General features: G+C 31.7%; 4 protein-coding genes across 4 annotated transcripts; 3 read left to right on the plus strand and 1 right to left on the minus strand.

Annotated features, from left to right (window-relative positions):
- Positions 1-952: 952 nt before the first annotated feature.
- LOC134693769 (neprilysin-1-like) lies at positions 953-49530 on the plus strand. Its single transcript, XM_063554675.1, has 22 exons — positions 953-1108; positions 6692-7230; positions 16587-16634; positions 18532-18693; positions 20576-20659; positions 29966-30174; positions 30919-31098; positions 32448-32534; positions 33069-33193; positions 33586-33688; positions 35141-35260; positions 36878-36976; positions 37452-37529; positions 38499-38602; positions 39086-39144; positions 40350-40401; positions 41155-41222; positions 44519-44649; positions 45677-45742; positions 46380-46475; positions 47613-47689; positions 49043-49530. Exons 2-22 carry the CDS (start codon positions 6876-6878, stop codon positions 49140-49142), a joined length of 2403 nt encoding a protein of 800 aa, XP_063410745.1. The 5' UTR covers positions 953-1108; positions 6692-6875; the 3' UTR covers positions 49143-49530.
- A 3896-nt stretch (positions 49531-53426) lies between these two features.
- On the minus strand, positions 53427-56530 carry LOC134692038 (uncharacterized). Its single transcript, XM_063552391.1, has 2 exons — positions 56042-56530; positions 53427-53826 (listed from the first exon to the last, which is right to left on the minus strand). The coding sequence occupies exons 1-2, from the start codon at positions 56481-56483 to the stop codon at positions 53543-53545; spliced, it is 726 nt and encodes a 241-aa protein (XP_063408461.1). The 5' UTR covers positions 56484-56530; the 3' UTR covers positions 53427-53542.
- Positions 56531-68290: 11760 nt separating this feature from the next.
- LOC134693122 (uncharacterized) lies at positions 68291-81687 on the plus strand. Its single transcript, XM_063553829.1, has 11 exons — positions 68291-68575; positions 70854-71013; positions 72730-72947; positions 73765-74034; positions 75235-75285; positions 77098-77142; positions 78393-78434; positions 78939-78983; positions 79236-79277; positions 79779-79823; positions 80995-81687. The coding sequence occupies exons 1-11, from the start codon at positions 68503-68505 to the stop codon at positions 81321-81323; spliced, it is 1320 nt and encodes a 439-aa protein (XP_063409899.1). The 5' UTR covers positions 68291-68502; the 3' UTR covers positions 81324-81687.
- Positions 81688-86160: 4473 nt separating this feature from the next.
- LOC134692347 (uncharacterized) lies at positions 86161-101749 on the plus strand. Its single transcript, XM_063552802.1, has 8 exons — positions 86161-86391; positions 88316-88475; positions 90497-90708; positions 92816-93079; positions 93741-93791; positions 95893-95943; positions 96412-96459; positions 101335-101749. The coding sequence occupies exons 1-8, from the start codon at positions 86316-86318 to the stop codon at positions 101697-101699; spliced, it is 1227 nt and encodes a 408-aa protein (XP_063408872.1). The 5' UTR covers positions 86161-86315; the 3' UTR covers positions 101700-101749.
- The last annotated feature ends 14803 nt before the right edge of the window (positions 101750-116552 follow it).

Consider the following 116552-nt stretch of genomic DNA (forward strand, 5'->3'; position numbering starts at 1 on the left):
CTCAACTTTTAAAGTATTACTTAATTGTCTGTTATCAAGTTTTAGCTGCAATACCATGGTACTTATGATAAAGTTTTTAATTAAATGATATTGCTAGGTCCCGGATAGAGGTGGGACCAATTTCACTTGAAATGTCCTCATACAAGGTATATATGTTAAAACCTTTAAATTGACATGACAGATTCATTTGTGTACTTTGTGTACACCACCATAGCGTATTTCAGAACTATACATGTTTACATGTTGAAGAAGACCCGAGATGGCAATTTTGATAATTAAAATGTGCCTACTTACTAAGAAGATTAACTAACGTATCATGTTGATTTTCTGAACAAATCTATGTAATGATCAAAAAGTCAATAATGTGGAGATCTTATTAACCAAATGCATTTTTCAATATTTATAAAACAAATTAAGAAACAACCATAAATAAAGCTTCATTTAATTTGAAAATTAGATACCTACTTGCAATATGATTTACAGCTTAAAATAATTACAAAATACTGATGGAGTGCATGTGATGATAAGATTCTTTTACGTATGAAATAACTGATGCAAACTAAATGCAAGTTATATAAAATAAACACTCCATTCAGTCGTAATCATAAAGTATAAATTTGAACTACATCACTGCTTGCACATAGCAGAAAGCTGTACTATATTTCATAAAATCACAATTCGAAATTGTTGTCGTAAATAAAATCAGTCGACCTAACGACATACAATATCGAAATTAAAATCCAATTTACGTTAACAGTGAAATGGAGATTAAATTGCTACACTTTTTCACACAAATAGGGTTTTTAACATCTGTCACTCGAGTTATTATTCAATAACACATTAACCTTTGCTGAATTTGTTTATCAAAATAAACTGTATGCTTATATTTTAATATCATTCAACTACATTGATATATTGTATGTATAAAATTGTAAATGGGAAACAACTGAAGTGTTGTATTGTGCTCTTTTGAAGTTGTTTGGACTAAGAGACTGATAGAAAAGAGGTGCATTCTCTATGACATCTAACATTGAAAATAATATTGGGATATTATAATTCATTTGAGTCTCGGAGTTAATTCATTAATGCAAATCCACAATTAGAAAAGGTACGTTTGGTTTTGATATGTATGATAGTGCACAACATGTAAATTTTTGTAGTTAAATTAACTGATTATTGTATTTAGATATCATCTCAAACGTTGTAACTCTTTTGGCTTTGAGAAATATGCAGCATTTAGGTAAACTCGAGCGATAAAGGAAGGCAAAAGATACCAGAGGGACATTAAACCCATAGATCAAAATAAACTGAAAACGCCATGGTTAAAAAAGAAAAAGACAAACGGACAAATATTGGTACACACGGCACAACATAACACTCTAATCGTTTGGCCCTCGGGAGCAGCAGTATTTTTACAGAGATCTACTATCACGTGTTTGACAATACATAGAAGCAAATGGAAATTTTAAATTCATAATGATACTAACGTTCAACGGCAACAACTATAGCCACCATGAACGTCTCATTGTGTTTAAGTTCTTATGTTATATGATGTAAAATATAGCATTAAAAAGAAACAATGTTTAGAATGATATAAACAACAAATTTGATTCCTGTTTGTTGATTCATGAAAAATCAATGCACATCAACAAATAGTATGTGTCTGTACCTTCAATACGTCGACAACTATAAACTGATATCTTTGTTCTCCTGATAGCTACCCCAGTTGTCCAATTTTACATTTTTCTACCTTCATCTCGTAAAATGTTGCCTGACAGAAGGTTGTACACTGACTTATTGTGGCTTACATATCATGCATATATGCCCCTTGGTTTCTGGTGGATAGTTGTCTCTTTGGCAGTCATACCACTATCTAATTTTTTTTTCTATAATAGGTGTGATAAGCTTTCAAGCAAAATATTAGAGACAAGAAGTTTCTACTACCTGAAGAGGTAATACGTATTTATGTACATGTACATATTACCACATTGAATACGATGCTGCAGTCTGCTTTTGTTTATGCTTTTGTAATTTAGATATTTAGATTTTAGATAAGAAATCGTGTCGTTATGGTTATTTTGGCAAAAATCTTTAGCGAGGCCGCTAGGGCGAACAAATCCTCGAGTCGATGAATTCAGTATAAAAAGAAAGAAATCAAACCTCTTGATAGCTGTTCAGTTGTGTGAATGAAGTCGCGTCATGTCATTGAAATATTTACGCGGATTGACAAGTGTCGTTTTTGCATCGATACGTGACGTCATTGCAAAACATTCTCGAATATCAGGCCGTGTCAATCATCTTTAAAATAATAGACAGTGGCATCAAAGCGAAACAGTACAAATTGTCGATAATTCTGTATCTTCTGTAAATTAAGCACGTCATCTTATCATCTCAAAGCAGATAAAAATTCAGATTTTTATCACGTTTATCTTTTTTGAAAAAAATATGGCATGTTAACTACCTAGAAGAAACTAATGATCATGTTTTCTAATTAATACCGGATGAAAACACATGTCTCAAATTTAATCCAGCAATTAAACAAGAGCAATTAATGCATAGTTTATAAATATACCACTTTGTTTATAAAGTTTTTCTGGCATTAGACATACACCTACACATTCCCGAAATATTTCAAATTTCGAGTTCTTTTATGCAACTTATAGTGATTAAGATATCAAAAATTTTGACTTAACGCAATACCTTGCTAAAGAAATCTAATATGGTGTGTGCACTATCGTCATTTTTGAATACAATCTTATACATTGAACATTAGTGTAAAAAGTACTGAATACATATGATTTTTTTATTACAATTTTGTTGTCTAAATTAATTTTCCCTATTTTCAACATTTTAACTTATCATGTCTGTTTGTTTTGTTCACACATCGTTGTCAATATAATTTAATTTGATGCGAGTGTCATACAAGTGAGATGTTAAGCTAGCTATGCAATTATGACTAATCTTCCATTTTCTATATCAAAAAAGGAATATGACAGTTGTTTTATTGTTTTGTTTGAGCTTATAATATTGCTATTTGAATAGGGACTTTCCGTTTTGAATTTTGCTCGGAATTCAGTATTTTTGTGATTTACTTTATGCATATATTCTTGTCTTTTCTTTATTTGGCATTTTAAACTGTCTTGGATTCGAGCGTCACTGATGAGTCTTTAGTAGACGAAACGCGCGTCTGGCGTATATACTAAATTTGGTCCTGGTATATATGAGGAGTTTATTTACTAAATTATATATTTCTTTTGACACAACCTAAATATATATATAAAACATATCGAAGTCGAAGACACATTTAAAATAATGAAGTCACTAAAAAACTTACAAAATCAACCACTTTCATTCAAGGGAACAAGTGAACAACAAGTAAAAAAAGTTTGTTTCTCGTTTTTTACGAGAATATACGAGAATAACCAAATAATAGAATGTAATCTTTTTCACGACATTCATCAATAAGCTTACCATACTACGTAACTACATTTTTTTTAATAAAAAATCACCATTGAAAATGTTGCTTAATATGTCATTCAATGGTTTTGATATCATCATTGAAGCTGAAAGATACTATTATATTTATATTTGAACATGTGTTTAGAACACTGTAAACCAACTAAATTTCGCATTTTCGCGAGAGAAAAAAATGACGCGAATTTAAATCGTCGCGAAAATGTATCACTAAGTCTTTGATCTTTCCTTATTTAACTACACCAAGTAAATTAGAAAATCGCTAAATTAAATCGGTGCGAGTTGACTAGAAAGGGCTTTACGCGAAATAAAGTCTCCGCGAAAATAAGTTGGTTAAATCTAAAAATGCAATGTAATGACATTCTTAAGTCGCCCATTGTATCTTCGTAACCAGGTCATTGACAAAATCCATGTTATTTTGATGACAATGTCCACTACCAGTTGAACATTACATTACACATTTAGACTGTTGACAACAGTGTCCCTGTTTGTGACATATTCACCTATTATGTCTGTTTGTTTTGTTTATACATCGTTGTCAATATTATGGAATTCGATGCAAATGTCAAAAAAGTGAGAGGTTTAGCTAGCTATAAAACTAGGTTTAATCCATTATTTGCTATATAAGAAAACGCTTTAACCATGTTAGGTATATCACAGTTCTTATCCATTTGTTTCATGTGTTTGAGCTTTTGATTTTGACAATATTCCTCGGAGTTTAGTATTTTTGTGATTTAAAATTAGGTATAATACTTTTGAATATTAAAAGTATTTTTTTTTATATTTTCGTCATTGCAAAGGGCAAAAAACTGGAACACTAACCCCAAAAAAATCCGGGACTGATCTCTGATGATACAGGAGTGTTATTGGATTCTGATATACATGTAACACCTGTCGTTTTACTCTTATATAGCTATAGTCATCCTAATAAGTGAAAGTAATACCAAGTTATTTAGAATCACGCTATAGCGGATATATTAAATTGACCTTTATTTAATTCGCAGACCTAACCAAACTCGTTGACCAAATATAAAAACATACATAAAGTAGTTCTAAAAATCATTAACATTGATAAACTGTATCTAGCTAGATGCATTATATCGTTTGATATGAAATATGTTTTTTGAAAAGATGAGTTTTTTCTTTAAATGAACATATTTTTAATCATACAATTATGTATAGATTTACCACGTATATCATACATTTTGAATTCATGTCATTTTCAAGTGAGAGTTTATGTTGTATCTTGTGTAATCTCATTTGTCTGTTTGTCAGTTTATTTTCAATCTATGAGTTTAACTGTCCATATGGTATCTCAACCTTCAAGAATGTTCTCAAATTACTTGAATGTGACATTTCCATGATATTGTAGCTGCTTAATAATTTTCATTTATTATGAGGCATGTGATATCTGTAAAAGGAGAGAGGTTTACATAATTAGCTGTAATTGGAAGAATTTGTACGCATGTTCTTAACATGATGAACAGGAAGGGTCTAACTAGTGGAACAGATTCAAATTACTCTTTCCCAGTAACTGCAATTAACCAAGTTTTAGCGGGAATAGTGTTATCAGTCTTAAGTTTTCTATAAGTATTTTGTAGACTTGCTTATATTTTTGTTGGCTTTAATGTTGTCAGTCTTAAGTTTTCTATAAGTATTTTGTAGACTTGCTTATATTTTTGTTGGCTTTAATGTTGTCAGTCTTAAGTTTTCTATTAGTATTTTGTAGACTTGCTTATATTTTTGTTGGCTTTAATTTTGTTGCCAATCGCAATGTCTGTTTATTTGCTGCTTGAAAGTTGTTAATGTTTCCTTGTTTTTCGCCTCTTTCGCTGATTTGTGATCTTGTTTAAAATATCTAATACTTTTTTTAAAACGAATGTAGTTCAGCCTTTTTTTTTGTTTTTCAATATTGAATTGATATCCGCACACAAAACCAATGTCAATTTAGCAGGAACTGTTACTTCGGATTTCATTTATTATTATAAATTTTTTTGGAAATCAGTTTAACCTTGGTTTTTTAATTAATGGACAGCAAAAGTGAATAAGTAACCTTCACTAGGAAAAGCGATTCAGTAAATAGCGTATTTATAAGCGATCGTACGCACATTCAATTAAGAAATGATTGAGAAATAATATTCTCAGACACTTGTAACATTAGAAGAATAAGGCTGTCCTTTTCGGGATCTTCTTTGTACTATTATAGCTGCACAAGTTTCTACGTTTATACACCAAAGGTTTGAAATATTTATGTTTGAGCGGGTGAATATTTTTTATGAAAATGGTTGACACAAACGTGCTGATGTTTGTAAGAGTTATGTCCCTGATCCTAGGTCTACCTCTTTAAATAGTTCTTAAATAATTCAATCGTAGAACTGTTTTCGAATAGACTTGGAAGAATTACCTCTAGAATATAACTGTTAGTACCAGTTATAGGGTAGAACTGTACTTGATGCCGAACTGAAACAAGAATGTGTCCACAGTACACAGATTCCCCATTTGCACTATCATTTCGTTTGTTCAGTGGACCGTGTAATTGAAGTCAAAAATCAAATTGGGTATTGAAATTAGAAAGATCATATCATAGGAAATATGCATACTAAGTTTCAAGTTGATCGGACTTCAAATTCATCAAAAACTACCTTGACCAAAAACTGTAACATGAAACGGAACAGACGAACAAACGAACGAACGAACGAACGAACGGAAGGATGAACGAGCGAACAGACAGACGCACAGACCGGAAAACATAATGCCCCCTCTACTATCGTAGGAGGGTATGAAAAGCATTGGTTAAACACTTACATCATCTACATGCAATAAATCAAATAATAACCACGAATCATCGTCATGGATAATGCTTATTTTCCTTATTCAACACTAACACAGCTTACAGCATTTATAAATTACAAATATATATATTATATAGATAATACTGGTTAACACTAACCACCGTTTCAACGTTACAAATTCAAAAAGATAATCCAATGCAATCTTTCATTTCCAATCAACAGGTAACAGTTACTATATAAATATCTGGAAGAATATATCGTTATTTACTCTGCATATGTACTGTATCTGCAAAGAGAATAATGCTTGCAGATTGGTCATTTTTCTGATTGGGTTTTGACATAAGCTTTGTTTTATTATGTAAAATAGTAAATTTTTATTTTTAATTAGATTTCTAACAGAGGTGACATTTTAATTTCATTTTCAGGAAAGTTGTCCAGAAGACGTACAATGAGGAATTTAAATGATTATTTACCATGGAGATTAAGAAGTGTAGATTCTTGAGTCACTAATTATATTGATTGACAATTCTTGACCACACTTAACTGGAAATATGTGTCTGACTTGTCTACACTCCAATATTGTGCACGTGCAATACTAAAATTAAAACAATGTCGTATGGAAATTCTGATTGCTTTTCGAATTCGGACATGCTCGCTAACTGCAACGGAGATATAAAACATAAGGAATTAAACTCCAATCATAATGAAAATGAAAAGTTTCTACCTCATGACAACCATAAACGGAAGGACCCTCGTAATGGTATGATCGAAAAACGAAAAGAAAAGAAAGAAAAGCAGATAGCTATGAACAATACAATGGACGTTGTCGTACATGTGCATGAAACAGATGGTTGCTCAAGGAGGTGGACTAATCGTGAAAAATATTTACTGTGTTTGTGTTCTCTTCTGTTCTTTGCTTGTGTAGCTTTTGTTGTCGTGGCCTTCATTCGAGATAGTAATCATGGTAAGTTCTTAAATAATTTTTTCTCCGTATACATATACTTATATGCATATATTTAGACGTATGTGTAATTCATTGATTATGTACGCTATCAATTATGATAACGATCAAGTACCCTTGTAAGAAAGATCTTCGATTTTTATTTATACCCTTTTAATAGATTGCTGGTGTACGTTGCAACTTTCATCCATCGTGTCCTATCTTGACGGCCAGTTTTTATGTTATATGTGAAGGTAGTTGGAGTGTTTGGAGTGAAACATCGACCAACCGTGAATTCTAGTCAGTTATGATCAGAGTTGAACCAACCTGCCACGTGCTGAATTCACAACATCAGCGTGGACAAGATATCCAACTAAAATCTCCTAACTCAAGCACTTCTTTGACAACTGAAATTGCAAAATAGTCTAATTTGAATTATTCCATATAGATGTAAGTTCTGTTGAAAAAATGAAAATATTCATTTCAGTCCAGAATGACAACTCTGATGTCACTGTGGCGTCATAAACGTTAGAACAATGATATTTTCTAGAAATAAAACATTGTATTCACTCTTAATCAATCAGTAAAAAACTAAAAAATCAGCATTAAAAAAAAAAAAAATAAGAAGAATTAGTAAGATTTCCAATATAAACAACTATCCTTTCGAGTTTAAATAAAGTGAATGTATAAAAAAAAACCGTACCTAGGTCTTCAATACTGTTAACACGCTAATGTTTAATCGGCTATGCTATAAAAGCCGTCGAAATTAAAAATGTGAAACAGTTCAAACGAGAAAACTGAAGGCTAAATCCTAAAAAAAAAACAGTTTACGAAATCAAATAATGAAAGACATTTTTCAGGGACAATCACTGAAATCAAGGCTCCTTACTTGGAACAGGCACTTATAGAATGTGATGGCAGCGTTAAACATGTTTGAGTAAATTCCATAGACTAGAATTTTCGGCTCTCCCTTGACACCATTCTTGAAAACTGATGATAGTCCGTCGGAAGGGAACGATAAATGGCTGACGCGTGTTAAGAGAGAGCAATAGTTCTTGTACTTATAAAAAACACCCTTGTAAATTTCGAAAACAAAACAGGCTGATACCGCTACAAGACAGCATTCGCACCTGCATAATGAAAAGGGATTAATATGAGTTTACTTGTTTTACAATGAACTATAAATAAATATGTTTAAAGACAAACATGGTTGTGGGCCCTCACCATTCCCCTGACCCAATGACAGATTTGAAGAAAGAATAAAATATAAAACAAATTACAATGGATCGGTTCAAAGCACTAAACAACTTCCATAACAATAATAGACACAAAGCACCACAGTAGCAGTACTCATAGTTACTGAAAGATAGTTCAAAGCCAATTACAACTAATTACAATGTCACTGTCCTTAGAAATGACATGAAATATATCGTATTTTCTCTTATGAAAACTAAGACATTGAAAATGTATTCACTGCATGCGAGTCCAGTAATTGGATTACCGTAACTATATGAGTTACAATGCATTTTAACCTTGTTATTGGAGAAAAATGCGTGCTTGAATCAGTTTAAGTTTTAACTAGCATAAAAATGCTTTAATTACAGTTGGTATAATGGTTTGTCTGGCAATATATTAGCTAATTAGTTTCCGTATGTAAACAATCACTAACTTCAGCGCAAATATGTATTTACATTAATTGGCAAAATATTCGATTAAATCTTGGAGATGTGGTTGTATTTTCAATTTCAGGATAATTTCCATTCCACCGCTTGCAACAAAGTCGTCTGATTTTCATTTAAATTGTCAAAAGTAACATGTTTTGTTAAACGGAGAACAGTTTAGATTGAAAACATCATTTCTAGAAATTCGCAATCTTAAATACCGTTTTTCCTACTATTTTAACTGCGGGCATTATCAGAAATGTTTATGTAGGAAACAAACACAAGCATCATTGTAATCGTAGTACTTGAAAACGTAATGAACTACAATACTAAATTATTTTGTATTGCTAAATTTTAAAACTCACATAGTGTATTCATTGTTTGATAATCGTTTACCATTTAAAAAAAAAGAAAATGTTTGTACTCAGAGCTTCAGATAAGAATTCACAAATTGGGGTTTTTAACCACCATTTTCTTACATGATTGGGTGATAAAGTTTTTTAATTGCATTATCAATTCTAATTCACCCCTCATTTTAATATCAAATTGGGTTTTTCACCACCCAGCTCCTTAATGTATTGGTTTTTTTTCATCAACACAATATTGAACATTTATGCAATATCAACCAAGTTTTTCTTTCGTTTGATTGTTTTTTTCCAATTTTAAGGGTCTTTCCGTTTGGAATTTTCCGTGGAGTTCGGAATTGTTGTTATTTCATTTTTTACAATATAAATGTATGTTAACCAAGTTATTAGAGAGAAATGTGTGTTTCAATCGGAGTTCCATAAACTGTGTTGATCAATTTTGGCTTATAATTACTTACAAGAACACACCCGCGAAATCGCAGGTCTTTAGAGCCTGGTTGAAAGTTTGTAAACAGATATCGATGTAGGATGAATTTTTGTAAAATCTGGAGAATTTCAGAAAAGGTTTAAAACTGAGTCATATGCACTTGGAGACAGGACAATTATTTTAAGCCCTCTCCTTTTCCCCAAAGTTCTTTATTGTTTTGCTTTCTGTTAAATTCCATTATTTTCGCGTTTCTGTATTCTATGAACATACATACAATATACATTAAGTCTCTTTATATTATAGGGTTAAAATCATAGTTTACATGCAGACTTACGCGAAAACATTTGTCCTGTCCCCGAGTGAAGACGAAAATTATGTCTAAAGAGGGGAGTAAAGGGTGATATCTACACGGAAGAACGCGAAATATAAATACCATTTCAGGATGAAGGAATAGTTCAAAATTTCTTGCACGTTGATCGTTTAATCGATTTCACGAAACACGGTGAATAACGAACCTTTTTCGCGGCTGCACGTGAAATAAAAAGTGTCAAAATACGTTGCATGTAAATAACCCTTTACCCTTCTTTTAAGTTAAAATCGGAAGTCTTGGGTATGACTTAAATGTCGGTCTGATGACGGATACAATATCCGGACACCTTTTCTTCTTTTTTCTCCCAAGAAAACCAAACTAAATAATAATAAGAATGGATGACAAATGCAACTATGCATGGTACCTTTAGGACACAGAGGCATAATGATTAATTTACTGCGGAAGGAAGAGAAGCGACACTCAAAATGAGATCTTCACGTTTAATAGTATAGATATCTACGTCCATTTGGACTCTGGTGATAGTTGTCGAACTCTAATTTGCCAACATACCACATACATATCAATTGTTATAAAAAAAACTTGATTCAATGACCATATACATTTTTAATTTATGTAAATATAACTAACGTCATACATATATGATTCTTTTAAATATGTATAAGTCCAAGTCAATTTTGTGGCCATTTGTCACGATTCTGTGTCCATTTGTAAGTGGACCATTTGATTTTGATGTTAACGTGCAGTAGGAATATGTGCATGCATATCAAAATGAGAACATTAAGTGGTACGAAAGTCTACTTTGTACATGGTGAGCAAAATTTGTTAACTACAAAATTTTGAAGGTCTTTGGGTTGTAACGATATTTTGATTGTAGTAATGGTCAATATAGCTCTAGAACTGATGCATAGTGAAAATATATGTTTGTAAATGTGTGTCTATCGAAATTCAAAAAACGGATATAGTTCTAGAGTTCTGACCGGATATAATATTTTGATAATTTATAAACTCGTACAATGGAGACTTTTCGAATGTTTTTTTTTCGTAAATTCAAAATTAAAAAGTTTGGCAGAAATGTCACTGTCATAGTGGAGCTTTAAAAAAGAAAATATTTATATGCTTTGGAAATTCAGGCGAAAAAAATTTAGTAAATCAGATTGATGTATCATCATGTATATTCGTTTTGTTTAAAAACTAATATAAAAGGGTGGGTTGATTGCTAATAAGGAGAGAACCGTACGGCCAAAAGACACAAAGTACAGATATGAAAGGTCTCACAGTTGATTACAGCTAGTTCAAGGTCAATAACAAATAATAGAAACATTTACTTATAGTATATTATAGTTAAACACTGAACTGTACATTGACAGTCTATATTATCGAGAGTCTTGCTCTTTCGACTCGGGCTTCAAAGTCAACTCAACCTCCAACGAACCCAGAAAAATAGAACCATGACTCGACCAAGGAATCATGAATAAAATGAGAACATCTGTGATCCCTTTTACATAACTATTAATAGATAACTATTTACAAAGCGAAATGAGCATCATGACCGTGTGTGTTATTACTTTTCAGGCAATGCTAATTAATTTTACTGCTTATTTAGCTTTTGGCGTTAACTATATATAATTATTATAACAACGAAGATATCTTTAAGTATATATCAATAGCATTTATGATTTAATATCATGACAATAATTAGTAATTATATCCTTTATCATAACTGTTTGTCACTAGAAATATATAATATTGAAATAGATATACACAATAGAACAAATTCATAGAAATTCACAACTAAAGATAATTGTACGGTCTTCATCTGTATAACTGAGAGGTAAAACAAAATGTAGAAAAGAACTTTGAATTATAATCCTGGTACCTTTGATAACTATTTTGAAATAAATAACATGGCTGCCTATAAAATATAAGGAATTCTTTGTTCCATGGGAAAGCAGCAATGAATAACAAAGACATATTTCAAATTAAGAATACGATAACACATATATCAGCGACATAATTGAAAGATTTATCAATTGCTGCCACGTCGAGTTTAATATTTAGATTGATGAAATCCAACAGCTTCTTGTCTTAATAATAGCAATGTATACCAACTACTGAAACCCGTTTACTTTACATAGGTTTTTAATATCCGTAATGTTTTACACTTTTTCTTGTTTGGAGACTTTCCATTGACAGTTAAATTAGAAGTCACTTTGCTTTTATATCGATAGGTTCCTGCCTCCATTTTGTTTATTCTATATAATTCTGCTTTTATGCTTATTTCATTTCTCTTTATATATGTTCACGTCGCAGTTTTCATTCATTTTGTATGTTTTCACAAATACTTAAAACTCAATGTTGACTAACAGTAATTCGTTTTAAGTATCCCCTTGTGTTTTATTTGTTATAATGATTATATTCTTTTAGAGTGAGTAGAAGATGGGTATCAGTAATCCCAAATGGCTCAATATATTGAGATTTCAGCTTTTAATTGACATTCAATCTAATTTTATCTCTAAATCTAATTTAACTTCATAATCAGACCAAACAAGTCGTTATGGGAAGTACTTGAAGCCCTTTAAGAGATGAGTATCTATCGGGAAATAAGTTCAGTCAGTTCGATAACTTTCACTAATACTTTATTTTAATAGCATTTTAATGCAACCGCAATAACATTGGGAATACATAATGCATTAGAGAAATAATAAAAAAATATGTTGATGGTTTACCACCTCTATGATTATTTATATTACAACTTTTTAATATCTACAATGTACTTATGCTATCTAAGTGCCAAATGATAAATGACATACTGTGTTCAAGCATCTTGGATGTGGATTAAAAGTACTTATATTTGAAAAAACGATGTGGGGTATGCACGTATAACAGCAATCAAAAGTTGTGCCGAATACGTCTAAGATAATCTATGCCTGGGATAATAAAATCCTTAGTTTTTCGAAAAATTTAAAGTTTTATAAACAGGAAATTTATAAAAATGACCACATTATTAATATTCATGTCGACACCGAAGTGTTGATAACTGGGCTGGTGATACCCTCGGGGACGAAACATCCACCAGTAGTGAGATTGACCCAGTGGTGTTAATAGTTATCAAAGGTACCAGGATTATAATTTACTACTTAAGACTCACCAGTGACGCACAAATCAAAATATTTATAAAGCCAAACAAGTACAAAGTTGAAGAGCATTGAGGATCCCTAATTCCAAAAGTTGTGCCAAATACAGCTGAGGTAATATATGCCTGTGATAAGAAAATCCTTAGTTTGCAAATGACAAACAATAACATAGGTTGATTTGATTTTTTAAACTCTCTTGTAACGAGATCTGTTTTATGAACTAAGCACAGCACCAACATTTTGATAACCACCACGATTGTCGCGTGGTAGAATTCTCGACTTGAGTGTGGGATATCATGGATTTGAGCCTCAGCTGAGAAAAATCAAATAAAAGATACTCAACGTGCCGTTCTAGTACATAGAAGAGTTTATATTTCATATCACATGGTCATGTCCTTGTCCTTTGTTATCATTTAATTACCATATGACGTTAAACACCAATACATACATTCACCCATCATTTAAAAACGATTACGGTGATTCTATATCATTACTAAATGTTGTCAAGATTTTGACAATTTGATACAATTGATAAAGCAAACAAAAAAATACTAAACACACACATACATTTATAACATTTTTATGAGGTTGGGTTTTAAATGAAGTTGATTAATATATAATATTTGGCCTGTAATATATATAATGTTAATTTTCCAATAAAAGTTAAATCGCCTAAGTATACCTAAGTATACTTGATGCAACAAATCAAACAAAGCTTGCAATTAAATTACAAACATATTTATGCTTTATTAATCAACGTACGGGAATCGTATGATTTCGGTTTTTGTTTTGTTTTTGTATTTCTATTTTGTTTCAATTTTCCCCCCCCATATACTGACATATTAATTTTATTCTTAAAAAAAAAACCAATTGCACATTCATAGCTATGAGTTATCTTGAAATGGTATATAGATGATGAATCGTTATCTGCATGGTAAATAAAAAGATTGAGTTAAATTAAAAACGAAGATAAAATGAGAGACAAAAATATTATTAATATTTTCAAAAGCATTTTTATGAATTTTATGAAACAGTAGTTAACTAAAGATTTATTTTATGTAAGAGTTGAGATTTATTTTATGAAAGAGATAATATTTAGTCTTTGACGACCGATATATGAATACGGCTTGCTGTTTGAAGATATTTTCAATGATTACTTTAAAAAATAATCATTTTAAATTTGATACCTGATTAAATCGACACTTTATCAACAAGAAACCATTAACCTTTTTTTTAAGGATGTGATATGTTGTCTTAACGCATATGACGTCATTACAGTTACATTTTGTTCACATGCAGTTTTGTACTTTTAAGATACAAAAGTTTTGGGTTAATTTACAGTTGTCCGTATCGTATATTCGATAAATCTTTTTCAGTTCATAAAATACAAATCTAAATTGCTTGGCCCAGAGCTATTCAGTCATGTGTCTTATATATGCCTTTGCAAATACTGGATTAAGCGCTGCATTTTCTTGAACACTTTCAAAGCTCGTTCGCCATATAATGATCCATATTCTGGGAAGATTGTCAAAAGCGTATAAAAAGAGAATAAGATTCGTAAGCAATGCAAAACATATTTAATCAACCAATGATATGTCTATTTTTCTTGTTAACGATCTAAGTAGGGGATCCAGGGGGAGGGTTCCGGGGGTTGGAACCCCCCTTTTTTGGACGATCAATGCATTTGAATGGCGACATACAGTTGGACCCCCCTTTGTCTCGGGTTGGGAACCCCTTTTTAAAATTGCATGATCCGCTCCTGGATCCTCATTACTTTTGTTTATATTCTGAATTATTAATCTTAGGGAGTAACCATTTGATTTTCCAAGTTGCTCATCCTGCAATTTTATTTTAACTCAAAACTTCTGTTCTGGATTTTGGTCAAATTTCGTTTAAGGCCTCTTCCAAAACAATCAACTGGTAACTCCCTAAACAAACATGGAGGTCAATGACCTGTAGAGGTAAACATCGTTCTGCTATATTTAAGGTAATGAAATCTTTTAAATATTATAAAAGCGAGGCATTGCTCTCATTAAAATTCCATTCAGTGCTCTTCAACGTGAGATGAACGCTAAACACACAGAAAAGCCAAGTCATTATACGGAACTACGCGGAAAAAATAAAACAAACGTCGCCGTACTTGACCTCATTTAATTTTCTATGTCCTTACTTTTCATAACCGAAGTGCAGAAATAATACGATAAACAGGAACAAGCTATCAAGTCTGTCTTTTTCTTTTGTTCGTAATTGCGTTAACTCCTAAAGAAACCAGACTACTCGTGACATTATGCCAACACTTGACATATGTTCCCCAGGATATTAAATTCAAGACGAAGTACAAAATAGTCACTGTGACAATAATAATTTGCTAATAAAAACATGAGTCGAGCCTAATTGAAAATTTTACAACTGTAGTACTATTGTTTGTAAAATTTTCTGTACTCGCTAGGGGACAATGTAAAAAAGAGCAATGTCCGGGAAAATACTTCACGGAAGATAAAAATATCGAATTATGAGGAAGCTTTTATAATATCATAGTCAGCGAAATGATAATAAAAAGACAATCAAATTGCTCAGTCATAATCAGAAATGACAGACAATGCTAGTATGCTCAAGGGTAAAAAAACGACAAGACATGCCGGTTTACAAAGCACTACACATAAAACGTAAGATTGACAACAAGGAGTTAGGGGTTGACCATAGATTAAACCGAAAAGTCTATCAAGGCTTTGACTTATAAAGTTTTGAAATAAAAGGTAAAAGGATTAAAATTAAAAATCTTGATCAAAACTACTACAATGGCGTCACCCATAATTTTCTGACCTAACGGGTGTTAATTGCATGTCTTCTGAAAAACTATTCCAAAGAGAGAGTTTATTATTTCATTGATTGGTCTTTTACGTCACTGTCATCACTACTGGCTTTTTCGTGTCTATCAGTTTTATTGGCGGAGGAACTTTAATTGGTGTGCTTGGAGGGACATTAAGTAGGAAAACTGAAAAAGCTAGTCAATAAAAATTGGGGTCAAACGCATCTGGCAACCTACGTGTTAATGGGCTAGTGGTACTGGAGGTTGGATTTCTTCGAACACTGAGGCCCCAGTGATGGAGAAAATAATAAAATTGAAATAAGTAAAGTGATACGATTAGTCAACTTTATGGTGTCAACAGTCAAATTAAATAGAAAAAGCTTTATACGTAAAGCACATATCTACCATTGTACTAACATGTTGTGATTTGTATTCTTTTCTTTTTTTTCCCTCTCTGATTGTCAGTTGTGTTTTCAACTTGAAATTATAGACATCCCTATTGTATCTTTTGACTCTTTTTGAAATACACACTCTAAAACCATTGATACTTCCTTACATGATTATCTCAGTTAATTGGTTATATGTTATATGTAGATAATACACACTAAGCTAACAACATAATGCAATTAAACGTGTATTTTGTTTATTTTCAGTGCCTGTAAATTATAATGTATGCATTTCTCAGGAGTGTATAAAGACAGGTATGTACTAATAATGCTGTAGGATATAATTTTGGATGTAACACGTCTTCTGATTGGCTGAATGTGTTTTGTCTACCAGCTTATAGTCATAATTTTGACCGTGACGTCATCAATGTTTGTTTTCCTCGAAATTTACCCCTTTCAAAGGAATTTAGAATTAAGTGATAAGGAATGACTGTAATGTTTTTTTCTGAGTATTCGAAATAACCTAAACGTTTGGTCAACACTTTCAAATAAACTATTATATAAAACAAAAAAGAAGAAGTGGTATGATTACCAATGAGACAACTGTCCACAAGACACCAAAATGACACAGACATTAACAACTATATGTCACCGTACGGCCTTCAACATGCTATATGCATGTTATTCAGTGTGCACCACATTTTTTATATTATTTAGTCATAGACAGAAACAGTATCACAGTCATTGCTTAAATAACTACATGAATAAAAACAATTGATTAAAAGAGGAATCAACGATCGCATAAGTTAACGGGAACCTTTTCAAATCTGTTCCCATATTTTGTGGAGGACATGCAATTAATAGTAAAACTGTTCACACTTTTCCACACCTCACGTCTTATATGTAAACATGTTATTTCAACTTCAAAGTAATCATTGACAACGTGGAATAGGTTAAAGAGACAACAATCCGATTAAAGAATAGAAAACTACCCATGACCACCAATGGGTCTTAATCATACAAGACTAACAAAACTTAATGTAACTGACTTTGGACAGGAGCAAAAATGCTGTTGGGTTTAAACCAGCTTCGTGATCTCAAACCAACGCATTAGATAAACTTGCACAATCGTATATTCAATTTTTGGTGCAAATGATACAATGTAATTTTAAAACAGGTGGCGCAAACGTAGCATAGAGAAAACAAGTTGTGGCACTAAAGGACGTATTTGTGGCGCAAAAAAAAAAATGTTTTCCAAATTAAAACCCACACAGTAATATACTGTTTTGCATACGCAACCACATTGTTTAATTCCCATCATATCATGTATAAGTTCCTAGTCAATGCCTTGTTGACAACAAAATCATGATGGTATGATACCATAATTAACATTTGAATCAACAAAAGGCAGAGATGTATTCTGTAGAAAAGTTTGGAATATGCTACAAATAAAAGATTGAACAGCCGGAAAGACGTTATGAAGATAAGATAGGAATATATTCAATAGAAAAGGAAAGCGGAAATGTTATCTATGGAAAAGGCGGAAATGCATTCTGAATAAAAGGTTGAAATTAATGTATTCTATTGATGAGAAACAAAGGACGGAAATTTATTCCATATATAACGCTTCGATTAAATCTGGAGATTTTAATTACTATTATTTAAGAAAAAAAAAGGAGTCGCTATCTCAATGGTCGGTATTGTTATTCAATGTGTTATGAGTTATAGTATTCTCAGTTACGTTGATCACCTATTACGAAACCATTTTAAAGTACAATCATATTTGTGTCAATGGGTTTGCTGTTCTTTAAGCAACAACACAACGTCATATTTTATTGTTAAAAGAACAGCAAACCCAACCATTCGTTCGTATTGTAGCCCTGTTAAAATATAAAAAAGAACAAAAACCTGTCATTTCTGGGCCTTTTATAGCTGACAATGCGGTATGGCCTTTGCTCATTCGCGAAGGCTGTACGGTCACTCATAGTTGCTAATAATTGTGACATTTTGGTGTCTTGTGGAGATTTTTTTCATTGGCAATCATCATGATCATACCACATCTTCTGTTTGTATGAATAAAAAAAAGATAAGATAAAAATAGATAACAAATGATACACAAAGTTAAAGAATAAAGAATGGAAGAAACCCCCACCCAGACCCTTGTGCGTGCTTATATTGAAACGACCACTAACTTGTTTTATACAATTTTCAGCTACTTTATTAATGGATGCTATGGATACATCGGTTGATCCTTGTGCGGACTTTTTCCAGTACGCATGCGGAATGTGGAACAAAAAGCATATAATACCGGAAGACAAATCCAGTTTCAATACATTTGAAAAGATGCTTGATGATTTACAGATACAACTGAAAGGTAAACATTACATGTTTTATTTATTATTTATTTTGGTTTTAGGATGTTTCCCACCTTATTATTTAAAAGAATTAGTTCTTGGTAGCCATTGTATGTTTGTACAGTGCAACCAGTGTTTTCCGACACAATGGGGACCAGAAAAAAAATGTTGGATTGAGAAGGGTGTCGGAAAACTCTGGGTTTTTCTGCAATGATAGGCATATTTTGTACCATGAACATGTGTCCCTTAAAGCAGGATGTTGGAATACTCAGGTGTCAGAAAATCAGGTTTCACTATATTTTCATAACTACTACAATCTAGGAACTACCACAATGGTTTCATCAAACTTGATCTGCACTGATAAATTTGACTTGATGACTTTAAGTATTTATTTGTAGCAATTGTGATATGGCATGTGAACATTTGAAGTGATAAACTGATACTTTATCAATCATCTAGAGATTTATAACTGAAAAATTGGTATATCAAAGCTGATGACGATAATTTCAGTGGTGTAAAAACCACAAGGATGTCTCCTAATGGTTGTTGCACTTTTGTGCATGTAATTGAAGACAAGTAAAAACGGGGGGGGGGGGGTGTTCCTTGTGCAACAATTTATAACTTTTTGAAATTTAGGATTTTTGTTGTGACTCGTTTGCTTCATAACACCGCAGGTCGTTATCATTATGTTATTAAGTAATTGCAATATGTTAAAAGATTGAAAATATATTTGAACACACACATCGTCTGCAAAACCATGAAGTATTATATTGAAGTCAATATAATACTTCCATGGCTAAACTGACATTTCCACAAAGAAAAAGTGATCAAAAGGTGACATCTGGAACCTTTTATATCATTTCCTATTGTTTTCTGGTGTAAGTGTTGTTTAAAGATTTAAAGAGAAATATTTTAGAAATGAGTTTGCAATTAAACATATGGCTTGCTGACTGATTACATAATGCATTGTACAATCATTACACAGAAGAATATACATCTATATATTAAAGGCAACATTACTTTATCGATGTTGAAATCGAATAAATCTATTGTCTAATATTCAAGTATTATACTTGTTTATGTAAGATTTGCATATCTGTTGGACGTCACACAAGAGTATCTTTTTATTATATGATTACATCTAATGTACACAGAAGTAGAAAATACTTAATTTATCCTTTCTCTTATTCTTACAAGTGAAAGTGTGAGCTACTTCTAATTGATGATACCCCTGCCCAAATATTTTGGTTAACAGAAAGTTGTGCAGATATATCTGCAGAAAACGCATCACACGGTAAAGCTGACTTATATAAACCTTGAAACCAAATTTCTGAAATCTTAGTATTGTAGTTCCTGGGAAAACTGTGACGAACATTTTCAAATTGGCTTTCATGTGTAAAATGATAATAGTGTTCGGTAAACAGGAAGTTTGTGAGTGATGAATCTGAACACGCATCACACGATATAGCTGACTTTTATGAACCATAGAGGCAAACTTCAGAAATTCTTATGATGCAGTTTCTGAGAAATATGTGACGGAGGAATGAACAAACGGACGGATGGACAGACAGGGCAAAACAGCATACCCCAATTTTTGAAAGCGGGGGTATTCACATACACATTAGTTTTGATAAATGATATAATTTCTATGTAAATCAAGTAACACATGTACAGAACAAAAACTGAGGTAATCATACACTCCAAGTGGAACGAGAGTCGGTATGATACGTGTCGTCTTCATGCACCAACGACACGCCAAAATCTGCAATCTGCACATATGCCATATAATTAGGGAATAAGACACAATCGGTATATCAACAGTTAATGGCACTGTTTAATACAGTCCTATTAAAACATATCCGAAGAAAATGATAGAGATTTATATATGGTTTTTGATTTCAGGTTTGCTTGAAGATCAACCAAATGACCACGATACGGAAGCAACATTAAAGGCCAAAACACTATACAAATCATGTCTCAATACAAGTAAGTTTTTCAATATGTGATAAATTACAATTGGAACTAGATAAGAATGTCCACGAAATAGTATTGAAATTGAAGGGATTGTATGTTTGTATTTAAAAATGTGTTCAAGAATTTGAAATATGTCAGAAAATTCACGGTGATCTCGTGGTAACGTGGGGCCTGCAGTATCAAACAAACCACTTTAAATTGATATTTGATGCTTCCATACTAAGGACACGGCATTAAGGAGCAAATAAATAATGGACATCCTGGAGTTCGAATATTGTTATAGGGTAGCTATATAGGGTGGATGTTTTTGTTTTTCTTAGTACCATAATTGTTGGTTTTTTTCAGTCACATTGAATAAATTGGAAATAGTCGTTTTGAACAAAGTTTCCTTTATCTTTATTATGATTTTTTTCTAGTACAGTGGGAAAGCCACGGATCGATTCTGCGCCTCCTTCCATATGACGTAAAGGCCAGAAAATCAAGGGCGACAATCGCGATTTTTCATAGAGGGCGACAGTATCGCGCCATCGCGGCAATTTGTTTACATCGTGTACGTGTGATTTTTCGAGAAATTTATCATTAAAGACAATTAAACTTGTGTCATTTCATCATCAATTAGTTATATAGGTAAGTTTTACAGGTGACCATGCTATTTTTTCGTCTTAGAAGATTTTATTTTACAAGAAACGAACATCTGAAAGTGGCAAGTGACGTTGTTAATTTGGGAGATAAAAATATGGCGGGTGTTTTCCCCTTCTGAAAATAACTGACACATTTGCATCCTATTGGCTAATTAAATATAAAATGACCAAAAATAGTATCTATGATGATAGGAGTCCCTAAATATTTGCATAAATACCCATCACTCCGTGTCAAATTGTAACTGAGGCTGCGAAAAGGAAGCACACAAATCGACGCCATTTTTCAACAGATTAAGGTTTCTGAGCTCACGAAATCCTAGTATTATTCCTTTTAATGGTTAGTAGAAAGATATTAATACTATCCATAACATAATTTATTGATCTGATCGGGTTATGGCTACATGTTTGCCTCTTTTCGATTCTTAAATCCAGTAAATTTCCGTAGACCACATGTAAATAAACGCCCCTTTTCCAGCGTGAGACTTCAATTTGAATAAAACTTCAATTTTGGCAGGTCAATGTTAGCATTTAAATTTTAATTAAAGTTTTGCAGTTGTGTAATGCATATGTGCTGATTTGTTTGGTTGTCTCGAATAGTAAAAAGGTGAATATTTTTATTTTTGAACCCAAAAAGTGTGACAAAAAACACAAAAAACAAACAAAATAAAAATATATGAAAAACATAACTACCCCAGGACAAAGGGGGGTTCCAACTATATGTCCCCATTCAAATGCATTGATCGTCCCCAAAAAGGGAGATTCCAATCCCTGGAACCCTATCCCTGGATCTGCGACTGGGAACTATGATTATTAAAACGTATAAAGAATTAGAGAATTATTACTATAGGAACAAGAATAGAGAAAATTTACCATAAAATAAGTAAAAAATAGAGCAAATCACATGCTAGTCCAAATTATTATGAAGTCTGACAAGACTACTTTTTTTTCTGGGACGACTTCCTATGCATCCCAGAAAAAATCTAAATATTCTTAGCAGCAAGCCTTAGGTCTGGTCATAATCATTTTGAACTACTGTAAATTCAGAAATTATTGCGTGCACTTATTATTGTGATTTTGTCATTTTAAACATGAATGCAATTTTAATTTTTACGATTTTGAGAAAAGTCATGCTTAATTCAGTTAAAATATTACAAAATGCAAGTTTTAATTATTGCGTTTACAACTCTGTCGCATTTTTCGCAATAATAAAAACCTCGCAATAATTTCTGAATTTACAGTATTGATGTGCTAATTTATATATTGAGGAAAGAGAAATTATGGACAAAAAGTATAAAAAAAATAGAGACCAATGAACTAAAAGATTAAATGATAAAGAAATGCAGAACACCCCATCCAGACCCTTGTCTATGTGAACAACACTACTATTATTTTTGCTGAATAGTGCATATGGGCATGTAAAATATCTTTTAAAAGATTTCAGGTATATGAAATATTCACCAGTAGGAAAGTATAAATTCTGTCCCTCCTTCCATGCTAAAAAAAATTTTATGTGATTTATTGTTGAATTTTATTGCCACCTTCAGTATTGGCTTGGTGTTGTGGCCAGGTTTTATTGATAGGCGAGCGCCGATTTGAGAAAAAAGCCTCTCGTTAAGGTTTTTAATGCACCTATCGAACACACAGCTAATTTTGGTATCAATCGAAAGAAAAACTTCTAGAGCATATGATTTGGGTGGTCGTCAAAGATCCCTATGGTCACGTTTCTTGCAAATCTCACGAGAACACAGACATGTCGAATTACTTTGGATTATACGGTGACATTTAACATTGCATATATCGGAATTGTTGTAAATATATTATTCGTTTTTATCTAAGATAGCTTTGAATACATTCGAAAAAGACATAGAATCCCCCAAAAAAGAAGATTTTATGAAAAATTAGTTGATTCTGATGCATCTTTAAGACCAACCCTAAAATGTAAAAAAAAAAGCATATTTTTTTTAGTTTGTCAGTGTCAATGACTTATTAAAACTCTTGTATGTTTTGTTTTTATAAATTCCATATACCCTGAATAGATTGCGACACACATCGAAGCTCAACGATGGATAATAAATGTTTGACGACTTTTCTAAAATCTGCATTATTAAACGGTATTCCGGATCTGTATCGTGTTTATCCCAGACGCTAAAAATTTATATAAATCTAGTATCTAATATGCATAGGTAACACTTGAGTTTCCAAAACACAAGTCGTGCTTTTAAAACATATTACTAGATAAATATTCGTACATGTGTAACCACAAGACCACTTTAACCATTACTAACGATATCGGCATGTGTTATGTAAGCAGCAGACTGCATTTTGTAGAATAGTATATTCTTGGGAGAGATCCGTTTGCGCCAAAAAATGCGTCCTTTTGCGCCACAACATTTGTTCTCCAATGCTACGTTTGCGCCACCTGTTTTTAAAATTTAAACATTCCTCCAATCGAGCACAGTGCTACCGTACCAATAAGAAATGGCATGAGTTTAGTCATTTGATGTTAAAAGGATGGCCACGCTTGGAGTCTTGGCCAAATCTTACATTATGCAGGCACTCATTTTTAGCCATGGCGTTGTCAGTTTATTTTCGATTTATGAGTTTGACTGTCCCTTTGGTATCTTTCGTCCATCTTTTACAATCATGCTTCCGATTCACAGACAAGGTTGTTGATGTCTTTGATCGCTATGACACTGAACATTCCATAAAATCAGCAGGGCGACATAGACGATCGGCAACAGCAACTAGGAAAAAAATTTCATATCGCTGAACCGAACTGTTCCAGACTGGAAAAATGTCTATCAAGCAAAAAAAATCAAGCAAACTCTGACAACTTTCCTTGGAGATTATCTGAGCAGCAAATTGTCTGATATTTTCCAGGAGGAAAATAAATGTTTAGTTCTTGCCGGCGCATTTTCCAATCCAGAAATAGAGCGACAACTCTCAATGAGAGCATCATGTAATCGATCTCCAGATATGTCCTGTTCGTACGAAGACCCAGACACAAGACTCTTGCTTAATTTTATATACTCTGATAATCTTTTAGCAGTTAAATACAAGGCGACGAATTATAGTCAAGTGTTCCAATACAGATGTTCTTGTGCTCTGTGTTCATTATTTCAAGATTCTTGTGTCGACTGAACAAATGTGGTTTTTGACGGGGTCAACTAATTATCTTAAGGACTGTAGAAGGTACATACCAATCCATGAGTTAAGTAAATCTTTTTCAACTTTACTAGCTAGTCATTCTCCCTGTAGTTTATGTTTGAAATGGTTGTGATACCACTTCTGCTATAATTGGGTTTGGCAAAAAGACTGTTTTCAAGTTGATAAGAAAAACTCCGAGTAAGTTTACAAATCTCCAAAACTTTGACAAGATTCAAGTTGCTTTTTCCACATCGTTGTCAGCAGCCAGAGAGCTTATGTCAAGCTTGTATGACCCACAAGACAAATTCGCTTCATCACATGTTGACTTAAACAAGTTACGTGTTAAACTTGTAACATGCAAAGACTCAAGTGAAACCGGCATTCAAAGAACATATTTTTCGGTCATTTCTACAAACGAAAATTTGGATGTCCTCACATCTCGATCATCCAAATCCTTTGTCTCCTTATGAATACGGATGGAAATAGAGTTCACATGGCCCAGATCCAGTCTACTTTTTAGGCATGATGACGTATGATTTCCTGTAAGATTTAATATGTTCTTGCAAGAGGGAATACACATGTAGCAAGAAATGTATTTGCCGAGAGCCGCAAATGTCTTGCACTGAGCTTCGTTCATGTCAGGGCAGTGATACTTGCCAAAATATTTATTCTAAAGAGGACATCAACCTCTAAAGAAGATCAAATGAATGACGATGATGAAAATGAAAACGATACCATTGACTAATAGCGAAAGAACATTTGATCAAAGGGGCAACATAAAGTTTAAGTTGCCTCACTGTTATTCAATGTAAATATGTATATTATTAGTAATTTTGTGTTTTGTAATAACTCTACCAAATTGTTGTGTACTAAAGCCTCGGTCACACCTTACCGGATAGCTCTAACGGACGCCTAACGGATTAAAAAAAGTTATCCGTTGACAAATTTTTTATCCGTTGGGAGGTCGTTGGTGTACTAACGGACATGTAACGAACGCCTAACGGACACACAACGGACCTTGAAAGTACGTGAAACGGATACGTAACGGACAGAATGGGCGTCGAACGTACATCCAACGGACGAGTACCGGATAAAACGGACACCTAACGGAAGCGTAACGGATAAAACGGATGAACAAAATAATCTGAAAATTAAAGGCAATAAACCATCTAAAAATTACAGGCAATAAACCATGAGAAATTTCAATTGGCATTTGTCCGTTTTACATCCGGTAGGCATCCGTTTTATCCGTTATCCTTCCGTTAATGTACGTTTCACATCCGTTTTATCCGTTAGGCGTCCGTTGGGCGTCCGGTAGACGTCCGTTGGTGAATTGGTCTACCGGATCTCCAACGGATGCATAACGCACACGTAACGGATACAAAACGGACGAGTACCGTACAAAACGGACGGCTACCGGACGCCTAACGAACGTTTAACGGACATTTTATCCGTTGGACGTCCGTTCAAAGTTTTGAACATGCTCAAAATTTTCCACCGGACAGAACAGACGTCAACGGATATGGACGGACGCCTAACGGATAAGAACGGACGTCTAACGGACATGAACGGATTGAAAAAAAGTTATCCGTTAGACGTCCGTTCGAGCTATCAGGTAAGGTGTGACCGAGGCTTTAAGTTCCGTATGCGATGATAGTTGTAGTTAAGAAAAAAAACCCAAAAAGAATCAACACCTTGCTAGTGATCTAAACAAAACAAAACACAGCAAAAAAACAACACCTTCTTAGTGATCTCCGTCCTTGACGTAGTCGGCAAGCTTAAGACAATTAAATCATATTGTATTTATAACTGTCGAACTAACAGGAGACCAAAATAACATATATTTTTAAGTGTGCTGTAAACATGGTAAACATGCGCTTTAAAGCAGTTTTACGATATGTTTTCATATAGTTTTATCAATATGTTGTCGGTATAATAAACAAGCTAGGCGAGACCTTAGAACTTAAAAAACTAGTCATGTATGTCACTAATATAAAACCAATAGAATTTGTTTGTGTTTAGATGCAAAATTAAATATTACCGAGTGTTTTGCGTCAATATCCGTAAAAACTATGATTTTCACAAAAATACGAGATTTTTTCATTTTAAACACCTTTTTAAAAAAAATTATTTCAGAAACAAAAATTAGATAGACTATAGTTTGTCAAATGATATATTTCATATTATATTGCAGATGAATTTGTTCTTAAACTGCATTTTTCGAACAATATCGTCAAATTATGACTTATATTTTTTCCCCCTTTTTTGCCGTTTTTTGAAAAATGTGACCATTTCCCAATTTGACGACCAGGCAATTCTGAATGTACAATAAAAGACCTTTCAAATGATATATCATATAGCCGTGTGTTAGGTAGGTGCATTAAAAACCTCCGAATCCTTGTTTTGGCGCTCGCCTATGACGTTGGATACATTTATTATCAATTACTGGTATGAAGAATTAAAGATATGAATGATTGAATGAAACGTTATCTTTTAAATAACAGATACCTGTAAGATAATTTAATGTTGCATATTACGTTATACTTTATTAAAACATTATTTATATCTTTTAAAAAGGTTGATATGTTATTATGGTGATGAATTTTAAATACTAAGTAAATGAATTTATAAGTAAAAAAAAATTCCAAACATCTGTTGGTGTGTATAAGTATTATCTTTTCTAGAGAACCTTTATCGGGATGTCTGGATTGGGTAATTTTATAGCTCAGGATTTCGAGATTGATCCTTCGGATTCCAGTATTTCCTTTCAACATTTTTTTTTAATTGGGACCTCAGAAGATCATGTTTTTGTCAGTAGACAATTAAAATATATTATAATTTACCGATCATATAGCAAATTTAGAGAAGTTTGAAATTATATTCATTTGATAATATCATCTGCATAAATTATATATTTTCAGATAACAATAGCAATAAGAAGAGCAGGATTTCTATATTGAGGATTTACATGTATGGGGCAGAGGACTATTTGACTTGATTTTACTTTAAAAAACTTCTTAATTTTAACAATAGTTTTCCTTAAATGTTTAAAATACTTTTTACATATTTTTCATTTTAACATTATTTTTATGACTTTGTATTTATTCATTATTTAATAAACTTTTATTTCTAAACATTTTTATATTTTCAAATATACATACAATGTGAAACACTCCACCATTTTATATTGATAACGTGGGGTAAATGTACATGAGACACTATACTGTTGCAATACAATATTACTTAATGTCATTGAAAAACCTGAGATTCATTGATGCAAAGCTAGCATATTCATAGGGCCCCCTTTCATAGGACAAAAATGGTTGATTAAATAGGGAATCACTGGAGCGGGTCCCTCCTAAGTTAGTCAGCAGCAGCAACCCCTTACCCCCCCAAAAAAATAGAAAAAGTTCTGGATCGGTCACTGGTATCAGAAATATACATGTATGTACTGTAGTATTTGAGACATGAGAAAAAAAAAGATATAAAAAGTCAAAATGATGGTCTTTTATTCTTTATAAGGTTTGAATGACTTAAATGGAAAGTTTCTAGAATTGTTCACTTCTCCTAGACATAGTGAGGTCTCTCAAGTAGCCTTTCATGACATGACTTTTCACTGTTTTGCTTCCATGTAGATTTCAAAGTTTGGTTACCCCTGCACCTAAATAAATCATTTTCAGTAGATACATATCTCTTTTTTCAGACTTTTTGATGAAAAGTTTAAACTAATATACAAATTAGAAAAAAGAAAACTGATCAACTTGAACCCACAACATATAATTGATCGCATGTGCTCTGGAAGAATAAGCAGATCCTGCTCCTTGTGTAGTATTATGAATGAGATGTATATGTACCCTTTTCCTAGATATGTAAACACATGATTTTGCAAATTATTGCAATTGTGTGCTTTTAGAATGGAGTAAAATGTGTGAAAAGGTATTCTATTGCAAAAAAATCAGCACACAGATATAGGAATGGTATGATTCTTAATAAAGAAAAGATCCTGTGTCCAAGATTTGTTTTCTTGTAAACTGGTGTAAAATAAAAATGTGGGTCAAGCAGATATATCAATGCAACAAAACAGGATCACCAAAATCAGAGTGAGACATTCATATACCAGACCTTGGAAGTGATATAGCTTTTTGTTAATGCTTTAAATGGTCATATACATGTAGCTCTAACATGTATTAAGAATTTGATGTACTAGGCATTGGGCATTTCTATTAATGTTAATCTCAAGTTCTCAAGAGTTAAATATGCCCCAGGGCCCAGAAACACTCAAACATGAATAGTTGGTCACAGTGTACACCAGGTTGATTGATAAGCATAATAAGGACAGACATTTATAAACATGTGTGAGTGTTTAGGCAGGCAATTTTTGTTGATTGGTACATGTACTTTTTAAAATTGACAAGTTGAAACATTTTCAGATTTATAATTATTTACAGAATCAAAGAATGACTGTAACCATTACCCTAAAAATTGGCTTAAAACAAAGACTAGCTGAGTGCTTACACTTTGCACTTTTGCATGCTTATTCAGACAACAACTTTTGACTAACTGAAATTTTTTTTTGTTGAAAAAAGGGGGGTAGGTCTACTTCCAGACAATGGAAGTTATTTATATGGACAAATCCGTTCATAGATTAAATCAGTTTCAATCTAATACATAAATCTCGCCCATAAATCTGTTATACATCACCAGCATAATTAAATAACTACAGAAAATGTGATACGAGGAGTTTGAGCAAAATGTAAACATCAACAAATGACGTTGTAAAGCCGTCAACCACTCAACGTTTTAAGAAAAATATATTTAAAATCCTGAAAACATCATCACCCTTCGTTGTCTAAATCAATTCTGTGCTTAAATCTGTAAAATATGACATAATTTGCTTGATTTTGCACCGAAATAACTCCCAAAACGTCTGAAAAATGTTGAATTTTGACCTCCGGTTGAAGTATTTATTATGTAAACAAGACTCAGAGTGACGGGGAATCCTGTACATAGTCATGTGCCGATATGTTTCTAGGTCACATTTATTTATATCTCGACCAATGAAAAGCTTTAGGATGCATTTGTGTCAGTTGTTTGTAGTCGTGGGGATTACCCGCGGTTTTTTAGAAATCAACGGAGGTAGTCTTTTGGATTATCATATTTCAGTAACGGAGCACTTATTTGAATACCGAATTTGGCAGTCGTGTGACAAAATCTATTCTAATGAAAAATTAAACTCAAATACTGATGGATGATAAGTTGTTTTAATAGATTTATTGTCTGAAGCGCAGGCTACGTTTTTGTTTACACGCTGGTTACAGCGCCACCTCAAATTTTTAGATTATGTCCCCTTTCCCGCGGGACTACCGGAAGTAGCTCTTCAATGTCACTGGCTTTCCCACTGGTAAAAAATCTTGTATCGTGTCAACTTTTGCTTTTGATCGAACTTCATATTTCTAGTAATTGTTTAAAATTTATTGTTTTGCTTAGTATAAGATTCCCGTTACATTATGATATTTTGTTTTTGTTTTAGGTCAAATAGATAGGATAGGCGACAAGCCTTTACGGCTAGTTTTAGACAGATATGGAGGTTGGCCAGTAGCTAGTAAAAGTTGGGATCCAGACACATTTGATTTAGAATTAGTTTTAGGAAGAATAAGAAAAAGTTTTGCTAATGTTCCGAGCATAGTTGACGCATGGGTTGCGCCAGATGATAAAAATTCAACACAAAATATAATTCAGGTTTGTCAAGCAGAGTATGTAAAAGGAAGTACAAAAATGAGGAGGGTCAATATCCGGTTCTATCTTCTGAAATAAGCCTACACTATAGTAAAAAGCCTATAAACATAAGCACTGTTAGGTTTTATACAATGAACAAACAGTACCAAAATATGATAATTCAATATTTTGCTCATACTGTCAGACCAGCCAATAAGGATAACCATTTTTGAGTTAGTAACGACGTTAATTCAAGAAACTCCTATAAATGATATCAGACGATAGATTTAAGAAATACTTATTTTTGTTGAGCACGCATTGACCTTAACATGGTTTGCCATTTTTTGTGGCTAATTTCGGAGAAAAAATGAATATGAAAATAAATTTCTAACCGAACATAATGACCTAAAGCTTTGAATAACAATACAAATTATTAGAAGTTTAGAGTGTAATATGAGTATTAAGTATTTTTATTTTTTTCAATTATTTTTTAACTGTGAGCATTACGGCTCTTATGTGTAATCAAATACATAATAAATATATGACATATTCTAAAAGTATTACCTATATGTATAAAAAGCATTAGATGACGCCAGAAATGTATAAACATCAATAGATGACGCCAAAAATGTATAAAAAGCAACAGACGACGCCAGAAGTTTAATGTTTACCAAATATCATTTCAATTAACCGTTTTTTTTATTTAAAAAAAATGCTTACTTTCTTAAGTAACAAAACGGGTTTTTAAATGTATATCTTATTTCTCAGATAGATCAACCCACGCTGGGAATGCCAAGTCGGGAATATTATGTGTTCGACCCAAACTCTGAGTACATTGAATCCTATTTGCGGTTCATGATAAATGTTGCAATACGGTTAGGTGCAGATGAAGATACTGCAGTAAAAGAAATGCAGGAGGTGTTTGATTTTGAGACCAAAATTGCAAATGTAGGTATTAAAAAGTAAAACCACAAAATTACTGAACTCCAAAGAAAATTTAAAAAGGAAAATTCCTAATCAAATGGCAAAGTCAAAATCTCAAAAACATCAAACAAATGTATAACAACTGGCATATTCCTGTCTTGGTACAGGCATTTTTTGTAAAGAACATATATCAATTGAGAAAGTCTTGCAATAGGCTCATGAAAAACCCTATCCGGAAAACCGGACTTCTACTACAGATTTCGATGGGCGACGTGTTGCTCAATCTTGAGATTTGATGTGTAGTACTTAAATGAACTGTTTGTTTGGTTTGGTTCATGTTACTCAGTCGTACGTTTTATATGTGATGTTTTGTAAAAACTCTGTCGATTGGTCTTTTTCGATTTTTCAAGCCGTTGTGAGATTGATTTTTGACTTGTGAGTTTCAAGGTTCCTAAGGCATCTTTGCCTCGCTTTTATTTTAAATTCTAAATTTTTATTATTTACTAATTAGTTTAACCCATTAATTCACATCATAGAAGACAAGCTGATGCATGGTGATTTCTTTCTAAATAAAGGCAACTGTAGTATACCGCTGTTCCAAACTCGTAAATCGATTGAAAAAAAACCAAAATATAGGTGACAAACTAAAACTGAGGGAAACGCATTAAATATAAGAGGGGAACAATGACAAAACATTAAAATGTAACACACACAGAAACAGACTAAGCATTAGACAAAATCCGATGAGAATAACAAATATAACATCAAAAACAAATACATGAATTTGGGATAGAAAAGTACCGTGACACGTCTTATAGTAATGTGAATTCACACTCAAATATAAGAAAAAACAAACTACACAACGAAAACACAACGTTTAAATGTAACAGACACCGAAACGAACTATTTACTATAACAATGGCCATATTTCTGACTTGGTACAGGACATTTTTAAATAAACAATGGTGGGTTGAACCTGGTTTTGTGGCATGCCAAACCTCGCACTTTAGTGGTAATGTTAAATATAACATTAAAATGACAACATAAGACTACATATAATATAAACAAAGCAAAGCAAAGCAAAGCAAAGCAAAAATGAATTGGACAAAACGATTGATGTGAGCCACAGAATCAAAAGAGAAAGTACAAACAAGCCAAACAAGCATTTATAAGTTAAAAGATACACTTACACATATAGCTATATATTCCAAACATGTACATTAACCTCAGAATTGTAAGTAGTCAATAATAAAGGTGAACAATTTCAGAAGTTTCCATCCAATTTAATCCAAAGATCATCTATGTTAACGATGAGTTATCCCCATACTGTGTACTTAGTGAAATCTCACTAGTCACCTTTGCTTTCATTTCAGATCACTAAGCCTCTGAACGAAAGACATGACACTGGCGCAATATACAAAAAGCTTACCCTCAAAGAACTTATACAGCTTGTTCCAAAAGTAGGTATTATTAAACAAACAAAAAATCAATCAGTTTCGAGAACAGATACACCAATAACATAAGCATGTTTAGATGCTTACACTGATAACTATCAAGGAAAAAAATGAAACAATTACAATATCACGATTAGATAAAAATAAGTTCAGAGGAAAAAAATGGCTGTTGAAAAGAATCGGTAAACTTTGGTTTATGATAGGACAAGAACTAAACTCTGATGAAAATTGAAAACAGAAAATCCCTTATCAAATGGCAAAATCAAAAGCTAAAACACATCAAACGAATGAATAACTATTGTCATATTGCTGACTTAACTTGCTACAGATATTTTTCGTGTGGAAATGATCAATTAAACCTGGTTTAATAGCTAGCTAAACCTCGCACGACAGTCGCATACAACAATCTCTGATCATTACATTTTCTTCTTCATTAAAGTAAATGTAATATTTTCATTGCCATTTGATTTTGTGTTAACTTTTATTTGATTTCCAACACTAACATGCTTATACTCAATAGCGGCAATGATATATTTTCAGTTTGACTGGATGAAATTCTTTTCAGCCTCTCTACCTGTTACCATTGATGAAACAGAAGAACTAGTCACATATTCTCCAGAGTATTTGGTTCATATGACAGAAATTTTAGAGAAAGCTGATAAAAGGTAGGAAGAAAACACTAACAGATGTATGCTTGTTTTGTTGTCCTTTCGACTGTTTCATGATAATTTAACTTATAAAAAAGGAGATGTGGTATGATTGCCAATGAGACAACTATCCACTATCCACAAAAGATCAAAATGACACAAACATTAACAATTATATTAGTTTAAAATAACGAAAACATTTCAGAGTTTACCAAAACAAATTTAATATTTTGTCTGCAGTGAAAATGAAATAAATGTTATAAATACATAAAAAAAATGAAGCAGTTGCTTGAAAAATATAGGGTAACACATTAGAGAATAAACTCAGAAGGATTGCAATTAGAAAAAGATAGACGCAAATAATCATGCTTTATAACATAAACTAAATAAATTTATATCACTTTTTTTAGGGTGATAGCGAATTATGTTATATGGAGATTGGTTATGTCGTTTGTCCCCGAAATGACCGGTGTTTATTCAACAATCAGAAGTGATTACAATAAAATACTGCTGGTAAAGTATAATATCTCACTAACCGAGGAAAAGACTCAACTGGTTAATAAGATCCATAAACATGTCATATTATAACTAATCCTATTAATCAACCAGTATACTACTTTCTTTACTGAAAGTCTTTCCCAGTATTTAAAACATCTGGATGATACAGAAGGTACATCATAAAACCATAATCAAAACGAAGATTTGGTATTATTGCCAATGATACAACTCTTCCAAATAAATAAAAATGACACGTAAATTAGCAATTAAAGATCATCGCACGGCCTTCACCAATAGTGAGAAAAATATCTACTCAGATATGAAATACATTGGTCCACAATAAATTCTAAACAATCGTATTGTTATGCGTTTACTTTTCTACATTGGCTACAGATATAGGGGGAGGGTTGAGATCTCACAAACATGTTTAACCCCGCCGCATTTTTGCGCCTGTCCCAAGTCAGGAGCGGCCTTCGTTAGTCTTGTACTATTCTAATTTTAGTTTTTTGTGTAAAATTTGGAAATAAGTATGGCGTGCATTATCACTAAACTAGTATATATTTGTTTAGGGGCCAGCTGAAGGACGCCTCCGGGTGCGGGTATTTCTCGCTACATTGAAGATCTGTTGGTGACCTTTTTCTGTTTTTTTTTCTTTGGTCGGGTTGTCTCTTTGACACATTCCTCATTTCCATTCTCAATTTTTCAGAAAGTTAAAGATGAGGTAACTATCACCAATCATATATTCGATGAAGGTCCGAAAGTGTTAGACATTATTGCTACTCTAGAGTTACCCGTTGTGTTTCTCATATGTGAATATAGGAAATAAATACACATTTTTGATTTTTTCTGATACAAGATCAAAAACTCGGCCAATCGAATAACTTTCATAAAATAAAAAAAAGGTGATAACCATCCTTTGAAAACATAAAAAAAATATGTAAATTATTATTTGGAGTACTGTATATAAACTCATCAAAGATACCAGGACTAAATTTAGTATATACGCCAGACGCGCGTTTCGTCTACAAAAGACTCATCAGTGACGCTCGAATCCAAAGAGGTTTAACAGACCAAATAAAATACGAAGTTGAAGAGCATTGACGACCACAATTACTCAAAGTTTTGCCAAATACAGCTAAGGTTATCTATGCCTGAGGTAGAAAAATTCAAAAATAATATAATATACGAAACATAATTTGCCAATGTATGGACTTTATGTTATTCATAGTGTGCTAAACCTATATCGGAGTTTAATTAAATAACTGACGATTGAGTTACACAGATCCCATAAATAATTTGGGTTGATCTCAGGTGCACAATGAGGTCTATAAATTACAATAGCGAAGAGTCATAATATGTTTTGGTAATACCAAAGCGTATGACTTGATATAAATAATTCCAAATAATTTCTCATTCTTCTGTCTAATATTTCAATTTAATGGTCTCATTTGTTATGTATGGTTATAGGGTGTGACCAGGGACAAACCTCAGTGGCAGAAATGTGTCGAATATGTAAACGACAGAATGGGTATGGCATTAGGAGCACTTTTTATTCGTGACAATTTTGACGAAGAAAGTAAGGAAACGGTACGTAAATATGCAATGTTACATAGAACATAGGATTGATAAAGACAGAAGTTTACCAACTATTCTGAAAAATTCACTCAAGATTAAAAACAAAAACTGAGGAAATCATATTTTACCATTCAAATTAAGTTTTGATTTCAATTTGAGCAACACTGAACTACCTATAGTCAGTAAATATAGGTAGACTCGGACACTATGCGAAACTTCGGTATTTTGAATGTATCTATTATGGTGCACTTATGATGATTAAATATTGGTCAAATTGAGGATGCATTCTCTTTACAATTGATCTTATTGATTGTTAAAACAAAAATGTAAATAAAGGCAACAGTAGTATACCGCTGTCAAAAACTCATAAATCCATGGACAAATAACAAAATCGGGGTAACAAACCAAATCCGAGGGAAACGCATTAAATATAAGAGAACAACGACACAACACCGAAACGCAAAACACACAGAAACGGACCAAGCATCAGACAAAACACCACGAGAATAACAAATATAACATGAAAACCAAATACATGAATTTGGGATAGACAAGTACCGTGCCACGTCTTATCTGAATATCTCAAAAATAAGAGAAAACACAAACGACTCAACGTTAAAATGCAACACACATAGAAACGAACAATAATATAACAATGGCCATCTGCCTGACTTGGTACAGAACACTTTTAAAGAGGAATAAAAGTGGTGGGTTGAACCTGGTTTTGGGGCATGCCAAACCTCTCACTTTAATGGCAAAGTTGAATATAACATTGAAATGACAACATAATATTACAGGACTACAATACAAATAAATACAAGAACATTTTAGACAACAAAAAACATGATTAATAGATAACAAAAAGCATCAGGTTTAAAATTCAATACGCCAAAAACGCGCCCTGTCCACACAAGACTCACCAGTGACGCCCAGATATAAAAGATCGAAAGTGAAAAAAATACAATGTTTTACAGCACTGAAGATCAAAAGTTGATAAGGTTTCGCCAAATACGGCATTGTTTTATGCCCGGGATAAGAACATTCTTATTATATAAAACAATTCATGCTATTGCAAACAGTAAATTTTATCAAACGAATATGAAAGAGATATACATAAAGAAACTGAAGTATTAACTAATTACAGAAAACTAAACCACATCAAAAGTGCATCTTTGTTATGCTCAGATGATTAGTTTTTTAAAATAAAATTTGTCTTTTATTTGTTCTATCGTATAATTTATTAAACAATATAACACTGCAAATCGCACTATATTACCATTTGTTCGGTAATGAATCAGAATGTTTTTTTGAACTAATTGAAGCATAAATGTCACATCTTTAAGAGAAGATTATTTACAATAAGAATGATAAAGGACATTAAGGAAGACGTGTTCTTAATTTTCTGTTCTTTGGTATGATTTAAAAAATCATTATTCATTTAAATGCTGTAATTTGATTGTAAAATGTTGATGTAATAAGGCGTTATTAAAGGTTTAATCAGTTTAAACAACATTTAAAATCCAATGATATACACAAATTGAATTCTTATTCTGTACTCATTAGCCATACTAAATGTCTGGAAAGTTTTGATTAAATTACTGGAAAATAATCGTGTTGTACACTTTTCAGGCTCTAAAAATGATCCACAACATTCGTGATGCTTTTAACGAGTTACTTGAACAAAATCAATGGATGGATAAAGACACCAAAGAAGTCGCAAAGGAAAAGGTTTTTAACTGTTTATCTAACAATTTCACAAATGATAAAAGTAGATCATTCGATGTGGTTGCAAAACAGAAATGTATTAGTTTTCATAATTGAAGAAACATTTTTGTATCCTTTAATGTTGATGGTTCATTATCATTTCTTCGTACTCACCCCCGCAACATGTTTATTTTGTAGGAAAGTGTTGTTATGCAAGTGGACACTTAAACATTTCGTTACCGTTAATATGAGAATTAGTATTAAATGGAATACTATGGCAATTTCTTTTTTCATCAAACTTTTTTACAACGCAATCTTCCTAAAATAAAAATATCCCATCACAAAACAAAATTTTCTCAACCCACTCCTCAGAAAAACATTTTCGCCAGATCAACAGTCAGTAATTTCTAAGACTAAGAAAGAATTTCATAACAAATGCAAATGCAAATGAACAGTTTTAAAAATTTTAAATATGCTGAAACAGTGAATTATATTTTAGGCAGATTCTATGAACGAGAGAATCGGATATCCAGACTTTATAAAGAATGCAGATAAACTAAATGCCAAATATGAAGAAGTAAGTTGTGTAAATTTAGAATAAGGACAAGAACTCTGAGAGATGATACTAATACATATCTATAATACAAAAAGAATCATCATTAGATTAAAATCTATAAAACGCTTTGAAAATCCCGTGCTATTTACATAACAAATATCATACTCAATATATTTACACAATGCAACAAATATTGACGAATCCGAAATATCATATATTTAAAACACAAACCATAATTGTTTTATAATTCCACATACCGTATAGAGGGTTGTTTTTTTAGAATGTAAAATTTCGCGAGTTTCATTAAATAAGGTATAAGAAATATTTGATGGTTATCATTTTGGCGTATTCAATAGTTATCAAAAGTACCAGGATTATAATTTTATACGCCAGACGCGCGTTTCGTCTACATAAGACTCATCAGTGACGCTCAGATCGAAATAGTTAAAAAGCCAAATAAATACAAAACTTTCATCAATAACTTTGCATGTGCACTTTCTGGATTTTATTTCGGCAATTTTGTACTTCCCGTGAAAATGAAAATATTAAGAATTATTGGACAGTGGTCGATCAGAATTCGACACAAGTTCAACAAGAGTAAACATGTAGTTGTCGCTCAGTAATTCTCGTATCAAGACTTCAAAACGAGACCCGACATTATCAGCGACGTGACAATGTGAGAGGAGACGTTATCAAGCTTGCTTTCGTCAAACGTAAAATTGTCTTAGGGAGAGGGAAAAGACCATTATTAGAACGTACATTCTATTGTTCGCTACGCTCACTCGCAAAACAGATTCACATTGTGGCTCGCGGCTGATATTTTACGATATCAATGTGTAGAAAACCCGATCATATATACATATCGCTACAATTCAAAACACATATCACTCGGAAGTTAAAAGATATACTGCTAAGTACTTAAAAAGGAGAGTGTTATCATTTTTGATGGGACGAATGAAGTACAAAATTAATGTATTTGATTTTTTTCAGTTGCATTTTGATGAAGATCACTATTTTGAAAATTATCTACAAGTGGAATTATATGAGGCAAAGAAAACTTTAAAAGATCTTCGAAATGCTGTTGATAAGAATTTGTATGTATTTATTTGTATTAGTTGGTATATTAATACTAAGACAATTATAATGACAAATTGAATGTAAATAAACTCATCATAACTACCAGGACTAAATTTAGTATATACGCCAGACCCGCGTTTCGTCTACAAAAGACTCATTAGGTAGTTTGGTAGTCAATTTATTTGCAATCCAATGATTAATCGCGTGCGTAGCAAACATTATAAAATCATTGTAACATATGTTGAATCTTTACTGATGCAGAATTCATATTTAATAAATAATTTCTCCTCAGTGCACTTTTTTGATGAATGAAAAGAATAAACCTAGATATTGGTTAAAGTCAATGAAACATTATGCAAACACCATAATGGTAAATAATATATTCAGCACAAATTACCTTCTAAAACATTTGCTCACTCGTTGGGCTAAAATATAACTATTTGAATATCACTTTTTAATGTCAATGCATAGTTTATAATTGCTTCTTTCATTTTATTCAGATGGGATCAAGACCCTGCAGTTGCAAATGCTTTTTACAACCCGAATACTAATGACATTGGTAAGATGGATTTTGTTTTTGTCTTTTGTCTTGTTTAAACGTCATTAATGAACAATTTGTAACATTTTGTTTTAAAAAATACAAAAGTACTAATCCTCTTTATTTCATTTGGTAAACTGTTCCATATTTGAAAACCTGAATATGTAAATGTTGTCTTTAACAAATTGTTTTTGGTTTTGGAAAATTTAATAGTTTTTCATCAGCTGAATGTAAGTTATATTTTAATTATCAGTAAAATGAACATTTTGTTGTAATTAGTTAGAAACCATACCATTTAATTATTTAATACAAGTATTTGAATGGTTTTACACTAGTAATTTTGGGGCCCTTTATAGCTTGTTGTTCGGTGTGAGCCAAGGCTCCGTGTTGAAGGCCGTACTTTAACCTAATGATGGTTTAATTTTTAAATTGTTATTTGGATGGAGAGTTGTCTCATTGGCACTCACACCACATCTTCCTATATCTATTACCTTTTGGTGTTGATTGCGGTTTCCCACATATAACCAGTGTTAACTATTAAACAGTAAACTGGATGATGTCATTATGTCAGCTTCTACTATAACCCTAGCCGATTTCTATAATAACTTATTAAGTTTATTTATTCCACTTTCAAAACAACTTCCATATAATTGATGATCATTTAATGGCAGAATATAAGCATTAACATAGATAATACGTATATGCATAGGTAAATATACACTTATCTTTTGTAATAAATTGATTCTTTTGATACAGTACATGACATTTTATCTATCTACTGATTCCAATTTAGGTTTTTGCCAATATCTAACCAAGAAGATTTTTAAAATCTACATTTTCTTTTGTTCATTTGAAATATTGATATCTAAACTGTTTCCAGTTGAACAAAGCCTTTGTTTTGACACAATAATCATTGATTTACACTTTTTGGCATTTAATTTCATACAATTATGCGAACACCAGTTTTCAATAACATGAATATCGTTTTGAAAGTTAGAAGTTAACTGAAGTACATTATTACCTTTACAATGTGTTGAGAATCATCTACATATAAAACTATTAATGAATGTTCTATATTAAGTGAATATGCGTAGTATCTTCAATGTGGGTATACGGTTTCTGTGAAGTTTTCATGAATTTAAATTATATTTGAAAAAAAATCAACACGTATTAGTCTACTCGGAACTATAGTCTTAATGTTACTTCATGTAACATTTTTATTTTAGTTTTTCCGGCTGGAATTCTGCAACCTCCTTTCTACAGTGCACGATTTCCAAAGTAAGTTTCCGATTCTTAGACTTGTCAAGAGAAACCGATAACAAAAGAATCAAGAGATAAAGATTGAAACACACAGACACTCATAAGTATATACATTAAACTTTTATCATATACGATTAAAGAAAACCTTGATATCAAATGCGTTAGACGACATTCAGCATACGTGTTGAGATTGGTTTAGTAATCGCAGCTTATATCAACGGTTCATGCATCAGAAATCAGAGTAATTTGTGAAAGGTTGTCATGTATTTGCGGACGTATCATATGGCTACGATTGAACTACATTAAAACGTTTCAGATTAGATCACGACATTGCATTATATAAACCAAGCATTGTATACTGTAAATACAACCAGATTTAGGTTTAAGAAATTTAAGAACCTATAATATGCAGGTGAATATATAACACATTGAATCATTACAAGTAAATCTGAAAAAACGCTTATTCATATATTCATTCAAAAATGCAAGATAGTTGAAATAAATGTGAATCGGAAAATCCTCACATAGAACTCTAAGCTCTACATGTATGAACAAGTATTATCGCAGCTTATACACATTTTTTTCCCTTGCAGATTATATAATTTTAGTATTAACATTATGCATTACAATAGAGCCTCTAACTGATTCATATTTAAATATATTGTTTGATATATTCCACATTTCCAATCTCAAATGTATTTCTCAATCACAGAAATATGTATTCCTATTAATGAATAAACGTATAGTTTTACTTATATGTTATTTCAACAGGTCACTTAATTTTGGAGGCATAGGAGTTGTCATTGGCCATGAAATCACACATGGATTTGATGATAAAGGTAAATACAATATTCACATAGTTAATGTACTGTTATGAAATGGTTATGGGTTAAATGGAGCATTATGATGTTATTTCATACATTCATGATCTAAAAAGTATTAGGCATACAACGAAAGAACAGCTTGTTAAAAAAAACCAAATATGTTGTTTGAATATCTTTCATTCATGGATTTAGTTAATAGAAGTATATTAAACATCAATTTGTGTTTGCTGCATTTTGGTCGGGTTGTTGTCTTATTGACACAGTACCCATTTCCATTTCCATATTTGATATCACAGTTTTATTTGTGCAGCAGCAAAAAAAAACCAATAACAATCCATCTACAGTTAGAGTATTAACAAGGTCGGATAAAAAACAAGACGATAATGTTTTTATTAGATGACTTGTTCTAAAAATAATAGGTTGTATGATACGAAAATTGAAAAAAATCGATCAAAATTCTGTTGGAATATATCCTTATTATAATTCCTATAACAAGATATAAATGAACACAGTCATATTTTATTTGTAATTCCTTAATCAATTATTAATTTGAGAGAAGTTTAATTGGTTGAACCAATTAATTATTATAATGCCATGTTCGGGTGATAAAAGCTACATTGTACCTATTTAATGTTTTTGGCGCAAAAGATCAATAGTACTTGTCTTACCACGTGAAGATTCGGCCTTCAAGCTATTTATTATGTTTTTTAAGGGAGAGAAAATCTACAAGGCAAGACATGTTCAAAATATAAAGATTAACCTAAATTGCTGTGCACACAAAAATTGACGGACAAATTTCTTAAGGTGTTATTGCCATCAAATCATGTTTTACCATTTTATAAGTTCTCGCTTCTTTTTTCGAAATCTAAAATAACACAGGAAACGTCAAATTGTACGGATAATTAGCTATGCATATCTACAAATACGTAAGAAAATAATGGAAAAAGTGTTATCAACACCCAGTTTTGTATCGTTATAAATTGACAATAAAACCTTATGGGTAAGAAAGTTGTACACAGACAAAAAACAAAAAAAGGCAAAAGATACATAAAAAAGCAAACTAAGACTCAAAGTTATTGATGTGCACTTACACAGTCCTACATTTACATAAACGACGATGAACGGTCATTTCCTGACCTTTAGATATGGTTTCCAATTTATAAATTTGTCTTGTTGCCGTTCTCAACTTGTCATTTATCTCCATTGATTCAGATAGATTAGATAATGGACAAAAATTGTAACCAGTTTATTCTGCGAGCGATCTCAACAATTATACTTTTGAATCCATTCTAGCAAATTCAAATAACACTCAATGTACCAAATACGCTTCATTCCATATGCATGTATGGTTTAACGTTCATCGGAAACCTTTTAAATTATGATCAATAAAGTTAAACGATGTTCATCACACTATTTTGCATTTTTGCAAAAGTCGGTTGCATATACTTTCAATGTTCCTCTTGAAATATTGGAACATAAATTGTAACTTTAAGTCGTTGTGCATTCACGCAGACATGCATTTTAAAATATTATCATTTGTCCAAAATGTCGGTTGCAATAATTTTAAGGTTCGTCTTAAAGATTTAATGTAATTGGAATATTATTTTAATGAACTCGGAAAACATAAAATTTGTTTCCTCTTCCTTTGATAATTCGATTCATTCCAGGTCGTCTGGAAGAAATTAATTTAAATTAAAGTCATCAGTTGTCCTTATGATACTTTTAAAGTGCACATACGGGTTACCTTTATGTATTATCATCTTCCGATCTGAGACCATCAACAGATAATCAACTATTTGTAGTAAAGGAAATGATTTTATTTAAATTAGGTTGTTTGCCTAATTTAAAGACATCGTCCTTGCTGATATTATCTATTTAATTAACTTATCTGAATGTTATTCTTTTGATTCAATGATCGTCTTCGATGTTATGTTCTATTATGAACCGGGAATGGCAAAATATATTCGATGATAAATGCAACCTTGAACTTACAACATATTTTTCTGTTATGTACGCTAAGTAATTTACATGTACGGAAGATATACATAATATACGATGTCTGTATGACTGAAATAAAGCATTACACAATTCATTAACTGGTGTTTATTTGTGTAATACAGCTACAACTAATTATAATAGTTGATTATTGTTGTATATGATTTGTTAAATGTTGTTCAGTGCAACATCAAAACAATAAATTGTTTGTTCGAAAACAAGTCTTGTTTTAAATTTCATTCAATTTTCTACAAGTACACCAAGTAAGATATACACTGAATATATTTGCTACATCGAAATTGTTTAGAAAAATTCTTTGCTGACTTGTGGTTGAAGGCCATATACATTTTCTAAGTTGCAATCGCTTAGATGACTGGACGTTAGGGGAATACAGTTAATATAAAATATAGAGCCCTTGTTAGGCATCTATATCCGTTGATATCCATGACAATTTAACCAGTTTCCAACAATAATTAATCATGCAGCATGTAAGTCTTCCTTTATCTTAAGTATATTATCCATACAATATATACTTAGAGCTGTTGAGACATCTGATAAGGTTTGACAACAGTTTTTCTGGAATATTTCGTATGCGGTACTCGGTTGACAAAAAGTTTGTTGAGCCGTTTTGAAAGTGTATAAAGACAATCGGGTCTGATTGAAATAGGCATATTGTCTAAAGTCAGCTTTAAGTGATTGAGATGAAGCCAGAGTTTCAGCTTAATTACATAGATTCTTGACCTGATAAAAAAACTAGTTACAGGACACACGGTACCGATGTGGACCTATAGTCAAACAGCGTCGGTACCGATTAAATGTTATAAGCAAAGGAGTATGCTAAAGTTGGCCTAAGCTTGGTTTTAACATTTAACTTTAAAATATGATATTATGAAAACCATCATAAACGATTGTTGTATAGTTTTATTCAAATTGGATATTTTCATGCATTTTTATGGTCTATTTCCTTCTAGGAAACACATTCTTATGCAATCTGGTTTACGCAAAATTGAATGATATCCCTACTTTAGTTTATTTTTCTAATGAATATTTCGTCTTGAAAGAAACATTTATTATCTGGTTGAATAAAAAGATGGTCAAAGTTTATCTCCTATTACACATGTTAAATTTTCTGTAAAAATATTTGTCCGTAATTGACCATAACTTGCCTATTTTAGGTTCTATCTATGATTTTAAAAACAAACAGTCCGAACTTACATTATGGAATTGTTTTATTTTTCTCATTACTGAAGGCCACACAATTATATTCTATAGTTGTCAAGCTTAGTTTATATTTGTCAATATTTTCACTTTCATAGGTCGACAATATGATAAGGAAGGTAACATGAAACAGTGGTGGAAAAATGAAACAATAGAAGCATTCCGACATAGAGCACAATGCATCATTGATCAGTATTCAGGATATAAACTAGAGCAAATTGATAAAAACGTAAGTACCCATTGCTCAATATGTATACTGTAAATTTAGAAATTATTGCGTGCATTTATTATTGCAATTTTGTTATTTAAGACTAAAATACGATTTGAATTTTTCCGATAATGAGAAAAATCCTGTTTAATTATTAAGAAAAAAAAATCAAAATGAGAGTTTTAATTAATGCGATTATAACCCTATCGCATTTTTTTGCACTAATAAAAACATCGCAATAATTTCTGAATATACAGTATCTGTTATCTCAAGAAATAGAGCACAAGGATATGAAAAATCTGACAAATATTATGTTTTAAGATGATACCATAATCATATAAAAGGACTATACCTAACACCAATTAGACGATACGTATAGCCTTAATGTTTTTTTCTTATCGGCTTCTTAGCATGAATGATAAAAAACATAAAAAGTGCTGTATCCATATTGTTATTATTTTTCCTATGATATGTCTGTTTTGTTCACGCATTGTTGTAAATATAGCGATGAAAGAATGTCATACAAGTAAGCGGTTTAGCGCTATAAAACCAGGTTACATCAACCATTTTCTACATTAGACTATGCCTGTACCAATTCAGGAATATAAGAGTTGTTGTACATTCCTTTGATGTGTTATGTCATTTGATTTAAAACTTTCTGTTTTTTAATTTATCGGAATTCAGTATATTTGTGATTTTCCTTTTTTTTTAAATTTATTTAAATTCAAAGACCAGATAATACACTACAACGAGATCAATGAATTATTCAGGGCCATATTTAGCATTTTCCTGTTGCGTTTTTTCCTATGAAAGTATAAATAGCAATGCTGAATATTGTTATTGGATTGTTTTGTAAGTCAAAAATCACATAACACCTTCGTCATATCCTAACAGAAGACGTCTGATACCTTTCAATTCGTGCTGTCAAATTTAACGGTTTTATTCGTCACATTTTTTTTTTTAAATTATATGTTTTTTCTTCCATGTTTGTTTTATGTAGGAAATTATGTATCTTTATTGAGTATTTAAAATCATCTTCTGTTTTCAGATTGATGGAAGAAACACACAGGGTGAAAACATTGCCGACAATGGAGGGTTAAAGCAAGCATATCGGGTAAAACTTTATCAGTCTTTTTTTTCTTTGACTTGAACATATTTAATTGTCTTATTGAGTTTTAAATAAAAAAAATACAACACTTAGATTCACTACGTAAAAGTTTATAATTGAAAACAAACCATGATGAATTGGATCCAGTTTCAATTCAAAATGTATACATATTCTCTTTATATTTTAGAACCACTTTAAAATATTATAGAAAATATTCGTAAAAAAAATGGAATAAATAAGTGGAGTAAACACTTGCAATAAAATTATGATTTAAAAAAAAAATCAATACATCTTTTTGTAAATTTGTTGGGGTGTATGAGGTTGACCGAAGTACATTTTATATAAAGCGGGAACGGCTCCATTATTATTATGTGCGCAGGTCAACGCTTTGACAAACCTATATAATTACTAAATGAGCACTTTCATACTTATATCTACATTTTGTAAGGCTAGGATCATGAAACACGTTTACTCTATAGATTTTGTTTATGTGTCTGTGCACTTTATTATGGAAGTTCGTGTCATCAGTCATGTCGCATTTTATTTTGAAATGACAATTGATTTCCGAATGACATCAGATTCCTTTTAGTCAATCATAATAACACATAAAATATTCATGTAATGTAATTATTTATTTATACAGGCATACAGAAAATGGGTGAAAGCAAATGGTGAAGATTCTATTTTACCTGGACTTGACCTATCTCATGATCAGTTGTTCTTCTTAAATTACGCACAGGTATACCTAAACTCTTGATCGTGAACGCACATGTATACCTAAACTCTTGATCGTGAACGCACATGTATACCTAAACTCTTGATCGTGAACGCACATGTATACTTAAACTCTTGATCGTGAACGCACATGTATACCTAAACTCTTGATCGTGAACGCACATGTATACCTAAACTCTTGATCGTGAACGCACATGTATACCTAAACTCTTGATCGTGAACGCACATGTATACTTAAACTCTTGATCGTGAACGCACATGTATACCTAAACTCTTGATCGTGAACGCACATGTATACCTAAACTCTTGATCGTGAACGCACATGTATACTTAAACTCTTGATCGTGAACGCACATGTATACCTAAACTCTTGATCGTGAACGCACATGTATACCTAAACTCTTGATCGTGAACGCACATGTATACTTAAACTCTTGATCGTGAACGCACATGTATACTTAAACTCTTGATCGTGAACGCACAGGTATACCCATACTCTTGATCGTGAACTTTAATTTTTTTTATTGAAAGATCACCTTGCTTATGAATGTTAATTGTTAACAGAAATGTTTGGCAATGTTCCTTTTCCTGATAAAAAGACATTGTTAACTTCATTGCATATTCGCTGCCTAACTGCTATTGTAAATATCAACTGTATACAAAGGACAAAAACATATTTTATAATTCCTCAGAAATGTTTTACAGAGCATGAAGACCAGATTCAATACGTATATATTTATAGTCATTTGAATCAACAAGTTAATGATACTGCTAATAGTTATAAAAAGTACCAGGATTATAATTTAGTACGCCAGACACGCGTTTCGTCTACATAAGACTCATCACTGACGCGCGCAAATTGAAATATTTATAAAGCCAAACAAGTACAAAGTTTAAGAGCATTGAGGATTCAAAATTCCAAAAAGTTGTGGCAAATACGGCTAAGGTAATCTAAGCATGTGATAAAGACTTGTCATATTATATTTCACTTATGGACCACCATAATAATAATGTCATTTATATAATATTCAAAACGTGTAGACTTGTTTATACAGGAGACACATGATGGTACATTTATTTTCAAGTCCGATGTGGCTGTTATAAATCAATCACATATAACAGAACATTTTATTATTTTCAGATATGGTGTGGTAACATGAGGGATGAGGAAGCCCTTCAAAAAATTAGAACATCAGTGCATAGTCCGGGAGCAATTCGGTATGTTGAAATTAATAGTCAATTTTTTGGTTCAATTTTCTGTAATATTAAAACATTTTTCATTGGAGAAATGTACACCAAGTAAATGAGTGTATGTATGCACGTATCACCTTTTTGATTGAAATATATTGGATTGATTATGTATTTGATGTAAAATTTATATTTTATAGGATATCTACAATACGTAATGATAAAAGATATTATGAGCGTGATATTTTCTTACAGTATGGTTAACAATATTTCTCTGTGAGTCCACCTGCATTTGTAAAATCAAAAGAAAAAATGTTAATTTATAAAAACAAGATCTAGATCATGTTTCTATCCACCGTTCTTAAGGTTCATCACAACAAACGGACAAATATGGCTGTATTCACATGTCAAAAATATAAAAAGGACAGACTTACCTGTAAAGTTGGAAAAGTTTTAATGCCTAGCATCCACTAGATATAATATAGTAAAATGCATTTTGTGTTTCAGAAAGATAAAATCTCTTTTTAATGTTGATGGGCATTTTATTTCCTTCATGCCAAAGGTGTGAAAATTGACTTAGTTGTGGTACAACTATGAAATGCTCCCTCAGGTAAAAAACCGGTTTGTATTGTTTTCATTGTCCTTAATTGGGACACCAGGTATCTTCACAACAATAGGTGAGTTAAAGAGTTTATCTGAGTCAGTGAGTGGACAGTATCAAAGAAATTCAGGTGTTTGTTTGTTTTTGCACCTTCTCAAAAAAGGCAAAACAAGATGCCCATCAAAAACCATTAAACACAAAATGCATTTAACGTTAATATATGTAGTGGATGCTAGGCATTAACACTTTCCAAACAGCACAGGTAAGACTGTACACAGAATAGTTTTTGAGGTGAAAATACGGCCATATTTGTCCATTTGTTATGATGAACCTTAATGTATGGAGTTTTGGCTTTTGAGTTTATCTAGATAACTTCTGTCCCTGGAAATAAAATGTATTATAAACTGTCGATGTAAAAAAAAAGTGAAAATGGTAAATCAATCGATGATAATAAAACAAATTGTAGATCTTTTATAAAAATAAGTTGAATGACAGGAGGGATGAATTGAGCACAACATACAACCAATTTGGAATTTCAGATTTAATGCCAATGCAGGTGGACTAACAGAATAAAATGTGTGATAAATTTGAATATTATTAATGTTTTCGTCAGATTTTTCTTTTGGTCCAATGTAAAAGTTATATAGGATCTGAATTATATTGACTTAATATGGGATGTTATGCAATTGGTGTTATTATAGTTTTTGTGTATATTACTCTCTGATTTTGCTAGTGTAAACATATTTGTTCGATAATGTTGAACTTATTCTTTTTATTTCCAGAGTGCTTGGTCCATTGTCTAATTCGGTTGACTTTTCCAAAGCATACAACTGTCCAATTGGAAGCAGAATGAACCCTGTAAAGAAATGTTCAGTTTGGTGATCATTCCACGGGATTCAGCATCTGACTATGCACCCGAAACCGGCAAAGGCAGTCAAACTATTTATATACATTTTTAAATCCAAGATTGTTCTGAACTGGACGTGAATAAGGAGGAACTATTAAAACACTCTATAGTCAGTCTAGATTTGCAAATATTTTTGAAGAAACTTTACCGACATAACTTAAAAGTGATGATGTTGAAACATATTCCTGGATGTATTTATATGCATAACAAATCTCAGCTGCAGTTCGATTACATAAAAGCGTTGTTAAACCCAGATACACCTGTTATAATTGTTTAAACTTACCTCGATAAATTTGATGTACGTTTTTTATTACAACATTTATATTTATTTAGTTATGCCCGAATACTTAGATACTTGTGATATGAAACAGAATATTAAAACAGGATTGTAGTACATATAATATTTGACAAAAGCGTTGATATGACTTGTTCTGTCGATAATATTATTGGTGATCAACTTTCGCTTACATTAAGTTCAATGACCTACATAAAAGGACTGACACAGGTCATCAAAGTATGTGTTTATTGTTATGAACGTCAATATAATTGATATAGTTGGACAAGTCTTGCTTGTAAGAGTAAACCGACATTAGAGGCTCTGAACGATAAGCATGACCATGTTTGTAGGAAATATTTTTCTTGATTCGTGTGTACATTTTGGAAATTGGCATATGATGAACAAAGTAATTTGAGGAGATGAGTTTTAATGGTGAATGTACTGTATTATTTAAAACAAAGTTTTCATGTATTAAATTAAAGTTATACAGACTAACATGTATAAATATTATGTTTTTAAAAAGAAAAAATCGTGTATTGTATATATATTCTCATTTTCAGATTTTCATAAGTTGTAATGGTTTTTTTATATATATATTTCAATTATTATGAGTCAATTTATAATGATAAAATTAGCTTCGACCCTACTTACGATGAGTGTTAGTATTTTCTGACAGAGGGAAGATAACTCTATTTTAAAACATACCGAACCAACAATGATATTTTATTTATACATTTGTTTAGCATTATTGTAATTCTAAAACATTACAACGTTTGAATTGATTCAGAGTTTAAAAGCTTACAATTGAATTTCAATTATTACGTGATGCTAATAATTCGGCATCAAATTTAAATTGCAATTAAAGTGTATATTACATATTTGAATGTTTTTTATCAAACGTTTTGTATGTGTTTCACTTAAAAGTTTTAAATTACCCATGCAAAATCGTGATACAATAAACAAAACTAAATTGCACTATTGGTAACAGAACAAATCATTCAGTGTTTTCCTATATTACCAATTTTTGTACTTTTTTTTATTGAAATACATTGCACTATATACATGATATAGGTTTAAAAGTTTACAATTGAATTTCAATTAAAAAAGTGATGCTAATAATTTGGCAACAAATTTATATTGCAGTTGAAGTGTCCATTATATATTGGAATGATTTTTTTATCAAACGGTTTGTATGTGTTTCTCTTAAAAAGTTTTAAATTACCAATGCAAATTCGTGATACAATAAACAAAACAAAATTGTACTATTGGTTACAGAACAAATCATTAAGTGTTTCTCTTTATAACCAATATTTCTACTTTTTTTTATTGAAATACATTGCACTATAAACGATGGTTATACTTTTGATCTATTAACGGTTTTGTATAGTTATATTTTAATGTGAACAGATAATCGTAAAACTGTATATATTAATATTTCATATGTGTTGTTGGGTGAGTACATTTTGTATATTTTTTATATATGTGTAGTATTTTTTAAGATTTCAAATATCTTACCTTGCAGTAAACACATATTTCATTTCTTATTTTGAAAAATGCTGTTAGTTGTTAAAAACAAACAAAATGTCTAAACATTCAAAACATGTACTTAAAGGTTTTATAAACTACTATTTTCGCGTTGTACAACCATTCCTTTGCTAATAACTGACAATGTTGTTATTGTACAGAAATACATTATTGGAACTGACAATTAACACCTCCATGTAAAATCTGTATAATTGTTTATAAAATGTCTAATCCAAAAAAAGTTACTTTGAGTTATACATTTGAAGCCATTTTTTATATCTTTTGTCCTTATTTTGGTATTGCATCAAATTAGGGCCATGTCATATTCAAGTTAAGAACTTTTATTATTCAGAATATATATATATTACAAATAAATATGTTAAAGGAAATATTAGTATAAAACAAGACACCGTAATTTAATATACAAATTATTTGTCTTGTAGAAATGAATAAAATATTTGACACATTAGATGTCGTCTTTTAAATCTAATGGAGCTAAACCCTACTTCAAAAGACAAAACCTGTTCAATTATATTTCTTTATATGATCAATTAAATAGTAAAATGAAAAAAAAATATGTTGTTTGTTAATATTTCATCTCATTATTGTATAATGTGTGCGTTAGAAATTATCGAGACTAAAAACCCTAATCTGAAGTTGTAAGAAAATAGTGTTTAAAAGATACAAGAGGGTCATACACACTCATATATCGAACATAAAGAGACAACGCCATGCATACAAAAGACAATAGTCTGAATAGATAAACAGAAAAAAAAATACACAAAAAACTATATCAAAAACTAAAGACTAAGTAAAACAAATCCTATTTAAAAATTTGGTGGGATTTCAACATTTGGAACTCTTGGTTTAATACATGTATTTTCCTTGTTATGAGTAACCCACAATCAAGTCAATCAGGACAGGACAATTTTACAGACATCATACCAACGTTCTAGCTTTTATTATTGACAACGAATATCATATCTTTATTGGATGTCCACTTATCTTCTGGAACAGTCTAGTTTCTTTCCTGACGTCTCGTTTCTATTATCATTTAGCAAAACTGCAAACGAGTGCTTCTTAAACACATAAACATAGAAGTAAGCTTATGTTGTAGTTCCGCTATAGAGATTACAACCTGTAACTAAGTAATCCAATGTGCTGACAAAATTTGGATTACATCTATTGTTCAAACCTTATGGTGGTACATAACACAACAGGGAGATAACTCTGTAAAATCAGGTTCCCTTTAAATTACTCTGTGTTGTTAAGGAATATTAAGCTTCTCAATGATCAAAATTTGTGCTTGTCAAACTGCTATATAACCAGTGTAATTTTTCTGATAAAATTGTTGGTTCAAATTTGTTGGTGGTTAAATAAAATACTTTGTCAAATGTTTATGAAAATTAAACGAGTCAAATTAATTTTAGTGAAGACATTGGGTACCACCTTAAATGAAAAATACATCAAATACAGGTATATCTCGATCAAATCTCAACGTATAACAAATTAAAAAAATGGCGTTGATCATTAAACTTACGACATAGGATCGATTGCATGTTTTCATTATGAAATATTTCAGCTCTTATAGGAACTGACAATCTTCATCAACCATATGAACGAATAATTCTGACCATGGCAGAACATTATGTTATAATAGATGACCACTAAGATGTCGACTTTGCCAAAGACAAAATCCATTTTTTTTTCTCTATATTAAACCGAATTCAAACTTGATTACCATCACTACTAGAGCAATTTGAATAGAACACTAGTTTTTTAATTCAGCTTTGGCTTTTGTTAAACTGCAAATTCAGAATTTTTTTTCAATCGATGGTTTTACAATTTGAAAACTCCGAAAAGGTTATAATTGCAATAAATAAAATTCGCATTTCAATTCTTTTATAGGAATTATTCATCAACGGTACCATGATTATAATGTAATACGCAAGACGCGCGTTTCGTCTACATACAAACTCACCAGTGACGCTCAGATTAAAATAGTTATACAGCCAAACACGTACAAAGTTGAAGAGCATTGATGACCCGTATACGTAAGTCCAAAAGGTTGTGCCAAAAACAGCTAAGGTATCCTATTCCTTGGACAAGAACATTCTTAGTTTTTCGAAAAGTTTAAAATTTTGTAATAGGAAATTTATAAAAGAAAATGACCATATAATCGATATTCAATTCAACAACGACGTGCTAAGTACTGGGCTGGTGATACCCTCGGGGACAAGACGTTCAGAAGCATTTTATTTCTCAATATCGCAAAATTTACAGTAAATTGATGATAATGCTGTTAACAATAGAAAGGTTGTATTGACGTTATAAATACCTTTTCATTTAAATATGTACATTGATAGATTGTCACTACTATAATAAATATCTTTCCAAATATTGGAACTTTGAAAAAAGTATATTATACTAGTTCAATTAAAAATATATATGCATTGTGAAAAAATAAATTCCTTCGGCTGAATTATTGTGTCTTTTTTTTCATAATGTTGTATCAGTCTTTATAAGAACATATCACTCATGTTATATTTAAGAGTTCAGATATTGTGTTCCGATTTAGATTATATGATTGAGATTGGCTTTGCGTCTAAAGAGAAGAAGTATATCAGAAAGGACTAATATTCCAAACACGACAGACAAAATCACAATGGCAAATCCTCCGATGGCGTTTGACGATGATCTAAAATCTTTGATACATATTAAAGATCGTTTGTAAGATGAAAATGTTTTCTTATCGATTATTAGTTCTTTCTGTAGATTTTCAATTGTTGTATTCTTTGTCGTTGATTTTGGTGTACACACTTGAGAACAAAGGCAATGTGCAGAGGTCACACTCGCATCTGTAATCATACAAATATGAAAACCTTAGTCTAAAATATTAACTGTTCAAGTATTTCGATACAAAGGTATACAATGAAACAAATACTTGTACCTTTATACAACTTTTGGACGACTTTAGGTTAAGCAACATAATATGACCGAAACGCTATCGAATGAATGCAACATTTCTGGATTGTCAGATTCAACATATACAGTTGGAAAAAAATATTGCAACACCAAATTAAAATTGAAATGAAAAAACACTCTTGATTTTTTATGATATAATTTGATAAAATAGAACTAGTTAAACATTATTTTAATATCACCTGAGTTTAATCAATAAATATCGACTCGATAAGTTTTTATCTGCACGTGCAGCTGCTGTACCCGTAAACTACATAACAGATGTTTTTATCCTCCTTGTTTTCAACACTTTAAATAATCAAGTTTTTAAATTTATGTGATTGACACCTTGTAATGGGTCCTTGACAACTCTTAACTGGAGCAAGATGGCAGATTATCGGCATAAGAAAAGCAGTGATGTCGCTGTAACAAATGCATGTATTGTGGGTCATCACCATTCCACTATAAGTCTCTTTGAGATTAAAATCAGACAATCCACGCTGTTAAAGACCTTCCGAGATAATGAAGACCCCCTATACCCTTTGCTAGAGAAAATCAAGCATACTGAAGGTTGGTCAGAAGGAAACCCATTGCATACAAGACAATTCTAAAAAAAGAGTGGTGACCATGCATGAGCCTTTTAACAAGAACTGTTCCAGATCAACTCATCGCTACTGGTTATCGTGCGATAAGACAATTTCGGAGACCTTTGTTAACGAACAGTCACACAGTTTTCCGTATCCAATGTAGTGCAGAAGTCGCCAAAGTTGGAAATAAGCATCGTGGAGGAAGATCCAATGTTCAAATGGAATTCGGTTCATCTTCCTTGGCCCGATCGTAGCTCGGATTTGAACCATATCGAGCATATATGTGACACTATTGGGGGAAAGTGTGCGAAAGGACACACCAGTTCAAACACATCATGCAATAAACAATGCCCTTCATCAGAAGTGGTCGCTGCTACCTTAACAACATTTTAGTCGATTTATGGCAGGAATCAGAAGACGTTGAGATGTGGTTATCCGTGTGATTGTAGGCTGCGCACAAAGTACTAATTGTTTGGCGTATAGCGATCAACCATGATGTGAAAAGTCATCTGAAGATTAATTTTCAAATGTCTGACATTGTAAAGTTCGACTACAGTAAAAGTTGTAAAATGAAAGTTTTTGTACAAAAAACACTTCATTTTGTTATTAAAATTGAGGTTATATAAATAATTTTTTTTAAACATTTTTTGTTCGTTTCAATGCCAATGTTATCATAAACTATGTTTCAATAATATTAAACACATATTATTTATTATATTTCATCCAAAAGAAGAGGCTGATTTTTCAAGTTTTAAAAAATCAAAGTGTTGCAATACTTTTTTCCATGTGTATATATCATAAATTATTGACATGTTTTTACGAACACATTTTTCACGGTTATCCCTAATTCGGTAAGTATGCACATATTATGAAAAAAACTTTTGTTATATTTTCCATAATGGAAAAACTTATAGACAAATGAATTGATATCTAAAATTGCATATAAAGGAGATTTCATTATCAGTAAATCGATACATATTTCGGTATGTTATGTTAAAATCAATGAAATGGTTTGAAGAGGATTGTTCCTAAATTCGAAGCGTATAATCGAAACATAGTATACAATGTTACCTACTTAATCCCACACCTTCCAACATGTTTTCCAACATCATTCTTTAACCGAGACATTTTCATGATCCACAAATATGCATTTCTTTGCAGAAAACTTTGAGTATTCTGACACGCTGCCTCAATCAACATTTTTTTGCGAGTGGAAAAAACCCAAAGAAAGAATGTAAAAACTTGTGTTCTTGAAGGTAAAGAGATTGGATTGTTCGCTTGCCATGTATTAAGTGTTGTATGGTGTGTATTTTTCACTATTTCATTGTTGTATTTTTTCGATGATATACATTTACATGACTGTGTATTAATGTCGATTATCTCATTTAAAAAAACCTTGATATAGTTTAAATGAACCAAATTGGTATCAACTATAAAATATGATTATCCTCTTTGAGTTAAAGTGTAATCAATGTTGATGATTAAATTATGCGCTGTGCATTTTTTTAAACAATCATTTACCTACCGCCTGAAGGTTCTTGTGTCGTGGTTCCTTCATCTGAATTTATTTCTTGTGTCGTTGGTTTTTCTTCTGATTCTGGTGTGTGTGTTGTGATTATTTCATCTGAGGTTCGTCGTTTGGTCGTGCTACTAATTTCAGAAGCCTGTTCTTTTGATGTGATACCATCTTCTGAGTTGTAATCTAGTGTGGTGCTTCCATCTCCAACGTTCATTTCTTCTGTTATGGTTGATTCAGCTGGGTTTGGTGCTTGTGTCGTTATGTTTTCTTCATAGTTCGGTTCCATTGACATGGTTATTTCTTCTGCATTAGGTTCCTGTGTAGTGATTCCTTCTTCTGGATTTAGTTCTTGTGTCGTGCTGATTTCTTTTGAGCTGGTTTCCTGTGTCGTCATATCCTTTATACTTATTTTTGAATTGTCGTCAACACCGATAGTGGATTGCATCATTCCAGTTTCAGTTATTGCACCAGTGCTTTGCGGGTACCCGTACTCAAAGTTACCTAAATATTGTATATCAATTAAATTAATAAGTTATGTTTTTAATTTTTGTAATAGGGACGCCTACACCGCTTATTTGGGTGTTCACCATTAAAAGGTTAGGAAAGAAAACACCTTGGACATGTTCAGAATATTATTGGCATATATATTTTCAATTGCAACATCACCAAAATATTTTTTGTTATTCCTATTAGCAACAATCGGCAGTTGCGAAATGTATGATATATATGCAAGTACACGGGACACGTATGTATAAAACATCATAAACTGTTGTATGCGATCTTAAATGCAAAAAACACAACGTCTCTTTCACTCGATAACACTTTATATAGCGTAATAAGGTACAATGGACTTAGATTACGATAATTTTTATGATCATTTAGTCAGGTTTTCGTGTTTGTGCTATTGGCTTTCAAAATGCTAAGAATTGAGTAAATATGATAAAGTTTGTCCCCAAAACACGAGTCATTGGGCCTGGAATTTGGGTTGTTTTCATTTTGAGTATAAACAATGAATAATAGGTTTAACCACTCTTGAACATGTTCAATACAAGATGAGTGTTACAACATCACCTTTTATATTTATGTTGTCATTTTTTGTATTTTGACTCTATGTATGATAAAGTTAATTATATATATTTAGGAAATAATTGGTTATTTGATGGTTGCAAATTAAGTTTGTTTGCGACTCCTAAGCGGAGCCAGTAAGCAGCTGATATCTGCAATCTTAAACTCATTAAGTGATGCCGTCGGAGCTAAAATCTCAATTTTAATGAAACTGACAGACAACAACCTCAAATAATACAATTAAAATCTGTCATACGCTGTTTGCGTTTACATTTTCATAGCATCAATTATCAATTTATGCCACGAAAATTTATGATGTTATTTGTACGCGTTATCCAACCAAATTGAACGTTACAAGCGATGTTTCATTAGAATCATTTTTACACAGCATTAACATCAGTAGATGTTTAAACACGTATTTAAACAACGATAATTAGTTTTCCTTCTAACATGACAAAGATGATAGTTAAAACAGTTATCAAACACTTACACGGAAAAGAATCCTGATAGATAGCGCTGACATCGTGAAATTCAATATGAACTGAAAATAAAATAATTTAAAAACATTTTTTATAATAACAATGAATAATATCAACTTCATTATAACTCCAAATACAAACCAATTTGCCTTTTCTAAATTCTTACAAATCATCGGTAATTTTATTCTTCGTACCCCAAAATGAAAATAGGTCACGTCATTTTTTGAATTTCCATTATTTATGACATTTTTAACCAATCACAGCGTTTTGTTGTACATTTTTGAAAACATTACCTAGAATGCATTTGATTCTGAAACGCCGAATTGTGTAAACCAGAATCGGTTATTTGAATTTAACCAGACAATATATTTTCTCTCTTATAAGTCAAACCTCTGAAACATCGCGAATAAGGGATGCATGGCGTTTTAATATTATGAAATGGTCAATTTTAGTCCGCAATACTCTTAAACTTTGTAATTGTTTGGTTTTTGATCTAAGCGTCACTGATGAAGTTTATGTAGCCGAAACGCGCGGCTGGCGTAATAAATTATAACCCTGGTACCTTTGATAACTATTAACACCACTGGGTCGATGTCATTGCTGGTGGACATTTCGTCCCGAGGATATCACCTGCCCAGTAGTCAGCACTTCAGTATTGACATGTATATCAATTATATGGTAATTTTTATAAATTTTCTTTTTACGAAACTTAAATTTTTTCGAAAAGAGTAAGGATTTTCTTATCCAAGGCATAGATATTACCCTAGCCGTACTTGGCAATTTTTGGTCCTCAATGCTTATCAACGTTGTACTCGGTTTTATAACGTTTTGATCAGAACAACACTGTCGAAGTTTATGTAGACGAAGCGCTCAGCTAGCGTTACACTTGATATATTTTGTAAAAACCTGCCTATTGGGAAATATAAAATACTATATGTTACTTAGATACATTTGTTGTTGGGTAGATGTTTACTTGACGTGAAATTTAAATTCTTTGAATAAAAAAAGAAAACATTTAAAATATTTGATTGATTTATTGATTTTTTGTTTAAAAGTCAATCGATCACTTTAGTGAAGAAATGTTTATACTGCTAAATTATGACCTCATTTCTATACTATTGATTTATGAATTTCGAAGAGCGGTATACTTAGGTGCCTTTTATATTTAGTCAATCAGTATGCATTATAACTGTCATTGATTTAAAGGTATCTTGAATGCATTCATGGTTAAAGATATACCATTAAAAAGCATAACTTACCTCTTGTAGTTTTAACATATACAGAATATACTCCCAAATGATCTGGTTCATTTGAATAGTGCAAGGTCAATTCATGCCGTGTCATAAAGTTATAGGAATTGTCCAGCATTAATCTACAGTCGCCTAAGTTACTGTCATAAATACTTGCAAAACATTCTATTCTCGTTTTACAGTAGTTAATGCAGTCTTCAAAGCTAGGGGATAGATCCGTCTCCGTATAATAGTTGCCTAATATGCCATAACCAGAGAGCGATTCAAACAAGCCATCAGTTGTAATCTCTAAAACAGGAATTTATGATCAATAATGTCTACTAAGTATCAATATAACATCAACTTAAAATGGTAGGTAATCAAATGGTTAATAATATACAATTACTGTCTTTTGATGAAGTAAATATGTAGTGGTTTTGATATTTAAAAAGTAATATACACTAAGGTCAACGGCACGCGACGTTTTGCGCAGTGATTATACTTTTCCCGCAGTCGGATATGCTTATTTATTCAAAATCCTATTCATATAAAATAAAATACTAACTGTTTATCAATATGGAGTAATATACTTTAAAGCGCAAAACCCTAACTAAAAATAACTGTTAATTAAACCTATCCCAAATAGAAAAAAACAAAAAAAATCATTGGTAAATCCATATTGACACAGTTTATCTAAGTTAGAGCTAGCACGCTTCTATGTTCATTATTCGCAACTTTTTGTTATTCTCTATTGCGCAAATGACATTTTATTGTTTTTCTCTGTCGCGCAAATGACATTTTATTGTTATTCTCCGTCGCGCAAACTAACATGTTTTTTTTTAAAATTCATTTGCGACATTATCACATATTTTCCATATTTTTTCGAATAGAAAATCGTTTTAATATTTTGAAAAGCAACGATTCTACGTTTTTTTCTTTTTTTCTATTTTTGTAATATTTTTTTTAGAGTATAATTTTTGAAGAATTACGTTTCCTTCTTGTTCCCTTGTAATTGATTTGAGAGAATAACATTTTGACCAATTAGAATATTTTTTTTATTCTTTCGAACTGAGTATTACTGTACGTATTGCTGTGTGTTGTGTTAATCTACGTTGGTAAGAGGTATAGGGGATGGTTCACATCTTTTACTATTTGGTTGGGTTGTTGTCTTTTTGGCATTTTGGCATTTTCATTCTTTATCTCATAAGATGTCAACCAACCATTTAATAAACTTACTTACCATCACCATGTTCAATACAAACAAAAGGATTATTCTCTTCGCACTTCTGTAAGAAATATTGCTCTGGGTTGTCTGAGTCTAAAGATACACAGACACTGTAGCTGTTGTTCGCTATAACGTATGTATCAACCACAAAATAATCGTCACATAGATCAACATCGTATATGTTTTCTGAATATCTTGGCTGTACAGCTCCAGTCCAAATATGTATGTGACTGAAATTTTGACATGAAAAGTAAAATAACAAAAATACTAAACTCTGAGGAATATTAGAAACGGAATGTCCCTAATCAAATGACAAAACAATTAACTGTTATAATTATTATCCAAAGAAATTATTCCAACACCTTTTCTGTTCATTTATAGAAATACATAAAAAGCACTCTTGACGCGCGTTTGTCTTCACAAAACTCGTAATTTACGCTTTTACTAAAACAGTTTGGAAACACAACAAATACAACATTAAAGATTAAAGCAATAAAATAAACAAACAACAAAACATTGAGTAAAAGCCAGTTTATGTCGTTTATACTATATTTGCGAGCAGAAAAATATGTAAAAAACAAGTTGCTGTTATATTATTTGTAAGCAGTACAAATATAGAAAATGCCTGTATAAGTGTTATTTTAGTCCAGGCGTGAACAAACATAATTAAAGAACAGAATTTCAATGTCCCAAGCGTTCGACTCATTCTGACGTTACTCACGTTATTGCGTCAATACTGTGTATTCAACAAGTTCACACTAATAATAAGCTTTTCAATAAAATCATAACAGTTAAGATATATAAAACTTAAAGCAAATGACTAGACAGGTAAATGCTATTTCAAGAACAAATTGTTTTATCATGTTTTACTATAGTCTAAAATAAGGACAACATTTTGACAAAACGTCAAAAATATGCGTGTCAGACGTAACAGACTATACGCATAACAACTTTAGCAGGGGTGTCTGTGTTCTTCAAAACAGAGTTATATCGTCCCCGAGGGTATCACCAGCCCAGTAGTCAGCACTTCGGTGTTGACATGAAGATCAATTATATGGTCATTTTTATAAATTTTCTGTTTACAAAACTTTGAATTATTCGAAAAACTAAGGATTTTCTTACCCCAGGAGTAGATTACCTTAGCCGTATTTGGCACAACTTTTTGGAATTTGGAGTCCTCAATGCTCTTCAACTTTGTATTTGTTTGGCTTTTTAACTATTTTGATCTGAGCGTCACTGATGAGTCTTATGTAGACGAAACGCGCGTCTGGCGTATAAAATTATAATCCTGGTACTTTTAATAACTATTATATCCACAAACATTCGAATGAATAATATGCTTTATATATAAAGTATTACAATATTACTGAATATGCGTTCCAGTAACGAAAATCGCTATTTTTTTATAAAAACAAATAGTGGTCATTATAGTCAGATTTTGGAAATTGTTAAGTTATCAAAATCTTTAGGTTTTAAAATATAAGGTAAAATGTTATTTCGTTTGTGTAAATTATGCTCACAAAAGTACATACAAAGACAATATCAGAATCGAATTTTTGCAGCACTCACACTCCATATAAAAATGCAACGGCTTCTGACAAATGTCTTGCAAGTCTGATGTAGCCGATTTTTAAAAGTAAATTGGCATTTGCAACGTTATTTATTGAAAAATAAGATAAGTTGCATGCTACGTAGTGCTTTTCCGTAATTGTACTTTAATTTTACAAAACGGCTACACAGTTTTTAATAATTTGCGTAGTCAAAACGACTTCCTTTTCAAAGAAATGAAATGTCTTTCAACACATCATGCACGTGTGCAAGTTTTTCCACCGGACGATTTTCATACGTTTTAAACGTTGTCGATTCGGGGTACGCTATTTTTGGTTGATCATCTGTATACTTTCTCAGACAGAGTTTTCTAGATGGTAAGATACTATCAACTAGACCACAAAGTATTAAAACAAATCCGATGACTGATGTTGTTTGTTTAGATGAGGTTCTTAAGTTGTGAAAAAGTTAGTATCATGAGAAGATTTCAAATACCCTTTTTTTTTTTAATTTTCAAATTTGAGAAGCGCAAAACTTCGATTATTTTTTTATTTCTCTGCAATAAGATTCATATGTATAAAGCTTGAAAGTGAAAAAGAAATTGCCCTAAAGCATGCCATTGGCTATATACCTCTCCACATCATTCAAAGTTTGTAAACATATTAGATGAATTATAATTAACCTTTTTTTTCTGACAATAGTTTCATTTCTTAATCAAATTGTACCGCTTTTATTAAATTGAATTTTATAAGCAAGACCCGTATAACTTGTAATGCCGGACAAACTTTTTTTTATTCTAAAACAAAGAATTATCTTCCTCCTTTTCGGATCTAAATTGGGAAACATTGCATTTTATTATGTTTTATGTCAACTGGTTCCTAGTAGATAGTTGTCTAATTGGCACTTATCATACCGTATATATCTTTTCATTTCATATATATTTATGCATTACTCAAATACGATAAATTTTGTTGTTTGTTGCATACGTTATTTTCAGTCGGTAATATTTCATGAATATTAAGTACAACCAATCATTAAGAAGTATACATATTGATATGCAAAACAAAATTGCAAGCGAAATAAAAAAAATTACCCCGAATATTCATTATTCGCCGTAAAACGTACAAAATTGACGTTACCAGTTGAGACGCAATATCGTGCTTAACGTCTCTGTTTTTTTTAAAGGCGATAACTACAAAAAAAAAAAAAATAATTTTTCTTTTTTTAAATATCATAGGAGAAAAAAAGCTTGGAGAGAAAATACAATTAAATTTCCGATATGATTAATTGATCCAAAGGATATAGCTCTATAAGGAATGTTGAATTTTCACTATTTTTTAGAATTGCTGATATAAACCTTAAATATAGACATGATTTATATCTGGTAAAAAATAAATACATGCATAAAAGCGACTGTACTTATGAAACTTATGTACAATTTTAACAATTCAAAGGACAATAATTTTTTATAATTATAGCTGGTCGTAACTGATTTTCATACTTTGCATGGGATTTGCTCATTGTTGGAGTCCGTACGGTGGCCTATAGTTGTTAATTTGTGTGTCATTTCGTCTCTTCGGGGATCATCTTTTTTTATGTCTACGACATTGGTAATATAAACCTATGGCACTTTCATTAAAACTTATAATCTTACAAAATTTGTACACGTGCAATCGCTACCAAAACTGGACGGATAGACGCTTGGTATTTCTATATGTCCCGTATAACCTCGGACAGGGACATACCTTGAATATTTCAACAATGTGAGCAATTCCAACCCTTGACTTTTCCTTTTCGCTACTTTCTATCAACTTCTACTTACCCGTAAGCAGTCTTTAAAGAATTCATCAGACATCGTGCTTGATATGGCTGGATCATTTGAAATTTGTGTCCGAATGTCTCACAAACAGTATATGCTTCATACCAAGACACAGCGTTTGGAAAGACATGGTAAGTTTCATTGTGTGTTCCTCCAAAGTGTCCTGAATATATTTAGTTCCATATATTTACAGGTCATATAATACAGATGTGAACAAAAAGAGAACCGAAAAATTCAAAAGGAACATCAAACTCATAAGTAAAAAAAAAATGACAACGCCATGTGTGAAAAATTACAAGACGGCAAAACACAACACCGAAAACAAAAAAAGCAACACAAACTTCACCAAAAACTAGGGTTATGTCAGGTGTTCCGTACAGTGAACAGATCAAGTGGTAATTGTTGCTCAATTCAGGTAAAAATCTGGCGATAATTCTTATTCGGTAGATCACATTTGAGGTCAATCAGCTCTGATGGCCTTCGTAAAATTTACGTAGGGATAATATAAACTTACTACTCTTGTCTCCTTGTGAGCTTCAACACCCTATCAAGGAAATCTTGACAGGAAAGACAAGTGCCTGGAATATCGTATTACCATGAAGAGATATATAAAGGCATGACGCGTGGACGACAAATTCAGATTTCGATGATTTTAAACTATTTGAACCGGTGTTGGTAACCATTGTTTGTATTAAAAAAAAATATAGGTGATCATTGGACATACATGTGATATTTTATGTTACGATTTCCTGAAATGCTGTATTTAAATAATGGTATGAAAATTTAAAGTTATCGATTTTTTCTCTAACCATTGCAATTGTTGGAGAAAAAAAACATAAAACGACAAAAATTCAAAACGATGTTATCTACTTACCTGTCACTGTTATTGCCTGGTTTGTAATTACTTGTGTCAAAACTACCAAAAATATGTTTTCGCACAATTTTTTCATGTTGTCCTTTCGTTCTTTGAGTTTCACAATTTAAAAATAATATCAGTACTTATTGAGATTTAATATGTTACAATGATTGTTCAAATATTTATAGTTAAACAATTGTTATAGATTAACATAGAGTATCCTTATTATTTCTTATTTTGAAAATTATTCAAACTAAATACTTTCTCAAGTACCATTTGTTAATACAGTAATCAATTCGTTTCCTAATTAGCAAAATAGTAAATATGTATTTTATCAGCAAAAGTGTTTTAACTATATTTTTAAACAGACAATTACATTTTTTCAAATATATACAAACAAAGGCAAAACATGACAATGGTCATTGAAAATTCAAGGTCGTTTATTATGCAGACTGTTTTTGTAATGTTTTGTAGAATATTATTTTGATGGTTTAGATGACTATTGTATGTAATATTTTACAGACTGTTCTCGGTACTCATTTGTAGATCACATGTTCAATTTAAAAATGACGAATAACTATGAATATGTCATTCAAATAGAAACTTCTGTCTGATGAACAGTATAACAACACCATTACCGAACTCCGAGGAAATTATAAATGGATAGTTCAAACGAATGTATAGCAACTGTCATATCCCTGTCTTGACACAGGCATTTTCATATACTTAGATAAATAAATCCCTCACTTGTATGAATAAGAGGGACGAAAGATACCAAAGGGACAGTCAAACTTATAAATCTAAAAAAAACTGACAACGCCAAAGCTAAAAATGAAAAAGACAAACAGACAAACAGACAAACAATAGTGCACATGACACAACATAGAAAACCAAAGAATAAACAACATGAACCCCAACAAAAACTAGGGGTGAACTCAGGTGCTCCGGAAGGTGAAGCAGATCGTGCTCCACATGTGGCACCCGTCGTGTTGCTTATGTGATATCAAATATATATGACCGTCGTAAACAAATCAATAATATTTACAACGATGCAAGAAACAATATTAACAGACATGCTAAGTAAAAAAAAAGGTAAAAAAAAGGTTTTGTTCTCATTACAATTCATTATAATTATTTTCAAAATCTTTAATTTCTATCGTATGGTTCAAAAACTAAGAAAATTTGTACTTTAAGAAGTATAAAACATACAACATATTTGATGTAAGGAAAAAATGGGTTATAAATTCTATAAATACATCATCAGGATAAAGTAAAAATTTCAATTTAGCTATCATGGGACACCGTGGTTGTTTTCCTTTGCATATTGAATGTTTAAAAAATTATCTTAACATTATATATCTTAAAATATACTGTATAATTAATACAAGATATATAATATATATATATATAGGAAGATGTGGTGTGAGTGCAAATTCGGCAACTCTCCATTCAAATAACAATTTATAAAAGTAAATCATTATAGGTCAATGTACGGCCTTCAACACGAAGCCTTAGCGCACACCGAACAACAAGCTATAAAGTGACCAAAAATTACTAGACTGAGTGTAAAACCATTCAAACGGGAAAACCAACGGTCTAATCTATATACAAAAACGAGAAACGAGAAACACGTATAAATTACATAAACGACAACTACTGTACATCAGATTTCTGACTTAGGACAAACATTTGCAGCTGGATTAAACGTTTTAATGGTACCAAAACTTCTCCTTTTTTCAGAAACAATAGCATAACATCACAATAAAAAAAAACGTACATTTACACACTAATGACGAACAAATTTGATGTGCGATATCTGAATGCAAATGCACAGTTAATAAAATATAAAGGACAAACATTCATGGCCAAAAAGCAAACAAACAAGTCCAAACAAAGCCATGACAAGACACCACTGCGAAACGTTTAACCCTTCGAAAAAGGATATTTTTTGAAAAAAAAACGGTTTTAATAATACAAGCAAATCTTGAAGTTTATACAAATGTAGTAAGAAGAAGTGAAAATTAGAAGATATTCCAAATAATTAAATATGGTATATAGACAAGATCCATATTAATATTAAATAACAAACAAGCATTATAAACAGTATCAACAGGTCAAATTAACAACGATTTGAGTGTACTCGCAGTTACTGACAGCTAGTTAAAAGCCAAAAAACATTAATAATAAAAAATCATGCACCAGAGACTTAAATCAACTAAACACATCACAGGGATTTAGTATTGTAACGTCATGGACAGTCAGAGAAGACATGACGCGTGCAATGCCAAAACTAAATGTATCGACAGGTAGTTGGATAGTGAGAAGCGACTTCTATAGAGATACAAAAAAAAAACGTGATTGTGTCTCTATACATCCCGCCTCAAAAGAAGATACAATTAAATTATGTTTTAATTTGCAAAATCGATATTAGTGTCAATGTAAACTATATTCAGAGATCTAATTACAATATTGAAACGATAACCCTTACTTATAAAAGAGGGACGAAAGACACCATACATGCCATAGGGACAGTCAAGCTCGTAAATCCAAAACAAACTGACAACGCCATGGCTAAAAATGAAAAAGACACAGAAAACAATAGTACACATGACACAACATAGAAAACTAAAGAATAAACAACACGAACCCATAAAGGCCTATTATAAGTTTATTTAAAGTATTGATGAGTATACACGGATCACATAGTGATTTCCTCGCTTTAAGTACAATTTACCGTACAATTTAGGATGTGAAATATTATTTATCATAAGTTTTATACAGGTACAGACAATTTTACTTAATTCAAGTATGCAGTTTCCCGTTTGAAATTGAAATTGAAATGTCTATATCTAGAAAAGGACAACTGCTGCTGATTCTGTTAGATTTAGTTAAAAGTAAGTTCTTTTGAGTAAATTTCGGGGCAAATTTAGAGAACTCTGAATTATTCAACGAAAAAATACCATCCATATAACTGTAGGTATTTTTGAATGTAACAACCAAATACATCAATGATGGGTCTTTACTGAGTTTGGTCATAAACTGAAACTCATAGCACTATAGAAATAAATTTGCTATTTAGTTAGTGCCAATAGGAATACCTACTACCTGACGGTACACTTTATCGTCGAAACGTATATATATATATATATGTGTGTATTTGCTGTAAAACTGGCCCTTGGGTTCATTAAATATTTGTTTTCTTATTTATTCTAAAGTGTAGATTATGCAAACATATAGCGTGGTTTATTGTCAACTAAAACAGTTACCCAACTACAAATGAAACCAAAAGACACATTCAATTTGTTATATAACTTGTGATTAGTATCAATATTTCACAGAACTAAAGCAGAATCTAAAGCTGAGCATCACAAACCCTTCCAAATGCATATGTGAAAGTAAAATGGTATCTTTAATTTGTTTTTTTTTAATGTGTTTTGATATTCAAATGTTTCCCATGCAGAATCGGAATCGGGAACCTTCTTATTACATGATTAAGGTTTAACATTCGATGATTGTTCTTTTGTGTTCGGCTTAATTATACCATACGTTTAAATGTGGCATTATTATTATAATTATACGAGTAAAAGGATATTTATAAGAAGTAACGTATCATTTACGTGTTTTTGAAAGGCCTATTATAAATAATCAGCCATTCGCGCAACAAACAATCAATGTATTTGTAAGGAGTAAGTTATTATTAGCTGTTAACAAATAAATACTTTGTCTTCAAGTTTGTACTGATATTGAGATAAACCATAAAACAACTTGAACAATTATTTAGTCTTTAATTATTCAAGGACAACAAAATGAACAAAGCAATTAACAATTATCGCGTTAAACGTCGAAAGCAACAACCAAGTCTGAACCTAGAATTCATGATTTATACGTTCATTTGGTATCAGTTAATCATTTGAGCTCTATTAAATGTTGATTTACGTTAATTAGAAATCGATATTTGTTTGTTATAAACTAATAAATTATATATGAATTGTCGATTGTTATTGAATGTACCATTTACCTTCAATGTTCAATAACTTAAAGAATGGCATAGTTAAATGTAAATGGAACTTGTTAATTTAAGCATGATATGTCTGAAACTGTCCATAGGTAGTTCTAATACTTATTGTTAAACAAATCAAAGTTAACTGGAAATTTGACATTATTATTTTCTTGTTTCCAAATGCAGAGATGATAATGCCGCTCAAAGAAGAAGCATAGCATACCAAAAAGAATTTATATTGCTGTAATGAAGGAAGGATTGTTTCTACTTACGCTTGCTTGTTGCTGTTTCATCTGTTGCGACTGCATCAATATCACCGGTAAGTTTTTTTTTATTAATTGATTGATTTTAAAACACGGCATTTAGGCTATTTCTTGGCAGACGGTATTTATTGGTGGAGGAAGCCGGTGTGCCCGGGGCAATTAAGATTAGAGTCGAGCGAACACGCACGAGGGGTTCGAGCTCGCAACCTCAGTGTCGACAGGCTATTGATTACATTAGTAACTACTTAGAACAATAAACCACCAAAAGTATTTTTTTTAATCTGTTACTGGTAAAACATCACTGATTTTTTTCCCTTTTAAATCCATACAAAAGTAATGTGTTGTCAGCTGAGGCTGTTTCTTTCTATGATGTTGGGTTGTTTACTCTCTGACACATACCCCGTTCAATCTTTTATGTTTTAATCATTGAAATATAACAAAACATACTCTGTTATTGATACTTGCACAACGCCAGATCTTTAGTTTGAATTATTTCCATAGTAACGAAATGCATCATTTACCATGATGTATAATCATATTGGTCATTTATAATGAGCGCAATGATCAAATTGATAATAATAAAACCACTGGCATATTTATTTCAACTGGTCAAATATGTTCACTGTTACCATTAGTTATGTACATAATGTGGTAGTGACCTAATACGGTATACATTGGGTCAGTAAATTGCATAAGGGTGTGAGCGAAGCTCGAATCCCCATGTGGAATTTACTGACCCCATATATACCGTATTACGTCACTGGCACACTATTTATGAATTCATCTAACCGACTATCTTAACGTATGAAATGTAGACTAGAGACCTATAAAAATGAGCAATTCTTTAATACTGTTAACATTAAGAAACTATTTCCATTAATCCTATAAAAAACAGATGCCAAAATACAACAACTTTTTTAGTTTAAATATGTTTTATGGATTTGTTTCAATCTTTATCATAATTGTTGTCACCTGTTGAAACATTTAAGATGTTTTCTCAGTATGGTTTTTGTTTTTATAAATGGACGCATCACCACTTCTAACCGTGTATGAAATAAGCATCACCTCCCTACTGACCTAATATGGAATATGCACGGTCTCCACGCGGACACTTTTAAGTAATCATATTCATAGAAAATGTAGAGGAGGTAAGATAAAAACAAATCCACAATTGCTTTACTCTGAAATGAAATGTATTAAAAAAAAAGGAACTTACTTGATATTAAATAAGGCTAAATATATATGTTTGCCTTGCATTTGTAGTATATAATATCATATATGTTAAGCATCAATGTTTTTTAGAATAAACGAAGAACTAAAAATAACAAATATAGACAACTTATTAGTATCTGCATGATCTGAACTTTAAGTATGTGTCATATATAACAGTTCATTTTGCTATTTTTTCCAAATAATTTGAAAGAAAAAAAAACCATTGTATATTGTTGTGATGTTCGATTTTTCTGTCACATACACTTATACATTCCTTCTTTCTAAAATTAAGAAGCACGTGGTACATTTTTTTGTTCTACCTTAATTGAAATGATCAAATAAACAAACAACGTGCATGTATTTATTGGCTATTGTTGCAACTATGTTTCAATACTATTTCTTGTTTTAAAAAGTAACATGTTCTTCTTCTAAAATCATTAATATGCATTTATCATGTTTATGTTTCTTCAGATTTAATTTCGAATTTATAGCGACTCATAATAAAAATTATAGTTTATCTTATATTTATCAAAATCTTACTCATTTTAGTCCAAAATAGATTGACAGTTCAATCTATATCATTGTGAAAGCGTAGAAGTTACTTGATATTCCAAATAGATATATTGACATTTGAGTACTGTCTCTGGAGGAATGCAGCTAAATACTACACAGATTCTACCACTACTTGTGATATGATATTTATGCCTCGAGACAGTTAAATTTTTAACTTTAGAACGCGAGGCTTACCCGAGCGTTTTAAGTTTTAAAATTTAACTGCCGAGAGCGGATAAACATCGTAATACACGATATTTTGTGGTGGAACAAGTTTCTCTAAATATTGATATGCAGTATGCAGCCAACGTATTTCCTTCTTCTAAAAACATATGTTTTTACTATGTTACGTCACCAGACATGATCACCTTTTTCTATCACGCCACAAATTCAGAAGAAAGTGAGAACATTTGACGTCATAATCGAATTTCGGCCAATGAATAGCTGACATAAAACAAACCTCACGTTGATTTTATAAAAATAATCAACAGGTTAGGAAAACGATAAATCGGCTAAAAATTAAAGAAAAATGATTTTTAAATGTTACATGTTTTATTTTATATTTTGCAGCTGGGGTTGGCTATGCATACAATAGGACGTTGTATGTTGTCAACAACAGTGTTACCTGGTATGAAGCTTTCACAGGATGTCAATCTAAAGGAATGAAAATCGTCGAAGCTAGATCGTCAGTAATGAGGAAGTATCTAGCATTAGGATTAGAAAAACATGGGTAATATTATTGATCGATTTCATTCCTTCATTGAAATGTTTTTAATCTGATGTATGAATATTAGTGAAATTAGGGTTGTCATTTTTAGGTCAGGTATCTACACCATACGTAGATTAACATCAGGAATTTTTTTACATTATAGTTCGTTTCTGTGTGTGTTACATTTCTGTGATGTGTCTCTGTTGTGTCGTAGTTCTCGTATATTTGATACGTTTCGATCAGTTTTAGTTTGTAACCCGGATTTCGATTTTGAAAAGCGGTATACAACTTATTATTTTGTACTAGGTTATAAGTGAGTTGTGAAACAAATGTCCTTTCAATTTTAATTCATATCACCAATAGTAAAAAAGGTTCAACACAAAATGGAGGATAGATGCATATCGATTCCCTACTTTTTCTTTGGCTTTACGAGATAAAGCGAACTAAGATGAAGTCACATTTACAACGAATATTTAGAAAAGATAATTCAATCGTGTTCTGTGATTGATACGATTGATTTCTTTTTGTTGTCTATCATTTCTTCGTTAGGGTTTTGTTTCCTTTATAATGACATTTGACGTACATTTCATTATAATAAGGTATTTTGATTGGCTAACAGCAATCCTGCGACATAGAGAAATTAAAATACACTTTGAAATGAATTGTAAACATTTATTATGACACAATTAGGTGGACAGGTAAATAAAGGACAATCAGAAAGAATATAAAACATGTGCGTCGGTCAACGATAATACACCCCAATGAATTTACGAAAAAGAAGCATTTAATTCTCAAAACAAAAGTGTTTGTTTTCTTACCTCGACTTCTCTAATTTTTATGCAATTTTCACATTTCTTTAGCGGTGCGAGAAAGAAATTTCTCATCATAAGTAAAATATTTGTTCCAAGCAATAGATTGGTTGAAAATTTATTATGACGATAAGTTTTCTTGATTTCTTCTGAATTTCGTATTGTGACGTCCTGGAAAAATGATGACCATGCTTGATGACGTCACATATAAAAACAGAAAGTTCATATAGAAGGATACAAATGATGAGATATCCTGTCACTTTATTTCGGGTATTACGATATTTCTTTATTTCTTTATTATTTTTAAAGCGCGAAAAGCCTCACGCTTTTAATTTTAAAATTTAACTGTCTCGGCTGAAGAAATATCGTAGCATACTTGTTGCAATAATGGAACCTATATTTGTCTGTTTCTCATAGACCTATGAAAAACAGTGGAAATATACTGCCACCTTATTCAGGCATATATTTTTTCACTCAAAGACTAAAGCTGTTTTTGTGCGCCTTTTAATGTCTATTTTTACTTTCGAGCTTTTCAATAAAGACAATAATAACATTCCCATAACATATGTTGCAGACACTAAATATCTTTCAACATACGTTTAAACATAACAAGGTTCACCAAATATTTTGGCGAATTCCAAACTTTTATCAATATATTTGCATGTACACTTTCAATTTGGCGGAAATTATTTTGGCGATTTCGTTCTATACGCGAAAATAAACGCAAATTTGATTCCCGCGAAAATAACCCGCTATACGGTAGTATTGTTCAAAATACAAGTTTCTATCTACATTATACCAAAGACAAAGGGTTTTACCATTTGTTTTCAATTGACCTATCATATGATACATGTTTATACAAGACACAAACGTGCAATTTCCGGAATGATTGGCAAAAAAATAAAATACGCTTTGATGTTACTTTAAGATGGCAGTCGGGTCGATTTTGGCTTGGCAGTATCAAACCAGAACTCCAAACAGACATGTATTCAGCAAAGACTTGCAGTGTTATGGATTGGAATTATGGATTACCTATTGAAATGACAAATTCAACACAGTGCTTGTTTATAGACGTTACAGGAACTGGAACAATTGAGTTTTCAGACTGTCTTCTCAAGTATCCGTTTTTATGTACTACCGGAAAGTGTAAGTTTAAAATCAAATTCTTGGTTTCCTTAAATTATTTTTAATGTTATCCGTATTATTGTTGACTACTAGTATAAGGAATTCCTAAAAAAAAAACTATTAGTCTTAACTGTGCTTCAAATAATATCATTATAGACTATAACACATCTGTAATACCGTAGATTTCATATTAATAATGGTCAGTCAATGCTATTTAGTTGTTAATATGATTGTCCGCTTGAATTTGGAAAAACGATTTGGTATTGACAATCCTATCATATTTGGTTATTGTTAAATACGTTTACAGAAATACCTCGTTTAGTTCATTAAATGTCATTTTTTTCTGACTATAACCTAATTTGCTGAAAACTTTTTTTTTTTTACCATTTTAGGTTTTAAATTCTATTTATGTAAATATGACCGGGCTAATCATGGTTTATAGGAAGTTTCTACCGACATTTTTAGTTGATTATTTTTTATATATGAAATAAAATATAATAAACACTATAGTTACACAAATAGTGTTGGTCACAATAGTTTTTTTTAGCTACATTGATGTAAATAAAGGCAACAGTAGTATACCGATGTTCAAAACTCATAAATCGATGGACAAAAACAAATCCGGGTCATAAACCAAAACCGAGGGGAACGCATTAAATACAAGAAAATGACGACACAACATTAAAATGCAACACACACAGGAACATGAGAAACGAACTAAGCATTAGACAAGATCTGATGCGAATAACAAATAAAACGATAGAAAGCTTTATCTATTGTTAAATCTTCAAACAGTTATGGTGATAATGTTTCACTTATATATTTTTCTGTTATATAGTAATTCAAAAGGAAACATATGATTCCGTTGATATAACAGAAATAAGTGTACCTGCTCGTCTTTCAATGCGACCCATGATATACAATTTCACAAAAGAGGATTGTGAGAGTTGGTGTTTATCATTGTTTAGCTGTGTGTATTGTACTTTTGAGGAAAATAACTGCACATTCTGGACAGATACGACTTATGATGTAGATGTTTCACATGATTTGAGTTTAAGTTTCGGATCAATATCAAATAGTTCAACTTACATCAAGACTGCAAACAGAGGTAATCAAGTATTTACCAATTCAAAGGAAAAAAGTATTGCCATAATTGCAGAAAAAAAAGAAATATAAAGGAAACAGATGTTATAAGTATATATGTTGAGATTAAGGATGTCTGCTTGTCATGTTTCGGGATTTTTGTCAGGTTTTTGGAATCCTCTGCTTTAATCCATTTGAATGCCTAAAAAAAAATCCCCATGAACCCCCATTTTTCTTTTTATAAATCTTTTACATGTATAATTATAAGTCATTTGTTAAAGTCTTATAAAATTTTATTTATTTTATAATAGTATTTGAGAACTTGAACTGGTCAATGATAAAGCTATGAAAAATCAAGAGAGAACATTTTCCCGCCAAAAATCCAATGGCTAATATCTCGAAAACAAGCTCATGGACCCCTATATTTTTTTGGCTATTTTGATCCCTCAATTTATTCCCTACCAATACATACAAGTTTTATGAAAAGTTATTTATTATGAAACTGAGCAGCGAACATCCTTAATATGCTTATTAAATTTTTAACTTCTTAAATCTTAACTTTTAATGCTGTGCATTCTATGAAATATTTGTCAAATCTAAAATTATTAGACGAAATCAACAGTATGTTTACTTACGTATCTTTACCTACTTTGATTTTATATTACGATGAGGAAGTTGCATGTGTTATTTTAGCAGAATTAATGAATTATATATTAATTTATTACTGAAAATGTACAAATACAACCATTCAAGTCATGTCAGTACGAAGAATTCTTATTGCGATAGCAGTAGGGCTGTTATTATCAACACTTGACAAAAAATTACTAAAATGTCAATAGTTATCAAAGGTACCAGGATTATAATTTAGTACGCCAGACGCGCGTTTCGTCTACATAAGACTCATCAGTGACGCTCATATCGAAATAGTTATAAACCAAACAAATACAAAGTTGAAGAGCACTGAGGATCCAAAATTCCAAAAAGTTGTGCCAAATACGGCTAAGGTAATCTATGCCTGGGATAAGAAATCCTTAGTTTTTCGAAAAATTCAAAGTTTTGTAAACAGGAAATTTATAAAAATGACCACATAATTGATATACATATCAACACCGAAGTGCTGACTACTGGGCTGGTGATACCCTCGGGGACGAAACGTCCACCAGCAGAGGCATCGACCAAACATGCGAAAAGATAACGGGTACTCAATACAGATTTTCAATTTCAGTGCACTGGATACTTGTTGAAGAGGAGACAGTATACAACAACACATTCAATTGTAAGTTTTGTTTTAATAAATGCGTATGTATTCACACATCCTCAGTTTTAGGTGTAAGCTTTTGTAAAGATGTTTAAGGCAAATCGAAGAAACATGAGAAATTAATGCACTTTGGAATCACATTTGATATCTGATAGTGTACCTAAAGTGTGTATGACGTATTCATTAAATTAAACAATTGTTATATCAAATTGATTTACAGCTGGATATCTGTTACATAACACTAGAACTTTATGGAAGTACAAATTAAAATCACAAAAATACTGAACTACGAGAAAAAAATCCAAAACAGAAAGTCCCTATTCAAAATTTTCTTGACTGGGTACAGGTATTTTGCAAAAAATAGTAGTTTTTGTACAACAATGGTGGATTGAACCTGGTTTTATAGCTAGCTTAAACCTTTCACTTGTATGAAAGTCGCATCCAATTCCATTATATTGGCATCGATATGTGAACAAAACAATCAGACATAAAAATGTCAAAAATACGTGTACAGCAGCCAACATTGTGTTATAATTTTAACATGATTAGTCACTATAAAACAAACAAATTTCAAACAAAAAAACAAAAAAGTCATATAGAAAAAGCACATTATCGAAAATGAAAGAAGGGAATACAAAAATCCAAATCTCACAATAACATAATGACGGTATGTATAAGATCAGTACAACGTCATATGTACCAATGAAGCATAAAAGGTATATAGACATAAGCGAAAATGAAAGAAAGGAATACAAATATTAAAATATCACAATAACATAATGACGGTATGTATAAGTTCAGATCTAGAGCTGCGTCATACATGTATGTATCAAAGAAACAGAACTGGCATATTGACAAAGAACATAAGCGTATATAAATATATAAAATGATAACCATTTTAACAAGTGACTCGATTTCACAATGTATTTGGTACTAGTCTGCTAAATAACTTATATGTAATTGTCGTTTCAGAATCTAAAGCATCATGAGTAATTTCATTGTTCGTACCCCAAAGTGAAAATAACGTTACGTCATTGGTTGAATTTCCATTGTTTATAACGTTTTAAACCAATCAAAACGCTTTGGTGTACGCTTTGGAAAATATTACCCAGGATGCATTAGATTCTGATACGGCGAATTGTCGTTTTTACCAAAACACGTAAATACACTCATGACACTGTTTCTTTAGTTTCTATTATTTTTAATTTTCACTGTAATAAATTGGAAAACAACACGTTTAATAATTTTTTGCGTCCTACGCGCTATTTTGGATTTACATATACCTTCATCAGGAACGCTCAAAGCCAAACATATGAATTCAAAGATGTATAAGTACCTTAACCGTTGAAGAGCTATATGTCAAAAATACCTAAAATAAATAATCAAATCCATCTAAAGCCAACTTTGTCTGAATCAGTTGAAACCTGAGGTTATAGTTAATAATTTCAAAATGCATAAAACAACTGTTTTATCAGATACAATTCCACTTTTGATTTAGGTTCATAAAGAAGTTTAAACAGGATTGAGAGTAACATCCTAAGGAATCTTTTCTGTGTTTGTTGTTACTCGAATGTTTAGAAATGCTAGTCAATCGCACAATGGATCTTTCAATTATTATATTTGGTACTGTATTTGACTTCTAACCGATATAAGTGGTATCAGACATTTTTTTATTTCATAAAAATCATAAGAAAAAAAAGATGAGAGTGAACTAATGTGTCATAGTTAGAATTCTACTAAAACTCGAACATCCAGTAGGATCTATTTAAAACAAAACACAACTAGATTGGACAGTGATAAAAATGTTTATTTACACTATTCCTATTTTAGGTGAATTTTCTTTTACGGTGCAGAATACTACAGAACAAATCACTGGTAGGTACATAAGGCATTTTGATTTAATATCTTTTGCAATGGCGATGCAAAAGATACAAAGGCACATTCATTAATCGAAAACAAACTGACAATACCATGGCTAAAATATAAAAAAAAGAAAAGCAGAAAAATAAAAGTTAATGAAACAGAATAGGAAACATAAACTGAGAAACACAAAACTGGGGTTGATCTCTCAAGTGCTCCGATAGGGTAATCAGATCCGGCTAAACATGTAAAATCCGTCATGTTTTTACTGTTAGTACAAACCTAATCATACGTCTAATTTGGCAGTCTGAGATCAAACCGGGAGAGGGGACTGGATTGTAGTAACGAGATTATGTATGAACATTATGAACATATCCGCTATCATCTATAAATCGTTTAATTTATTAGATCTTATTAGGTCAACAAACTCGTGATGATGGCCGTACAATTAACGAAAAGTTGATTTCAACTTCAAATTTTGGGACTCTTTGTTTAATAGCTTTCTAATTAAACGTATTCCTCTATCAAGACAATAGGAAATGTGCTTCCTTGGGGTTTAGTTTGTAGACCGGATTTGTTTTATCTCAATCGATTTATTACTTAAAAACCGCGGTATACAACTGTTTCCTGTATTGTTTTTTTCCTCAAATTTTGTCTTGAATTTCAGCTTTGTCGTATCTATTAACAATGTTCTGTTGCCACACAGTGCAGTTGTTTATATTTAATCCTTAGAAACAACAAGTTGTTGTATCACAGGTTGTAGTCTCGGTTATCTTTGCGATGAAATGTTACAGAAAATTCACGATAAATTAGATAAGAGCTGACACTAGACAAATGGCACATTACTAATGTCACGGGTCATAAATTTGTACACTATGATATGCCAACATGGAGTTATTATCTGTGTATTCATGCTACAGGAATATTACTTTTATTTTTATTTATGAAATACAAAAGTAAAGATACAAAAGTAAAGATACAAAAGTAAAGATACAAAAATGAAGATACAAAAGTAAAGATACAAAAGTAAAGATACAAAAGTAAAGATACAAAAGTAAAGATACAAAAATGAAGATACAAAAGTAAAGATACAAAAGTAAAGATACAAAAGTAAAGATACAAAAGTAAAGATACAAAAATGAAGATACAAAAGTAGAGATACAAAAGTTAAGATACAAAAGTAAAGATACAAACGTACCAATCATTAGACAACAAAAACAGTTGCAAAATGATTAAAATATTTAATCATAGTACTTATGTTTTAGGTGTTTCTTCGTTTTCACTGAACACAACAGAACAATCAACTAGTAAGTACATGTACATTTCTTTGCAATAGAACGAGTATGGACACTGACGAATGACAATTTTCATTTTCTTAAAATTTTCCTTTCAGTTTCAACTTTATCGTTAAATACCTAAAATGCTACACTTTCGTTTTTTTTTTAAATTGGTCTTCTAAATCATGTAATGTGTAATAAATCAAAGAACTATAAAAAAAAAAAAAAAAAAAAAAGAAAAAAAAATATATATGATTTAAAGTCAACACTTGATGATTTCTTCACAACAAATAGGCCACTTAAAAGCATAACTGGAAGAAAGACGCATATTCATAGTTAAGAGCAAATAATCACACAACAGTCAACAGTTAAACGAAATCTTTACAGCTTAAATTCTACTTAAACCCAAAGGTGATACACATGCTGTGAATGGGTTCATCAATTCACCTCAACACTTAAGAAAAACAAATCAATACGAAATAAAATTAATTTGCACATTAACAAAAACGTTTAATTACATCCTTCGTATTTAAGGTGTGTTTTCATCTCCACTGCAACACACAACAGAAGAACCAACCAGTAAGTAAAGTTTAAAAATCTCTATGCAAGATGATAAGTATGAACACTTTTTTTTGAAATATAAATTTGAAAGCTAACTTTATCGTAAATTATGGAGGCGCCAAATTTTCGTTTTTTAAATTTGTCAATTTTACATTTACACTGATTGATGCCAAACTGAAATTGTTGTCTATTAGTAGAAACATCAATTTTTAGACAACAAAAACAGTTGCAAAATGATTAAAATATTTAATCATAGTACTTATGTTTTAGGTGTTTCTTCGTTTTCACTGAACACAACAGAACAATCAACTAGTAAGTACATGTACATTTCTTTGCAATAGAACGAGTATGGACACTGACGAATGACAATTTTCATTTTCTTAAAATTTTCCTTTAAGTTTCAACTTTATCGTTAAATACCTAAAATGCTACACTTTCGTTTTTTTTTAAATTGGTCTACTAAATCATGTAATGTTTAATAAATCAAAGAACTATAAAAAAAAATAAAAAAAAAATTAAAAAAAATATATATGATTTAAAGTCAACACTTGATGATTTCTTCACAACAAATAGGCCACTGGAAAGCATAACTGGAAGAAAGACGTATATTCATAGTTAAAAGCAAATAATCACACAACAGTCAACAGTTAAACGAAATCTTTACAGCTTAAATTCTACTTAAACCCAAAGGTGATACACATGCTGTGAATGGGTTCATCAATTCACTTCAACACTTAAAAAAAACAAATCAATACGAAATAAAATTAATTTGCACAATAACAAAAACGTTTAATTACATCCTTCGTATTTAAGGTGTGTTTTCATCTCCACTGCAACACACAACAGAAGAACCAACCAGTAAGTAAAGTTTAAAAATCTCTATGCAAGATGATAAGTATGAACACTTTTTTTCAAATATAAATTTGAAAGCTGACTTTATCGTAAATTATGGAGGCGCCAAATTTTCGTTTTTTAAATTTTGTCAATTTAACATTTACACTGATTTATGCCAAACTGAAATTGTTGTCTATTAGTAGAAACATCAATTTTTCTTGAGCAAGAATTTAGATAAGACAATTTAGCCAGATTAAAAAAACACACAATTCGCGGGGTCAATTTCAAACCTTCATAAAACGTTTTTAGTAAAATTATCTTCAGCCATTCTCTTTAGAATGATACAATATATCCCACAAAGAAAAATAGTACAAAAATAATCATTTTAACAGTCCTAATTTAAACAAGCAAGTAATCTTTTACGATAATAAGCACATTTCATTTATCAATTAAAACACAGTTAACCTATAGCTTTGGAATGCTAAAATGTCCTGTGGTTTCCTGGGAGTTCGACACTTTTGTTGTTTTACTAGCGATTGCTGTTCATGAACTTTAACATGTTTAACTACAGCAATGAAAAAAAACCAATACATATTTGCTATATATGTAAACATAAGGTCAGCAAATACTAAGACAACTTGAGCAATTGGTTCACTATCATAGGATCATTTAACATTTTAAATTTTAAATTATATATTATACAATATTGAATTTTGATTGTTATCAAATAAATCAATTATGTCAGTTGACAGGTGGTGATTATAAAATATTTTGTTATTATGGGATTAGAAACAATGTCATGCACGTGGGATGTTAAATGCACAATATTTTTCGGAAAAGACTTATAGCAGGTAAACAATATGACAATTGTTTTCAATTCTTTCCTGTGGTTGATATTGTCAAACATTAGAATTTTTTAAAAGTTTTATTTAACCCCCCCCTCCTTTTTGAATTTACCTTGGTCGTGTTGTTAATTCTGGTTTCTTGTTTATTTCCACGAAGTTGACCATTTCGACCATGTTTTGTAACATGGAAACTATTGATGTTTGTAATAACATTTTCAAAATATTTTTTTATGTGTTGTTAAATGATATTTTGATTAGAAACACACATACACACTAAAACTAATACACATTTATTAGACAATTGTCTGAAATTTATGGCAAATTAAAATATAATTCTTTAAATATTTTAGACCTGACAGTATGTGAGTTTTGTCCTCCAGCTGAAAAATGCAATGCAACTAGTATTTCAGCAAATATAACTTTAGAAGTTGCTTTAGAAATTGCAGAAGACCTCAGAAAGAACTTGACCGTAGACAAGACATCCTTATCGTCGTACCGTCGTCGACTAAAATGTGCAGATGATAGTAGACCGTCATCTAAAGTTTTCGGTGGTTTTGCTTTAGTTGTATTAGTTAGTCTGTTGGTGATAGCTATTGTGTTAGACTGTCCAACGCTTACACGCCATTTACGTCTTTGTAATGTCAAAAAGAAGAAATATAAAGATCTGGAAAAAGATTAAAATTCTGATAAATTGTTTCCATTTCAATGAATGTATATGTTTATTATTATACGTTTAGAAAATGCAACACGAGTTTTAGTGTCGATTTATACCGGCCATTCTACACAAGATTAGTTTCATTTCATGTGAGTTAAATGTTATAATTGCATGGTCTTTTTAAGAAAAAAAGGTGCTATAATTCACGTCATTAAGGGTTTCTGCTAGCACATAGTCAACAAGTCAACAAATAGTCAACAAGATGTACAAAAAGTGTTCAAATAAAAGATTATATTTTTTATATCATTTTTCATGTATGAACAAAGGAAGATTTGTTCAAAATTGTGTACGTATTGGTTCATGTTGTTCACAATCCACATTTAGGAAAATTTAAAGGCGATATGTATAAAGACAATAGCTCAAAAATATGAATATGAATATTAAAATTGTTGTAAAAACTATGCTGATTGATAGTTTTAAGTCTAGTGTGGTTAAGCTTTGTCAATGCAAAACAAGCACACAACAAAAGATCTAAAGAAATTGTAGTTAAGGAGAGAGGGTGGATCGATCTTATGCCTAGGACCATGTAACTGCTCCTAGGGGAAAAGTGTGGTTTGATAAAAGCTGATACGAATCCATTCAACAGACAACAAAAGATATGTTGCAAAGGTCGATTTATACAACAAGAACCTTTGTATGTTCGTGCACGAATCTTGTATTCTATTATCCCTTTGAAGTTAGTGCGTGGGCTTGTATGGTTTGCTATTTGGTTTGTTAAAAGGTTCTTTGTTAAATGTCGTGCTTTGTTAACCTTTTATAAAATTGATACTTGGATTGAAAATTGTTTCATTGGCACTGATACAACACTTCCTTTATTATCGAATGTATCACCATCTCAGTAGTCAGTACTTCGGTACTGATATGATTCATAACAAATTCGTATATAGCGTCACGGTACCCAAATTGCACCGAGTAAACAAAATTGCACCAATTTAAGACGGACGAAAGTTACCAGTGGGACAATCAAATTTATTAATCGAACATAAACTGACAACAACATGGCTAAAAATGAAAGGACAAACGGACAAACAAATAGTTCAAATGTCACAACCTAGAAAACTAAAGAATAAGCATCAAGAAAATACACAACAGAGAAATTCATAAAAGTTTTCTTTAAGACTAGATAATTTGTATTTCTGTATATATGACATTATACACGTCTTACAAAACAGGTAAATATACTCAAAAATATTCTTAATGATCACATTTCATGTCAACAGATGAAGCTTGCACTGTGAAAGAAAAATGTAAGAAAACGCCGCCATGCGACGTTCACAAAAAGTGATCTAAATGAACAAAAAGGTATTTGTTACAAACATTCATTTATCTATTTTTTCTATGGTTTAATATGGATTGAAAATTAAATTGGTGTACCTACATGTATATAATAAAGAATGATACGGTTACAAAATAAACACACATGAAATTTTTGTTTTGATCATAGAAAGACGTAGGTTAAAAAACTGTCAAAATAGGTGCAATTTGGGTACCGTCACATTAGATTTGATAAATTATCAAGAAACTAAAGTAAGAATTCTCATGCAAATATAAAAAAAAAAGAAGATGTGGTATCATTGCCAATGAGACAATTATCCACAAGAGGACAAAATAACACAGACATTAACAACTATTCGTCACCGTACGGCTTTCAACAATAAGCAAAGCGCACACCGCATAGTCAGCTATAAAAAGCCCCGATATTCGACTCTGAGCCTTCCTACTGATGGTTAATTCATGATATCGCTGCAGACGAATGAAATGTATAATGTGTTGTTTTTGTTAGATAAAATTTAAACTTTCTCATTTGGTGGATGAACAATTGAAGTAGCATAACGAAATATACCTGAAATATATATTCCTTTTAAAACGTCCATTTCTCTTTAGCAACATATATTACAAATTATAATTACAAAACACCATACTTATCTATTCTATCCATTGGCATCTCGCAAAAAAGGAAACCTTATAATGATGTGGATGTCTGTCTGTTGTCTGTCTGTTGACATTATATCATTAAGCTCTGGAGTGGTATAGTTATTTTTTAAACTTTTTTACAATAACTGAATGTACAAAAGATAAGAGGATATCCCAAGTTCAAAAACACTTCGAACTTATCATTTTCTTTCAAACATTAAAATAGATCAAAGTGTTCCTTTTTTTGTCTCTTTCTTTTTAATATTATTTTTGAATCGTTAACCTTTTGAACTATGTTGTGTAATTTGGATTTTTTTATTTAAACATCATGTTAAAAAGGGGGCTAATAGAAAAATTGAAACAATAGCACTAAGATAATTTAATAAATATAAACAAACTTTAATCAACATCATCAAATGATCAAGGGAAATATTTGATTGAAACAAAAGTATCTTGGATTGTGGTAAGAAAAAGAATCGCTTATAATTATTATTTGTTAAATGTATATAAGACTTCTCGTGTTGCAATGAATCGATTTCAATCTAAAATATGTTTTTTACATACAAGAATTCAAATAATCACAATTGGAAAATATTTTTTTTTTTGCTATATTAAAATTATTTTCCTATGTAAATTAAAGTGGGGAATATTGATAAAGTAATACCTCTTATAAATCCATTGTTTGTCTCTTGATTGTTTTCAGATAAAACTAATAATTATTTTCTGTAAATGATTGTTTCCGTGTAAACATTCGTATATGATATCCTTATAATCAATAACACAAACACTCTCATATGTATAATATATGAAGACAAACACTTATCACAAAGGCCGGACCTACAATCTTGATTTAAAGGATAATTGATTGTCATTAAATCATTTAGAACATTTTACTCGAGGGTATCACCAGCCCAGTAGTCAGCCCTTCTGTGTTGACATGAAAATAAATGATATATAGATATAGGAAGATGTGGTGTGAGTTGGTCATTTTAATTATTTTTCTATTTACAAACTTTTCTTATCCAAGGCATAAATTACCTTAGCCGCTCATTTTTTGGTTATAGGCAAATATTGTTTTTAATGTGTTTATTTAAAAGCACTTATTGATACTATCACGATCAATATTATTATTAATTTCAAGATCGCAAGAAAAGACTTATGGTAAAATTGTGGTTCATTGAATTTTAAAATTTTAAATAACAAAACTGAGGATACGTTCTGTTTATAGTGACTAACAAGATTTTGTGAAGTAGGGAAACTTGAATTTCAATAGTTTTGAATTTTGATATCCAAAAATAGGCAGATCGGACATATTTTGACTTTATTTACTTAAGTAATCATAATATCAATATTGAACATGTTGAATGCAGACTGATATATATTATTTTGTGAAAGAGGGACGAAAGATACCAAAGGGACAGTCAAACTCATAAATCTAAAACAAAGTGACAACGCCATGGCTAAACATGAAAAAGATAAACAGAAAAACAATAGTACACATGACACAACATAGAAAACTAAAGAATAAACAACACGAACCCCACCAAAAAATAGGGGTGATCTCATGTGCTCCGGAAGGATAAGCAGATCTTGCTCCACATGTGGCACACTTGTGAAGATATAATATCATTTTACCTGGCATAGCCGTGCGTTATATGTATTTCGGCGTATCTCTTGTTAAACATGAATTGTTTTATAATATAAAACGTTTGATTTATTAATTGTCGCTATTTTTTCAGGAATGAGCTATATATAGATAATTGTGTCGCTCTATATAAAACAAAAAATGAGAAAATAAACAAAATTAAGTGACAGTTGTTTCCTACCATACCTTTTCTCTCGTAAAAAATATATGGACTCGTCTAGCGTCTAGTTTGAAGGTCATTTAAGCTACTGTACACTCACGTGTAAATATGAAAAGAAAATCACTTATAACTTTTGGAAGGCAAAACTTTCTAAATACTTTTCTTTGTATATTTTAAGCTTGACAAATTTGAGAAATGAAAAAATTAGGCACCCCCTGATCATCTGTGGGGAATAAATTTTTTCTTGGCCTTTTTTTTATATCTTTTATAAAGCAAAGATTCCATATGATACATTTAACATGTTTAAGCGTTAAACCCCGTTTACACTGACAAAAAAGATCGATCTTTAATCCAGTGTAAACGGGTAAGATCGATCTTCAATCGGACTTAAAAAGGCCACTCTAGGGTTGGTTTTAAAAAGAGCGATCTAATTTCAGTCGATCTTTTTTTTTTTGCTGTAAACGCTTACATCGATCGCGATCGATCTTTTTCAGATGTTTGTTATATTAAGATAGGAAAATAAAGGACCGGTTCTTTTTATGTTGTAGTTTTAACGCACTGGATTAAATAAGATCAATCTCGATCGATATTGCTTGTAAACGCGAACTGGTCTTTTTAAGATCGATTCACATAAAGATCGATTCAATTTCGTTGCAAGTATAAACGGGGTCTTAGTTACATAATCAGCCTGCACCGTTGATAAGTGCGACCGGAAATTTGAGAAACGCGATGTTTCAAGAATTCCGCGATTTTAAGTAGACACAGTAAATATGTATAGTAAATAAATAAAACTAATAGTTTTATTTAGAATAAAAACAAATATTTCATATTTGAACACACCCTTGTGTTATTTGAATAATTCATTGTTAGTTGAAAGCCACTGAAAGATATTTTTCCAAAGTCAATCTATAATATAAATTTGCGATCTATTTTGTGAACTTTTAAACTGCAATGTGATTGTATAAACTAAATTTAAAAAAGAGTCAATGTTTATCTTTTTCTTTTACATTGTTGGATCACATACGTCATTTGACAAAAGAAAAGTATCTAAGCAGTAATATGTGCTATATTCTCTTGGATTTGTTTGTTTTCTATTTGACATATTCTCAGCTTCAATTATCAATTTTATTTAGCATGTCTAAAGAATTTGTCTTAAACGAGAACGAAATGTCTTAGTGAATTTGAAAGATATTATATATTAAATAGGCGAAACCTGTCAGTTTGTAACGGTAAAACGATGATGAAGGAAGGAATAATTATTCTAAGTGTTGCATTTAATTGTTTTATATGTTACCATAGCTATAATATCACAGGTTAGTATACAAATCAGTATCGTTCATAAGACACAAAATGCTGAAACGCGTTTAATTGTTACATGATCAGGTATAAATTTATATACAGTTGGACCTCGTTCTGACGAAGTCTTACCTTTGAACTTGGAGACATAGGAGTCAATTTACTTTTAACTCTATATCGACTGGAATATAATATGTATTCGAGCTAAGCAGGCATTGATCAAACAGGAATTTGACCGGGATATATAAATAACTTCGACTCAATCGAGTTTTCGATTCAACAAGGTTCGACTGTTTACGCAAGCAAATGGAATGCATTTATGAGTTTCATATATTTATGTGTATCTGTGTGTTTTTGTGCAAAACTCATGCTCGATTATTCCTATCTGGTTCATATTTTTTATACATCAAGCTGTTTTCTATTTTGAAAATAAATGATTTGAGGTATATGCATTTATTTCAAACTTACTAAATGAAAAATATGACAATTAAATCAATTGTAAGACACGAGTCTGTTGAAATTATTGTTTCAGAAAGCTCATTAGAGAGTGATAGATTCAAGTATTTTATATTCATCGTGAATCCCGTCCCAATAAGCAGTGTTTTGTTTTTCTTCTTTTAATTTTTTCCTTTACATTCCTAACTATACAGTTTGAAGACCATTTTTAAGTTGAGGTCAGAAGTTCACAGAGAGATTTGAAATCCAGATCGAATTTCACTTTGATATCACAAGGAAAAAATTCAACACGTGAATCTTATGAATTATTTCACTTATGAGTCTTCATTTTTAAAAATTGTAAAAAAAATTTCATTTAACATATTCAACTTTACCGGCCACCATCGTGGGTCCATTCCTCTGTGAAGTGATATTAAGCTCCTTTTTTTTTTTAACTTATCATATTTTATTGAAATCTGTACATTTGTTAGTTAAAAAATATCCAGTACCGATACCTTATCCCTGTCTCGTTAACATTGGGAAATAACATGTTTATACAGTTGTTAGTTAGTTTTTGTTAATATTGAACATAAAATTTTCTATATTTGAAAAAAAATATATACCATGTCAATATTTTAAAAAGAAGTTTACCATTTAGATTTTCAAACACAATTATTTATCATTGCTTTGTTCTTCTACAGGTTCGATTCATGTTGTTCAAGTGGAAAGTAATATATTGTCATCATATATGGTTCCCTAAAAAAGGATGTAGCATACATTTGTTTTAAGGTGCCTTTTTAATAATGATCTCTACGATAGATTACCTTACAGATGTTTAATATAATCAGTTTAACGTACATCCTTCAAACCATTAATAGAAAATAAAACAGCTTTGAAATCCGAGTATTAGTTGTGCAAAAAACACTCAGATAAAAAAATTATATTATCCTTAAATAGCCTTTGCATTTTTTTGCATGTATGCCTACATGTTAATTCCTGCAATATAAATGAAATTTAACTAATGAAGAACTGAGATCACACCACGTGCTTTCAACAGGTCGGGAAATTGTCTATTTGCTATTAATTCATTGCTTATATGCTATGACTATGATTTGTTGAATAAATTTCTATGTGTAAAATAGAAGAAATTGCTTGATTGTCAACATAACTTTCAAACAATGACCAAATTACATAGAATGTTTAGGTTACAATGCATACGGCTTTCAGTAGTGAGTAGGCACCATACCGATATGTAGGTTGTAAAAACACCGATATGTCAAATTTAAAATATTCAATTGAGAAAACGTACGGACTTATTCATCAACCAATCATGAACGAAAACAAATATGATAACAACAAAAAAACAACCTAATAACAAGCTCCAGGCTTGAGACAATCATATACATAATGGAATTGGATCATACATGTGATAGGACGACCATGCACTCTAAATACATATATGAGTAAATGTAGGATAGTGACTATTTTCATTGATATTTTTTACAGCTGGGGTCGGTTATAAGACCAATACAACGTTTCATGTATACAACAACAGTATGACGTGGTATGAAGCATTAACAGGATGCCATTCTAAAGGAGTCCGTTTTTTTCGTGCTTTATCTGAAATATCAAGGAAGTATTTGATATATCTGATTCATAAACATGGGTAATGCTATACTTTAATTTTACTTCTATTCACATGTCTCATCTGCTTTTACAATATCCCCACGGATGAGTCTAAACGAGATGTTCCTGTATCCTCATACAGTTTCTATAATATTAAACGACAAGACCTAATATTGTGTGTCGCTGCTCTTCCTTCCACAATAAATTAATCATCATGCATTTGTGTCATGTAGGTACCATGCATAGTTGTATTTGTCATTCTCGTTTATGGTTATTCCGTTTGAGTTACTTTGTGAGAAAAACGATAATAAAAACGTTCGGATATTGTTTCCGTCATCGGTTTGACTTTCAAGTAATAGATTTAATAACAATCAAAACACAGGAGTAAACTAAGACTCACAAAACCAAAGGACATTTACATCAATAAGAAATAGGAAACAACCCGAACTCCATAGGCGTGAAATCAGGTGCTCCAGAAAAAGGGCTCCGGAATAGATTAGACTTTCGTTCATGAGGGTAGTAATTAGGGTACTTTCATGACGAACAACGATGCAAGTTCAAAATGACGTTAACGGTAATTGTTGGTGTATGACAATTAAACGTACACCTTTTTAGACGATAAAAACATAGACTGATTTTTAGGAATCATGATATTTTTTATCATTTTCTATTTTAACCAAATTTACCGTTAAAGTAGGAAATTACTATCCTCTTTCCTAGGTTCTTGACCGACTGTTAGTTGCTAAACTTGCAAATATTTTTAGCATGTGTAAGGCGATATTAAGTAGCAAAAAATACAATACTAAGGTAATAAAGGCCATCAAGATTGAGATTGGGGGTATATGAACTGGCATTGGGAGATGAGGTTATATTTAAAAAGGGACATATATTTTGTTCTACAATCCTATTACCTACGTACAGACCCCCCAAAGAATTGTTGCAAGGAGTAAAACCACAAAAATACTGATCTCCGAGGAAAATTCAATTGGAAATTCCCTAATCCCATGGCAAAATCAAATGACAAATCACATCAAACGAATGGACAACAACTGTCATATTTCTGACTTGGTACAGGCATTTTAAAATGTAGAAAATGGTGGATTGAACCTGGTGTGATAGCGCTTAACCTCTCACTTGTATATCAGTCTCATCAAATTCCGTTTTATTTGCAACAATGCGTGAACAAAACAGACACAATAAATTAAAAAGTCAAAACATATACAAGGGTTTGTTACGAGTGTGAACATGTCAAACAGCCAAACGGAAGCCCTTCTTTAGCAAGGGTTTAAGTGCCTGTCGAAATAAGACAAATAAATACCTTATTTATATACCCTAGTTACCCGTGTTGTTCTCCATCTTATATATGATGCGTGTTGGTATTTTTGAAACCTGATATATGTTTTTCAGTGTGGCGGTTAACAAATGTTCTTCATCAATCTAATTATATTAGATCACTGTGAGATAGGTTGATCAATCTAATTAAAAACCGATCTCTCAGCGCTCCCGTTTTCTGATATGCCGCGTGGAAGATCTAACGAAACCCGCTTTGAGGTTACATGTGAGTGAACTAGAAGTTATGAATTGATAGTGGTATGCAAATGAGTTGACCTATTAATAAGCCAATCAAAAAAGTTTATGAATTATTTTGAGTGACGATTACGTCGTTAATAAAATGAATTACATTCCTTTACCTTACGATAAACTTTCAAGATCGCGGAAGACTCAATTTTATTGGTCGAAAAAGACACACCTACGAGGTCACTTACATATGACCTCAAAGCTGCTTTCGTTAGATCTCACACGCGACATATCAGAAACAGGAGCGATTAGAGATCGGTTTTTAATTAAATTGTAGGTTGATATACATGATACTGTATCGTCATTTTGTTTTAATGTCAACATTGCACACGTTCTTTCTCCTTTTTAATTCACTTCAATAGGAAGAAAAAAAAAACATTGATAAATTTAATATCATTATTTATATTCTGCTATTACAATTATATCAAACAACTCTTTTTATATAGATGCAAATTATAGATCCAGTTTTGTTGTACATTGCAGAATGCAATCTGGACGAATTTGGGTTGGCATTATCAAACCAAGCTTCCAAACAACACTTTACAATGGTAATGATTGTGGTAATAGTTCCAAAAAAATAGAATTTACTGATTACAACTCCACACAGTGCTTGTATTTGGATTTATCAGACCCTGAAAGCTTTGATCTCGCTGATTGTCATATGAAGTATCCATTTGTTTGTTTTTCTAAAACGCGTAAGTGATATAGATAAAATTTATATTTACTTTGTTAAAAGTTTGTATATACGTTTTTTTCCCCTCATGTTGAAGATATAGTCTACTAGAATCGACTTTCTTTTTGTCAATATGCAGTAAACAAAACGCAAAATACGGAAAACAAATCGCACACATTAAAAGCACTTCATAAGGAGTCTGCTTACGATTTCGACCACATTTGGCATATTTGAAACCTATTTTTTTAATTTTCTGAATTGAATTAATTAATAGGTTGATTTTCATATTATTACTCATCTATGGGTGTAACTCACCATAAGATCAATACCTTCTCGAAGAGTCGACCGACGATTTCCACCCTCTTGGAAAATTTGTAGATATTGTCTTGCAGATTCTTTTTTGTTTCTATTTGACAAAGTTTCTGCCAAAACAAGAAGTGGGTTAAACGTTGAAGATAAAGTAAAATCACAAAAATACTCAGTGGAAAATTAAAAATTGAAAGTTCTAATCAAATAGCTAAATCAAAAGCTCAAACACATCAAAGACATGTTCTTATGTAGAACGGGCTCAAATTCTCCTCTGTTAAATGTCCGATTAAATGTTCTTTATTTTGTGTTGACTCCTGGGTATAACCTTTCGACATCTAACGTCTAAGAAGCAAACACTCTGTCACTCAGTCTAGTGAGATCAACAATCAAATGTGTGAGAGGTAAAATCAAGTTTACATAAGAGGAAATGTGGGGGGAATATATAACTGTCTGATATTTTCTTCAATTTGTATTGATGTTAGGATTTCTTTTACAACAAAAATGTATGCAATTATTTTTAATGGAATTTCACATCAAAATATTATATTAACTTGAATACTACAGTATAACGATTCGTCATGTTTTCAAAAAAGAGGAAAATATATCAATATATAGGGAAAGCCTAGCTAATGATTCAAACAGAAACCACCTTTGTGGGGGAAAACACAAACGCAACATAACATAGCATATAAAACTAAAGACTGTTAATAAAACCCCTACACAAACCAAAGTGACATGGAAGATTAACAGATCCTGCGTAAGATATATATATATATATATTTGTTACCCTTTTAACATCGCACTCGGACATCTTTTAAACTAAGTGTTACTGTGCGTATTGCTTTGTTTTTATTTTTCTACTTTGACTAGAGGTATAGGAGAGGGTTGAGATCTACATTTTTTTAAAATAAAACATGTTTAATCCCCCCAAATGTTTGCGCCTGTCAAATTCAAGAGCATCTAGGCATTGTTATTCTTGTCTAATTTTTAAAGGAGTAGGTCCGGTAAGACCCTTTTTTGGCCCAAAAATACAACAGTTTTACAAAATTATTAAAATGTTACCTTTTAGTTATTTATTGGACAGTCGAATGCTTCTGCTATATAAATATTGGCTGTTTTTGAAAATACTATGCACATATATCGGGTACTAGCATCATTAAGTCATGCTTAATTACTGAAATCTTCACAATTCTAGCTTTTTAGTTAAATTTTATACGGTTTTCGTGTCAAAAATTAAAGTGGCCGCATTCGTGTTCATCCATAATATTGAAATGTAAGTTGTATTTTATGATAAAACATAACATATATAAAGGTTGAGGATGGAAACGGATGCGGCCACTTTCATTTTTGACAAAAACCATCCGAAAAGGGACATTTTTCGGCATATTTGGTAGATTATTCATATTTGAGCTTGATTCGGATCGTTTTTAATGACTAAATCATTTCAAATCTTTCACATAAACTAATTGATTCAAATGAAATAGACACTTAAGTGTTTCAAAACTTGTCAAAATCTTTCGCCGGACCTACTCCTTTAGTTCATTATATATTTCGGATTTAATTAGCGATATAGTATAACGTTCATTTTCAATGAACTATAAAAAAAAAAAAAAAAAAACGTTAGTCGAGAAAAAAACAACAACACCATGGCAAACAATAAAAAATCGACACAAAGAAACATAAAAGTATGCAAAACACAGCAAAGAACTAAATCGTCTGAGCAACTTGAACCCTATCACAACCGTATATGATTTTATCGACTCTGGAATGTGCCATTTTTAACAATATATGTTATAAAGATAATTTTTATTTTCGTACAGCAATTATTGAGACAATTAACACAACCATGCATATACAAGAAATTGATGGAGTATCTAATCTTATAATGAATGTGCGTAATTTAACAAAAGACGAATGTGGTTTGGTGTGTTCCAAGACGTTAAATTGTGTGTACAGTTTCTTTGACGAGAATAACTGCACTTTCGGGACAGATGCGACCTCCGATTTTGATGTTGAATATAGATTTATCATAAGTTCAACATTTACAACAGATATTGCAACCTATATTAAGTCTCCTAACAGAGGTAATTTGTTAAATGATAAACGACATTTAGTTTTGATTTACTATCGGTTATTTAAGTACGAAAAACATATCCGGAATAAAGGATCCCCACTCCTTTTAAGTTTTAGAATTGATTTTGACTTACAATTTTTATTTATCAATCGAAACTGATGTTTTTGAAGGAACTGAAAATGCATCTGTTGTACTCAATGATTAGCCTGATTCTTTGGACGCGAAATATGCAACGATTATTTAAAGACGCTAGGGATCCAATGATAAAAGACAAATATATTTGATTTTAAAACAAGGAACAATAGTTAGTGCCTTACATTTATATCACGTCCCCGCACAATTTGGCGTTAACACTGAAAGAAATACTGATATGATTTTTTCAATGATTATTTAAAAGCGTTTCTAAATTACAGTATTATACTAATATAAGAAAAACCTTTTAATATGTCAATATTGTTTCGTTCCACAACTGTTCAAACGTGTTTTTCAACATTGAATCATGCCGGTACGCAATTTAATAAATTCATTGTGAATGACGAGGCTAAACTGTGCAAGTAAATATTTGTAAACTTTGAACGAGAAAAGAGCTAGTATCAGGCTTTGTTATTCGAATTATTTGATAAAGTTGAACATGTTGTATGTTATTTCTTGATGTGGTTAAATTCTTTTAGTACATATCAACATTATTGATGAAGACACAGCATATAACAACACATTCGATTGTAAGTTATTTCTATATAGAAAATGAGAAGGTAGATAAAAAAGGGGAGATAGTTAAAAACCATTAATACTGTATTCAAAGGATTATATATGGTGTGGTGTATGAATATATATATAGATAATAAATGCATGTACATTTTGTTTTCACTATTTGTATTTCATTAGTGATTGAGCAAAACAAATAAATTAGTTTTTTTATATATCTCGTAGCTAGTGTCCCTTTAAAATATTTTTAATAAGACTGGATACATCCATGTATTTCCGGAAATTTTCGCATCCTTAAACCCTGTGAGGAAAAATCCAAAAATTGATTCAGTCACTGAAGCAATGGTTAGGGACTAGCTAAATTATAGATTTAATATATATGTAGCTATGAGTATATTCTAATATTTCCACGGGAATTATCAAATTTACCATGGGAAATGTACTTTAAATTAGCTGCAGTGACAACAGTGACAAGTTGGGACATATGGCATTTTTTAAATTTTTTAATAATCTTTCGCTGGGCAAGTTTTTTTGATATCTTGTAAACCAAAAAAGTCAGATTTGCCGATACCGTAATGGCAAATTTGTCCCTCACAGTGTTTACAATTGTACAAGGAAAGATGATAAAGAAAAATCCTTATTTATCGGGGCCCCCTAAGTTGTCTCCTTTGTCAACTTAGGCTAGGGTTGATGTAACAGATGATTGTTAATAAAATATGTTTGAAATAACAACAAATCAATAATCAAACAAAAACTGAAACTGTTGCAAAACGATGATAAAACAATAATTATAGTAAGACACGTATTTGACATAACTCTTGTTTTTGGAGAACACTATTGAATTGATGATGTTCGATTATTATGACACGATACACGTGCACGAGTCGGGTTAGATTGAAGAGGAGCCAAAGCTATGATTAAGGAGATTCATCACTCAGTTAATGGATTATGAAAAATAACAGAAATACAGAATTTTAAGAATGATACAAATTGGAAATCCCTAAAACATGGCCAAAATTTAAAATCACAAACCAAAAAAAAATAGAACAACTGACATATTGTTGACCTGGTGTAGACATTTCCTAATGTAGCCAATAATACATGTACATTATTATATTTTCTATGCAAGTACTGGGCGTGTGCTATATCATTTGTTTATATGTAGGTATTAGTACATCAATTGTTATGCCTGTTTGATGAAAAGATCAGTAAGGCACGTTGCTCGATATAATACAAATATGTTTTGAGTTAAAAATGTAATATCAAACATGCAGTGTCTTTGATCGTGCTGAAGGCAATTCAGAATTACATGTTTGAATTTAAAAAGAACAAACAGAATTTAAAAAGAACAAACATTGATTGATGTGAGCGAAGCTTCGTAACAGTACTGAATATACCGCAGTGGATAAATCGTCTGATAATAACTTAAAAAATGACAGTAAAGTCTTATAAAAATTGTTGAGATCTATTGACGGTTACAGACAACACTTAGTAACTGAATGAACATATATGTTTATGCCCCATTTATTGGCATTATGTATTCTGGTTTGTGCTATCGTTCGTCTGTCCGTTCGTTTGTTCTTCCGTCCGTCTGTCCGTTCGTTCGTCCTGCTTCAGGTTGAAGTTTTTGGTCTAGGTAGTTTTTTTATGAAGTTGAAGTCCAATCAACTGCAAACTTAGTACATTTGTTCCTCATGATATGATCTTTCCAATTTTAATAATAAATAAGAGTTTTCCCCCCATTTTCACGGTCCATTGAACACAGAAAATAATAATGCAAATGGGACATCCGTACTATGTACACATTCTCGTTTCACCCTGTATCTCAAATTAACATTTATAATAAGTTATTGTTTGGCAAACTGTTGGCTTTTTATTCAAATAAAAATAACGTGAACTGTTATTTATACGGTGTTTGAATAACTCTTCGATTGCAACATGACATGAAACCTTGAATCAATATACGTATATTGTTCGTCTTACTTTTACATTTATCACCTGTGAAAATTTAATTCAATTGGTGTGTAACATTCTCTTTTTTTTCCGCAGCACTACGAATTCATATTAAGTTAAACTATAAAGAGTCGTCTAGTGTCATATTTGTTTTGTTTGATTTAGGTGGATTTGACTCTACCAATCATACTACGTTCACTACCGCAAAATCAACAGGTAAGTATCATTACCTAACACAAAAGCCAAATAGATGTTCAAGTTAAGCAAAATATGAATGAAAAAACTTTAAATTTCCACTATGTTTGATGATATCATGTTCAATCGTCACAACAGAAGTAAGTAAAATTCCCTTGCCTTTCTAGAGCATCGGACAATTTGTTTGTATTTTTGTTCTTTTGTTTTGTTTATTAAAGCAATATTATGATGTTGCTAGAGTCTCAAAATTTGAATTTCCTCTTTAAATAAAGAAATCAGTAATATACCACTAATCAAAAGTCATGAATCAATTTCGGGAAAAACAAATCCGTGTTACAACCTAAAACAGATTTAAACAAGAATCAATCCTCAGCACTTTGGTCATTTGACGTGTAACATGATATTTGCCATTCGCACCACAAAGAAGTCATATTAAGCGAAAATGTAAAGAATTATTTTTTATCATATACTAATTTATTTCTGATTTAGGTGAATTTCAATCTACCCAGCAAACTTTAACAACCGAACAATCGACTAGTAAGTATCAATATGTTAGACACCAGACATACTTTGCATATAACGATTTTATTAAAATCGCCGTGTTTTCCAGTCTTCAATTTCCTGCTTAGTATTTCGTGAATTCTCTCGTCTCATTATCGTCGTTTGTTTTTGCAACAGCGATGCCAGTGTTCCAAAACATTTAATTTTTCAATTCCCCCCGTGTACTCTCCAACGTATTGTTTTCTATATATATATTAAGTATATAATACAAAAAGACAACTTAAATATTCGACAATTAAGCATGTAAATAACCAGTTTAAAAAAATAAATATATTGATAGTTCAAAACACTTAACTCCAATTATTAAAAGAAGAGTAGTTAGAGGGAAACTTTATTATCATGGTACTACATGGATAAAAACAAAGGATCCTGAATAGCTAGCAACAATTCAAAAACAAAAGAAGCGAACATCCTTAACAATTTTACAAGTATCAAAACTACAATGAAATTAACATTTTTAGAAACTTCGTCCTGATTGAGAAGTCGGGTCAGATAATTCAGTATGTTGTTGATGTGTTAAGGTTAATTACATTTATAAAACAGTCTGGAAATAACTTAATATTTTACTACTAAATTTTGTAACTGGATCGATGATTTCAAACAATTCCAAATGATAGACTTCATTGTTCACGTGTACAAATTCGCATAATCTACACTACATATTCACGGGTGTCATTCGGTTTATCGAGAGAAATGAGCGTGAAAGAATATCTAACGGCGGTCAAGTATTGAGCGACGATCGTGAAAGTTCTGGTAACGGATCGTGAAAGACATTTAATCGAGAAGACATATGAAAGGTCAATACATATTATAATTTAATTAATTACACAGACAAATTTACGACAAAATAAAACTGTCTGTCAAAATGGTTCAACATTATGATTAGTATGTGAGAATATCGAGTTTTAAAAGTACACAGTTATTACAAAACAACAAAAGGCAGATTGCTTCTCGACATTTCAATGACATAAAAAATGTAAACAAACATGATTTTTTCACAAATTCGACTAGAAAACCTAGTTTAATACGAATAAGGGCATTCTATTTGAAATAATCAAATGGTTCTTATAGTTATTTTGCATAAACATAATCTGAAACTTGGTAAATAAAGAACTATTTACACAAACTTGGATTTTTTGGATCGTGAAAGATCACGTACCGTATTTTTGAAGATCGTGAAAAGGATCGCGAAAGATCCGATGCTACGAAGAGGTTCAAATTATTCTTCAATTATATCAAAGTTAATATTTGTTATTGGTATTGAGAAAAGCTATATAGTTCAACATCCTCAATAGGTTTAGCTTTTCAAAGTATAAATATTTTCAGAAAATGAAATGTAAAATAGTTGGATGATTGTAGGATGAAGCTTTTTATTGTCATGTGAAGTACTCATTTATCACGAGTTATAGGATACCCACATTTGGTATATTGGATCCTATAAACTACATGTCCGCCAGACAGGATTCACCTGACCCCGAATTTGCCTTATTTCATGGATGAAGATTCATTTTTGTGGTCAAGTCCGTATCGCGGATTCGTTAAGCTTTAGGATAAGTGTCTGTTGTTATGATTGTGAGGTGTACATTTTCGACTTCTGCCAGGTTTCAACTGACATTGAACCCATTTTCATACATCATTCGGCAATGCTCGTTTTATGTTGTCTAGCCTTTGGATATATACAGTGGAGATCACTTCTAACCTCTCATTAAATCTGTCAGGAGAACTGTTCCAGAACAGTACGTAGAACTGTCAGCCTGACACCTTTTAGTCAGTTCTAGGTTAGAACTGTTCTAACTAGAACTGATTTGGTCAGCTCTACCTAGAACTGATTTGGACAGTTCTACCTAGAACTGATCCTGAATTAATTTATAAATTCTACGGCTACATTGATTTATAAATTCTACAGCTAGACATGCTAGAGCTGATTTATAAGTTTTAAGAACTTAATATAAAGGCTTGGGTAAAATATAACTCGAATAATTCAAGCCCTTACCGTCTCCGATTCTCCCCACCTTTCGATGAGTTGGATAATCTTCCATCGACTTAGATATTTGTACATGTAAAGTTATATCTATTCATTAAAAAATATAGAAAATCTGATATTAGATAGCAAACTAATTGGAAGTGATTTATTTCTTCTAAATTTTAAAGTGTCCTTACTGCAGTTACGTCATTTAGAACTGTTCTACAGTCCTGACTGATTTAGTCAGTTCTGCTGACAGTTCTACGCTTAGAACTGATATGGACAGTTCAACCTAGAACTGATTTAGACAGTTCTACCCTAGAACTGGTCCTGACAGTTCTACCCTAGAACTGGTCCTGACAGTTCTACCTAGAACTGATTTAGTCAGTTCTGCCTAGAACTGATTTAGTCAGTTCTGCCTAGAACTGATTTAGTCAGTTCTACCTAGAACTGATTCTGACAGTTCTAGGACAGGCTAGAATAGTTTTATGACAGATATTCTGACAGTTCTAATGAGAGGTTAGAAGTGATCTCTACTGTACCTGTATGCTATAGCGCCATTTCGTGTAAAGTGTACATGTCTGTTTGCATGTTTCATAAATGACCATAATGACGTCAAATGTATTTGATATATTGAATGATAGTAAGATGTCTATGTCTCGCTGTCGGTCAGGGTTCATATACTTTTGACCTTATGTTTCGAATTATTTGGCCAAGCATAACTTTTATATTTGTCAGTTTCTAAGGCGCTGTAAGGATCGGAACACATTTATTTGGTCTACGGGATATTTATAGAGATCTGTATGTCACGGTTCATCTGACCTTGCACTCTTTTTATTAACCATTGACAATAATAATTTTAAAAAAAATGTGGTATGATTGCAAAAGAGACAACTATCCACAAGAGACCAATGTGACACAGACATTAACAACTATAGGTCACCGGAAGGCCTTCAACAATGAGCAAAGCCCATACCGCATAGTCAGCTATAAAAGGCCCCCATAGTGACAATGTAATACAATTCAAACGAGAAAACTAACGGCCTTATTTGTATAAAAAAAAATGAACGAAAACCAAAAATGTAACGCATAAACAATCTACAACCACTGAATTACAGGCTCCTGACTTTGGACAGGCACATACATTAACAATATGGCGGGGTTAGACACGTCAGCGGGATCCCAACCCTCCCCCGAATCTGGGACAGTGGTATAACTGTACAACATAAGAACGAACTATAAAAATCAATTGAAAAGGCTTAATTCATCAGATGGACAAAAATACATTAAGCGCTTTAAGCGCATTTGACACTTCTAATAAAACCCTTGGTATTATAGACGTTCCATAAAATTAACTATCATAAGTAAAGCAGACGAGACATTACATCATTTGCGATCTGGTGTTCTATAGTCTGTAGTATATAGTTAAATCAATCCACATCTGATATACAGAACTTAAGATAGTATTGTTGCACAAAATGTTGGTTATCGTTTTATCTCAAATTACTCATGAAAGATGCTGTTTTGCTGTAATTTTTTGTTTGATGGATATTATTTTGGTTTAAACGTTGCATATCCATATTATTGGCTATTAGTAAATAGTGTCAGTCTGCCTGAATTGCACTTGACCGATTCTCAGAGCTGAATCTTTCAAACTTATTTAGAGATGTTTAGTTGTTGTTCTTTTAACTTTCGAGGTAAAGCGTTGAATACAAAAAAATAGCTTTAATGTTCATCCTTATAAAAATATATAGTTACAGGCTTCAACCAGTTGCAGGTTTATCAAATGGTAAAAGAAATACTGATTTCTGATTACTAGTAATAAGTCTGGTCACGCATTATCTTTCACGATCAAAATAATGCGTTGCCTGATCTTTCACGATCAAGTTTGATGGATATTCAACAAATTCAAGGTTTTCATATACAAATTAATGCTTTTAAGAGAAGAACATACCTTAAATTTACTGTACTATCAGATATACCAAAGATTACATTTCAAATATATCACGATGAACTGAAACATGACCATTATAGTAACAAAAAGCGTGTTATTTGTAATTAATTTCATAGATATGCATTGCGCCTTTTGTGTTTTTTCATGAAGTACTGCATATTTTCTCTTACTTATTTCATAGTAATGTTTGGGAAGTTAAACCATTTTGACAGACATATTTTTTTGTTCGGATTTGTTCCGCGTTTTGAATATTAAGCGATTTTTTAAAAGATTCTGACCTACCATTTCCATTAAATGTCTTTCACGATCCGTTACCAGAACTTTCACGATCGTCGCTCAATACTTGACCGCCGTTAGACATTCTTTCACGCTCATTTCTCTCGATAAACCGAATGACACCCGTGATATTGTTGAAGATGATTGAATGAATTGAGTAGTACGATGTATTGCAATCGTCAAGATCTTATATTTAGTTTACAGTTTCAATCGTCTTGTTATCAATGTCACATTGATGTCCAACATGTAATCTCGATAATGAATTGTTGACGGATATTCATAGTGGTATACGTATAGACACTTGTCCTGTTGATGCGCCCTATCATGCTTCCTTTTTAATTCATGCAATTTTCGTTTTGGTTTGTAATATTCATTTATATCTTCTGAACCGATTTGTGACATTTTAACATCGATAAAGTATTAATTTAGCCCATTTCTTTGAAGTGTGAAGTGTACTGTTATTTGACTTTTTTTTTTAGCCAAGGCATTATCAAGTTATTCTTGGCTTATGGATTTGAATGTCACTTAATTTTCTTTCCCCTCTCTTTTTGCAACGCTTTTCGTCAACAATAGAACACGCGATAGCATAAATGTAAATTTATTCTACAATTTTCTTTTATGGATTACAAATTCAAAAATGACTTTTTTATAATTTCAGCCCTAATGGAATGCGAGTCCTGTCCTGAAGAGGAATGCAATGCCACAAGAGTGGTATCAAATATGACTATAAAAGATGCTCTGAACCTTGCAGAAGAGCTAAGGAAGACCTTGACAATCGACAAGACATCTTTGTCATCATACCGACGTAGTCTTGAATGTGCAGATGATAGTAGACCATCGTCAAAAGCATTTGGGAGTTTTGCATTATGCATATTAGTAGGTCTTTTAGTGATTTTTTTCGCCCTGGATATTACGTCTTTGTGGCAGAATTGTAGACTAAAACACGTCGCAAAAAGAACAGGAAAAGGAGAAATAAATCTAATGACAAATAAAAATGCAGATCTTGGAAAAATTCAAATTTGATATAAATAAATTGCAACCAAATGAAAACTTGATTGTTTTTACAATATTGAGAGACGGACTTAATTTTTATCCTTTATCGGTATTTATAAGACATGCTTATTTCGCTATCTATATTTTATATCTGAGTTGTTTTAAATTAAGCTGTATTATTGTGAACGAGATATTAAACTATTTTGTCATGTTCTTTTAACCTTAACAAAAAAGTTAAAAAAACAAAACAAATACCAATCAAAAAGCGGAAATCTTTTTAAAGATACAAATAAACGTTCCACCTGACTTTATCAGTTACATAGTGTGTAAGTGATCTAATATGATAAATACAGGGTAGATAAATTCCATATGGAATTTACTTACCCTGTATATATCATATTAGGTCACTAGCACACTATGTAACGAATTTATCTTACCGACTATCTTTATTTGTTGAATTTAGATTAAACACATGACTCTTTTACATGCAGGTTTTCTTTTCAATGAAGACACAAAGATCCTGCATGAATTCTGCTGAAATATGCCCTTAAAAATTCACGGGATGTACTGCATCATTCTACTCTCGCCAACCGTATTCTAACGGTGACCGGATAGAGGTTTAGCAATGTGTTGTTCGGTCCAGACATTTAGTTTGAAACGAAGTACGTTAAACACACGGTTTCAGTGCCGTCTCGCAGGAAGGTAACCTGACTAAACTTATAGTGGCAAACTTGAATAATTATTATGATGGAGTGGCTTTAAAGAGATAGTTCTGATCATAAACCTTTGAAATTATCTTTCATGCCAAAACAAGGGCTTCATCATTGTCAATATTACTGAAAGTCGTGCATGTCCTTCGAAGTCTTGTAGATATCCCGTTTGTATACATACTCCAAACAGAGACGAAGTTTGGTCGCATCCGGTAAGTACATGTGCAACAGGCAATAGTTAACAAATTGTTGGTGAAAGACAGACACATAGTTATTGAATGGGTGAAAATCTCCGCCAATCATTTACACTACTAATGTTTCACATCTGCAACCACAACTTGCTTGTTTGTGACCTTTTTTTTTATAGTAGCGAACACACAGAACAATTTCAATTGTATAAGAGGTCCGTATGATTGTTCTTCAACTATTTCACATTTCCCTAAAGCCGTGTCAAAGTTTAAGGCATTGGGTATAGATCCTTCTCTTGCGTGCTGAACAAGCTGCGACAGCCATGAACAGTGTTGGTATAAATAACTTTGACAATTTCGGAATCAACAAACATTCTGACTATGTAAAGCTCAAATCAGGTGGAATCTTATGGGATTTGTCAAAGTTTTCCAGTCAGGAATACTTCTCCGCTCTATAATCTGATTCACTTTGATTGAAGCTGCATATAGTCTCTGTGCGGCGTTCCCTTTCGGCAGACTTTGTAGAGTTATTTGTGTCGTAGCGGTCAAAATCATTTGCTACTAAGTCTATGTGCGCCATAGAAATTCATTTAAACATATTTTTTTAATAGAAAGCTACAAGGACGCAGTATGTTTTACCTTTTTAGCATTAATAAATTGAACCAATGCCATACCATCTCTTATGTAAGTTGTGAGTAATGGTATAAAGGAAGGGATGGAAAGTGCAAAAGAGACTTAAGATTCGAATTGCTTCACAAAATCCGACTTGCATGATTTTCTTATGGTGCCGTCATTTTGAAAAGGGGATAATGGAATGGGTACAAAAAGACATGTCCTATGATAATATCATCTCTACAATTTGCCGAAATCAGTGCACGTCTAATCACAAGTTTTGGATTTATGCGACCTGAAAGTATCCCCCCCTCGATTTATACTTAAGGTTTTTGTTTTACTTTGATATTAGACTATAAAAACTCCTTGTGATCTTAAGAAAGAGCACTAGTGATAAAAGGTTTAGACATGTTCAAGCCTTCAACTGTGAGCAAAGAACCTCAAATATGTCTTGAAGAATGCATTTAAGAAGAGATATTGATAAGGGTGGGATTCCACACCAAAGGGATCAGTCATGGATTATTTAGATGGTTCACAATGGCAATAACATGTTCTTCATCTCTTTTCATTTCTGTTGGCTTTCTTTCTTCTTGTGAATTTGCACAATTTGCAGCAATTCCATCAGATTTCAGCATTACACGACTTATGGATTCTATGAAATGTCTAGTAAGGGTCCATCTAACAAGCGCAGACTTTTGATATGTTATGCCTACAGTGCCACCTTATATAACGGTATTTTCTGTTGCCATGTCATAGTACTGTTAAAATGTCCAGGAATCTGTCTAAAAAGCAAAGCAGCCATCTATAAAAGGTGATCGAATGCTCTCAGAAAATTGAAGCTTATCGAGTATCTACTAGTACCTTCGTGCGGTACGGTTTGTTACAAAAGTATAATGTTACATTTGAGATGACCATCTCAAGGAAGAGACCAATTTTCCTCTTGTTCTGCTCTAACATTTGCCAGCTAAATGTCTACTGCTTCAAGGAACATATCCCAGTATGTAAATGTAAGTAATACATCACATCCCAATTGCGTATATGTATCTATAAGAGGCTGTTTATTAGCTTCGAATAGCTCCGTCATATGAGTGTAATGAATTTTTTCTGGCTTGAATTTGCTGAAATAGTGCTTCTAGATCTGAGACAAATGAATTTGATAGTATTGATTAATAAAGGTACAAATATATGATATATCATATAAATGTTAATTGTTTTACATTTTACAATAAACAAAAAGAAAAGAAATTAAATTGGAACGTACTCTATTAAATGCAAAGTAATCGTAGTGTTAAACTTTTACAAAAATTCTTTAATAACCAATTTATTTGAAATCGTTAAAATAACACGAATAAGGTGTTACAACAATGTATATGATAACAGAAATCATATCACTGATGTTATTTTACAATGTTGACCTCAAAAATTTTCTTAGTCGATTTTTCGTTCAAATAAAGACACGTACTTCAAAGCCTATTTTACGAAAATTGCACCGTACGATTTTTTGACGACAAGTCGAAATGTTAAGTTAAACCTTTGAACTACCAATACTATGATTTATAGCCGTATAGTCCGAATGACAACTAAACTCCTTAAATAAGCGACTTTTCCTTACTCGGTCACCGTACTATATGCGTTATACATGTACGTACAAGTACGTTTGAGAAATTCGGTATAAATTTACTGAACGAATAAATATTCTATTTCCTGCAGACTAATCGACTATTAACATACCATCTGAAGTGAACGAAATATTGTTATTTTTTCATTGTCCACTGGTCTCAAATTCTGATGAATATATGAAAAAATATGAATTTCAACAGAAATAAAGGTCTGTTGAACGATAGTATCGAAATGTTACGATTTTATTTTGATCTAAATCAAATGATTCTATACATTGTAAGTTAATAATAGATTAGTTACCAAATATGTATGGACAGATTTAATGTATGATGTATGCCTTGACAAATTGAGTCCCGTAACATCCAAAATAACAGATTTCAGAGCATGCATTTGTTTTAATAATCATATGCATTTAAACAGTACATCGTTTGGAAAAATAAATTAAATATCAATTATTAGCGTTTTTGATTGAGTAAGGCTTTCAAATTGATATTTTATAGTGTGTCTTTCTATGTGGTGATGTTATACTATTGTTTCAGAAAAAAAGGAGAAGATTTGGTAGTATTAAAACGTTTAGTTCTTTTTGCACCTGTTCTTATTCAGGAATCTAATGCGAAGTGGTTGTCGACTTTTAATGTAGTTCATACGTGTTTCTCGTTTCTCTTTTATTTCTCTTGTTTTCCCGTTTGAATGGTTTGACACTAGTAATTTTGAGAGTCCTTTATAGCTTTATGTTCAATGCAAGCAGCTAGGCATCGCGTTAAAGGCTGAACCTTAACATATAATAATTTACTTTTATAAATTGTTATTTGAATGGAGATTTGTCTCATACCACATCTTTCTATCTATATATCGTAGTGTTTTGGTACAACTTGAACTTTAACAATTGACATAAGAACAAAGAGGAGAGTTATTTTACCAACACATTGCTACCGTATTTTCATTTGTTTTGTTCAGAATTTGAACTCATAACCTCAGTGTTGATTGATTTATAATGCAGCAGTTCGACCTCTTATTACACTCCACCATCGAGGCCCCTATAGTATCAGTTAAGTTGTTAATTAAATTTAGAATGGAAATGGGGAATGAGTAAGAGACAACAACCCGACCAAAGAAAAAACGACAACAGAAGGTCATCATCGTCTTCAATGTAGCGAGAAATTCCCGCACCCGGAGGCATCCTCCAGCTAGCCCCTAAACAAATATATACTAGTTCAGTGATAATGAACGCCATACTAATTTCCAAATAGTTCACAAAAAACTGAATTTTTAATTATACAAGACTAACGTTAACAAACGCCAGAGGCTCCTGACTTGGGACAGGCGCAAAAATGCGGCGGGGTTAAACATGTTTGTGAGATCTCAACCCCCCCCCCCCCCTATACCTCTAGCCAATGTAGAAAAGTAAACGCATACTTATGGAACGCCATAGCTGTCTTCCGTTGTTCATATTTAGTATATGCTGTGCTCATTTAATTATTTTCAGCGGTTTTTTCTCAATTATGAGTGCCCTTTTCATTATGTTCAGTAGTATAACAATTATGTTGAGCAGTAACATCATAATGATCAGTAGAATAATCATTATATAGTGCAGATCTGGTATTATATTCAGCACTTTAATCAATATACTTAGCAGTTTTGGCTTTATGTTCAGTAGGTAATTATTCTATTGAGTAGATTTGTCTTTATATTCAGTACTTTTGAAAATATCTTCTGTCAACATATTGGTATATTATGTAGATGTATCATTATGTTGACTACAGAAACCGAAATATTCAGTGGTCAAACACACTTTATAATCAGTAGTGTTATCATTATGTTGAGTGAAATAAATATTATGTTCTGTAGATTGATCATTATGTTCTGTAAAATATATATTATGTTCAGTACAAACAACTTTATGATCAGTGGTCAAAATGTTTTATGTTCGGTTCAAAAAATATTATACTAGGTGGTTAATCAATTATATTCAGTGCTTTTTTCATTATGTGGTGGTGGTAGATTTCCGGAAATAACCGAAAACATACGAAGCCGGACAATTTTTTCGGGTTTATTTTCATACTGTCTGCTATACAACGTGCTCTTGCAGAACTTAATTTGCGAACCTTTCAAAAGTTTAAAGATGAGAGGATAGAGGATGACACTTTTCAGCACCTTGCTGATTAATATTTGATCTGACTAGGTGTTAAAACTATTGATGATAGAAAAAGATCACAGGCACTTGTTTCTATCCATTGGAAGAACCACTATCAGCGTATATTTACGAGAAGGTACCCAACTACTTTTTTCACCTCTCCGCTTAAAACCCTTATTTCTGTGTCAATTCAGTCTCAAATTTTTTGTAACATACACCATTCGATTCATGAAAAGTTTATCTTTCAGATGATATGCATTGTAATTGCCCTTAGAGTACCCCTTACCCCCAGTACACAAGATTTGTCAATAAATTTTCATATTCTCATTTTAGTCCTCCTACAAAATACAACAACTCTAGACTTTACATTACTCATTTGTGACTCTTTAGACTTATCCTTCACTGTTTTATGCAAATGATCTAAAACGGAAATAGTTGTATTTTGTAGGAGGACTAAAAACGATCACATGAAAATTTATTGACAAATCTTTTGTACTGGTAGTAAGGGGTACTCTAAGGGCAAATACAATGCATATCATCTGAAAGATAAACTTTTCATGAATCGAATGGTGTATGTTACAAAAAAAATGAGACTGAATTGACAGAGAAATAAGGGTTTTAAGCGGAGAGGTGAAAAAAGTAGTTGGGTACCTTCTCGTAAATATACGTTGATAGTGGTTCTTCCAATGGATAGAAACAAGTGCCTGTGTGTAACATACACCATTCGATTCATGAAAAGTTTATCTTTCGGATGATATGCATTGTAATTGCCCTTAGAGTACCCCTTACCCCCAGTACACAAGATTTGTCAATAAATTTTCATATTCTCATTTTAGTCCTCCTACAAAATACAACAACAACCGGTTTAAAGCAGAAAGCTTTAAAACCGCTTGTGATTGGTCGGTTCATAGTTCATAGGGTCATTCACTCTCTAGACTTTACATTACTCATTTGTGACTCTTTAGACTTATCCTTCACTGTTTTATGCAAATGATCTAAAACGGAAATAGTTGTATTTTGTAGGAGGACTAAAAACGATCACATGAAAATTTATTGACAAATCTTGTGTACTGGTAGTAAGGGGTACTCTAAGGGCAAATACAATGCATATCATCTGAAAGATAAACTTTTCATGAATCGAATGGTGTATGTTACAAAAAAAATGAGACTGAATTGACAGAGAAATAAGGGTTTTAAGCGGAGAGGTGAAAAAAGTAGTTGGGTACCTTCTCGTAAATATACGTTGATAGTGGTTCTTCCAATGGATAGAAACAAGTGCCTGTGTGTAACATACACCATTCGATTCATGAAAAGTTTATCTTTCAGATGATATGCATTGTAATTGCCCTTAGAGTACCCCTTACCCCCAGTACACAAGATTTGTCAATAAATTTTCATATTCTCATTTTAGTCCTCCTACAAAATACAACAACAACCGGTTTAAAGCAGAAAGATTTAAAACCGCTTGTGATTGGTCGGTTCATAGTTCATAGGGTCATTCACTCTCTAGACTTTACATTACTCATTTGTGACTCTTTAGACTTATCCTTCACTGTTTTATGCAAATGATCTAAAACGGAAATAGTTGTATTTTGTAGGAGGACTAAAAACGATCACATGAAAATTTATTGACAAATCTTGTGTACTGGTAGTAAGGGGTACTCTAAGGGCAAATACAATGCATATCATCTGAAAGATAAACTTTTCATGAATCGAATGGTGTATGTTACAAAAAAAATGAGACTGAATTGACAGAGAAATAAGGGTTTTAAGCGGAGAGGTGAAAAAAGTAGTTGGGTACCTTCTCGTAAATATACGTTGATAGTGGTTCTTCCAATGGATAGAAACAAGTGCCTGTGGCCTGTGAATAAGATTGAGGGAAGCGACGAGGAAGACTCTGTGACTAAATGACACAGAGGTTAACAACTATAGGTCATCATACTGCCCCCAATAATTAGAAAAGCCCCCGCGTACTCAGCTATAAAAGAGGGTGTAAAGATACCAGAGGGAGAGTCCCCGAAATGCTGTGTGGCAGACATTGTTATTAATTAATTATTAGCTCCCTTGGTAAAACTCCAAATTTCATATTTAATGTATTTCATTGTTAAACAATTTATATAAAGCTTAATAAGTATATATTTGTTAATTGCATAGTTTTTGATATTTGAATTCATTGGTCAAAGATATATATTTATATTGTAAAGTTTAATATTTGCATCGTCGCAAAATCTTTGGTTACCTTCTTTGGATACATTCAGTGAGAAAGATATATATTTTTTTAGAATACATTTGAAATTTCATTCGCCACTCAAATATAATTGTTACATACCGCGTTCAAATATTTAGGATAAAGAACGCTATTTGAAAAAAAACCGGATGTTATAATTGTTAACAAACGGAACGTTATATTTATTAAAAACTGTTTAAAATCTTATATATATCGTTCCTCGGATCTTCTTGGTTCATGGCAGGAACAACGACATGTGTCGGTTCTTTTTGGCGATAAAGCCGTTATTTTGCCAAATTCCATTTGACTCGTTGGCTACATATGTTAAAAGCTGGAATAAGAAAAATGTCCAACGACGTTTTTCGTTAACTCAACGACTGAAAGTTAATTTTATAAGTAGATATAGCAGAAAAGGAATAAAAAAAAGTAAGACAATTAATAATATTTAGCAAAAGTACAAATATTTGCCTCATGTGAGTTTAAATATTGCCGATTCAATCAAATCTTCTCTACACAGTCGTTTTTCAAACGGTAGCCATTTTGTCCAAGTTGCATTTGATATTTCAGTTTTTTCAAAGCAGTTAAACGCGTATTTTTATAATTGATCAAAACACGAAGAGTAAAAACTGTCAATAATCTTTTCGTATTAACAACATATTTGGGTCTTAAAGGAATAAAATGCTTCCACACATTACAAAACGGTAGCCAATTTGTCCAAACGTCTGAAACGTCTAAAATCCAAAAGATGCTAATTTCAGACGTTACATGGGCTAAAGATTCAATTAAATATCCATGAGAATTAAAACAAATCGTGTTATGAAATTTGGAAAACGAGGTTGATTATTGCTGCCGAAAAAAAAGATTTATGCATGTTACTATAGACTCCACCGGGGAACATAGATTCGACACAGGTTACTTTTTGCAATTTTTATCAATGTTTTATAGCTTTAAACGATTTATTCAAAAGAATTGGAGACACCAAGACAGTCCTCTAAATGTAAAATGCGAATTGAAATTTATGTTACGGCAGTTCTCCGAAATAGATCATTTAAAGTCGTCACTTCAGTAAGGTGCAAAATTAACCACCAATATTAAAAGACTTTTAAAATGCCTGTTCACGGAATGTTTTACTTTCGCGATCTGTCCTGCTATTCATGTTATAACTGTCGTGATGAAAGTAATTCCTGCACTAGCGAAGCCGGAACTTTTCTTCAATACAAACTTGTGCATGAAATGGAGGTAATTGAAAGACGAATCCCAAACAGCGACGAAACCCGTTTCATCCAATTGATAAAAACTCGGGATTATATTTGCCGTTTTCGCGGACGATCCAGGAGTAGATTGCTATATTTTTTAAATGTATATCAGAAGTTAAACACTATAGATGACTTGGGAAATAATTCTCAAACCAAGGTTCAAGTAATTGAAGGGGCGTGTTGGACAACTTATGTGCCAGGGAATATTTAAATTTAACCAAGGGTAAAAATGTTCGATTTACTTGCAGAGTGTCAGATATATTTGTATTGGGGTTGAATTAAGATATAGAAATTTAACAATGACAGATGATATGCACCTTGAAAGTTAAATATCCTATGATAATTTTTTTTATAGAAAACCGTATACATGTACTTCCGTCCCATCTTTCCTTCCTACATTACTTGCGACAGTATTTTTAAATCGATTTCCACAACTCGACGTAATTTTTTATAAAAGGACATCACAAAACGAACAGAACCAAAATCAACCAACAATATAAAAAAAACAAAAAAACTTGCAAAAAATAATCGAAGTTAAACACGCTCTTCGACGCCGCATTTTAAGTGTAACGCCGAATCTGATGTCAGAAGATGTAACCAAAGAAAATAAACAAAATAACAATTATACATAAATAACAACAGACTACTAGCAGTTAACTGACATGCCAGCTCCAGACTTCAATTAAACTGATTGAAAGATTATGATTTCATCATATGAATATCAGGCACAATCCTTCCCGTTAGGGGTTTAGTATCATACCATCATAACATTTATGAGAAGAACATAAGCCGTGTCATGCCAACAACTGGTTTTTGAATAAATATGTTTAGTTCCGATGCAAAGACCCTGCAAGTGTATCAATATTAACGCCAAAATATGCAATCTTTAATGACCTGACAACATTATCGTTACTATATTCCTTCTAAATAAGTCTATTTAAAGGTTTTGTTAGTTTCTGCGGTGAATACTGACATTTTTGTGCTTTATAAAGAATATTTCCATAAACAATTGGATGTGAAATACCTAAACGTAAAAGAAGTCTGCATGTTGAGCTATATTTACGACTCGTACAAGTTGAGATATATAAACACCGTAAGATGGTGATAAGAATTGTCCTTTGTTTTTGACTATGCGGTATGGGCTTTGCTTATTGTTGAAGGCCGTACGGTGAACTATAGTTGTAAATATCTGTGTCATTTTGGTCTTTTGTGGATATTTGTCTCATTGGCAATCATACCACATCTTCTTTATAATATTGGCTTGCAGTGTCAGTCCATTTAATTCTTCCATCAACTAGAGTTTATATCTATTTTGTCTATCTTCCACCTAATTTTCCACGGCCGGTATCTATACTATTAAACGAGAAGACCTCATTTTGGGTGTCGCTTCTCTTCTTTCCACAATTAATTGATCAACACGCCTCTGTGTCCTGAAGGTTACTGGTACAGTACATAGTGCCATTTGTCATCCATATGATTATTCAGATTGAGTTATTTTTCACAGGCACTTGTCTCAGAATTTTTTTTTCCTATATACCTTATTATAACACAGGCACTTGTCTCAGATTTTTTTTCTTATAATAAGGTATATAGGGAAAAAAAATTCTGAGACAAGTGCCTGTGTTATTTTTGGAGAAAAACGAGAAAAAGTCATCCGGATATTGTCCCGTCGTTGGACGAAATTTTAAGTCAGATTAGACTTCCGGTTTGCGTTTTCCTGTATACTTTGAACATACATAATAACACAGTGTATATACTATTCTGTACGCTATCCGGAAGTCGCGATTTTCGAAGCGCGAACTTTTTGGATCACATTCTAAATTTGTTAGATATACTATATTAAACGGTAGGATGTTCATCTGTACATTGCTTAATGATTAATTCAGCTGACATCGATATTCACAAATGGTTTATAATTAAATTTAGCACATTCATTATTCGTATCTTTGCCTTAATCAAGAGATTTTCAAGTGCATCACTAAGGAAAATCAGTCGGTGAACCTAAAAACAATCTTTTTGCACCCTTACTGTACAAATTAACGTAAAACCCAGACTTAATTAACTAAATAAAGTATATTTTAAGTGGTGGTAAAAGTTTCAGCCAGATCTTTGAAGCCAGAAATAAGAAAATTACACTTGTTTGAATTTCTCACTGTACGATCAGTCTCGCTTGTATATTTTGAAACTGTATGATCAGTCGTTATTTCACTGTATTCTAGTGGTGATTTCAAAGTTATTTACGATACATTAGAAGGGGGCAATTTTTATAAATAACACAAATATATTTCAATAAATTCACATCCTGAAAACTTATGAATTATGTTTAAGCTTGATAGGGTGTACTCGACTTACTTCATTAAGTATATAAGGATGTTTGAATGTTGCTGAAATAAGAGGAAGTTTTGTTTGTTTATATAAGTTCCAGAAATGTCCTCCGTTATACTTAAAATTGTACAAACACACATATTTAATTGTTATACAAACATTCGAGGCCGTACTGTAGTCTATAATTGATCACAGTTCCTTCACTTTGTTTTGGATGTAGATCTGTCTCTTTGACACGCAATTGTACACCTCTTTGTAAAGCGATGGTTTATAGTGATAATGAAGTCCGTCTTTCCGTTCGTCCGTTGGACCAGTACAACATGTTTCGCGGTTTTGTAAGCGCATCTCCTATAAACCACTTAATATACATTGGGGTTTCCAGACATTTTTAAATGGAGAGGGTGTCCAATCCAGGAGAATAGAGGATTACAAATATATGTTCACATACAAATGCATTGAAAGTTAAAAATAAGTTTCAAACCGCCGGATCCCAATTGTCAATAAAAGACCCCGAAATGACAATGTTAAACAATTCAAACGAGAAAATTAACGGCCTTATTTATATTAAAAAAAAAGGAATGTATTTCGAATTTTATTAAAAATCTTTTTCTTTTATGGGGTTTCTTTGTATAAGATACGAACTTGGACATTGCATTATATGGGGGCACCCAGCAGGTATTTCCAACCGTCACCCCCAAAACCAATTGTTAATCTTTTCTAAAATTGCTCCATTTTTAATCAATTAATGTATTATGGACCTTCTATTTCGATTTTTTGGTTAAAATATTTTTGATGTTTCTACATCTAAAATACGGACTTTGTCATTACCTTATATTGGGCGTACATATTTTATATCCACAACTTCCTTCAGACACTTGTCATAACTTAATGAATCTTTTTCAGATTCCTTATCATTTAATTAAATTGTGCACCTCTTTTTTCATTTTTCGAAAATTCAGCAGTTTTCTAGTTCCATGATAAGGACTTTTCCACTACTTTATTGGGTGATACCAATTTGCTATACGCAACTTTCAAAAACTTACCATATATTAATAAAACTTCCACATATTCGTTATTGAATGATGCCCCTGTGCACCTATAATTTAGTTTTTTTGGGGGTCTATTTTTTTCCAAAACATGGAATATAGAAGTGGCGGGATATAATTTCGTCAATTCTTTGCTCAATACCTTAAGTTTTTAAACAAAGCTTTTTCTTTCTATTTTTTTCATTTTAAAATCGAAAAGCTTGATGTATGTTATCACCAATTGGTCAACGGCAGACGGTGTAAATAGTCTTTAAAAATGTAATAGTTAAACATAATACTGCAACGACACACTAATACAAAGTCCACAAGCGAATCATGTATGATCGCTTTTTAGGTATTTGATTTTAAATAAGACTGACGGAACAAAATATGATTATTTTGCCGTCTACAAAAATCATCATAAATATATTTGTATTGTCTGATGAAAGAAATTACACGTTATAGTTCCATGGACACAATCATAATATCACATAGACACGTATATACCTTCAAATTGCCTTTGTTTTTTTTCTTCAAAATCACGACTGGTCATACAGACAAAAAATATGAAATCGCTACTAGAATACAGTTACTTTTAGACTGATCGTACAGTAATTTATTTTGGGATCCTCACGGAAAGCATATTTTTTATTTGAAATACGAACATTCTACTTATATACGGTAAGAATATTGAAACAGTATATATTTAACTGTAAACTGATGCAAATATTTGCAATAAAAGATCATTTGCTTTGTACTACGGGAGCAAAATTGTCCATCGATTCCACTTTTTTCTATGAAGTTGGTGTGATGCACACGTATATTTTATATTCTACTGCATGTTTTTGTTACAGTTACTAATATTTATGATGCTATACATACATTTAAGATGTGCAAAACACTTTATAGATATAGGAGTAAACAAATGATGAGAAAATGCACCAAAACAAAACCGTTCTGTTAGCCAGTTTGAAATCCTCGCTTCGAAAATCGCGACTTCCGGATAGCGTACAGAATAGTATCTACACTGTGAATAAAGTGTATTTTCAGAATTCTATCTGCTTTCATTTTCAAGTTTACTATCCACGGCAGTCACAGAGTTTATTAAATAGAGAGGGTCTGTATACTATATCAATGACCACTATGGATCGATTGGTAACTTAGAATTGAAAGTAAATACACCATATTTATATAGTATTAATGAATGTTTATAATATACTGATAAGGGCTGATACCATTTCTGAAATTAAAATACATTGATTAAAGATAAAAGAAGATGTGGTATGATTGCCATGTTGAGACAACTCTCCACAATAGACCAATATGACATAGATATTTTAAAACAATTATAGGTTACCGTACGACCTTCAACAACGAGCAAAGTCCATACCGCATACTCAGCTTTAAAAGGCCTTGAAATGACAATGTAAAACAATTCAGACCAGAAAAATAGCGGCCTTATTTATGTACAAAAAAATGAAAGCAAAACAAATATGTAACACATAAACAAACAACAACCACTGAATTACCGTCTCCTTACTTGAATGTTCATATTAAATTGATAGAAAACCAACAAATGGGAATATTGGAAATAAAGGAGGAGGGATAAAAAAAAAGGCATTTTCCTGTCTCTTATAACCTATGACTTATGATACTTTTGCTAATATTCTCCAGTCATTCAATATTTCCAACAATACTTTACATACTTTAGTCTACGCTCTAAATGCTCGCGATTTCGCGGGTGTGTTCTAATATCATTATACTTTTAGTATATTTAAATAAACTATATAACTTTCTCACTAAAGGTATCCAAAGAAGGTAACCAAAGATTTTGCGACGATGCAAATATTAAACTTTACAATATAAATATATATCTTTGACCAATGAATTCAAATATCAAAAACTATGCAATTAACAAATATATACTTATTATTAAAGCTTCATGTAAATTGTTTAACAATGAAATACATTAAATATGAAATTTGGAGTTTTACCAAGGGAGCTAATAATTAATTTATAACACTGTCTGCCACACAGCATTTCGGGGACTCTCCCTCTAGTATATCTTTCCTCCCTCTTTTATAGCTGACTACGCGGGGGCTTTTCTAATTATTGGGGGCATTATGATGACCTATAGTTGTTAACTTCTGTGTCATTTAGTCACAGAGTCTTCCTCATCGCTTCCCTCAATCTTATTCTATCACCAATAGTTTTAACACCTAGGGTGATCAAGTATTAATCAGCAAGGTGCTGAAAAGTGTCATCCTCTATCCTCTCATCTTTAAACTTTTGAAAGGTTCGCAAATTAAGTTCTGCAAGAGCACGTTGTAAAGCAGACAGTATGAAAATAAACCCGAAAAAATTGTCCAGCTTCGTATGTTTTCGGTTATTTACGGAAGTCTACCACCACCACATAATGAAAAAAGCACTGAATATAATTGATTAACCACCTAGTATAATATTTTTTGAACCGAACATAAAACATTTTGACCACTGATCATAAAGTTGTTTGTACTGAACATAATATATATTTTACAGAACATAATGATCAATCTACAGAACATAATATTTATTTCACTCAACATAATGATAACACTACTGATTATAAAGTGTGTTTGACCACTGATTATTTAGGTTTCTGTAGTCAACATAATGATACATCTACATAATATACAAATATGTTGACAGAAGATATTTTCAAAAGTACTGAATATAAAGACAAATCTACTCAATAGAATAATTACCTACTGAACATAAAGCCAAAACTGCTAAGTATATTGATTAAA

The sequence above is a fragment of the Mytilus trossulus genome, chromosome 12 (genome assembly GCF_036588685.1).
Source record: "Mytilus trossulus isolate FHL-02 chromosome 12, PNRI_Mtr1.1.1.hap1, whole genome shotgun sequence".
Taxonomy (NCBI): domain Eukaryota; kingdom Metazoa; phylum Mollusca; class Bivalvia; order Mytilida; family Mytilidae; genus Mytilus; species Mytilus trossulus.

Excerpts from the sequence above, each read along its gene's own strand:
- LOC134692038 (XM_063552391.1), bottom strand. The coding sequence starts at position 56,483 with ATGATGCAATCCACTATCGGTGTTGACGACAATTCAAAAATAAGTATA. Across the intron at positions 53,827-56,041 it reads GACACAAGAACCTTCAGGCG|ATGCGAGTGTGACCTCTGCA; the intron begins GTAGGTAAATGA and ends GTATGATTACAG.
- LOC134692347 (XM_063552802.1), top strand. The coding sequence starts at position 86,316 with ATGATGAAGGAAGGAATAATTATTCTAAGTGTTGCATTTAATTGTTTT. Across the intron at positions 95,944-96,411 it reads CACTACCGCAAAATCAACAG|GTGAATTTCAATCTACCCAG; the intron begins GTAAGTATCATT and ends TTTCTGATTTAG. Across the intron at positions 96,460-101,334 it reads AACAACCGAACAATCGACTA|CCCTAATGGAATGCGAGTCC; the intron begins GTAAGTATCAAT and ends TTATAATTTCAG.
- LOC134693769 (XM_063554675.1), top strand. The coding sequence starts at position 6,876 with ATGTCGTATGGAAATTCTGATTGCTTTTCGAATTCGGACATGCTCGCT. Across the intron at positions 20,660-29,965 it reads CAAATCATGTCTCAATACAA|GTCAAATAGATAGGATAGGC; the intron begins GTAAGTTTTTCA and ends TTTTTGTTTTAG. Across the intron at positions 45,743-46,379 it reads GGTTAAAGCAAGCATATCGG|GCATACAGAAAATGGGTGAA; the intron begins GTAAAACTTTAT and ends TTATTTATACAG.
- LOC134693122 (XM_063553829.1), top strand. The coding sequence starts at position 68,503 with ATGAAGGAAGGATTGTTTCTACTTACGCTTGCTTGTTGCTGTTTCATC. Across the intron at positions 72,948-73,764 it reads TTTATGTACTACCGGAAAGT|TAATTCAAAAGGAAACATAT; the intron begins GTAAGTTTAAAA and ends TCTGTTATATAG. Across the intron at positions 74,035-75,234 it reads CATCAAGACTGCAAACAGAG|TGCACTGGATACTTGTTGAA; the intron begins GTAATCAAGTAT and ends TTTCAATTTCAG.